At 45.2% G+C, this 142,939-nt stretch overlaps 3 protein-coding genes and 1 long non-coding RNA gene across 7 annotated transcripts; 1 reads left to right on the top strand and 3 right to left on the bottom strand.

The window, feature by feature from the left end:
- Nucleotides 1-25,548: 25,548 nt before the first annotated feature.
- On the bottom strand, nucleotides 25,549-46,460 carry TMEM39B (transmembrane protein 39B). The gene is made up of 9 exons (XM_060257488.1): nucleotides 46,209-46,460; nucleotides 44,141-44,341; nucleotides 41,896-42,115; nucleotides 40,130-40,213; nucleotides 38,978-39,132; nucleotides 31,613-31,949; nucleotides 29,779-29,966; nucleotides 27,517-27,637; nucleotides 25,549-26,080 (listed from the first exon to the last, which is right to left on the bottom strand). Exons 2-9 carry the CDS (start codon nucleotides 44,266-44,268, stop codon nucleotides 25,844-25,846), a joined length of 1,470 nt encoding a protein of 489 aa, XP_060113471.1. The 5' UTR covers nucleotides 44,269-44,341; nucleotides 46,209-46,460; the 3' UTR covers nucleotides 25,549-25,843.
- A 1,513-nt stretch (nucleotides 46,461-47,973) lies between these two features.
- On the bottom strand, nucleotides 47,974-51,223 carry LOC132585998 (uncharacterized). The gene is made up of 2 exons (XR_009556340.1): nucleotides 50,039-51,223; nucleotides 47,974-48,379 (listed from the first exon to the last, which is right to left on the bottom strand). It is a non-coding gene; the product is annotated as an uncharacterized LOC132585998 (long non-coding RNA).
- An 818-nt stretch (nucleotides 51,224-52,041) lies between these two features.
- On the bottom strand, nucleotides 52,042-85,550 carry KHDRBS1 (KH RNA binding domain containing, signal transduction associated 1). Of its 2 annotated transcripts, none has more exons than XM_060257909.1 (9): nucleotides 85,019-85,550; nucleotides 65,033-65,157; nucleotides 64,241-64,357; nucleotides 62,028-62,174; nucleotides 58,368-58,501; nucleotides 56,887-57,007; nucleotides 55,542-55,609; nucleotides 54,750-54,808; nucleotides 52,042-53,177 (listed from the first exon to the last, which is right to left on the bottom strand). In XM_060257909.1, the coding sequence occupies exons 1-9, from the start codon at nucleotides 85,344-85,346 to the stop codon at nucleotides 53,080-53,082; spliced, it is 1,197 nt and encodes a 398-aa protein (XP_060113892.1). In that variant the 5' UTR covers nucleotides 85,347-85,550; the 3' UTR covers nucleotides 52,042-53,079. The 2 variants fall into 2 exon arrangements, with proteins under 2 accessions (XP_060113892.1, XP_060113891.1); XM_060257908.1 differs by having other exon boundaries at nucleotides 56,794-57,007; nucleotides 85,019-85,549.
- On the top strand, nucleotides 84,988-142,626 carry PTP4A2 (protein tyrosine phosphatase 4A2). Of its 3 annotated transcripts, none has more exons than XM_060257910.1 (6): nucleotides 84,988-85,091; nucleotides 117,959-118,645; nucleotides 122,334-122,426; nucleotides 128,660-128,790; nucleotides 132,635-132,709; nucleotides 142,209-142,626. In XM_060257910.1, the coding sequence occupies exons 2-6, from the start codon at nucleotides 118,550-118,552 to the stop codon at nucleotides 142,315-142,317; spliced, it is 504 nt and encodes a 167-aa protein (XP_060113893.1). In that variant the 5' UTR covers nucleotides 84,988-85,091; nucleotides 117,959-118,549; the 3' UTR covers nucleotides 142,318-142,626. The 3 variants fall into 3 exon arrangements, with proteins under 3 accessions (XP_060113893.1, XP_060113895.1, XP_060113894.1); XM_060257912.1 differs by lacking the exon at nucleotides 84,988-85,091 and adding an exon at nucleotides 85,766-85,838; XM_060257911.1 differs by lacking the exon at nucleotides 84,988-85,091 and adding an exon at nucleotides 97,587-97,875.
- Nucleotides 142,627-142,939: the final 313 nt, after the last annotated feature.

Here is a 142,939-nt window from a genome sequence, read left to right as displayed (position 1 = left end):
AGCCGTTTTGCCAAGATTCTTGTAAATATTTTATAGTCATTATTTAATATTGAAATTGGTCTATAATTTTTTCCGTTTGTGACATCTCTATCTTCCTTAGGTATCAATGAAATAACAGCTTTCTTCCATGTGTTTGGTATTTTCCCTTTTATTCTTATCGTATTCATCAACTTCTGCAATTTTGGTATTAATTTGTCTTTAGAAGAAGATATTGGATTTATATCCCGCCCTCCACTCTGAAGAGTCTCAGAGCGGCTCACAATCTCCTTTACCTTCCTCCCCCACAACAGACACCCTGTGAGGTGGGTGGGGCTAAGAGAGCTCTTACAGCAGCTGCCCTTTCAAGGATAACCTCTGCCAGGGCTATGGCTAACCCAAGGCCATTCCAGCAGGTGCAAGTGGAAGAGTGGGGAATCAAACCCGGTTCTCCCAGATAAGAGTCCACACACTTAACCACTACACCAAACTGGCTCTTTAAAGGTTTTAAAATATTTAGCTGTATATTCATCTGGCCCAGGTGCTTTTCCATTTTTCATTGCATTAATTTCTGCTTCAATTTCTATTTTTTTCAATTGAATCATTCAAAACTTTTCGCATATTTTCAGTTAAGGGCTCTATTTTTATCTTTTGTAAATACTCATCCATCTTCTCTTTCTTTATTTTAACACCTTTAAACAATTTGGCATAGTACTTAAAAAATTCTCTTTTTATTCCCTCTTGGGTAACCACTTCTCTTCCATCTACCACAATTTTGTTAATAATTTTATTTTCTCTCTTTTTCTTCAATTGCCAAGCCAAATACTTTCCTGGTTTATTTGCTCTCTCAAAAGATTTCTGCTGAAGTCTTTTCAAACTCCATTCCACTTCTTTATTTAACAAATGTCTCATTTGAATTTGTAATATTGTAATTTCCCTTAAAATTTTCTTTTTCCCTGGCCTTTTTCTCAACTCCCCTTCCTTTTCTTTATTTCATTTTGACTATCCAACAACTGTTTTTCTTTTACTCTCTTATCCTTATTATTCAAAGTAATCAATATTCCTCTCATTACTGCTTTATAAGCATCCCAGACTATCTGAAAAGTTTATATCCTCTTTGTCATTCATTTGGAAAAAAGCTTTAGTTTCATTTTCTAGGTATGTCACTGTTTCTTTATTCTGTAGCAAATCTTCATTCAATCTCCATCTTCTCAACTTCTTGAACAATTTTGTAATCCACATTATTGGGTTGTGATCAGCACAAATTTTAGGTAAAATCTCTATTTTCCTTGTTATAAGACCTAAATCTTTAGTCCCCCACAACATGTCAATTCTAGAAAAAGTTTTGTGTCTTGCTGAAAAAAAGGTATAGTCCCGAACCTCAGGGTTAAATTTCCTCCATATATCTTCCAAATTTTCTTGTTTAACCAATTCAAAAAAAGACTTTGGCAATTTTCCTTCTTTGCTATTATTTTTTTCCCTCCAGACCTGTCCAATAAGTTCTTAACTGTTCCATTAAAATCACCCATTATCAAAACTTGGTCATAGGTCAGTTCATCAAGCTGTTGTATAATGTCTTTAATAAAAGCATCTTTTGCGCCATTAGGCGCATACAATCCCAATAACAATGTTTTCTTTCCATTTAATATTGTTTCTACTACTACAAATCTTCCATCTTTATCTTTAAACACTAATTTTGGCTCCAATTCTTGTTTAATATAAAAAAACACTCCCCTTTTCTTCTGTTCAGCCAATGAAAAAACTTCTACTCCCAATTGTTTGTTCCATAAAAATTTGTAATCCTTTTGTTTGATGTGCATTTCTTGCAGACAAATTATATTACAATTTTGTTTCTTAATCCAATGAAATGTTGCCCTTTTTTGTGGTGAATTTAGTCCATTAACATCCCAAGACAATAATTTGTAATCCATCATGGTGCAAATTCTTTATTTTCTTCAAAAAATCTACGCATTTCCTGCGCATTTGTAATTGTGATTCTTTCCCCTTGAAGTTCAAAACTCAAACCTTCAGGCATTATCCATCTAAACCTCATTCCATTGTTTCTCAATTTTTCTGTCAATTTTTTATATGTTCTTCTGTCATTTATCACTTGCCTTGGCAACTCCTTCATGATTTTCACTCTACTGCCTCCCACTATCAATGTCTTTTCAAAGTTTTTGTTCATGATCCTTCCCACCATTTCCTTTGTCATATATCTTATGACAACATCCCTGGGTAAATTATTTTTCTTGGCATAAAATGAGTTCACTCTGTACATATAGACATACATATTTTTAGACTCTTCAGGATCTTCCTCTAAAAATTCTGCAATTATTTTTATTATATATTCTTTTGAATCCTCATCCTCCTTTTCAGGTATCCTCTCAGACGTATCTGAGTTTCCATCAATTTGCAGTCATGGATTGTCACTTTTTCTTGCACTTTCAACAAGGTGGAATCATATGCTTTCATTCTCCCTTCTACCTCCTGCACTTTCTTAGATGTTTCCTCTGTTTCCTTTCTGAGATCTTCCATGTCTTTTTTAATCTCTGCAATAATTTCTTTTTTCGATTCATTTATCATCTCTCTCACACCTTTCATCATTCTGGCCTCCATTGCCTCTAATTGGTCCTGCATTTTTTCCAATGAAGTAGCCCTTGTACGGGGCTGCTTGGGTTCAGACATTTAAAAAACAGCGAAAATTTGGACCTCACCAATTTCAAATTCGACTATCAGATTCAAAAGAATAGGACTTGCCTTTTATAACAAGCCAATTTCGCCATCCTCGGAGCTCCCAAAGTCAAGATATTTATTTTTAAAGTTTTTAAATCTTTCAAAATGGCGGTTGCGACTTTTTACTGCTCCTTACAATTTTTCCCCCTTTTAAAAACATCTGAGGTCCACACAAATAATAAGTCCAATAGTATTTATCTTTTTACCCTCTTCTCAGTTAAGTCCAACAATTTTTAATGTCCTGAATTCTTTAAAAGCATTATTTTAATTTTGACCTCCCAGCAACGGCCGCCAATGTTTCTCAATGGTAGTATATTCCTAGAGTAGGTTTTCCTTTCATTACTTCCTGCTTTAGTCGCCACGAAGTCTCATTCACACTGGCAAGGAGATCTCACGATAGTTGACGTACTTCCTGTATTGCTTGAATGTGCTGCAGGTCTGTGACGATGGTGCTCTTTTTTCCAAAACCTCAAGTAGACTAAACAATAAATTCCTTTGCGCTTTTTAGCACTGTTCTTTATATTTATAAAGTCCAAATTTCACCTCTTCCTCCCCTCTTCTTCCAGACTTTCTAGATTTTCCTTTCCCACCTTTTAAATTTATTCCATTAAGCTGTAAATTGTCCCGGAATGAAAGATAGTAATCTGTACCTTCTCTTCCAATTATCCAATATCTCACCTGTCTTGTGTAGCTTGAGATGTTTAGCAATGTCCAAGAAGGTTAGGATCTGTCGAGCTTATGTCAAATAAATGACTGAAAACTTCTGCAGATGATGAATATGCAACTCTTCCCGGAGACCCTTCAAAGGAGCCCGCCACCCCCCGGGACTCCCTTTTAGCCAAGGTAAATCTCCTCAAAGTTTCCTGTGCATATCTTGGACTAAACTCTGACTGAGAAAAGTAGGCAGTAGGTATTAATTTGCCTTCCACTACCCCGAACAGAAGTTCCAGCCTGCTCCCGTTATGAGAAGCAGCTCAGCTCGACATTTTCCTCCCCCGGAATTCCTAGACTTTGGGGATGGATCTGGGAGAGGGTGGAGTTTGAGAAAGGGAGGGCCCTCAGCATGGTACAATGTCATACAGTCCACCCTTCAAAGCACCCTTCAAAGCAGCTGGAGGTTGTAAAAGCGGGTGCGGAGAAACGCCATCTTAGTTGGGAGGGAACATGAAACTGCTAAGCAGGCTTTGGCCTAGCCTCCCTCCAACCCCCCCTCTTTTCCAGAGCCAAACCAGCAACTCTAGGGGGAAAGCCTCCTAGAGCGGAAGGAAGTTCTTTTGTCCTTTGCATTTGAGTTAACCAGGAAGAAAGGCAGTCCTCAACTGGCGCTCAAAGGAGGAGGTTGTGAGCATGGGGGCTCCTGACTGTGGGATAGGCCTACTCAGGAAAAGGAGGCCCCCAGGCAGTCAGACCAAGTAAGTCATCCTCAAGGCAGGGCAAGTTTAGACCAGGGACAGTAGGATGCGTTTATAACCACCTTTTTTTTGTCGTGCTATTTGCTGTGCGGGTGCTGTGCTGTGCTAACCTTTTACATGCAACTGTTTTCATTGTGCATTTCTTTTCTTTTCTTTTTCTCTTTTAAATAAATATTTTTGCTGTTTTGAATGCTGGCAGTCAAACTCTGTACCACATAGATCCCCAACCGCCTTAGACCATGCTGCTTTAAGAAGGGGGCCCCGGGGAAGGGGGAAGGCATGCAGTTGGATAAGGTGCCAATCCTCCAGGGGTTCCCTGAAGAAGTGCTGTGGTCTCTGTGATACCCAAGTACTGGGTGGCAGAGGGCCTTGAGGCCTGGCCTCGTAGCTGGAGAGGGGGATTGGGAGTCCTGTTCCTCTCAATCTGAACCCCTAGACTGAGCAGGTGGTGGCAGCGAGCCCAAGTGGCAGGAGGAGAAATAGCTCCCTCCAGGAGTTGGCGACTCAATAGGGAGTTGACGGGACCGGGTCTGAAGGCAGAATTGGGCCGGTTCCGCCACAGTGGGAGATCTCCAAGTCCCACCTGGCGGCTGGCAACCCTATTGGGTGGGGGATGAGGGGTAGGGTTCCCAGATCCAGGTTGGGAAACTCCTGGAGACTTGGAGATGGAGCCTCAGCCTCCTGAAGAAATAACATTTTCTCAGGCTATGTATCTGAGCAGCTGCCTGTGCCTCACACAGCTAATCCCCTTCTCCCTGTGCCGCATGTCCCCACATCCCTTGTTTGTTTTCTCCAGGGAGACTGATCTCTGTAGTCTGGAAATGGACTGTAATTCTGGGGTTCTCAGGTCCCACTGGGAGGCTGGCCTCCCTATCCCCATAGAGATCAGTTTCTCTGAAAGAAATGACTCCTTCAGAGGCTGGACTTTAAGGCATTATATCCCACTGAGGTCCCTCTCCTCCTCAAATGCCACCCTCCCAAGATTCCATTCTGAAATCTCCAGGGTTTTCCTTACCTGGAGTTCACAACCCTAGTTGGCCCTCCAAAGCAAGCATTTTCTCCAGGAGAACTGATCTCTGCAGTCATTTGTGATTCTGGGAGGCCTCTAGCCCTCACTGGGAGGTTGACAACCTGAAGGTGAAGTAAGGTGGTTGACACTGGACCAATGCAGGGCCAATTCTGCCCCTCCCAGGCCTCTTCAAAGCACTTGCAACCAAAATACTAAATATTATAACCAAAATAACTAAGACCATCCAATACATGCAAATATGCCAAAGGTGTACTTCATATAAAGAATGAATTCATACAAAATTTCACAAATACAAGTTCAATAAAAAATCCTCCATGAGCTTCTCCATGAGTTAGCTCCATGGTGAGATTCTCCATGAGTTAGTGAGGGCTGCTGGGGGTGTGGCAAAGCTCCTGGTGGCTGGCTGGCTACTTGCTCTCCAAATCCAGTGATTGTTATATAGCTGCACCTACTATTCAATGGACAAGGTAGGTGGGGAGGAAGAGGGGGAACCCTCAGAGAGGTTCAGGAGCTGTGCTCCTGTAAGCTCCTGCTGAATCTGAGGTCTGGTTGAGAGAAAGAGATTGAGTTTCTAGATGCTCTCAATGACTGTGCTATGGAGCAGATGGTCACAGAACCTACCAGGGGTGAGGCGATCCTGAATTTGGTCCTAAGTAATGCCCACGACTTGGTGAGAGATGTAAAAGTGATTGCACTGCTTGGGAGCGGTGACCATAACTTTATTGATTTCACCATTTGTATAAATAGGGAGTTGCCCCAAAAGACCAGCACAACCACGTTTAACTTTAAAAAGGGTAAATTCTCTGAGATGAGAAGGCATGTGAAGAGGAAACTGAAGAGAAAGGTAAATACAGTCAAAACCCTTGGGGAAGCTTGGAGGCTATTTAAAACTACAATCCTAGAAACTCAGATAAAATATATACCACAAGTTAGGAAAGGCACAAACAGGTATAAGAAAAGGCCTGCATGGTTAACAAACAAAGTAATGGAAGCTGTAAAAGGTAAGAAGGACTCCTTTAAGCGGTGGAAAGCTAGTCCAAGTGAGATTAATAAAAGGGAACACAGGCTGCAGCAAATCAAATGCAAGACTGTGATCAGGCAGGCAAAAAGGGACTATGAGGAGCATATTGCAAAAAACATAAAGACCAACAATAAAAATTTCTTCAAGTATATTAGAAGCAGGAAACTAGCCAGGGAGGCAGTGGGGCCCTTGGATGACCAAGGGGTAAAAGGATTACTGAAGGAGGATAGGGAAATGACTGAGAAGCTGAATGCATTTTTTGCCTCAGTCTTCACTGTGGAAGATGAGAAGTGCTTGCCTGCTCCAGAACCACTAATTTTGTAAGGGGTGTTGAAGGACCTGAGTCAAATTGAGGTGACAAGAGAGGAGGTCCTACAACTGATTGACGAATTAAAATCTAATAAGTCACCAGGTCCGGATGGCATACATCCAAGAGTTCTGAAAGAACTCAAAGTTGAACTTGTGGATCTCCTGACAAAAATATGTAATCTTTAATTGAAATCTGCCTCCATTGCTAAGGACTGGAAGGTAGTAAATGTCACCCCCATCTTTAAAAAGGCTTCCAGAGGAGATCCGGGAAATTACAGGTCAGTCAGTCTGACTTCAATACCGAGAAAATTGGTAGAAACCATTATCAGAGACAGAATGAGTAGGCACATTGATGAACCCGAGTTATTGAGGAATACTCAGCATGGGTTCTGTAAGGGAAGATCTTGCCTCACTAACCTGCTACAGTTATTTGAGGGGGGTGAACAAACATGTGGACAAAGGAGACCCAATAGATGTTAACATAAGAACATAAGAGAAGCCATGTTAGATCAGGCCAATGGCCCATCCAGTCCAACATTCTGTGTCACACAGCGGCCAAATATATATATATATATATACACACACACACACACACACACTGTGGCTAATAGCCGCTGATGGACCTCTGCTCCATATTTTTATCTAACCTCCTCTTGAATGTGGCTATGCTTGTGGCCGCTACCACCTCCTGTGGCAGTGAATTCCACATGTTAATTCCCCTTTGGGTGAAGAAGTACTTCCTTTTATCCGTTTTAACCTTTCTGCTCAGCAATTTCATGGAATGCCCACGAGTTCTTGTATTGTGAGAAAGGGAGAAAAGTATTTCTTTCTCTACTTTCTCCATCCCATGCATTATCTTGTAAACCTCTATCATGTCACCCCGCAGTCGACGTTTCTCCAAGCTAAAGAGCCATAAGCGTTTCAACCTTTCTTCATAGGGAAAGTGTTCCAGCCCTTTAATCATTCTAGTTGCCCTTTTCTGGACTTTCTCCAATGCTATAATATCATTTTTGAGGTGCGGCAACCAGAACTGCACACAGTACTCCAAATGAGACCGCACCATCGATTTATACACGGGCATTATGATACTGGCTGATTTGTTTTCAATTCCCTTCCTAATAATTCCCAGCATGGTGTTGGCCTTTTTTATTGCAAACGCACACTGTCTTGACATTTTCAGTGAATTATCTACCATGACCCTAAGATCTTTCTCATGGTCAGCCTCTGCCAGTTCACACCCCATCAACTTGTATTTGTAGCTGGGATTCTTGGCCCCAATGTGCATTACTTTGCACTTGGCCACATTGAACTGCATCTGCCACGTTGACGCCCACTCACCCAGCCTCAACAGATCCCTTTGGAGTTCCTCACAATCCTCTCTGGTTCTCACCACCCTGAACAATTTAGTGTCATCCGCAAACTTGGCCACTTCACTGCTCACTCTCAACTCTAAATCATTTATGAACAAGTTAAAGAGCATGGGACCCAGTTCCGAGCCCTGTGGCACCCCACTGCTTACCGTCCTCCACTGTGAAGATGCCCATTTATACTCACTCTCTGCTTCCTATTACTCAGCCAGTTTTTGATCCACAAGAGGACCTGTCCTTTTACTCCATGACTCTCAAGCTTTGTAAGGAGCCTTTGATGAGGAACTTTATCAAAAGCTTTCTGGAAGTCAAGGTTAACAACATCTATCGGGTCTCCTTTGTCCACATGTTTGTTCACCCCCTCAAAGAAATGTAGCTGGTTAGTGAGGCATGATCTTCCCCTACAGAACCCATGCTGAGTTTTCCTCAATAACTCGTGTTCATCAATGTGCCTGCGCATTCTGTCCTTGATAATGGTTTCTACCAACTTCCCCGGTATTGAAGTCAGACTGACTGGCCTGTAATTTCCTGGATCGCCTCTGGAACCCTTTTTAAAGATGGGGGTGACATTTGCTACCTTCCAGTCCTCAGGAACGGAGGCAGATTTCAATGAAAGATTACAGATTTTTGTTAGAAGATCCAGAAGTTCAACTTTGAGTTCTTTCAGAACTCTCGGATGAATGCCATCCGGACCCGGTGACTTATTAGTTTTTAATATGTCTATTAGTTGTAGGACCTCCTCTTTTGTCACCTCAATCTGACTCAGGTCTTTCAACACCCCTTCCAACATTAGTGGTTCAGGGGTGGGCAAAGAGTTCTCATCTTCCACAGTGAAGGCGGAGGCAAAAAATGCATTCAGCTTCTCAGCCATTTCTCTATCCTCCTTCAGTAATCCTTTTACCCCATGGTCATCCAAGGGCCCCACTGCCTCCCTGGCTGGTTTCCTACTTCTAATATATTTGAAGAAATTTTTATTGTTGGTCTTTATGTTTTTTGCAATATGCTCCTCATAGTCCCTCTTTGCCTGCCTGATCACAGTCTTGCATTTGGTTTGCCACAGCCTGTGTTCCCTTTCATTAATCTCACTTGGACTGGTTTTCCACCGTTTAAATGTTGTTTACCTTGACTTCCAGAAAGTTTTTGATAAAGTTCCTCATCAAAGGCTCCTTAGTAAGCTCGAGAGTCATGGAGTAAAAGGACAGGTCCTCTTGTGAATCAAAAACTGGCTAATTAATAGGAAGCAGAGAGTGAGTATAAATGGGCAGTCTTCACAGTGGAGGACAGTAAGCAGTGGGGTGCCGCAGGGCTCTGTACTGAGTCCCATGCTCTTTAACTTGTTCATTAATTATCTGGAGTTGGGAGTAAGCAGTGAAATGGCCAAGTTTGCAGATGACACTAAATTGTTCAGAGTGGTGAGAACCACCAGAGAGGATTGTGAGGCATTCCGAAGGGATCTGTTGAGGCTGGGTGAGTGGGTATCAATGTGGCAGATGAGGTTTAATGTGGCCGAGTACAAAGTAATGCACATTGGGGCCAAGAATCCCAGCTACAAATACAAGTTGATGAGTTGTGAGCTGGCAGAGACTGACCAAAAGAGAGACCAAAAGAGAGATCTTGGGGTCATAGTAGATAACTCACTGAAAATGTCAAGGCAGTGTGCGGTTGCAATACTGTCTTGACATTTTCAGTGAGTTATCTACCACGACCCCAAGATCTCTCTCTTGGTCAGTCTCTGCCAGTTCACACCCCATAAACTTGTATTTGCAGCTGGGATTCTTGGCCCCAATGTGCATTACTTTGCACTTGGCCACATTGAACCTCATCTGCCCCGTTGACGCCCACTCACCCAGCCTCAACAGATCCTTTTGGAATTCCTCACAATCCTCTCTGGTTCTTACCACCCTGAACAATTTAGTGTCATCTGCAAACTTGGCCACTTCACTGCTTACTCTCAACTCCAAATCATTTATGAACAAGTTAAAGAGCATGGGACCCAGTACTGAACCCTGCGGCACCCCTCTGCTTACCGTCCTCCACTGCGAAGACTGCCCATTTATACTCACTCTCTGCTTCCTATTAATTAGCCAGTTTTTGATCCACAAGAGGACCTGTCCTTTTACTCCATGACTTGAGCTTACTAAGGAGCCTTTGATGAGGAACTTTATCAAAAGCTTTCTGGAAGTCAAGGTAAACAACATCTATCGGGTCTCCTTTGTCCACATGTTTGTTCACCCCTCAAAGAAATGTAACAGGTTAGTGAGGCAAGATCTTCCCTTACAGAACCCATGCTGAGTATTCCTCAGTAACTCGGGTTCATTAATGTGCCTACTCATCCTGTCTCTGATAATGGTTTCTACCAACTTTCCCGGTATTGAAGTCAGACTTACTGGCCTGTAGTTACCCGGATCTCCTCTGGAACCCTTTTTAAAGATGGGGGTGACATTTGCTACCTTCCAGTCCTCAGGAATGAAGGCAGATTTCAATGAAAGATTACATATTTTTGTCAGGAGATCCACAAGTTCAACTTTGAGTTCTTTGAGAACTCTTGGATGTATGCCATCCAGACCTGGTGACTTATTAGTTTTTAAATTGTCCATCCATTGTACGACCTCCTCTCTTGTCACCTCAACCTGGCTCAGGTCTTTCAACACCCCTTCCAATAGAAGTAGTTCCGGAGCAGGCAAACACTTCTCATCTTCCACAGTGAAGATGGAGGCAAAAAATTCATTTAGCTTCTCAGCCATTTCCCTATCCTCCTTCAGTAATCCTTCAGTAATCATGCAGCTGGAAATGATAGTGTGGTGTCGTGAGACACCATTTTCCCCTTCCCATCCCCCCTTCTCTATAGAGCAGTGGTAGAGGATAAAGATCAATGGTAGAAGCCGGCAGCCTGTCTAGTCTGCTGCTGAGTGACAAGCCAAAGTCACTCTGTACATACATAGAAGCATTATTTTGTAGTCATTCTGTCTGCATTGAGTTTGAGCTCTGACACAGAGAGGATTTGTTTGCTCAAGCTGCAGACCTGGCCTTTGAACTAACTCACTCATGCACACACTGTGGCCAGTTCCACACAGGTTATCTGCCCCAGGTTCAATGCCGATGGCAAGCAGGTTTTTTTCTGGCTTTACCACAGCGTTCTGGTGCATTCCTGAACCTCCTAGGGTTTTCCCAGCTTTTCCTGGACCTTTCTCAAGCTTTCTTTGCGCTGAAGTTTGGGGAAAGATCAAAGTGATGCCTGAATGGCTGGGGTGTGTATGTGAAAATTCAGATTTTCCTGCCTGAATAGTAAGTATTTTCCCTGACACAATCCTGGGGCAGCTATGTCCTTCACCACTGGAGGATTTTCTTCTTGTTATTATTATTATTAAGTCAGAACTAGATTTTCATTATATTGCTATGCCCTTGTAACAAAATATTTTTTTAAAAAGTCTTTCGCTCTTCCCATTACAGAGATATAAGGGGAAAGGCATATCTCTGCAGTAGAAGGAGCTACAGGCTTACTTTTTAAAAAAATGAAAACTGGGAATTTGGGGAGCCTGTTACAGTCAGATATTGTTATAACATTATATCCATATAGCTATATTGTAGAACTGATTAAAAAAGAAAAGAAATTGCAAATGCCTTGGCGGCAAGGGGCAGAACAAGCCAACCCAATTGAACCCCTATAGTTCAATTTAAGTGGGACATGTGAATTTCAGATTTGCACACCAGAATTTCAGGAAGTAAACTGTTTCTCACTTGCTGCTCTGGTGGCCTCCCAGCTATCTATGCCTCACACTGTGCTGCATGGAGCCTCCTCAGGGCAAGTGGAAGGCACTCAGTGCAGGCTCAGAGGCACCTTGCTTGTGATTCCACCTGAGCCAGAGTCATGCATTGTGAAACTGTGGGATGAGAAAGGATGCCCCTCGGCTGCTACATGAGGCATCTCTGCGCCAGCCCTCAGAGCTCAAGTGTTCTGATGCCCCTTTCTTCGCCTCAAGAGGGATTCTCTTTCTCTCTCTAGTTGTCAACTCCCCCCTCCCTTTTGAGCAATGTAGGAAGAGGGGTGGGAGGTGGTGGCCATGGTAGGGGGTGTCTGACGACAGTCGTTCCCATGACAACTGTGGTAACCTTTTCCTTGGGTTTCCACGGCAACCATTCAGGGCTTAGAAAGCTTCCTTGTCCCAATTCCCCCTCCCCTTCTCACCAAGCAGCATCAATCCATTGACGCAGAAATGGCGGCTGCCTTTGGGAGGAGGTGAACTCCAGGGGAGGGGGCATTGTCTAGGCCCTGAAGGAGAAATTATGAAGGAGGGTGGTAGCTGGTTAGTGGCGGGGGAAGGCTGAGCCCTCCTTGGCCTACACTGAGACATTGGCAGTGCAGTTCAGAAAAAATGGCCTCATCATGTCATTGCTGCCTTCACAGAAATGGGAAATGTTCAAATGCCACTACTCTGCCATTTGATTTTTACAGTGTTGTGCCATAATAACATGCAGTATATTTGAATATGCTAAACAGTGTAATTAATATTCTATATTGCTAGTATTAAAATTGGTCATGATCTGGCCAAAGCTTTGGGGTGTAATTGGTATCAGTGATGGAGACTGAGGGGTTCTATTTAAAACTCTCCTTGATGCTTTAATTATTTGTAGGGTGGGGAAATTCTTGGAGATTTGGGCTTAGTAGGTGGGGAGGGTGCAGTTTGGGGGAGGGAGGGAGCTCAGTGAAGATGGGTGTTACTCTAGGACTTCTGTTTCTTCTAGTCTCAATGATAGTCCACCCTCCAAAGCTGCCATTTCCTCCAAGGAGATCTTGGTAGACTGGAGATTAGCTGCAAATCTAGGACAACTCCAGGATCTACCTGGAGGGTGGCAACCCTTTTCTCGTCAGCTGAAACAGCTGTAAGAAGAGAGGTGGTGTTGGGAGGGGTGTATGCAAAGGGAGCTGAAGCTAAAAAATGAGGGGGAAATGGGTGCAAAGAGGGAGAGGGGACTAAGGAGAAAAGGAAAGGAAGAGCACAGAGACTTTACTGCCACCACCCTGTCTATGAATTTTCATAGGTTTTTCATAATAAATAGCATCTGTCCCCCTCTTCTGCTGGGTATGAATACAAGTGTCCTCATGGAACATGTCCGGCATCTGACGAAGTGAGTTTCACTCACAGCAACTTCTGCCTTGATAAATTTGTTCATCTTAAAAATGCTGCAAAAGTCTTCCATTATTTTGGCTGCAGCAAATGAACACAGCTACCTCCTCTGGAATTTGTCATCATAATTTAGATAGCCATGGCAGCCCTGTGCTTACCACTCCCGGCAGCTCTCCACCGCCGAACGCAACTATACTATATGGGAAAGAGAACTCTTGGCCATCAAGGTGGCTTTCAAGGTTTGGCGTCACCACCTTGAAGGGGCAAGACACCCGGTCCAAGTATTCACGGACCACCGGAACCTAGAACACCTGCAGACCACCCGCCGACTGAACCAGCGACAGATTCGGTGGTCCCTGTTCTTCTCCCGGTTCAACTTCACCATCTCATACATCCCGCACACCCAAAACCAGAAGCAGACGCTCTGTCCCGCCGACCAGATTATGGCACCCCAAGCGCTACAGAAGCCCCCAAGGCTAGCATCCTGCCACCCACGGTCTTTGCCGCCACCCTGACTGTACCAGCCTTAGTGGCAGAGATACAGGCCAGTCAGGCTACAGACCCCTGGGCCCAAAAGCACCTGCAGGAACCACAGCAAGATACTGCAGGAAAACTGACCACCCGGGATGGGCTGCTCTACCATCGGGAGCAGTTGTACGTCCCTCCAGGGCCTCTTCGATCCCGCATCCTCCGCCTCACCCACGATGCACCCCCGGCCGGCCACTTCGGGCAACACAAAACAGCCCATCTACTGACCAGAGACTTTTGGTGGCCTCGTGTTCGAGCGGACATCAATCGGTACGTGACTTCATGTGAGGTCTGCCGCCGAGCTAAAAACATACCTGCCAAGCCCTCTGGTCTCCTGCAGCCCCTTCCTACTCCCTCCGGTCCCTGGGACATTGTGTCCATGGACTTCATCGTGGATCTGCCCCGATCCCAGGGACACTCGTGCATCTTCGTCGTGGTGGATCTATTCACCAAGATGGCCCATTTTGTCCCCTGCACCAAAGTGCCATCGGGACCGGAAACCGCTCAGCTATATCTGACCCACATTTTTCGCCTGCACGGGTTACCCAAACAGATTGTTTCGGATCGGGGCCCGCAATTTACCTCCCGCTTTTGGCAAGCTTTCCAGCAAGGTCTAGGGACGGAGCTCCATTTATCTTCCGCCTACCATCCCCAGACCGACGGCCAGACTGAATGCACCAACGCAACCCTGGAACAGTACCTACGCTGTTACACCAGTTACCAGCAAGATAACTGGGCCTCACTGCTACCACTGGCGGAGTTCGCCTATAACAATGCCGTACATAACTCCACACAGACCACACCGTTTGCGGCCAACTACAGACAGCACCCCCGATTTTTCCCTCCGCTCGGCCCCTCCTCCGGTGTCCCCGCAGCAGACAACCGGATGGATGAACTTCATGCGCTCCATGACCTCCTGCGCGTCCAGCTTCAGCACGCCAAAGACGCGTATAAACTGGCCGCAGATCGGCACCGCCAGGAAGGACCATCCCTCAAGGTCGGGGACTCAGTCTGGCTCTCTACCCGGTATCTCCGGACCCCTGGCCGGTCCTCCAAATTAACTGCTCGCTTCATCGGCCCATTCCCAATCGAGGCTCAAATCAACCCGGTGGCGTTCCACCTACGCCTTCCAGTCCACCTCCGGGTTCACCCGGTTTTTCATCGCTCCCTCCTCCAACCAGCAGCTGCGCCGGACCCTAACTGAGATCTTCCACCACCACCTCCACCACCAGTTTTGGTGGATAACAAGGAGGAATACGAGGTCCATCAGATCCTGGACTCCCGGCTGCACCAAGGTCGTCTCCAGTATCTAGTGGACTGGGAGGGCTACTCCCCCGAAGATCGTTCCTGGGAACCGGCTACCCACCTGCATGCCCCTGACCTACTCCGGCAATTCCACGAGGCCTACCCTGATAAGCCAGGCGGTTTAGATGAGGGGGGGCCTGAGGGGGGGATAGTGTCATGCCCGCTCCTGACCCAGCCCCTCCTAGTTCAGAGCAGGCGCCTTTAACAGCTCTGGATGTAAGTCCTGAGGAGGCAAGTCGGCAGCAGGAGCCACCTGGAATTGATCAGGCCGCGCCGGGCCCCAGCTCATCCCCTCCTGAATCTCCACCACCTGTGAGCCGGCTCCGTGAAAGAAGATGGCAGGAGATAACAGGAGAAGCGAAGCACGCATGAGGGGGAGGAGAGATCTAAGCCCGGCATACTAATGGGTTAACAAGCCAGCACAGTATATCTGCAACCCTGGCCTTTTGGCAAATTGTGCTGGCAACGAACGATCCTCCTGGAACGTGACCGCGCTCTGCACCCTCATGACTTCTGTGAGAACCCGCGTATTTCTGACCCGGCTTGGACCTTGGACTTCGGAACTCTGGACTGTGACTCTGCTCTGTGGACTTGTTTTGGTATTTCGGCTTCGTTCATATCTATCCTCTCCGGTTACCAGACCCTCAGCATTCCTGTGTCTACGCTTCCTGCTTTATCCCTCAGCTCGGACTGATTTATGGTTTTGACTAATTGGACTATTTGAGATAACTTCTGTGCTGCTACTAGAAAACCTCAGCCGGCTGCAAAAGTTCTGGCTGACTGCCGGGACGCCAGCAGCCGCCGTTTCCTACCCCAGGCTCGAGTCCCGACACCTGCTTAGTTTCTGAGATCTGATGAGTTTAAGGTAGCCTGGGCCAGCCAGTTCAGGACTGTGCTACTCTAAGCAAACTGAAATTCCGCCTTCCTTTTTAAAAAGCATGCTAAACTGACCATAATACTATTTCCATTTTCCCAGGAATGGTTGGAAGGCATGTGATGCTGTGACTTTGCAGACTGTTGGCTGCACAGGAGACTACCCGAGAACCTTATGCATGCTGCCTGGAGTTTCTTGAGAGACAGAAAGGTAGAAAATATACATGGACTAAACACATTTGCAGTAACTGTTCTTTCTAGGCTTGCCATCCTTCAGTTTGGGTCTGGAGTCTTCCCAGACTTACAACTGATCTCCAGACTACAGAGATCAGTTCTCTTGGAGGAAAGGGCAGCTTCAAAGGGTAGACAGTAGGGAACCACACCCTTGGCAAGCTCCCTCTCTCCCCAAACTCCACCCTCCCAAGAATGCATCCCTAAACCTCTGGAAATGTCCTGCACCGGAGTTGGTAATCCTGGTTCCTTCCCTTCCTTCCCTTTATTGCTGAGTTTATGTCCTCAATATCAGAAGATTCTCCAAATCTTGTTCCCAATAACACATCATCCAGTCCAGGGTTGTTACACAGAGACAGGCAATGATGAACCACCTCTGTCTCTTGCCTGGAAAAACCATATGGGGATGCTATAAATCACTTTGATGGTACTTTCCACCACTAGAAAGGTGATCTGATCCTGGAGATTTGCAGGTGGAGGAGTGAGAAGTGCAGGATTTTGAGGAGGGACTTCCATAGGGTATAATACTATGTAGCCCTCCAAAAGAGCTGTTTTCTTCAGGGAAACTGATCTTTACAGTCCAGAGACCAATTGCAATTCAGGGAGATCTCCAGGCTCGACCTGGAAGTTGGCAGCCCTAATGGGTAGCATAAAACCCTGTTCTTCTGACTTTCATTGAAGTGTTCTCTAAGGCTGTATGTTCCAGGATTGCACATCTTAAACAGCAAGTGCCGTGTGGTCTGAACATTCAAATGCAGCAAACCCACAAGTCTGCAAGTGTCTCCAGATATGATCCCATTGCCTGCTCTGTGTCTGCCACGCTGGGCCAGTCCTGATCTTTCCTGTTGGCTCTATGGGTTGGGGCTTGGTCTTATCCCTTTGTAGGTGGGGGAGAGAAATTCACTGTGCCTGAACCCCCCTGTTAATTATTCTGGCAGGCTATATTTAGCTCTCTGGCTGGGTGGAGGTCGAGGCCAGACGGGGATGGGAGGAGAGAAAGCACCCACACTGTGAAGCTTGAAACAAAGCCCTGTGTACACTTTAATTAATTTAAGGCACTTAACCAGCCTTTCTCTTGAAAAAGCCTAGGGAAGGGGAAGGGTCCCCCTTGCTTCCCTTGTCCCTCATGCTTTCCTCTCATTTCTTGCTCTCCAAGAGAAGGTGATCCAGTCTGCAATGCTGTCCAGTAAGGAGAACAAGAACGACGGCAGAAATGGTTTGCCAATACTGTGGCTGTGCCCTTCGAGCACATCGATCTGCAAACATTAGCGAGCCACAAAGCCAGCCTTCGTGCTGCTGAACACAGCTTCGCCTGCCAGTTCTGCCCATCACGCTGTTGCTAGAGGCTGAGATGCAGGCTAGGCTGGGCCAGACTGGTGCTGTCTGCTTGGTGACAACTTTGATGATTAAGGCTTTGGACTTTGCTGGTAGGGAATATGTTTCACATGGCAAAACATGAATTGTGCCATGCAGAACTGGGTGCAACCTAGAGACATGCAAATCAGGACTCTTGCCTAGGGCCCTCTTCTCCAAGGACACAGCACAACATGTCCCTTGCCAGACAGAATATTGACACATTTGCTTATAAAAAGAGGCTGGAAACTGCTTGCCACCTGTTCCCTGTGAGTCCAGTCTCAGACATTGGTTGATCTTGCAGTGATGTCATGGAATGCTCACAAATACACTTATCAGCTGGCAGGAAATGGGCAACAGTAGTATGTTGACAAAGAGTGCAGCTTGTGTAAGATCTGTGGGGAGGGGGCAGAGTCACAGGGGTGTAAAGAGGAAGAGAATAAAGTCAGAAGACAAACTGGGAACCAGGAAGTGGAGGCAAAAAAATCCCAATGTGGCACCTTTTAAATTGAAATGTCCTTTGCAGTGTGGGGGCCAGTTGGAATGGTCCTGTGCATGAGCAGAAAGCTCTTCCCTCACCACACCTTGTTTTTGCCAACCTCCAGGTGGCAGCTGGAGATCTCCTGCTATTATGCTTGATCTCCAAGTGACAGAGATCAGTTTACTTGGGAGAAAAATTAAGGAAAGGTGGTATAAATATATAGGATGGGTAAAAACAGGGGGGGCCAATAATGAAATAAGGCTCAGGCTTCAAAGGGTGTGCATGGGGCTGAAAATATAAATGAGTTCTATAACGGTCAATTTGGGAGGGGTGGGAGGAAGGAGGGGGGAGGGAGGGAGGTAATTGATGGATCTGTAATATGAATGTAAGATATTGTAGGAATGTAAGATGGAGAAATAACATGAGTTATATTACAAAATAAAAAAAATATTTAAAAAAAGTTTACTTGGAGAAAATGGCCATTTTGGAAGGTGGACTCTATGGCATCATGCCCCATTGCAGTCCCTCCCTTTGCCAAGCTCTGCTCTCCTCAGGCTCTTCCCCCACAATCTCCAGGTATCTCTGAACCAGGAGCTGGCAACCCTACCACAGCCCAGGTGTTTTGGTTTATAAAGGAGGACTTCTCAAAAAAGCAAACAAAGATTCCAAATTAAGCCTCCAATATCTTTCTCCATGAAACAGAGAGCTAGTGGAGTCCAGAGTAGCACAGAAATGAACTCTGCATTGGGAAAATTGCTTTCTCCTGTTCCCTGCAGCCTCTTCAGGCGAGGTTTTAAAAACTGTGTTGCTGCACCTAGCAGTGTTGATTCTACAAGAATGAATGAACGAATCATTCCCTGCTAGTTCCAAGGGAGAATCATTGTAGGCCTGTGACAACATAGGAATACAGAATGCATCAAAATCAGTTACCCACAGACTTTTCTTTGCAACATCTAATACCATGAGTTCAAAAACTGACTTCTTCCCTGTAGAAATTGAGACTAGTGTTCCAGCTTATTTAAACCATCATTGCACTGGCTCCAGCACCTGGGCCTTGTCTATTCAAAACGCTCTTGGATGAAGGATCACCCCATAAGGACCCCGTAAAGAGTGAGATAGCCCAGGTTAGTCCAGTCACATAAGATCTTGGAATCTAAGCAGGGTCAACCCTGGCTAGTATCTGGATGGGAGACCACCAAGGAATACCAGGGTCAGTATGCAGAGGTAGGCAATGGCAAACCACCTCTGAATGCCTCTACTAGCCTTGAAAACCCAGATCAGGTCACCATAAGTCAACTGTGACTTGGCGGCACTTTTCACCACCAAAGAGTGAGATAGTTGAAGGCCATTAGACAGAGGTGCTCTGAAGTTCTTAGGCAATTTCAAGAAGGTTGGAATCACATTCCCGCTCCTCCAAATACATTCAAACCTTTCTCCCCAGTGGAGTTTCACAGTTTGGCTACAAATCCAAGCATGAGGACCCAGTGTCAGAGAAAAGATTCCAGATGTGACAAAGAGTTGAAGAACAAGTCTGCTCACTTGTGTTAAGAGGAGATGAGTTGCCTTCTTCCCCCCTCCCCTGCTTTCTACAATAGCTTGGGGACTCCAATGAAAACTTGGGGACTCCAATGAAAACTTTAATTACAAATTCAGGAGCTCTCGTCTGGGAAGAAGAGCCAGGGGCAAGAGGGGAAGTCCTTTAGAGAACCTGGCAGCACGGCAAAGCACCTGTGGGTTTTGCAGCCACCACTGCCTTGGGTAGACTGACATGCTGATTCAAGTGTAGGAGGCTGGATGGCTCAGCCTGAAACAGAAAGCAACCCTCCACGAGGACCAAGGGGCAACTGTGTCTACCAGTGGATGCAGGTGACACATACAGTAAAGGCAGGCCTGTGTGTCTTCTGTGCTGGGACACTGAAGCCAGCCTGCTGTGGGTGGGTGGGTGGTGAGTGGAAAAGGGGGCAGGTGCTTCCTGGCTGGTTCCTCAAAAGAGAAGCTATTGGACCTCAGAGCCTGGCCCCCTGAAGCTGACACATGGGCTCTAAGGGCTCTGCATTTGTTGAGGACAGGGTGGAAGTTTTTTGGATTGCATTGGATGCCCCCCCCCCCGTTTTTTTTCAAAGCCACACAAACACACCTTTTCTAAGCCAGAATGATGCTTTCTTCCTGGCTATGATTTGGAGACTGGTGATGCTCTGGTGCCCACTAGTGCCAGTGCTGGAGAGCAGCTTCTCTCTGGCAGGAATCTCTACCAGCTGTGAGCCAAATCTATCCTTTGAACTTTTGCTCTGTCACACCTGTGCAAAGATTCAAAAGAATGACTTCATAGAGGACAGAGCCTGCTAGCTTTGGGATTTGGGGCAAATGCCCCAATAGACAGGAGTTCACATCTTCTTGCTGTAGCAAAAACCGTTTGGAAGCCACATGTGCTTTCAACTAGACTGAACATTTTTGTGGGGGGGAGAAACTAGGTCATGCACTTGTAGGCTGGTGCTGCTTCAATTTACCTGCGGCATTTGCTGGCTTTCTAATCTCTAACATCTCTCCTCCCACCCCCCACCTTGGCTACGTAAGTGTGTGAAGGTTTCATTCCTTCAGATTAGTAAGCATTTATTTACAGAAGTAAGTGATTCTCACTTCTACAAGTCAGTTTGGTGTAGTGGTTAAGAGTGCAGACTCTAATCTGGGAGAACCGGGTTGATTCCCTACTCTTCCACATTCAGCTGCTGGTGTGACCTTGGGTTGGTCACAAGTTCTCTCAGAGCTGTTCTCTCAAGACCAGTCCTCTCAGAACTCTATCAGCCCCAACTAACCTCACAGGGCGTCTGTTGTGAGGGGAGGAAGGAAAGTAGATTATAAACAACTCAGACTCTGAGTGAAGGGCGGGGTATAAATTCAATCTTCCTTTTTCTTCCTCTTGGTTTAAGGCAGCTTGCTCAAAAGTGAACACATAGGGCGTTTTCGCACTGACCTTAATCGGCAGCGACGCCCCTCTTCACCGCGCAGGATCTGCGCGGATTTCGCACCAATTGTCGCGGAGCACCCGGAAGAGCCGCAAAGTCCCGCGGCTTTTGCGGCGCAAATGGAAACTGCCCCAAACCAGTTTCCTTTTGCGCCGCAAAAGCCGCGGGACTTTGCAGCTCTTCCGGGTGCTTCGCGGCAATTGGTGCGAAATCTGCGCAGATCGTGCGCGGTGAAGAGGGGCGTCGCTGCCGATTAAGGTCAGTGCGAAAACGCCCATACAGAACTCCCTCTGGAGGGATGCAACAGACATGATCCCTTTCAAAGCACTGCAGGCTATGGAGATGACCCCTTCTAGAGCTTTAAGAGCAGACATGTCCCTGGGAAGAAGACGACCAGCCACAAGGATGGCAAACTGGAACCTCCATGGTCAGAAGCAGTATGCCTCCGAGTATCACACACAGCAGAGAAATACCAGGGATGGCTGCTGCCTTTGTGCTGATTATAGGCTTCCAAACAGGCATCTGCGAGATCCTTGCCAGAAACAGGGTGCTGGAATGGATGGACATAGCAGCAGGGCTCTGATGTGCTCAGTGAGTGTTGGGCATGATCAAGGCAATGAGAATGCTGTGCAGTGGTTAGTGCCGGGCTGTATGTGTGGAGACGAAGTTTCCAATTGCCACTTGACCCAGTCATTCCCCTCATCACATTCCCTCAACTTGGCCTACCTCACAGGGTTGTTTCTGAGAAAAAACTGGAAGAGGGGAGAGCAATACAAGTTGATGGGGTGTGAACTGGCAGAGGCTGACCAAGAAAGATCTTGGGGTCGTGATAGATAACTCACTGAAAATGTCAAGACAGTGTGCGTTTGCAATAAAAAAGGCCAACGCCATGCTTGGAATTATTAGGAAGGGAATTGAAAACAAGTAAGCCAGTATCATAATGCCCCTGTATAAATCGATGGTGCAGTCTCATTTGGAATACTGTGTGCAATTCTGGTCACCACACCTCAAAAAGGATATTATAGCATTGAAAAAAGTCCAGAAAAGGGCAACTAGAATGATTAAAGGTTTGGAACACTTTCCCTATGAAGAAAGGTTAAAACGCTTGGGGCTCTTTAGTTTGGAGAAACGTCGACTGCGGGGTTTACAAGATAATGCATGGGATGGAGAAAGTAGAGAAAGAAGTGCTTTTCTCCCTTTCTCACAATACAAGAACTCGTGGGCATTCGATGAAATTGCCGAGCAGTCGGGTTAAAACAGATAAAAGGAAGTACTTCTTCACCCAAAGGGTGATTAATATGTGGAATTCACTGCCACAGGAGGTGGTGGTGGAATGAGGTACAAATGCGCCCCTGGTCCTTTGCTATACTTGTAAGCCGCTTTCACTTTTGGTAGCTGAAGGCCTCGTCTTACCTAGAAAACCATTAGATGGTTGCACGATTTAGGCATGACTCTAAAGCCCCAAGGGACAGTCTCAGTCAGCCAGGGTCACTTTTACTATCCTGGAAATAGACACTCCGCAATTGCTGTGGAAGCAGTTAACCCTTGGGCTCTGTCATCCGAGAACATGGAAAATAGCAGTGCTTCCTGAGCACTGAATCCCATCCTCTTCCTGGTGGGACTGACCCATACCTCACATCTGGGATTAAGGGGACAGGCAGGCTAATACCTAGACATCCTTCACCTTCAAAGGGAACCTTGGAAGAGACCAGAGCCAGGAACGTGGGTGCTAGCAGCACAGAGAAGTGTCCCTGGGAGGGCCCTTGAGCTACCAGGCATGCCAGCCCACTGTTCTTCAGGCTCCAGTCTTCCAAATTGCCTGAACAAGCTGGTTCACCCCAGGCTGCGGGGGCAAAGGAATGTCAGCCTCAGGACCAGCAGGAACCACACAAAGAAGCCAGTGGGCTCCCTTCTTCAGGGAAGAGCATTCTTCCCTGTGGAAGAAACATGTCTACTAAATATTTAATCCCTGGGTAAGACTTTTCTTCTTTCATTTGCAATAATCTTGCTGGAGACAGATGGTGCCCTGGTGGCCTAGATAGCTAGTGGGAGGCCCCTGTGCTATGTGGACAGCACAGCGCCAGGAACAGAAGCCTGGGAAAGGGCTTTGCAAATCTAGGATGATGCAACATTTCCTCCTCACCCACCCCCAATCTGACAAGGTGAGGATTTGGCCAAGGCTGAGATGTGACCAAAACAAAGAGGGGGAGTGTTCTTTCCTCATCAGATGTCCAACAAGGCAAGTGCAGGCAAGGTAGAAAGGTCAGTAGCAAAGAGGGATACAGCTACGCAAAGGGTCCTCTCTATTCCCTCTGGTCTGGCAATCAACAAGGGCCATCAGCTCCATTTTTGGGAAAGAAACATGAAGGTGAGGACTGAGACAAGATTCAAGTCCAGTAGCACTTGAAAGACCAACAGGAATTCTGAGGTATACATTTTTGAGTCAAAGCTCCATTTGTCAGTTACCACGACTGGGATAAAAAGAGAGTGGAGGGAATCAGATGAAGAATATGAATGGCCCAAAAGCAGCAGAAAAAGAGAGTAATGAAAAACCCATCATCATCCATAGAACTCTACTGCCTGCTTGGTCAAGCCCTTCTCTGCTTGCACTGGGTCCTGGTGGAAGAAGAGGGACAAACATTTAATTTGAACAGGAGCTCCCTAAAGCTCAACCCCAGAAACTTTCAGTGACCAGAAAGGTCCCCTTAAGCCACTATGAAGCAAATCTGTTCCTCCAAGCATGTGCAGAGTCACTGAACTGTTTCTGTGTCATCTCTTGACTGTCCCCATCTGGTATTTCCATTTCAGGGGTGAGAGGTGTGGATGCCAGCCCTGTCCAAAAATGCTAGGCAACAACCAGCTGACCCAAAAGTGCTGATTAAAGTAGGACTCATTGGCCTCTTTCACATTCCACAGCAAATGCCGAGGAAAAACACAACCTGATCCTTAGATAATGGGTGAGACACAATTGCTGCCAACCAATTAAATGGCAAGGCATGCCAGCCTGCCAGGCCTTGATGTGTCCCATGAACCTGATTGTTGCTACCATCGTGGTTGCTCCAGTCCTGGCTACATCTCATGAAGCTGCCTTATACTTTATATAGATCACTGGTCTATCAGCATCAGGACTGTCTACTCCGACTGGCAGCATATCCAGGGTCTCGGTCTGAGGTCTTTCACATCACCTATTGGCTGGCCTGGTCCTTTTAACTGGAGACACCAGGGATGACCCAGGACCAAGCAGAGGCTCTTCTGAGCCACAGCCCTTCTCCTTCAACTGTAAGGAAACAGTGGCTGAGTTGGTGGGGCTGTGGGGGCAGCAAGAACACAGAAAGGTCTGGCCGCATTAGAGGCTGAAGCTCAGAACATGTGTTCTGTGGGGGGTGGGGGGGAGGTAAAAGGCAGTGTAGCTTTTGAAGATCAGCATTCTCATTCAAAACAAATAGCCAATGAGAAATCTCTCCTCCAAGAATTCCTCTCATCCTTCTAAGTCCTACTCCTGCCAGTGGCCACCATGTTGCAGTGATATCCCCCAATTTATGAGGGGGCTCTGGCTACCCTCTATTCACTGCCAATCAATTGCACTATGACCTGATCCATATACGCTCCCTATCATGTAGGTGGCTGCTTACAACAGGACAATGTGGGCCATCTCAAGTTCTGCAGCTGCAGCCTCCCCAGGCACCTGCTTTTTAAAGTGTTCCTCCTCCTGCCTGACCTGGTGCTTCCAATCATAACTGTGGTAAGGGCCACGCATGATGTGATTTGGCATACGAAGCTGTGCATCAGTTTGCTCTTGTCTCACTCTGTACCCATCTTTATTTTACAACTCTATGTTAGGTGTCCTCATCTAGGAATTTTTTTCTAAGTTACAAAGCCATTTCTTCCTAAAAAGATCTCCTGCACCCGCAACCAAACCTCAGTCCTGTTCAGTTGCTCTTTTCCCGACCTTCTAAAGCCCTGTGAAGCCTGGCTGGATGAAGACGTGACTACATTTGCTGCATATATTACTCTACAGTGCACTGTGGCCTCCTGGAGTAAGAATACTTCTCAAATATTCACACTGCCGCTCCTAGAATTGATCCATCTGACAGCCAGTTCTATCCCCTGGCTGCAGAACCAGGGGAGGAAGGAACTGAATGCAGAAAAGGTCAGCAGAGCTAAGATCACTGTGAATGTCCTTGGTCATGCTCTTCAGATACTTGCACATGGAGGTTTTGGTCCATGTTCCCCACCAAATTGCACTGGTGCTTGGGGGAGGGGGACTTCCACACAATATTACTGTGCAATCATTCACTTCCTGGGTGTTCCCTGGCTCTGCTGTGCAGTTTCTCAATCCAAGTTTTGTACACTCTCCCCTGGAAAACTATACTACAGTTGGCTTGGCTACAGTGTGAAAGGTGCAGATTTCCATGCCTCGTGATATCTGGTACCATTCCTTCTTTCCGCTATTGATTCACTTGCCATTTTTTTTAAATGCCAGTTGATATATTGCTATAGCATCATAACACTATAGCAATATCCCTAGCGCTGAATTTTTATAATAAAAAACCTGACAATAAGCCTGCCGCTGACAACAGGGCTGAATGGCAGGTGCCAGGGGAGAGCACAAATACCTTCACTTGGAGGCACAATGGCAGATCACTCCCATGAGAAAGCAGCCTTAATGATGCTAGGTCTGTTATCCCCTTTACGATCAGGCGCGACTAGAAATTAAACCCAAACCAAGGACCACCCCCACCTCCCTACAACAACCAGCAGCTAGTCACATCAGCAGACGTGATAAAAAAGCCACAGATCTCTCTACTTGCTTTTGTCAAAAAGCCAGACGAACAGCAGCTGGGAGTACAAAAATAAGGTATTTTGATAATTGTATCAGTTATCAAACCAACAAAAAAACAAAAGCAGTGGTAAAAAAAGTTACAAAGCTCAGGACCGGCCTGACCGCACGCCATTTGAGAATGCGCCCCAGCATCCCCCACAGGGTAGCAAGGCTTTCTGGGGCAGGTTTCTCAGGCTGAGTGGAACAGACCCTGGCACAACAGGTGGCACAAATGTCACTGGCTGCCCCCGATACAGCTTTGGGGCCATCTTCTCTCTTGTTTTGTGTTTATACCCCAGCAAGTGTGCTGGATTCAGTTTAGCTTCTGATCACTCTCTCTGCTGGCAGAATAGGAGTAAGCTTTCCCCAGCACCAGCCGGTCCCGCAGGAGCTTGAAGAAGGCATAGTAGTTGCTGAAGAGGATCAAGGCCAGGGAGATGGTCTGGTGCCACTTCTCGGACGCAATCAGGGAGTAGAGCTGGTAGAAGATGACTGCCCCTTCCAGGAGAATCAGGATGTTCAAGATCCTCAGGGGTTTGCTGAAAAAGAACTGGAAAGGCCAAGGCATGGCTTTCAGTAGACTGCAGCATCTAAGGAATTGTTTAAACTTGCAAGACAATTACAAACCTGAGCTTCTTACCCAGCAAATAAATAAAATGGGTTCTATGAAATGCACAGAGCTCTGCATATTGATAGCTAAGCCCCTAGAATATCTTCCAACCTTCAGGCCATTGTTCTTAGCATCTAGAGAATACCCTGGAGTTGCTCAGATGAATCTCAGGTGGTCTTTAATGAAAAGATCTATAATGGGGGTCAAACTTCCCTGAAGAGTAACTTACTCTCCACTACCCATCTTCCCTTGCAATGTGCAGCTCCAGAAGAGCACTGGGCATCTTCTAGGATTGTTCCTTGTTCACACAAGGCAATGGTGAGGCCCCAGAGGACTGGCCAAGATACAGCCAGGACAGGACAGAGTGTGCAGAGATGACCCTTCCCTCTCTCCACAATCCTCTACTATGAAAGGGGGGGGGTTCTATGCCAGACACTGGCAGTTTCTTTATGTAGGTTTAGCTCTGCCTTAGTTCCCAAACTGCAGTGTTTCCCAACATCTGTGAATTACCACTATGCACTCATCCACCTTCTGGATATTTTGTCCAAAAAAACACCTCTGCTTTGGTGCATGAAGGTTTGGCCAGTGTGTGGATGGGAAGGTGAAGATTTTTAGATCTCTATATCTGTTGCCATTTCCCCTGAATATCCCCTTATATCTACCATTGTGACTCCACCAGCCCTACCATGGGAGGCAGGGCTTCTTGGCTATATATATAGATATAAAAGGCTAGATAGTGATATTGATACTACTGATTAAAAGAAAACTGGCAAAAGCCCTTTGAGAGCATGGGGTGGGAGGACAGGCTGGTGTGAATGAAGGGATATGAAAGGAAACAGAGAATCTGTGTGGGAACACTCCACTGCTGCTGCAAATGCAGTAGCGATGGGGAAGTGTCCCTCTGCTGGTGCAGCCATTTAGGGACTTCTTAGCAGTGTCTCAATGGGAAGAAGGTTCTGTGAAGGCAAGGCATTAGGGAGACACAGTTTTGTGTATCTACCCTAAGAAACTCACCCAGCTAAGTCGCTATGGCTGGAGAGCAAAGGAACAGAAGCAAAGAGATCAACAGTGGTGGTGGAAAGTTCTGTTAAATCACAGCTGACTTATTGCAACCCCAAAGGGTTTTCAAGGCAAGACTTGAAGGGGGGTCTCCTACATCTCAGTCCTGCTCCTGAATGGCTAAGCCTTCACTGGCTCTGGTCTGGCAAAACTTCTGCCAAGCTGGCAACATATCAAATGCACAACAGGAGCCAGAGACACACCTTACAGCAAGGACATCCTGCATTGGTGCTCAGGAAGCGACACAATGCACTTCTAAACGAGGGTCCCTGTACCATGCCTGCAACATCGATACAAGAGGAACTGCAAAAACTTACGTGAAACCGGAAGTGGGAGACGTCAGAAGGTACCGCCACATTGTAGTGGCCCATTGCTTTGTACACGTTTTTGCTGTGTTTCACCAGCACCCCCTGTGGCCACATGCACTCCTCTGTCCATCTGCAAAAGAAGTCAGTTGCCAGCTAAGATGGAGCTCTGCCCCAAATATGGGTACAGAGGAATAGAAGACTAATTCATTGAAACTGTTTTGGCTCATGCAAGGGTTAACCATCTTTAAAAGGGGATTGTTTTCCAAATATTTGCTCAAATACATGTGTGCACAGACAGGTTTAAAAAAAACCCCACAGAGCCTTGAGCCTGTCTCCATATGAGGCTGTTCTAAATGAGACAAGCTTTGCCAAAGCAGACAAGGAACAGCAGGAAATCAGCTACAATTAACAAAATGCTGTCTCAAGGGCATCTAGAGAGGAACTGCATCCAGGACTGCCAACTCTTCTTTACTGCTACTCCTGGGCCTGTAGCACCAAACATGGTGATGGACAGATCCAGATGGGCAGCTGTGTTGGACTGATGCAAGAGAACAAAGTTGGAGTCCAGTAGCACCTTTAAGCCAACAAAGTTTTATTCAGGATGGAAGCTTTTGTGTGCTAAAAGCACACTTCATCAGACAATAATATGGGATGGAATTAGCAGTCCTACATATACAGAGAGTGGGCAGTGAATAATAGTATGCAAAATAGTGAAAATATATACATAGGACTGCTAATTCCATCCCATACTATTGTCTGATGAAGTGTGCTTTTAGCACACGAAAGCTTACATTCTCAATAAAATCACTGGTCTTAGAGGTGCTGCTGAACTCCAACTTTGTTCTCATAGTAGATGCCATGCCCTGGGGCTCAAGCGGTTTTTTAAAAGGACTAGAAAAATCCATGGAGGACAGCGCTGCCCACAAACATTAGCAACGATCACTCAGCACACCCTTGGGTTTGGAGGCATTGTGCCTCTTTAAGCCAGCTTGATGGGAATGAGCAATGCCTCTGTACTCTGATTTCCTAGAAGCACTTGGTTAACCAAAGTTATTCACAAAAATCTGAAATGTCTAGAAATGTTATACCTACAGGAAAAAAAGGGGGGAGGTTAATTATGTGCTATACATATTTATCATTGCTAAACATATTTTACCTCTTTAGGAACATAAACCGCATCACTTAGAACTTAGTGTATGAAACTGCACTATTTGGTGAGTTTCAGAAATGTAAAGGCATGAAAAAGCCCTAGTTTTCCAAAAGCAAAATTGTGATTTTACACTCCTCAGCAGAGAGAGCAGAGAGACTGTGAAGTACGGTGGGCAAAATTAGCCACATTTAAACAACTTATCTTAGAAAGTATACTGTTATTGTTGTTACTATTTTCCATAACTATTGCTAACAAATATATAGTGTTAAAAGTCTGCTTTAAGTGTCCACAGTATGCACCAAGAATAATTCTCTAATACTGCAGACTGTCTTACATAAACACCTGCATATTACACATTTCAAGTAAACCCTTCCCTTAAAAAAAAAAAGCATTTCACTCATTCCAAAAGTGAAAACAATGCATACGATTTTTAAAATGCTTCCCAAAGATAGGGAGAAAAAATTCTTCTCTGAATTTTTTTGGGTCCCCCCACCCTTGGTTCACAACCCCTCTATTCGTTTAACATGTGTCAGACTGCATTTAAACAGGCAATACAAAGTGGAGCCAATGCAAAGGCTGGCAAAGTGTACCACTCTATTCTCCATCAGCTCTGATTTAACATTACCAGTAATGTCAGGATGAAAGACAGAGTGACAGCTCTGTACTGCCACCCACCCACAAGTGAATTCAGTTTTCACTTCACACCTTAAAAGTGTACCCAAGTTTTAGAGTGAAAGGAACAAAGGAATTGCTATTCTAAGATCTATACAGATGGCACAGACCAGGGAGTTTCAATTGGTATGTTCTTTGGAGGCTTCTCAAGGGTTGCCACCATGAGGACACCAGCAACACTAAACAGATGTTCCTGCGTGCTCTCCATCCCCTGTGCAGTTGCTGGGGAGGACTGGCTGTATTTTGAGGCCATGTCTTGGGATACAGGACTCAATGAGTCCAGCCAGAATCCCAAATGAACAGAGGGAGCAACGCAGAATGAGAAATGCATGGGGGTTCTGAGGCAGACAAGCTGATGCACAAAGTCCCATATAAGAACAACCTTTGAAAAATTACAAACCCCAACAACATGGGGGGCAGGATGTGTGTGTAACCAGCAGGTGGCTTACTGGTGCTGCAGCACATTGGAGCAAAGTGCCGGATCGACCTTCTGCCAACAGCCAAGATGTGCTGCAGCCTTGTGGAGAAGGTCGCAGTAGCGGGCTGGCAGTAGATGCTGCATGAGGATGACGGAAGTGCTGATGGACACCAAGAGGAACAGCTCACAGGACCACCGCTTGTCGTAATACTGAGTACTCTGCAAACAGAAGAAGAGGGTGTGGGAAGTCAGCTGTAACTGCAGAGCTGAAATCCAAAGGACTGCTGTGCTTACTGGGCGGGCAAGACACTCTAGAAGAGGCTTCTGTAATCTCAAGAGCCATGGGTGAAGATCTAGGGGCAAAGAGTGTACCCAAATCCAACAGAATTTAATTTCAAAGCCCAATACTGAAGGAAAGCTACACAACAGCCTGGCAAAAAAATCTGTACGATTTACTATCCCACAGAAATGTTTACCAGTCTGTTGGACCAAATATATATTAGTCTTAGCCCAGGGCATAGCATCTCCCAAATGCCAGATCACTGTGTCACCTAGAAATTTCACTGAAGTGCTTGGTATTTTCAGCCATGAATTTTATTGTTGTGGATTGGCAATCCTCTGTAGAAGCACAAAGCTTAGTTATCATTTCACATCACAGAATGCTTTGTTGTATGGCATACAAATGCATATGCATGAAGTTCTTCTCAAAACCTGTCTATATGTTAGCATTACACCATTTGGTGATGAGATGAAATCATTTATTAAGTACTTTCTATACGGGCTCCAATATTCAATTAAATGGATCTTTGAAAAGCAATAATGAAACTATGAGAAACTAGGGAGAAGTCAGGATTAGAGGTAAACTTTGTTGTGTCCATGGCAACTAGGGCTGCTGCATATTTACTTATATACTGCAACACTGTTAACATCCCTATAATAAAATTACGAGAAACTGTGAAGAGTTTCGATTAGATTTTCAGGTAGCAATAAGTGGAAAGTGTTGTAATTTAAAATACAAAACCCAGAGGCTGAAAAAAAGAGTCTGGCTCCTAAATTTTGGGGTTGGCTCACAGAGCCAAAGAAAATGTCAAGCCCCACCTTAGCCATTCATGGTGTAAAAGATAAAAAGAAAAACTTCCATAAAGCCTGCTAGTCTGGTCACCTGGATAACATTCTGATGCACCACAAATAAAAAGGAGACAAGGTCTCTTTAAAGAACAATGGCAATTCAATCTAAAGCCTTCGATAGAAAGGTAGAAGCAATTATGTTAACATGTCAAATCCAAGTATTTTCTCATATTGGTACAAAATCGAGGAAACAGGATGCAAAATTTGAGCCTTGACAGGCCTGTTCCTGTTAGGAAGTTCCCATCTCCAAATGTGCTTTAGCTTAAGTTTCAAACTTATAACCTTTGTCAGTCAGTCACAACCTCACATGCAAGAACCACAAGACTTTCTTTGCTGGATCGCACCATCTTCTCTAGTGTTCTGCTTCCATCAACAACTAGCCAGTCCCCACTGGAAGTTCAGAAGCAATGGAGTGGCAGGCTGCATTCTAGAACACACATTGGAAAATATGAGACTTAACTATGCTGGCGGCCAGCATCCCATATTAACTGATTCCTTTGCTGGCTATTGGCTACCTGCTGAGATTCAAAGGGAGACAGGTTCTGAACATGGAGCTCCATTTAGCTATCATGGCTAATGTTCACTGATCAAGCTACCTGATATGAATCTGTTTACTTTCCACAGTGCAATCTTCATTGAGAAGCCCGTTACTCAACAGGCCTTTACACAAATGGGGCTCAGAGCAGGTCAAGAGCACAGGTCGCTCTGTCCCATAGACTCATCCTTCATTTACGTACCTTCACAAACCAAACAGGAATGAATGCCACATAGTAGGCGCTGAGCATGGAGCTCACCAGCACCTCCTTCATGCGCCAGTTGAAATCCATCTTCAGATACTCCACCTCGTTGCGGATCAAGTCTGGTGAGAGGCAGCAAGCATGGGTGGGCATAGCCTCTGTGCTGTACATCTGCCGGGTGTGGTGCTTCAAGGTCTCCTTGAGGACAGACAGGTAGTCCTTGCCCTTTGAGTTGGCATCCCCCGTGTCACGAGGGCCAATGTTGGCAACGTGGGAGAAGAGACCAGTTTTGCGGAAGTCACAGTTCAGCTGCAGGAAGGGGACGTACATGCCAAACCTGGGAGAGGAAGAAGTGATAGCTGAAATTATTTCTTATATAGCAACATCAGAGTCTGTGGCAGTATAAGGCATACTAAGCAGAAGTGATACCCCCATCCCATAGAACTGAATGTTGACAGCAGCGGAAGGGGGGAGGAAAGACAGGAAGGGCTACTGGGGAAGAATGTGCACAAAACACCTGCTGGGGTTTATTTCAGTTGAGGGCCAGAGCCCAGGGCTCCAAGGAAGGGCACGTCCTGCAACTCAGGCAGCCCATCCCGACTCTGCTGCTTATAGCAGAAGCTCATCATTCACTCTTTGCAAGGCTTTCTGTTTAAGCCGCTGAGCTTAGTTTGGCTACAAGAGCATGCAGCTCCATGGCAGACCAATGCTCCACATGCCTGATGTCTTGTTTTCCATGCTCGGCACCTCCAATGTAAAACCAGTAAAGTGGGAAGGACACTTGGAAAGATGGAGACTTTGGACAGCTGCCGCTGATTCGATCAGACAGTAATCAGTTATACAGATTCTAAGTCAGAAAACAGCTTCCTGTTTTCCAGTATGCCACTGTTTCCCCTTTGAAGCTGCCTGTATCTGAGGAAGTGAGCTTTGACTCATGAAAGCTCATGCTGGAATAAAAACTGTTAGTCTTTAGGGTGCCAATGGACTTCTGTTTTGTTTTGCTCAAAAGTAAAGCAACTTAAGGATGTTGCACACATGCTGCAATTTGGAAGTCCAAAATGTGGTGCTGGATACAAATATCCAGAAAGATTTGGTCTTAAACAGTAAACTTCTCTCTCTTACGGCTGTGAAGATATGCCCTTTATAATGGCTGTTTTTATGGAGAAATGGGACACGTAGCTGCTAAAATTCCATTTTACTGAATTCAGTTTTTCTGGGAACAGAATTTAGATTGATACGGAAGAGAATTTTGGCTTTTATAATAGAGTAGACACAGTCTTAATTTTTTTTCTCTCGGCAACTTCACAGAAAAACTGTCATGCCTTTGGAAAGGACAGGTTTCTTACCTGTAACTGGTGATCTTCGAGTGGTCATCTGTGCAATCACACATATGGGTAATCCGCAGGATCGGCCCTGACCTCGGAGAATTAAAAGCAATCTTGAGCGTTAGGTCTGGTGCTCCTCCCACTCGTCCTGGGGAGGAGGCATCGTCTGCGCATGCCTGGGCGAGGGGGAGGAGCTAGCCGCTCAGTTTCTTCCCGCCGCCGAGAAGGTGGAAATTTAAGGATGAGTATCCAGCAGCGGGGAAGGCTGGGTGGGTTTGTGTGATTGCACAGATGACCACTCGAAGATCACCAGTTACAGGTAAGAAACCTGTCCATCTTCTTCGTGGTCTCTGTGCATTCACACATATGGGTGATTGGCGAGCTATTCCCTCAGGAGGAGGGGGCTGGATCTGCCAACATATTAGTACTAAGAAAGGAAAATAAGAGAGTGGTACTCACGATCAGTCAGTCGAAGATGGAGCGGAGCACAGGTTGTCCGAAGGACGAGTCACGCCGTGCACGAACGTCAAGGGCATAGTGCGAGGCGAATGTAGACGAGGAGGACCACACCGCAGCGGCGCAGATGTCCTCCAGTGGAATGCCTTTCAGGAAGGCTGATGAGGTAGCAACGGCTCTGGTAGAGTGAGCTCGTATGTGCTCTGGGATAGGCTGTTTTGCTAGTTGGTAACACAACTCAATGGCGGCGACAAGCCATTTTGAGAGTCTTTGGGTCGATATTTTATTGCCCATATTATGAGTTGCGTACGTGACAAAGAGTCTGGAGTCCTTACGGAATGGTCGCGTTCTGTCTATGTAGAAAGCAAGGGCTCTACGGGCATCTAAGTTGTGTAGAGCCCGTTGCCCTGCGTCCGCAGGGTGCTGGAAAAAGGCCGGTATAGTTGAAGGTTTTCCTAAGTGGAATGGTGAAACAACTTTCGGTAGAAAGGCGGGGTCGGGGCGGAGAACCACTCTGTCGCTATGAAAGATAGTGTACGGTGGGTCTGCCCTGAATGCACAGATATCACTGGCCCTTTTGCCTGTGGTGAGTGCTGTGAGTAGTGCCGTCTTCCAGGATAGAAGCTGGAGGGGAATGGAGGCCATAGGTTCAAAGGGTGGCTTCATGAGTTGACTTAGGACGAGAGAGAGGCTCCAAGTCGGCAACAGTTGTCGGACTGGGGGGTGTAGGCGGATGAAACCCTTGAGGAAGGCCTTGGTGGCATGGTGAGAGAAAACCGTCGTTCCATCCAAGCGAGGGTGGAAGGCGGAGATGGCTGCCAGATGGACCTTCAGGGATGAGTAGGATAGTCCGGTCTTGGAGAGTTCCAGTGTGTAGGACAAGATTTGGGAGATGGTAGCTTGATTAGGATCAAAGTTTTGTTGTGAGGCGTAGTGGGAGAAGCGCTTCCACTTAAGTGAGTAGGATTTTCTGGTGGAGGGCTTCCTGGAGTTCACTAGGACCTGGCGGACTTCGGGAGGGAAATCTAGAAACTGATTTTCCAGGCCGTCAGTTTGAGTGACGCTGGGTTGTGATGTAGGACCCTGCCCTGTTGTTGGGACAGGAGATCCTGCACCTGCGGGAGTTGAATGAATGTGTTGTCGGATAGCAGCAGGAGGGTGGTGAACCAGGGTTGATGTGGCCACCATGGAGTTATTAGGATGCAACTGGTGCGGTCTGCTTGTATTTTCTGCAGGACTCTGGTGATGAGCGGAATTGGAGGGAAGAGATAGTGGAGGGGTCCCCTCCAGGACTGTAGGAAGGCATCTCCCCGGGAGAGTTGAGACGGGGGTCCTCTCATGTAGAAGTGGGTGCATTGGGCATTCGATGGGGATGCAAACACATCTATTTTCGGGGTACCGAAGACCTTGAAAACTTGTCGTATGTATTGTCTGTTGATGGTCCACTCGTGATCGTTGGTAGAGTGGCGGCTTAGGGCACCTGCCTGGACATTCTCGCTTCCTGGTAGGTGGACAGCAGTGAGAAAGATGCCCTGGCTGATGCTCCAGTGCCAGAGTGCTAGGGCTCTTTTGCAGAGTCTGGTGCCCCCTTGCCTGTTGATATAAAAGACCGTGGCGATGTTGTCTGAGGTGACCTGGACATGGTGGTTTTGCAGGGATGGTAGGAAGGATCTTAGAGCCTTGTGGACTGCAAGAAGTTCCAGGCAGTTGATGTGGAGGGAGCTTTCGTAGTCCGACCATTGTCCCTGAACTGTGAGGGTCCCCAAGTGGGCTCCCCATCCCCACTTGGAGGCGTCTGTGGTGACGATCATGGAGGGAGGTGTCTGTTTGAACGGCATTCCCATGCGGAGGTGGCGCTCTATCGTCCACCATCTCAGGGATGGAATGATGTGCAACGGGAGGTTCAGCATTGTGGACTGGTGCTGCCTGTGAGGGCGAAAAATCCTGGTGAACCACAGTTGAAGGGGTCGCATGTGGAGCTTTGCGAAGCATAGGACTGCAGTAGTAGCTGCCATCAGACCTAGCATTCTTTGGTAAATGAGTGCTGGTTGGGAGCGGTGAGCGATGATGGTGTTTGCTAGAGACTGGATGCCCAGAACTCTGTCCTGTGGTAGGGAAGCTGTTTGAGAGGTCGTGGAGATGTTTGCTCCTATGAACTGGATTGTTTGCGTAGGAGTTAGTTTGGACTTTGACATGTTGACTTGAAGGCCGAGTGTGGCCAAGAGGGAAAGGGTAGCGGAGACGTCCAGTTGGAGTTGTTCTTTTGAGTGAGCGACGATCAGCCAGTCGTCTATGTACGGGTAGATAGATATCTTTTGTTGGCGCAGTGTTGCTGCCACCACTGCCATACATTTGGTGAAGACTCTTGGTGCTGTTGAGAGACCGAATGGGAGGGAACGGAATTGGAAGTGTTGATCCCCGATGGCGAATCTGAGGAATCTTCTGTGATGTTGGTTGATGGTAATGTGGAAGTAGGCATCCTGTAGATCTATGGATGCCATCCAGGCTTGTTCTGGAATGAGTGGCAGGATTGACTGAAGGGTAATCATGCGGAATTTCTTGTAGGTGATATGGAGATTGAGCTTGCGGAGATCGAGGATAGGGCGGAGTCCTCCATCTCTTTTTGGCACCAGAAAGTAGCGGGAGTAGAACCCGGTACGGTGGTACTGTGGTGGTACCGGTTCTATCGCACCCTTGTCCAGTAAAGTTGTGATTTCTGATTGGAGAGGTGTGGACGGTGGTGTGGTGAGGAATCTGTGACGTTTTGGGGTGGACTTGAATTCTATCATGTAACCCCTTTGTATAATGGCCAGGACCCATGAGTCCGATGTTATGGCCTCCGAGGTGGGGTAGAACGGCTGTAGTCGGGTTAGTGATTGGAGGTTTGGCTGATGGTAAGTATCTGGACGTCCGGGGGCAGGGTGGTCAAAGGGAGGGTTTGGTAGTAGGGTTAGTTTTCTTGGATGTTTGAGGGCATGCCCTCTGCTGAAAGGGCTGTTTAGCATGGGGCGGTTTGCGTCTCCATGCGTCTTGTAGTCTTGGGGATCTGGAGGTCTTGTAATAGCTAGGTCTCCAGCTCCTTTGCTTGTTGAGCTGGGATTGATGTTGAGTGACCCCTAATCTCTTTGCTCTCTTCCTGCTGTCGTCTACAGATGTAAGGATGTCGTCCGTGGTAGCGTTGAAGAGGCCTAGACCATCGAAAGGTAGGTCCTCAATTTTGTATTTAATGTCTGGCTGGAGAGACGAGGATCTGAGCCATGCGTGTGTGCGTAGGGCGATGGCCGAGGCGAGGGTCCTGGAAGAGCACTGAGCAGCGTGACGTGCGGTGTTGATCTGTTGCTTGCTGACTCTAGCCAGTTCTTGTAGGGCATTAGCAGCTGATTTCTGTGTCGACTCCGGTAGGGAAGGAACCAGTGAGTTGACGTAGTTCGTTAGGTTGTATGCATAGGCCGAGAAGTAAGCCATATAATTGTGTATTTTGGTCGTTGCCGTGGTGAGGGAGTAAATCTTCCTGCCGATGGTGTCAAGTTTCTTGCCTTCCCTCTCCGGGGGCACTGGGTGTCTGGTCTGCTTTGACTTCGAGGAAGAATGCACAATCATCGAGTTCGGCGCTGGGTGGCTGAACAGGAACTTCGAATCGGGTGCATGGATCTTGTAGAGGGCTTTGACCCTCTTGGATGTTGGGGGTACCGAGGCCGGTTTATCCCATGCTTCCTTGAGGGTTTCGAGGTGAACGGGAAGCATGGGGAAAGACGAGCTTGAGGGGAGGTCCGCGTTCACTAAATCGTAGACCACGTCGGAGACTCTGGGGGCGTCGGTATTTAGCTTGATGTTCAGGGAGTTCGCCATATTCGCAAGGAGGTCGAGATAAGATTTAGGACCTTCTGAGGGTGATAACTCGGCAGGTTTAGCTATATCAGAGGCCGGAGAGTGTAAGCCCGATGCAGAGGATTGTGCGGAGTCGGAGTGTTCCGCCTCGGAGTCGTCGTCGGTTTCTAGAGAGAGTTCAGCCGGTTCTATAGGCTGCGGTTGTTTGGTGGCAGGTGTAGACTTGGCCGGTGAGGTTGGTTTCGGTTCGAGCCCATGCCGGGCAGGCTCTTCGCGGTACCGAGCCGGCTCTTCACAGTACCGATGGTCTTCATAGTTGGAATGCCGTCTGTGTGGAGACGGATCACGGTATCGAGTCCGATCGGTTTTGTAGCTGCGGTCCCTATAGTAGGGGGACTCGTGGTGGCTGTGGTAGGAGCGATTCCTAGGGTCCGAATGTCGGTAGTTGTCGAAGGAGGGAGATCTCTGGCGTCTCCGTCGGTCCCGCGGGGATGGTGATCTGGACCTCGAGGGGGAGTAGTATTGGTATCTCTCTCTGCGATAGCTATGGGATCGTTGTCGACTGCGAGATCTAGGCGTACGTGGGCGCGGTAGTATGTCCCTCGGGGTGAGGGTTCTCTGATTAGAGACTGAGCTGCCAGTGGTTCAAGGGGACTTTTCGGAAGGCACGAGCGTCCAGAGTCTTGGAGTGTTGGCTTCTGATGGATACGGGTGAGTCCGCCTCGAGTATTTGTTCGGGTGGAGAGTTGGGTACCGAGGGGGACCTGGAGGAGATACGCACTATCTCTAGTGGTGTGATGGCTGGCATCGACGTCGACTTCGAAGCTGGCGTCCTCGGGATCGTGGAATCCGTGGTCGGGTTCGAAGCCGCAAGATTTGTTGTCGGGTCCGACGACTTATGTCCGGTTTTGGCCTTTTTCGGGGTCTTGGCGCTGGTGGGCTCCGCGTGGGTGGAGTCGGATCGGCGGCGCTTTTTGGGATCTTCGGGCTTCTTGGTGTGCTTGCCGGGCTTAGGCTTGCCGGGAATCTGAGCCACCGAAGCTGCCGGCTGCGCCACTCCCACAAAAGATGGGGAAGATGGCGGAGGTTGTTGTGCCGCGTGGGGCATTGGTCGAAGGGAAGACTCCATAAGATGGCTCCTGAGCCTCGCGGCACGGTTTTTGCGAGCTTGTTTGCCAAATTGGCTGCAATGCACGCAGGTATCTGTGCGATGTGCCTCTCCTAGGCAGAAAAGGCACAGGGAATGCCCGTCCGACGAAGGGATTTTTGCGGAGCAGCGAGTGCAACGTTTGAAAGTTACTTTGTCTCTTCCTTCCATCCGCCCGGGGGGGGGGGGGAGCTCGAAAAATAGTAAGAAAGTCTCTCTTTTTTTTTTTTTATACGATACCAGAAGACGTAGGAGAAGGTGTGAGGTGAAGAAGAAGAACGCTGGAGATAGATTGCAGTTGAAGAAAATCGGGAGACTCAGCGAGGTAGGTATGATCCGGTCGGCGGTAAAGAAGAAACTGAGTGGCTAGCTCCTCCCCCTCGCCCAGGCATGCGCAGACGATGCCTCCTCCCCAGGACGAGTGGGAGGAGCACCAGACCTACGCTCAAGATTGCTTTTAATTCTCCGAGGTCAGGGCCGATCCTGCGGATTACCATATGTGTGAATACACAGAGACCACGAAGAAGATCTTGTTTGTCTCTACCCACCCTGCTCCCTACCCCAAAACCATAAAGGAACAGAAATAGGAGAAGAATAGCCCAAACTTACGGGTAACACAAGAACAACAGGTTGAGCAGCGAATGTGTCCGGAAGAGATGGATTATGGATCGGCACAAACTCCAGCCCGTGCCGGTAAGGACAGCAAAGCGAGTGACCACAAGGAAAATGGAGCGTGGTAGAGAGACTTTGCCAGTATGAGAAGCCTGGAGAAGAAAGAGCAAGAGTGAGATGCAAATGAGACTTTCCTTCCCCTTTGCAAAAAGATCAGACACTCTTCCGAGTCCCACATGCTGGTTCTGGCCTTCAAAGGTCTTTCCCTAGATATGCCTTTCTCCATTTCCATTAAGAGCAGTGAGGGAGACTCTACTGAGAGTGCCAGTTCCTCCTGACTCCAACTGATGAAAGCAGTGTGGTTTAGTGGTTAGAGTGGTGAACAGGGATCTGGCAGAATCCTACTTCGAATCCCCACTATGCCATGGAAGCTGGCTGGGTAACCTTGGACTAGTCGCACACACTCGGCCTAACCTACTTCTTGCAGTTATTCTGAGGATAAAATGGAGGAATGATGTAAGCTGCTTTGGGGAGAAAGGCAGAATATAAAAGAAGAGATTAAGCAAGCAAGCAAACAAACTCTACATATGGGGAAAGGCTTCTATTCAAGCAGCTCTGCTCTTCAGAGCTTCTACCCAAGAGAAACTCAGTGGGACTTATTTATTTATATTGAAAAACTTTGTACACTGTCTCTTCAGGGACCCACTTAAAGGTGGTTCCAAGTACAACACAGTTGTAAAACTAATGGCTAAATACAAGCCAGGGGCATAGAAACAGCATGAAACAAACTTTGAGCAGCTTCAAATGATAACCCTAAAACAGTCCTCAGGCTAGAAGCAGACCATAAAACACATTTTTTAAAAATGGAATCCCTCAGTCAAAAGTCTGGGTAAAGAAAAGTGTTTTGGCTTGGAGCTTAAAAGGAAAGTTAGGTAAATGCCTAGTCAGCCTCAAGGAAAAGGAGTATGGAAGAGATGGTGGGATGGACAGTGGCTACCCCCCCCCCACATACGGGAAGCGGAATACGACCATAGTCTTCCATCAGGAATTTCTCTTGCACATTCCCTTTTTTTTGGGGGGGGGGGGAATTGAAGGGCTGAACAAGGACAGAACTGTTATGCATTAAGCACAAAGGCTTCAGGCCTCTACCTCCTTCACAATAGCGCTGATCAACCTTCGGGCCAGAATGATAGTAGTCACTGCCAGGACATTGAAGTCAATGAGATGAAAATTCTGCAGAGGGGGAAAAAAAAGAATCTAATTGGCCTGTGCATAGCCATCCTGCAAGAATAAAGAAAACCTTGCTAGCAAAGAAGCTGGTAAGCGTATTTTAAAGTGCCAAACTACAGCTACTGAGACATGGTTTCAAATTCTCACTCAACCAAGGTATCGTCTGGGTGATCACAGGCTATTTTTTAAACTTCATTTGTAAGACAGCGATGGTCACCCTCACAGATGATCTTCGACAGCATTTGGATCAAGGCACATCAACACTGCTGTTACTCTTAGCTCTGACAGCAGCATTCAACACCGTCAATTACGATCTTATGACCAACCGCCTCACCACCATAGGGGTTCAGGGGATTGCCTGTGCAGAGGAGAGAAGGAAAGACTTCCCTCGATTGGCTGAGGGAGGGAGGAGGGAAAGAGCCAGAGAAAGAAAGAGAAAAAAATGGCTTCCATGGTTGCAGACCAGCAATGTTTTATTCCAGGTATAAGTTTTTGTGTGCAAACATGCTTCGTCTTAAGACAGAGAGAGAGAGCAAGAGCACCCTTTCTATTTCTTACAGATGGCGGGGGTGGAGGGGGGAGAACCTAACAGCACAACTGGCATTCTTTATTAGTGGAAGGGAACAAGAGAGCTAGATTATAATGTGAGTCCATATGTCATTATATCTTGAAGAGTGATTTCAGATGCCAAATGACAATAGCAGGTACTGGTAATGAGAGAAGAAACCTAAGTTTCCGTTCAGTCCAGGAGGATGCATTGCCTTGAGCTTCATTATCAGTTGCAATTCAGCAGTCTCTTTCTAAGCTCCTTTTGAAATTCCTTTGTAAGAGAATTGCTACTCTTAGGTCAGCAACTAAATGTCCTGGAAGGTTTAAAATATTCCCTCACTGGTTTTTGAATGTTGTGGTTTCTAGCAGCAGTAGAAAAGAGCAAGAATCTAGTATAAAGACTAACAAAATTTGTGGTAGAGTATGTTCTTTTCTGAGTTACTCCTTACTTCTTCAGACTTATTTCTATTTATTCTTTGCACCCTCCTGGACTGAATCCTCCTGTTCCAAACTGAAACCCAGGTTTCCTGTCTCATTACCAATACTGGTATCCCCATTCCTACTACCCCTCTGCATTATCACACCTAATCCAATCAAGCCTGCTATTGCCATTTGGCATATGAAATCATCTTTATAAAGTTTATATTTCTGGTATTTTGTGTTACACTTTATGGCACTCACGGCTTGGCCCAACAAAGTGACATTTATGTCAGATCTGGCCTTTGTAACAAATGAGGTTGACACCCCTAACTTATGGGGTGGAGGCTCAAATTTTCCAATGTGCCTGAATTTGGGCATTATAAGAAAAATGGAGCTTAATCAAACCAGTGAGGGACATGGGACAACAGAGATCAATGCATGAACGGCACGCATTCATGATCTTCCAATTACAAACCTCTCTTAAGATCTTTAATTACAAACCTCTCTTAAGAGTTTATTGTGAGGTCTGAATGCAGCCTTTGGTAACATGTCTCTTAAATGTAATGCTGTGTTCTGTTGACAGGTGCTAAAATGCAGTCATTGTATACTGTACATCCAGTAAACTGCAGAAGGTCATGGATTTTTATAACATTCAAATGTTGTTTTGTGTAGCTCTTAATATTTTACTTTGTAATTGTAGGCCAGGAGATACTCACCAATGAGGTATGGGATGGAGGGTGAGATGGTGGGTACCACCACACTGTTTTGTAGATGTTGATGTAATGGACAAAGAGAGCAATTAGGTGGCAGAAAAAGAGCTGGAGTTCAAACAAGATGCTCCTCTCCACAGGCAGCTCAGGGATCTTGCAGTGCCGGAGGGGAATCACGGTTTGAGTTGCCAATGGAGGACTAGAAAGGCCTGTCCCTGAACCACTCCTAGTGGGGGAGAAAAGTCATCTGAGAACAACTAAAAAGGAGGAAGAATCAAAACATTTGAACGTTATTAGCCCCAGAACATGATCTGGAGTTACCAAGCAAGACATGCCACCCACCCACCCAGCTTCCAACGGTAACATTCAATCTCCCTTGCCTCTTGCTCCACCCATCCTAATCTACCCTCCCCACACTGCGGCAATCTTTTTTCTGAAGACAAGAAAGAGAACTCAGAATCTAACCCCTTGCCTGGATTGCTCAGGGTTGATTGCTCCTAAGTTCATTAAAAAGATTAATATATTGCCTTTTCAAAGATCTAACACATTCAAATAAAACCAGCACAAACCTCCTTAGATCAGCCATAGCAGGCATAGCCACATTTCAGCCAAACACTCTCTGAAACAGGAGGGCTTTACAACCTTTATGAAATATAGTGAGGGAACCAGTCTCAGGGCAGGTTCTGAAAACCACAGGTCAGGCTAGGACACAAATCTTTTATTTATTTATTTTTTAAAAAGCAGGGCTAGGTGTCCTAGGTCTTGCTTTAGGGCAATCATCACAAAAGCCCAACTCCTTACTGCCAATATTCTACTCCTATACAAAGAATGGATGATTTCTTCTACATCCCGTCATGACCTAGGACCCTCCTATCTGACTGGTCACCTCTCCCTATGTGAAACCATGTGCAAGGCACACTTTCTGTAGCAGTCTCTGCTCACTCTTTCTTACCAAGTAGTGCATGCCTCTGCAGCTCATTCCTGAGCACTCTCTACTGTTGCCCCACCCCTGAAGCAGTACACAGATCTCTTCCCTACTTTCTCAGGAAAGCCTGGAAGAGAGTGCTCCTCCACAGGGCTTTTTGCTGCTTTGGGAGCACACTGCCATGTTTGTATCTGGTTCTGTTACCTATCTGGCTCTGATTTTGGTTTGCGGGAAAATTTTACGGTGCCTTCTTCCTGATATAACACTGACTTCCTTATTAACATTAGAACTATTTTACTGAGTTTTAACTACCTTGTTTAAAGTTGTTAGTTGTCTTCAGCTTCATGGGAAGGAAGGATACCAATATTTTAAGCTTCATGGAAAGGCAGGATATAAATATTTTACACATTATGTAAATTAAAAGGAATCAGTGAAGGGCTCAACCTGTAGAATGCAGGGATCAATATGAGAAAGGCCATCCCGGACAAAGGAATTTTAGAGCTTTTCTGAGTGTCCAAACCACATGGCAAAGACTGCCTTTATACCTAAATAACAATTTGTAGATCCAGAATTTATTTATTATTTATTTGATTTGATTTGTATCCTGCCTCCCCCCCATCCCTCGAAGCAAGCTCAGGGAGGCTCACAGTAAACCACAACAAACCACACAGTAAAACCACAACAAACAATTTAAAATCGATACATATTATAAAAATTACACATTCAATAGTTAAAACAATCAGAAATAATTTGCTGCTAAGTATTATGAGAGCCAGTTTGGTATAGTGGTTAAGTGTGTGGTCTCTTATATGGGAGAACTGGGTTTGATTCCCCACTTCTCCACTTGCAGCTGCTGGAATGGCCTTGGGTCAGCCATAGCTCTCCCAGAGATTGTCCTGGAAAGGGCAGCTTCTGTGAGAGCCCTCTCAGCTTCACCTCACAGGGTGTCTGTTGTGGGGGAGGAAGATAAAGGAGATTGTGAACTACTCTGAGACTGAGATTTGGAGTGGAGGGTGGGATATAAATCTAATATATTTTTCTTATCCTCCCCATATTGAAAATATCAGCTGAAGGATTAACCATGTTCCTTGAAGCTGATATTGTAGTGGGGCAAACCATGAACTGGAAACCTCAGCTCATACCTGCAGCCACTGCACTACAAGGGTCAAATGACAGAACTGACATTTGGTAACAAAGCAGGCAAGCTGGTAAATTTTACTGAACTAATTCAGACAAGTCTCAGAGTGGGGGGAGGGGGGACTTTCACAGTGGGCAGAATCCTTCCTGAAGCAGGATCACCCAATAGGCTCTGATGCATACACCCACCTGGTACGGGAACGCACACTGGTGACTGAGGAGCTGGTGGAATGGCCAGTACTCCCTGCAGCTCCAGTTTCACAGAGAGGATTGCGGCAGTAGGATGTCCGGTTAGGCCCCCTCCTTCCCCCGGCCATAACCCCCAATGATCCAGAAGCTGGGCAAAGAAGGACAATGTCTCTCCAAATATGATCCCTGTGGCTCTTCAGACTGCAAAGGGAAGCTTGGTTAGGCATTGAGGGACTGAAAGCCCTACAAAATAGAATCATCCATTCTCACTGCTTTCCATTCTCTGTCATCCATTCTCTGTCATCGCGATCACAGTAATGCAAGAGATTATACAGAACTTCATCATGTTCCAAGGGCTTCAAGATGCAACATTGGAGGCAGTGGTGTCCCAATGCCCCTACTGCAGACTGGAAGGGGAGAGCTGAGAAGCAGTAACTCACCCAGCAGTACTTACAGGCCAATCCTATGCCGCATTTCCCAAGTCTAAACCCACTGATTTCAAGTCTGCATAGGCCTGCACCATTACTGAGCTTGAAAGGCAAGTTCTGAACTGGAATCTTTCCAATTCAAAGTTTCCTCTCTTAACTACAGACCGTATTAAACTAAGATCTGGGAGATCAACGTTTGGATCCCCCTTTGTCATGGAAGCTTATGGGTGACTGTGGGCCAGTCACACATGCTCAAGCATAACCCTCCCTCGCAAGGTTGATGTGAAGATAAAATGGAGAACAGGAGAACAATGGAAACCACTGTGGGTCCCCACCAGGAAGAAGGGTAGAGTAGAAATGAAGTAAAATAAATAAAATTAAAGCCCAGTAGCACTTCAGAAACAGAAGAGTTTTCAGGATACAACTTTTGGTGAATTAAAGCTAATTCTATCAGATACAAGAAAAAAAGAGCAGCCATCACATCTTTCATCCACATTGGGGGGGGGGGGGGTACTAAGAAGGGCCAGGTGGAGTCAGGATGGGTAGAGTTGTGAATTGCAGAAAACTAGCATCTGTAAATTTTGTTAGTCTCTCAGATGTTACTGGACTGAAATTTTGTTCTGCTACTGTGGACCAATATGACTATCCACCTGAAACTAAAATCACATAAATATTAGTTTCAAAGGTAAGTTTTGGCATAAACAAATCCTTCATTATTCTTTATCTATGACATATATGAATGTTTTTCCACAGGCATATGAAAACCACAGGAAGCCACAACTGGCCAAGTAGGAACTGTCCACTGGTGTACTAGTCTCACAAATCTGCCCATGCCACATTTTTAGAGTCCACCACACCAAGTGGCTAGAAATGCCACACCCGTAAACACCTGCTGCTGGAACAAGTTTTGTCTTGAAAAATTAAATTTGGGTGCCTAGAGATCTAATTCCAGCTAGCTTGGGTACATGACGCCTGGAAAGGTAAAGTGATGTGTGAGTAAGGTCACCAACTGGCGGGGAGGTGCAAACCACTGTCACTTTAATACAAACTGAATGTATGGAAATAGGCAGCTGAAGCTTTTCGGAAAAGGGTGGTAAATAATATCACTTGGGAAATAACATCCCATTCAGGTTCTGTTAAAGGGACAGGGCCTTTCCCCCTCCAGGCAAGTGGCAGCCCCAAGGGTCGAGTTAAACAAAAAGGTGCAGCGCAACAGATAGGACACCGTTCAAAGCTAGAGCTTCGGGTCAAACTCCATACTCAGTGGCTCTGGAGACCAAGTCTACCTAACAGGGTTGCTGTAAGGCTGAAGTCGAGGGGAAAAGCAGCTCTCCTTAGAAAGTCAGCGGAGCATAAACGTGACCCTGAGTAACCAACCCGAGCACCTATCAGAATGTCCCCAAGGCCCTCCTCTCGTCTCCCTACTACTACCGCAGAGAAGTCGAGTGGTGCCCTACCCGGATTCACCCCCGCGGCTGGCTTCTCTTTCCCACTCGGGGGCGGGGAACCCAAGGGTCCCAAGGAGGCTCAGCGCCTGGCACCCCCCCCCCCCCCGCCGCAGCGGCACCGACTAGCAGGAGCGCGGAAAACCGACGGGGGCGGGAGGGGCCGCGCCCGTTGCCGCTACCGCCCCCCCTCACCCATCTCCGGCGGGCTAAAGCTCCGGCTCCGGCGACAGCTCCAGGAGCCACGGGGGGCAAGATGGCGGGCGTGGCCAGACTTCTTGCTTTCAGCACCGAGCGGCTTCTGAGGACGGCGGCCGGCAGAGGACAAAGCAAAGCCGAACGCGCTCGCGGGAAGGCAGCGAGGCCAGGCAACAAAGAAGCGGCTGCGGAGGGGAGGAGCTTCGACTCTTGGAAGAACACGTGCTCCGCTTTCCTCAGGCGGAAGGGGCGAAGATGCGGGCAGCGGAAGGGATTTCTTCGATCAGTGCAGGTGATGAGGCAGCCGTGGCCGAATCGATATCACGGCTGTGACTGGCTAGGAATCGCGCTTGCCCCCATTATCCGTTCCCAAAGGTATACTGACTAGGGTAGTTTCATCGAATGAGCATGAGCACTAGAGTTGCGCCGTCAAACAGTGCTTTGTACTTTCTACCCGCCTCGACTGTTATGGCTTCAGTTGACAGCCCCTTTAAAACTTCTGTACCGTTTTAACCACATCATCCCGTGCCCTTCCGTAAAAGACTTGCTGGCCAACCACGTCTACCAATAGCTGACCAGCTTATTATGCCATTAAAGATTTTGAATATGAGGTGACCGGCTAACTAGCATGTAACTCTAGCTATAAGGCACTTCAGGTAGTAGTAGGTCCAGCAAACCTGGCTAAAGATATGTTGCAATAGCACTTAATGATAAATGGTATGTACACATTTGCTTAAACAGGGGAGCTAGATTCAGAGACCCAGAAACCAAACCATTTGCAGAGCACAATCTGTTTTGTCTCCAAGCACAGTGTACATAACCAATCCCACCAAGCTTTTATTTATCAGTCTGCCGTCTTACTGCACAACTGGTATGTACTATAGATTCAAGTGGGCATATGTACTGTTTTGTCAGTCAGCTTCAAAATAGGTTGGTTCAGCAGCATGTTCACTCTTAGATGCTTACTGCCAGCTTCCTGAGATGTTGAGCAGCAAGCCGGATTGGAAATCTTCATAACCTTTAGGGAGAAATAAAAGCACTCCCCATTGGTCCACAGCTGATCACTGCTGATAAATAAGGACATGGATAATAAACAGGTAAACACAGCTTGTTTTTTTCACACAGACAATGGTTCCCTTTCCAGTATTCCACAACTTGTGAATAGCCTTGAAGGCTTGCACTGCCAAAAAGTATACATGGAAGGGTTTTTTCAGTCACAACATACAGTATGTTTAAAGTCAACCTACTATTTATTGTAACTTAACCTCTGCTCTATATGTTGAGTTTGTGTTGAGAAGTGACATATGCAAAACAAAGGGACAGTGCTCAATTTTTGTGCTTCATGTGGAATCTGTGACCCTAAAATTTCAGTTTCCTCTTGCTTTATATCATCGTTCTAGCCATTAAGACTAGGAAGCAAATCAAAGCACATTTCCTTTTGTTCTTAGTTTAATGGCTAACATGCTGAGCAACCAAGTCTTTAGCTGAGGATTCTGGCCTAGTTCTCTTTCAGAATTACTTGAATATTTAAAAAAAACATGTAGACAATATGCAGCTAATCCTAATTAAGCCCCAGATATATTCTCTAACACGTTATTCAGCAGTCATTGCAAACTTAGGCTTTGGTGTAAAAATTTTAAGAACCTTATTTCAACTTGATTTTTAAATTATAAATTCCATCCAGAGCCAACCCAGCAGTTGAAAGTCTGAGCATGCCAGTTATAAAAAGTGATGCAGCCTTATCAAGTGATTAACATACAGATTTTTTTTAAGAAAAGGAATATCTTTATTAAAATACTCAACAGCAGTCTAGTACAAAGAACTTCTAGAAAGTCCAATTATGTTACTCCATAAGAAAAGCACATAGTGAATGAATTATTCAGGAAACATCTCAATCACTTGCAATGCACTGCACTGCGTTAAATTATGCCAGCAGAAAAGTACACTGAATTCCAGACAGTTAACTGCTGGCATATCCATCTTGAGGAGACTGAACTGAGTATGGAAATGACATCAGACCCAAAATACAGATCTGGTGAAAATCTTCAAAGCCTCTGTTCAGCTGTGATTTACATAAACTTGTAAGACTCCAAAAGATCACCTCTTGGTAAGAATATGCCCTGTAGCAGGCAGTTTCCAAATAATTTTTCTGGGAACTGAAGATTCACCTAGTGGGGGAAAGGAAGAAAATTACTGCAACAGAGCAGGCAGCCATCTATTACACCGCAAAAATTGTGCCATTGTTTCTTAAAAGATAGAACATGCAACCATAATGAAATTAAGAGGGCAAAGCCAGGGAGTTCTTCAGAGTTTCCACCACATGCCAAAGAAGTAACCTCTTTTACACTTAAGTTTGTAAAAATGGACGGCAGGTTGCTTCTGCAGGTGTGAAAAGATCCTCCTGGCTGGCTGTGCACTGCCCCATACATGCCATATGAGGACACATACCAAACTAAGCTGGTTTGGAAAGCCTTTTGAGAGGAGAAAACATACTGAAAGACTAAATGCAATGGATCCTTCCAAATCACGAAGTCTAAGAACCACTGATGACATATTAAGGGACAACCAACTCACTAAGCCCTTGCCTTACTTAGTCCCCCTCATTCGTTGTCACAAAATTTAAAAAATCACATTAGTTACTGAAAGCAGAACAAAGTAAACAATACAAAGTATTGGGATACCTTAAAAACAGGTTTAAAATATACAAACATTCTTCACGCAACCCATGAAATGTATTTGAATTTTAAAAGACTTCAGTTTTCTTGGCACAGAACTGGATTTTTCTTCCTGTGATGCAGGCCTGGGTCTATCTAATCAAATTGGGTCTAGCATTTCATATGTTAGAACTGGAATGTTTTTCTATGCTTGCTGTATGAGATTGGTCAGAAGAGCTCAAGGCAGGCCCATTATACTCCTGCTTAATTAACCTAGTCTACAACTAGTTACTGGCAAACTTGTCCACCTTAACTTACTTGGGGCCTGAAGAATGCAAAGTCCTAAAAACAAGAGAAAAACCATCATTCTGGTAACCAGCAGAGGGAGGGCTTCCATTATTCAATGGCTAAATGCTAACAAAGGCACCATGTGTACCCAAGCCTCTTTTCCAACAAATCGACAATAAGCATTTGTGGTTTACTGAAGTGGCTTACTATCTTCAGCTTTCAGGTCATTACTGGTTTCATTTCACAGAGGGAACATTAACAACTGAAACTGGCACGTACAAACAATTAATCCTTATTAATTTTCCCAAAACCTTTAAGGCAACCAACCAGTTGGATTGAGGCAGAATGGCCAGGGTGGACTGTACTGTACATGCCTGTAATAGTCAAACAAGCAATTCTGGAGGAGAGATGCAAACTTCCCTCTGAAGGAGTCTATAGTCATCAAAGGTGTCTCTTGGCCAGAAAACAAGTTGAATGCAGTATGGAAAATAGAATTCATTCTGACAATGTTTCGCTTTTTTCTTGTCTAAAAAAAGAAATTCTAGTCCCTGTGACTGCAAAAATGCTTGAAAAGTACGTGAAGAAGCTTGTCTGTTATGATTTCCAATTGGCTAGGCTTTAGTGTTGCTCACAGTTCTAACTCCCAACCCTGAGCCTAGCAAAACCATAATCATGTAAATGTCCCAGTATTTATATAGAAGTTATGGAAAAATTTTCCTTGGCACAAAAACGCAGTGAACAGAATTTACGGTTCAGTCAAATTTCTTGATTCTTAATAATAATACTGAAATTATGCACCATGGTTTGTGGGCTAGCCATGCCAATTTAGCTCAAGAGAATTACAGGAATCTGGTTCTGTAAACCAGAAACTGTTGAACTGCATACCCAACTTGTCCTCAGCAAAAGCCGCTTTCATCCCAACCAATGGCAGACCACCTCCTGCAAATAGGAGAAGGAAAGTGTAAGCCTCCTCAGAATGACACACAGGTTGAAACAACATTTATAGTGTTCTTGCATGCAATTTACACACCCCAGGAAAGAAAACATGCAACTTAAAAATCTAAGTACTGAATGCTTTAATATAGTGAACAGCAATATTGGGTAAATTAGGGCCAGTGTTTTACTTTTTACAGATGTATAGATTTGGTGGGCAAAAACAAAGGACTCGCTACATCCAGTTTTGATATTTAAGGCTTGATTCTTTTTGACTTTGTTGCCCACGGTTACGGTCCATTGCATTGATAAAGGGCACAATTATTAAACATTATAGCTAATTTATGCAGAAGCAAGTGGATGTATTTTAAGTATCTATTTTTAAGCCATCTTTTTGTTGCAAAATTTTACATTAAAATTAACATGTGAAGAATTTCTTCAGCAATAATAAAGTTTATGCAAGTTGCCGTCACAGTTTATGTAAAAGAAATGCGCTATTAAAATCAGACATTTAGGTTACCTTTTGAGTTTTTCGGTGCATGTTAGCTTTAAGACATCCTGAATTCTCCTGCGATAATTTTCCTTTAAAAGGGGGGTTTTGGGCGATCTTTTCATCAAGCAAGACATTAAGCCCTGAAAGCTGACTCCAAACCGTTGCGGAAAATTCAGTTATTTACATTTTTTAAAATAACAATCTACAAATACAACTTTTTTTGGCTTTTAAAAGTAGTTTCCCTCAATCATGCACTGCTATGAGCAGCTTGACAATAACAGAGGATTCTTTTTCACCCCCAAGCAATTCTTTCCCAGTGAATATCTGATTTTAAATTTTGCCAAGAAAGGAAAACTACAAAGCTGTTTTTCCTACGCAGCAGTTAATTCGGCCATTGTGTCATGTTTGCAACTTAATATTCTTGCCTGGTCACCCGTGGTGAATAAGAATTTCCTCCAGACAAACAGGCAGAGAAGTTTTAGAAAGGCTGTTTTATATTTCCCCTTTTTGAGCAACAATCACTAGCATAGATAAAATGTGTATGTGGGCAGGTGGGCTACTGGTAAAATGGGATTATGCACCTTTCTCTACAGGCTACTGTCAACAACATGCCTGCAGGACCACCATGTATGTTTTGTAATTAATTTCCATAAAAATAAAACAAAAACCCAATTGAAAGCCACCCTGAGAACAGGCAGCCATCTGAGAAGAGGGAAATGGGGCACAAGGAAAAACTGCTTTTTCTCCCAACATTAAAGGCTTTGTGGGTTTTCCCAAATATCACACTACCTGCTGCATGTCTGGCTGTGGTCTTTTGGTCTCTGTATAGAAAGCAGTCTGCTGGGAATGGGGGCAAAAACATTGTCATCTCTTTGTTAATTCCTATTCATTGGGAAGGGGCTGGAGCAGAAACAGCTTCCCACAGGCTCTGTGTGTAAGCCCCAGCAAGTGGAAGAACAGGTGCCAGCACAATGCCAGTGTTCAGATCAAGAAAACAGGGACACATCTCCTTGAAGCTGTTTCAGGGGCAACAGCTCAACTTCCAGGGGGTGAAAAGCAAATTTTTTTTGAAAAAAAAAATAAAACTTACTCAATTTTGGCAAAGTTTTTAAAAGTTTCGGAACACATTCTAAAAACTCTGGATTTTAAATATTTGTTTTAAAACAGACCATGAAATTTAGCATTAATTTAAATTTATTGAAAAGAAGAAAAATTTTTACTGCTTGACCATACTTAAAAGAAAATGACAATTCATCACATTTACTTTGATTAAAAAAAGGACTAAACTTTATTGACAAACTGCTGCAGACATCTCAACAAGTTTTAGCTACCTATTTAGGCAGGCTTACACATGTAGTAGTAGGCATTTAATCTTCCAAGAACAAAATGGGAGGACAGTGTACAAATCCAGGTAGGACTTAGATCTATGTACAAAATGAAACTCGCTCTCTCCATGGTGGCATTTTTCAACTGCAGTGTCCCTTTTTAAACATAATGCTCGTGCTGAGGTACACTTGAACATACCACTGGAATGGTTACGTTGACAGTTTTGCCAATTTTAAGCATGAGCTCTATTATAGACTACAAACATGGTCAAGTGTTTAGCTCTTCATTTAAAAAGAAAAGAAAAGAAAAAAGACACAATGCACAGCTACAGTTCATTTAATACTTCCTAATATCAAAACACTGGGCAGTTATAGAGCAATATAAAATTACAGAGCAGCTTGATGTCCACTTCTCATAAAAGTTCCTCACACAGAATTAATCTACGAACCAAAATTTTTTTGTGTGGAAACCTTCTTCCACTACCATCTCAGCTAGATTTCAAAACCCACAGGGGAAATGTCACCATTACAAACCTAATTTTTAAAGTTATATTGAAAGCAACAACAAAAATTACTGTTAATTTGTTAAGAAGGATTTTCTCTATTAACATTTAAACTTAAGATTAATCAAGCAATCTGCATTTAAGGGCAAAGTTTTGATGTGAGGTTGCTTTTAAACTGCGGCAGTCATTACTATTACATTATGTTTTTAATTCATAAAAAAAACCCTGAATTTTGAAATGTAGCCTACTTTGGGGATTCTGTAACTATAGCTTTCATGGGTTGCCTAAAAACCCAACAAAATACTTAAAGATTAACAGACTTTAGTTTCATAACTGTTAAGCAAGCATGTCACTTTGGAAACTAACATTTTAACTCAACTTTTTAAAAAGGTACAGTTGTGTTTATATATCTAAACAGAGAAAGAAAAGCAATCTACACACTTAAAAATTGAATTCGGTCTTCTATATCTAACTCATTTTAAAATACTACGTACAGAAGCTAGAATGCAGGGTCGGTGGTGGCGGGGATGGAGGTGGGAGAAAAAGGGAGTCAGAGAAAAATCAGGGAGACAATTACTTGTCTGTTGTGGGTAAAGCAACAGGAATCCTGGGAGATACAAGAATCAGAAACAACTGTTTGCTCATATGTGATATTTTCTCCTCATGAATGCTTTAATAGCGGCCATATGGGTGCTCTCTGTACGCTCCCTTCACTGCCCTAGCTGGGGGGGCCTTGAGTGAAGGCCTGGTTCCATTCCAATCATCTTGACCTGCAGAAAGGAAAACAATAGCTTAATATGCTGGGTGGAGACAAGGCTGCCATCATGGAACCCCAGTGTTAGTTGATCTCCCCAAAAAGCCTTGAGGTAGGAATTTCAGAATACTGCCAAACTGTATATTTGGGGTGTCAGATGCACCCTGACCTGGACAGACCAGGCTAGCTTTGATACTGTTACATGCACATTCATGGTTCTCAATGCTGTTTCCTTTTAAAGTGCTGCCATTTCCTGTGAAAAGCCAGAAGTTTCAACAGCAGGATTTTGCTGCCTCTTTTCATCCTCCATTGCCCTAACCTTTTGTTGCTCTGAGAAACTGCAAGTGTTCAAGAAAAGATGACACAATCCTTGGAGGGGGAAGCAACTGTTTCTCCCCAAACATAACACTTGACACAAACAGATTTGGAGTAACAGTTTGGGGGAAAACTGAGCATACATGAAGCTCCTTTCAAGACAAAAGAAAATTGGTTCTGTTGATTTCCATCCTCTTTTGACTAGATAAAGCCTCAAAGAAACAGGCTTTCAATTCAGCCTGGCTGGTTCCCGATAGGTAACCAATTCCAGCAAAATAAATGTGCCAATTCCCCACAGGCACACTAGTTGTGCTGTGAACCATACAATACTGTTCCCTGCAGCGGTCCATACAATTTATTTTTCTCATTTCATCTGCAGGAAAGCAGACACCAAAGAAAATTGCTGTGACTGAACTAATTAACAGCGGCAATGTCATGCCTAGCGTACCATGGCTTTTGTTTTGTGCAACACAGTCAGACCAGAGAAGTCATAGTAATTTTGAAGAGGCAAAAAACCTTCACCCATTACTGCCCAAATGGCGGGGAGGCAAGGGGTACTGTGATGAATGAGCAAGATGTGCAGAACAGCCTGCCATTTCTACACCCTTCTGAGATGAATTGGGGCCTCTGGGTGTACAACTCCATCTATTCACATTTAGCAGAGAATCCTCATTCTATTCAGTATTCAGAATTCCATAACTGCTCTGTACTTATGTAGAATTCAGCACCCTGAGGAACAGCTTTCAAATGCAAATACAAAAGTTTCTATCCCTTTAGATTTGGGGATGGGCTGCAAACTTCCTCAGAAGAGAAGGGCCTCCCTGAGCTTTAGTTCCTTGTAATAGCCGTTTCCCCTCCCCACAACTACTAGAATTATGAAAATCTACATAAATTATATGGCTATAAGAAGCTGCTTTTCTCTTCAGCCTAATGACAATTTAGGACAAATGCCACTGGAACTTGGGATTTCCAGGGCAGAATCTTAAAGCCTTTATCAATGGCACTCTTCCACAATCAGAATATTCCTAATATCACCCCTGAAAGCATTTGGTGAGAACAAAAGGAAGTGAGATGCCATCTGAGCAGGTTGATTCTCAGTTGGAGAAATAGGTCATGCCCCACACCCGTCATTCTAAAAAATCAGGGCATGCTGTCTTTTGTACTTGTGTTAAATGCAGAAAACAACCAGAAGCCATTACAGACATGGAGCTAAATGGTTTCCAAGTGAACTGTTGCCTGCTTTTGCCAGAGCCATAAAAATATGAGGACATACCATAAGCTTCATAGGACTCTTGTGCCTCACCATGCCCATAGTCATAATATTCAGTTTCCCTGGGAAAAAAAAAACCAGAATGAAAGAGGAGAGGAGATGAGGGGGGAAGGGGGGGGAGAGAGAGAACCATTATGGCTTGAGGTTTCTTTTCCAAACATCTCTATCATTGCTATTCAGTGTGCCCCACAACATGAGGGGTCATCATATGCCCCAATTGCCCCAGCTAGTGATTCCCTAGTCATGGGAAACATGCTTTCTTGTGATGCTGTGTATGTACTAGGTATGTTGTATATGTACTAAGTATGTATCAGTGTAACTCAGGGCTAGCTTCCAGTGTCCACAATTGGACAAAGAAGAGGCTGGTGACAATGATACTGGGAAGAAGATAAAACCAAAGTCCAGCAGCACCTTAGAGACAAACAACATTCATTTGAGCTTTTGTGAGTCACAGCCCACTTTCTTAGACAGGTACATATGGGAAAGGTTGTGGCTGGTTTGGGGAGGCTTTGGATGGATATACACTATGAGTCTTTCAAGTATAAATGTCAAAGCAATGGGAAAAAGGGACACAAAGGCTCAGTGGAGCAGATGGAGCCCAATGACAGTGAGAAGTCCCTCTGCTGAGGCTTTAAAGTAGCTCTCCCAGCATCATTTGATGTTGCTTTCCCTGATTCAGGGAAAACTGGTCATTCCATCATCGCACACACAACTCTGTAGCAGAGACCAAAATGTTCTGCGCATCTTAAATATTTGTCAGTGTGAAGACATCAGGCCCTCCACCAGATCACTTACTGTTGACCCTGGCTGTAGTAGCCTTCATACCCTTCGTAGCTTTGCTCTGCATAAGCATCGTCATAGCCCTGAAATAGAGAAAGAGGTAAGGAGAAAGCCACTACCCCTAAAGGCAAAAATAAAATCTAGAAGAACAGGGTTCCTTTTCTACATAGTTTAAGCCAAGAGATTTGGGGAAGGAGGCAGGCACCCCCCACCCCATTCTATCTTTGTATATGGATGTCCAAGCAACAACTTTAAGAATGCTTTACATTAAATAAATGTAAAGTGTACATCCTAAAAAACCCATGTGTGAATGCAATGAATGACTATGGTATGCATACACGTCTCAGAAGCACAAAGGGGAGTGTGTGGAAATGACTGCATTGTTACCAGAAAATGTAAGATTTTCCTGCACCCATCCCATCTTTCTCCTTTTTTTGTGGTTTACCTCAGGGTGTACGCCTTTACAACTGTTACCCCATTTCAACTGGTGGCAGGTTTGCTGTCACTCAATATGTGAAATGGCTCTTAGATGTTTACAAGTTGTGGACCCATGACAGCTGGCGAGTTGGTCAGCATGAGACAGAACTTAGAAACTCTCTCCAATCCTCTTAAATCTTCCCCTCCAGTATTCTTCTAAATTTTCAAGGGCTTGAGCAGACTGGACCACACATCCCTTCCCAGCGATGTTCTGAACATTTTATCATGGCTGGAACATAGTCATCATTCTGGTTCTGAGTATTTTTTTCTTAATTTACAAACCTATTTTGCTGCAAACCTGGGGAGTCCTTGGAGTCTGCTGACACCCCTAGTTTTTTGGATGGCCCCACTGTGCTGTTTTTGTCATCTGCAAAAGGGCTAGCCACCTTAATATCACACAGTGGAGGACCTGCTCTGCACCCAACTTCTGTCAATTCTTCTGCTGGATCCAACCCAGTGATTCTTGTGCTGCATCCTTTTCTTGCTTTTGTTAAGCAGTCTCTTTCCCTAGGGCTCTCACCTAATCTTACTGCAGCATTTTTTTAAGAAGTTTAGATGGCAGGAAAATGTCAAAGTCTGCTCTTCTCTCCCAAATGTATCAATTAGAAGAACTAGTTGTAGGTTATCAAGGGTAAATATAACCATACAGGGTTTTAATCGATTTTTTTCAATCAAATGCAGTCCTTCTGATTTGTCTGATGTTTTTTGTGTTACTCAGACTGGTCAAGTGAACTTTTCATGCACTCCGGGTCCTGCTGTGTTCTGAAACATGCATTATGTAATTGCTTACATAATCTTCGTAAGCCTCTGGTGCAGGAGGGGGAGGAAGAGGTATTCTTTGAATGCCTGCTGCACGAGCTCTTGGGGCAGGGGCGCCTCTCACCGCTGGAAGAGGAGGAACACCACGGGCAACAGCTGCTCCTCTCGCAATGGCACCCCTCACTGGGGCCCCTCGTACCAAGGCTCCACGTGGAGGTGGTGGCGGAGGTCCCACGCCACGTCCCCTACAAATTTGGGGCAGGGGGAAAGAGTCACCAGGCATACAAGTCTGCCCACATTAATGCTATGATGCTGGCTAAGTCTGTTCAAAAGGGTGGTACCTAAAAGAAAAGTTTAACCAGCAGAGATCCCTGGCAAAATTCACTCTGAGCAACCCTGCTCTCTGTGGGACTAAAGCAGAGTCAGAAATCGCCAAACATGAAACTCAGAATAAGCAGCAAAGATAATGTACCCACTAGGGTCACTCTATACAGAAATTAGACAGACCAAAATACCAGCTAACAGATTCCCCAGAACAGATATGGATAAAATAATGTACTTCAATGCTTTTGAATTTATCCCAAGTATTTATGGAAGTGACAGAGACCATTTCTGCCGAAGCAGCATAAGCTCGGGGCCTAACACAAGGCCCAAATTCCATAGTCAGAGCAATTAATTGCTACCTAATGGAATTTGCTTTCAAGGCTGAAACTATTTTTTTAAGTTAAGTACTAAAAGAAGTAGAACAAGGGAAAACGATAAACACAGTGCCTAGACAGTAGAGGAGATATTTTATGGCCCCAGTAGTGACTAGCGCAGAGCACTTAATACCCCATTCTTCTGGTCACTGGAAACCACAGGTTGGATCCAGAATAATTTTCCAATGGCAGAATGGAAGTTTCCTGCCCCTCTGCTACCAAATGCTGTTCCTTTGGGATAGGGGACCCAGAAGAACTGCATGCGAAAGGAGAATTGTTGCAAACTGCCCACTTGAATCCACCCCCATGCCTGACATCCTCTGGTTTCTGGGAAGCTTGAAAACATGAGGCTGATATTCAAGTCCCTCCTTGAGACACTGAGAACAATTTTCTTAAACAAAAGGCAAAATTCTGAAGGTCAGAATATGCACTTTCATGGCGCAGAATACCCAGACCATATGATTATAGGGCAAGAATAACTGAAGCTGGCCTGAAATTAATGAGAAGCCAGAATGGGTAGCAGCACGTTGAAGCCCTTCCCCCACCATTAGATATCAGTTGCACGACAAGGAAAATGTGGCCTTCCAGTGAAAAAAGGTGTCAAGACTAAAGGCAGATTACATATACAAAATGTGACATTCTAGACAATTCATTAAGGCTTTTCTATTACCTCATCATTTCAGAAAGGCTTCCCTACTCTACATGCTAATTTAAATTTATTATTTATATTTATTACTTTGCATTTATATCCCGCCCTCTCCGCAAGCGGACTCAGGGCGGACTCAGGTTAAAAAAACCTTTTAAGTCTGTACTGCCATCCCATCTCTTTGAACTGTCACTGGCATACAAGTAATGTTTCAAAACTGACTGCCCACACTTATCTCCAACAAAACTTGTACTTGTTTACCTTGGAACAGGGGGAGGGGGAGGCACAGCCCCTCTTCCTCGCACAGGAAGCCCCCGGCCACGTGTTGGTTCTGGCACTCCATTAAGATAGGACAGCTCCAAAAACTGTTCTTGGCAGATGTCATCCATCATATCCTAAGGATTAAAGAAGGAATTCATTTCCAGGCAATGGAAACCTCTCTCTCATTTGAAGCAGTGTTTTGTTCTGATAGTTACAGGTGGTGAATTCTATGTACAGGAGCTGCCTGACACAATAGCCACCACAAAACACTTTTGTAGTCTTCCAGAGCAAGCAAACTCTCTGCTTATCAAGAACTTGGGCTCCCTTGAGAGCACAAACTTATTCTTCCTACTCACTGGAGACAGGAACTGGCTGCAGGACAAAGACAAAGACCACCAGTCAACACAAGTTGCCTCTTTCTATCTCTGCTCCATGCATTTTGCTCTCCCAGAGGCATGCTACTTCAGGCAGTAAGCACAATGTTCCAACAACTGAGAAGTAAGCATTCACTCCTGCCCCACACTCTCTATGAGATAACACAGCTAGCAGCGCCAACTGATCCAAGGGGATTCTTCAAGACTGCCGAAGTAGGAAACCTGCTGAAGGGGCTTTAGCTGATCAAAAAGCACAGGTGGCTTTGCAAGGAAGGGCCTCAAGAGAAGTGACTGCTTTTGCAAGCATTGCTACACAGCAATATAATTAAAACATGTACCTTTTAAAATACACAAAGTCCAGCAAGGTTTATAAGCTTTATAAAGCCAGCACAAGCCCCTTCTTCAGAGAGCCTCTCTGTGCCAGACATCAGGCTGGAAGAGACAATGACCTCCCACTCTTCCTGTTAAGTAGCACTGGGTACACCTTGAGGACAATCACAGTTCCCCATATGCAAGCTCAGCGGGACAAGCAGTACTTAAGATAACTTTCCTGCCAATACAGATTTCACACATATGCGTACTAATGTGTGTTGGAAAATTTATTGACAGAATGGAACTCCCCCCCCCCCCCAACAATCTCCACAAATTGCTCCTGCAGAGGATAGGGAACCCTGTGGGATGACTGGGGGACAGGGCACTTGCAGTGGGCAGGGGTAATTGGAAACTGCCAATTCTGTCTGATACAATCTGTTATTTGTATCATCAGAGCCCTTCTCAACCCGTCAGACCGTGGACCTAACAGCTCTCATCTCTCAAGACAGTGTAAAGCTTGGTTGCTCCCTAAAGCCTCTTTTCCAAAGGAAAAATCAACTGTCTAGCTCTCATTCAGCACATTCAACAAACACAGAGATCTGCAGTCAAGAGTAGATATTCTGATCCAGTAAGGAGGGGAGGCCTGGCACTGAAACTGATTTAGGAGACCACTGTCAGGTAACTCTTAAAAGCAAGGGTGTCAGACTCATTTGTTATGAGGGCTGGATCTGACATAAATGAGACTTTGCTGCGCCAGGCCATTTCAGGTCAGGCCATGTACATATCTATTTAAGATTAGGCAGCAGAGATATAAACTTTATAAAGGACAGAGCCAAACACAATTAAAGATTTTTTTTAAAAAACCCTTTAAAACATGATTAAAATATTAGCATTCATTGGTCTTAAAAATGCTTTATTTATATTTCTCTCAAGGGATCCAGAGAACTGGGCAAAGGAAGCTCTGGCTCTTTCCTTCCTTCCCCTTTAAAGGGACTGAGGGGAGGGGAGGAGCCTCAGCCAACAGAAGGAAGAGAGGCTTGGCTTAGTAGCTCTGCTGTGCAATTGGACCAAGTCTTGCAAAGCAAGCTGTTATGTAGAAGGAAGCAAGATATTGGGAGAAGGAAGCAGATGACACCCAGTTGCTTGGGGGCCTCTTAGGAGCCCTCTGGGGGCCTGATTCAGCCCCTGAGCCACATGTTTGACACCCCTGCTTTAAAGCATGTGAACTTGCACCAACCAACTCTAGGTCTGAAGGCTTCTTCCCAATTCTGGTGTATGATCAATGGTAAGTTTATTTAATATTTAGTTAAAATACTTAACAGCTACTATTCTATTAAAAGTATCCAAGACAGCTAGTATGAATTTAAAATAATCAAACACCATAACTGAAATCTAAAAATATTCAAGCTGAAGGTGTCCTCTGATATGACAATAAAATAATGAATTAAGCAGTTGCATAAGCTCTGGTTAGTCTACTATTAGTTCAGTTTGCAGTATAACTCCTTTTTCAACTATCAAAAATCCAAAATGCTGTTTGGAGCATTCTCATAATGACCGACTACCAGCAACATGCTACTATATCTGCATGCAACTCACTATTGGCTGGAGATTGTGGGGGGCCCTTTTGGCAAAGCTACCTGCCAGCCATATTCCAACTTTGCCTGCTTTCATCATTCCCCCTACCTGTCTATCTCACAGCATTCACTAAATATATTCCTTCTCTGAAAAATAAAAATTTGGGAAGAAACACATGATGACAGCTAGTTCAGTCACTCAATGGGAAAGATGTGAAATGTTTTTGGAAACAAGCCACAGATTTTATGATGGCAAACTTGGCAAAAGCACAGAAACGACTTCTTTTGTCCCACTGACTTTAAAAACTGTCCCACAGGAAAGGGCTTTAGCCACACAGTAATGTCAGTGCTAGCAGGGAAGTAGCCACAGTGATAAGGCTTGGAGGCAGGCTAGGGAAGTGTGTGGACTGAGACAGCAGCAGCAATAGCCAATGCTTCAGAAGAGGCCATGGGTTTTGACCACTCTAAGCCACCAACTTGGTTTCTGGCTCCACAAAAATCTGTTTGTTTCAAATTTAGATAAAACAATGTCCCAGTTAGTATAAGATACAGTTAAATCAATTAAGAATTCCAGTTTAGCACTCCAGAGCAAAAAGCTTGGACATTTGAACATCCCAACTAACTGCAGTTTAATCAAACCATAGTTTGCAAGATCTAAATGCAGCCTAAACAGGAACTAAAATCAAACCCACATCCTTCCCCATTCCTGCTTATGTAAATAAAACAGGCTGAACCAGATGTTAGGAGAAGCTAGTACTTCACATGTTAGGAGCCCAGACCATTTATTGTCTGTGTGGGGTTTATAGCAGCACAGACTGGAAGCCACTGCAGAGCTGTAAAAACTGGGGCAATGTGTTCAGAGCAACAAGCTCTGGTTAGCAGCTTGGCTGCTTCTGCAATGTCTTAGTGCTTTTCAGAGGCAGACTCATATAGAGTGCACTATGGTAATCTATCCTAGATGTTTCTAGAGAATGGATTATAATTGAGATTTTTCTTTTTCAGAATGGGATACAGGTGGCATGCCAAATAAAAAGCAACAATTTCTATTACCTGGTCATCAAAGTGTGAATCACATCTGGTTGGGGGGGGTGTTGGTGGTGATGCAAAGCTATTAAGGACAGACTCTCTGTGGTAACACCAAGCCACCATTTATATCTCCATATTTTTTGGATTACACCCAAGTTTATTAGCCCTCACCCAGACACTTCTTCAGAACTTCCACTGCCACACTTGAGAGTAGGGGGAGAAATTGGATGCTATCAGTATATGGTTTCATGTAGAAAACTCCCACTGAAAATATGCCACAGTCTCCTTTACTTTACCATCACTTTGCATGCATGTGACAGAACTTGTCTGGACTATACCTATTTTTTTTTCAGATTAGAAAGAGGGTTACATACTGGAACAAGAAACTTCTTGACCTCTTCCATAGCATGGGCCATTAGAGCATAGGCCTCGCAAGGTGGTCCAAAGACTTCAATGAAGACATGCAGGTCCATATTTAAGTGAGCATACTTTGGATCACCTCCTTTGCGCAGTTCCTCTTCCTGAAACACACATTATTGTATAACAGCAAGAGCTTTTTAAAAGACGACTTCATCTTGATACACATACGATTCTTAGAGATGGCCAAATTTATGTTTCACGTTTAAAGCTACAATTATCAGCCTTTCAGAATGTCTGTCAAGCAGATGCAAAAATTTAAAACTTTGTACTAGTTGAAAGAATTAAACTTAAAACAAACAAACAAAAAGACCTGGATTATGTTTCACAAATGTTGAACCTATTTTTATTTAGCTTCACTTCCTTATGCCTTGATCAAGGGAAATTTTGTTTTTATTGTCATTCCATAAAACGATTCTAATTTTTAGATCAACAAAAAGACTTATCCATGGCCATAGCTGTCCTAGGATGTGAAGCTGCTGCCCTGATACGAGAGGTAAAACTTCCAGAAATTTTGAAGCCATGGGAAAAAGGAGGGGTTTCCCCTCAGAAAACAGTGGAAGCTTTTGGAAAAGCATAACTATAGTTTATTTTTCAACCAAGCCTATTATTTTATTAATTTACCAACATAAAATGCTTAGCAATTATTAAGTTATAAATCAAGATGCACTGTTTGGCATAGTTATGGAATTTAAAAGTATAAACGTCTTAAGTTTCTATAATAAAAATTCCAATTTTTTTTTTACTTTTTACCATCTGAGAAATGAAAAAGATGAAAACTGAAAGCAGACACAAATTCTACAGTAAACAAAATACAAGTATATCATTTGGACAGAAACAATCCTATACAATCACAATATCTAAGGCTCCCAGCATATTTGGATATCAAGTTTATATAGTGTTTATAGTGTTAAAATGGTAACCTCTTTAATAATGTATTATCATTGAACACATTATAGCATACAAAAATCCACGTTAAAACAATAAACATATTCTTAATGATGTTACATCAAAGTACTACAGGAATTTCCACTATATAAAGCTGTAGTATGTCCCTCAGAAAATATTTCACTCATTCCAAAAGGAGAGAAAAAAATCATCACCCTGTTAAGTCTTGCTATGCACCTCTGCAGAAGAAGCATCAGTTCAGAGCTTCCCAGTAAGAACAGCCATATGCCAAGTCTACACATAAGGGAAACTCCCTAAACAAAAGATTAATTTAGAACTAGGACAGGATCCCTCAACTGAAAATTAACTTAGAGCTAGATATTCTGGGGAGGGAGTTATATAAATTCAAATAATAATTAAATAAATGCTCCAAAGCAAGCAGCTAAAAGCACAGCTCTCACCCCTAAAGCAGATTTCAGGGGCAGCTGGGGCAGCCCTGTGCCCTTCACATCAAAACAGCTTTTACAATTGTTTGGCCAAGGTAAGCTTTACTGCTGTTTGTGGCACAACATGAAGTTGTGGCAGAACCTTCTCTACAAGTCCCTTTGGGGTTGGCTATTCAATGAGTTCCCAATGGTGGAAAGACAGGCTAAAAATGACTTAGAAGAACGCACTCCCAGACACCATAACTTGTGTGAACATGCACTGCTGGATTCTTCACGTCCAGCTGGATTCTTCAGCTGTTCATGCATTTGCGGTTAAGGACTGCAGTTATTTGCTATACTGAAACATACTAAACCAGATAGCTTAGCAGAAACTTCTGAACTCCAAACACATTTTATGTTATCACTCCACTATGTAATTTGAAAAACAGAAAAATCTATAATTAGGCATTAATTTGATTAAAATGGGTTATTAGCCTGTTCTTGGCAATTGATAGGACAAAGCTATCTGAAAAAATGAAGTCAGACCACCACCTTCTTAAGCACTGGATGGGCAAACAAAAGAAGATAATCCAGACTCCAGCATGAAGCTAGACTTGCTTTCATAAATACTAAAATAAACCTCTGTACGTGTCGGTGCATACATTTACTATGTTGTAAGCTGCTGTACTGGTGTTATACCAAAGGAGAGATATAAATAAACAATTCTCCTTAAAAAAAGGATGGAGGTGAAGCAGCAAGAACACAACAGAGAGAAGTTTTCACTGAAGTCTTCAGTTAAAGATGTCTGAACACAAAAATACACAAGGAGAGTTAGCATGCATCCTGAGCTGCCTTACCTTTGCCTTGTCTCTCATTGACCCCTTCCCAAGAACAGAGATCTTTGCTCCAGTTTCTTCCTGCAGCCGCTTGATGGTATTACCCTGGGGTCCCAGTATCTTCCCAACAAAGTTAAACTAAAGCAGAATATACACAAAAGTTTATTTTTTTTACTTTTGAGACCTGTGAACAAAGTCAACTTAATAACTACCAAGCAATGACAAGTGACAGCAATTTTATAACCTTAAACCAAGCTCACTTGAGCCTCCTGAAAATGGCTGACTGTTTAAGATTTGGGTATAAACATGTCAGTAGCTTGGGGGGTAAAGTCTGTGAACACTATGTCTTTGCTCCATTATTATACTACAGGAAAATCTTGTCTCAGTCCTGACAAAGAACTAAAGAATGAAGCCTTTGCCAGAAATGGAAGTTCTCAAGAATTAAGCGTGTAGTATGTAGCGATGATGAATAATGTAGCTACAAACCAGACTAGTTATGAAGTTTGAAATGTAAAATGAATTATAAATGTATCCCATCAGAATACCATTGTACATTATAGACAAAGTCCCAAAAATTTTTCGGTGTAACCGGGAGGGGGGGCATTAGGGAGAAATACTTTGTCTTTTATAATAATCTTTAATATATATAATTATGTATGGTAGCTCTTTCCCCCCTCCTGTATTTTCTCTATATTATCTATTTCCTCAATATTAAACATTTTACAACAGCAATGAAGGGATTAGATGAAGATGAAAGCAGACACTTATAGAATGGATATAAACATCAATTTTAGAATCTCTTGCAGGCGTCACCTTTGGATATTGCTTGACTGGTATCAGAACTCGTTCCTTCAGCTTCATGTTCTTGTGGGAAAACAAGTCCAAATAGGTTTCTTCTTCATCCTTCTTTGGATCATCTTTCTGAATTTTGTCGATCTCTAAACCAAACAAATCATACATTTGTTGACACACCACTCTTAACCAGGGCTGGTTCACCCACTAGGCATTTGCCTAGGATGCTGGCAGGGTGGAGTGGGGGGCACCAAACTGGCCCTCCCCTCATGCCCTAGACAAATCCCTACTTTGCCTCTTCTTCCACCAGCCATCCCCTTCCCCCCCTCAGTAGTGCGCCTGCCTCCCTTCCCCTCCTCAGTAGCCCGCCCCTTCCCCCCTCTCCCACCGTCTTCTTCCTCCACCCGGTCCTTCCCCTCCTCCTTAGCTCACCCACCCCACCTCCTCCCTGTGAGCTTCCCAGAGGCCACCCCACCGGCGCGCTCAAAGGAGCGACACCAGCCACCTGCTTACCCGCTTCGACGGGCATCTTAGTACAGTGTTGTCTTAATAGCAAGCAAGAAGCTTCCTGCTTGCTACTAAGAGAACACTATGATGCCCACTGAAGGCTGGTGTCACTCCTGTGAGTGTGGGGGAGGGGGGGACAGAGAAGAGGGAAGGGGGGCAGCCTCGGGGTGCCCATGTGGAGGGGGAGACGGTGGGCAGTCAGTCCACCTGGGGCACGATGCGCCCTAGGGCCAGGTCTGTGGGCAACTATTTTGCCTTGGCTCAAGGTCCAATGCCGCCCCCCCCCCGCAAAAAATGCATTAGCTTTTACAGCAATCATACAAAATGGGTCCACAGAAGTTAACAGTAAAACAAACAAACAAACAAAAAAACTTCCACTAGCTCATTGTCAGACATTGTGGCTTAAAAGGAAAAAGAAGCAACCGTTTGTAAAAATTTCCTACCTTGTGGCAATTCTTATTCACCAGACAAACACATCATGCCCAATAAACTTAGTTTCTAAGCAGATTTGTAATGCCTTTACAACACTCCATTTAAGAAAGGTGGCAGCCATTTTGGAATCAGTCAAATTTTTAGGACAATTCTAAACTACATAAGAATTATTTTGATTTCCAGAAACACCTATTGCACTATAGCTTGCAAGTTTATATAACTGATATTATGACAAGAATACCAAGCTTCTCTGAGGAAGTCCAGGCTACCAGGGTCTCCATCTCCGCACACCCGTCTTGTGCTAATAAATATTTGAAAAGGAGATTTCTAGTAGAACTCAAACATTCTAATCTGTCTTGCTTGACTTTTTTTTTTTAAGCATGGCAATTTTGTTACAGGATGATCCCCTCTACCTCTGCCATCAAACAATTAAAATTATCTGTCTGTATTAAAAACAAACCTATGGAAGTAACTGGCCAAGCACATAGTTTGTAAATTCTTTCTGATTCTCTCATCCACTGGAGAATGAAATAAATAAGAGCTGGAAGAAGTTCTTACAAAAAAGTAAACAGACAAAAATCATCCCTGATAATATAAATATTTAGTGCTTTTATGCCTTTATTTCATAAATGAATGCATATTACATCATTTATATTACTATGAGAAAGCCCATCACCAAATCTATACCTGAAACTCTCACTGACATAACTGACAATAGCTCTGCTCACAAGTTACTGTGAACACACATAAAAACCCTTCAGCCACTCCGCCATTACTGGGGGTGGTGGTGGTGGAAAGCAGCTTGGAGTAGCCCATGTAAATCCCACATTTATCAAGATACAAGTTTCACTTATGAAGTGAACATGCAGCTCTTCCTTACGAAGAGATGTATGCACTTACATGGATGTATTTGCATTCATTGTAATGGGCCAACTGGGCTATTATCATTATGGTTTTACACTTCTGGCCATGAAACTGATACAGATTTGCTAAGTGGGTTCAGCTGCTCAGGGATTGAAGCATTCTGCAATCTCTACTTTAAAGATGGTAGGGGAAGTCAGTTGAATGGTAAGAAAACATCACACTGAAGAAGACGCAAGAGGCAGGGAGTCAAAGCAAGAAGGCACTAACTGGGTGAATGTATAGCTCTGAAGAAGCTTCACATAGGATGCCATTTAGCACTCTTGTAGGTTATGGAGAAAGGAATCCTGGGAAGGCCGTTAAGGGCAAGGCTGGCAAAAGGTGTGGCTAGGATAGTGGCTGTAAAATAGGAACCAGAGGAAATAATGATTGATGAGAAAAAAGAACAAGGAGACTGCTATAACAAAGCAGGCCTGAGTCAGAACACCTGGAAATAAGGGTGGTGCACTACTGGCAGGAAGGAAGTAGCCCAGAGTACTTTAATCTAGAGCAGGGGTGGCCAAACTTGCTTAATGTAAGAGCCACATAGAATAAACATCAGATGTTTGAGGAGCTCCAAGTCATGATCATCATATGTCTGAGAGCAGGCAGGCTGGCAGGCAGGCAAATAGATGGGAGAGGTAGAAAGAAAGCAACTTGGCAAAGTGATTTAAAGAGAGAAATGGCTTCTCCAAGACAGCTGAAGGGTGGTGGGGGGTTTGAGATCCACACAATAGGTGTTAAAGAGCCACATATGGCTCCAGAGCCACAGTTTGGCTATTCCTGATCTAGAGTGAGACTTTCACAGGGGTGTTGTCAACTGTAGCATTACAATGTTGTGCATGGTAACCCTAAGGGCCGCAAAGCAGCAGGTACCATTGATACAACTCAATGACACATGGGTGACTGCAGAATGCGTGTAATACATATGCACCACCTAGCTTCCAATAATAACTGAGCTGCTACATTTGTGTTGGGGAATTTAGGGGTACCATGAGTACCTAGGTCTCCCACTCCCACCAGGTTCGGAAAAGGAAGGGATGACTGGCAGGGATCCTATCAATCCGGGAGACCACTGTTCCAGAGTTAAACCATTTATTAAACATTTCAAACCATAAAGCAAAAACTTTCCAAACATATAAGAATTTAGTACGCAGATTCAATACTTAAACATTAGTACTTAAATTCAAAATACTTAAACACTGTGCAAAATTCAACAATTAAACATTGTGCACAGTAATTCTACAAAGGAGAGGTGTCAAACTCATTTGTTACAAGGGCTAGATCTGACATAAATATCACTTTGTCAGGCCAGGCCATGCGCCATACAATGTAATATGAGGTACTGGAGATATAAACTTTACAAGGATGATTTCAGATGTTGAGTGGCGATAGCAAGTGTGATTGGATTAGATGTGATATGCAGAGGGGGTAGCAGGCATGGAGATATCAGCACTAATAATGAGACAGGAAACCCAGGTCTCAATTTGACACATATGGATTCAGTCCAGGTGGATGCAAAGAATAAATGGAAATAAGACTGGACAAATGAGCAGTGACTCATGAAAGCACGTGCTCTGCCACAAATTTTGTAAGGTGCTACTGGACTCTTGCTCCTTTCCACTAATAAAGATTGCAAGCTGTGCTGTTAAGTTTCTTCCCCACCCCCCACGATGGGCAAAATCAGTGCTAGTGCATCACTGCTAGAAAGGCAGCCAGGGAGAGAGACATGTTGAGCTGGAACATATGGAACCATGAGTATATTTTTAAATACTTTGCCATCTACTTCCAGTCATTTCCAGATTAGAGAGTCTGCTGAAATGAAGCCCAATGCACACTCCAGAACTAAATTGAGACCAAGGTTTCCTGACTCATTACCAATGCCTGTTATTGTCATTTGGCATCTGAAAACTTCATTCTCCAGGATATAAGGACAGATAGACTCACATTCCTGTTTTATCTGAAAAAGTGAGCAGTGACAGATAAAAGCTCCTGCTTTGACACAAATGCTATTATTTGTTAAGGGGCTACTGGCTCCTGTTCACTTCCACCAATGAATGCAAGCTCTTAGGTTTCTCCCCCCCATATGTTAGAACTATAAAGGGGGATCTCTCCAAGTACCATGGGACTTGTCTTTCTCTCTCTCTGGCTCTTTCTTTCCCTCTCTCCCCTCCCTCTCTCTCTGAAGAAGTGTGCAGGCACACAAAAGCATAAACCTGGAATAAGATGTTGTTGGTCTTAAATGTGCTATGGGCCTCTTTCTGTCTGACTCTCTCCTTTCCCCTCCCTCCCCAGAGGAAGAGGGGGAGGAGCCCTCAGCCAATCGAGGGAACAGCCCATTGGACTTACCGTGAGGGGTCCTTCTCCTCAGAGATTTGGAGGACATCTCCGTGGGTTATTCCTACTGTTCCTTCAGGGAGGCAGGAAACACTTTTTTCACCTTCCTGTTGGTGCCTTCAGAATAACCCCGCCCTCAGTTGTGGGACTCCAAAAGCAGTATTGTCTTCCCTCTAACTAGAAGGACTATAAACACAAACTAACAACTTATACTACAATATAAACTGTAACATTGAACTCCGATAGTACTGAAAGTAGCACAGTACAAGGGAGAAAAGCTGTAGTAAGTAGAACCTAATAAGATATAAGTGATGAAGATAAATCTGGGAGTGGCAAGATGTCCTCCGAACCTCTGAGGAGAAGGACCCCTCACGGTAAGTCCAATGGGCCGTTCTCCCTCAGAGGTTGTCGGACATCTCTGTGGGACCTACCAGAGCAGTCCCCCCTTAGTTGGGTGGGTCTTTATCGCTGGCCTCCCCCAGAACATGCTGTAATACCTTTCTCCCAAATGCTGCATCTGCTGATGCCATGGAATGAATCTTATAGTGTCTTATGAATGTAGATGGAGAGGACCAAGTAGCAGCTCTACACACCTCTTCGAATGAAGCACGATTCAGCAGTGCCGCATTTGTGGAGGCACTCCTAAGGGAATGGGCTGTAATTCCTCTAGGAATCTGCAACCCTGATGCCCTATATGCTTCACTGATACAGGCCTTTAGAACTGCACTAATTGACGAAGTGGACATCTTATCTCCAGCTCTGGGAGGAAAGATGTTGATGAACATATAGTCAGTTTTCCTAATCGACTCAGATCTTAGGACAAAAATTTTTAAGGCTCTGCGCACATCTAAGGTATGCCAAACGACTTCTTTTGGGTGTTTGGGTTGTGGACAAAATGTGGGTAGGTAGATTTCTTGTGTGCGATGGAACTTAGAAACAGCCTTAGGCAGGAAGGAAGGATCTGTGCGCAGAACCACCTTTTCTTTATGGAACACGCAAAGACCAGCCTTCACTGATAAAGCCCCCAGTTCTGAAACTCGACATGCAGACGTTATGGCTACCAAGAAGAGAGTTTTCATTCGAACCCATTTTAAGTCTACCTCTCGAAGAGGTTCAAATGGCTTCTTTGTAAGAGCTGATAAAATTGCATGGAGCCGCCAAGATGGAAAACGATGGACTGTTGGAGGTGACTTCAAATTCGCCCCCTGCAAAAATAACTGGATGTGTGGATGTTGAGATAGCCTGTACCCTCCAATGACCGGTAAGACGGTGGAAAGGGCAGCTATCTGCCTTTGTAATGTAGCTGGTTTTAACCTGGACTCTAGGCCCTCCTGTAAAAACGCTAGTATCTCCACAATGGAAGGAGCAAGTGAAGAGACCTTTTTTCTACAACACCAGCGGACAAAGGCCTTCCAAGTTTTATTTATTTATTTATTTATTTTTATAATTTCTATCCCGCCCTTCCCAACAAGTGGCTCAGGGCGGCTCACAGCACGAAGTTCCACATAAATACAGTTTAAGCATAAAACAGTTAAAAATAATTAATACAGTTTAAGCATAAATCAGTTAAAATAATTAATACATTTAAAATTTTAAAACATTTAAATATTTAAGACATTAGGGACAGCAACCTCTATTATAACTACACCTGATTTCTTGTTGCTTGTACCAGCTAGTCATAGGCCAGCCGGAAGAGGGTTGTCTTACAGGCCCTGCGGAACTGGGTAAGGTCCCGCAGGGCCCTCACCTCCTCCGGCAGCTGGTTCCACCAGGAGGGGCCCATGACAGAGAAGGCCCGGTCCCTGGTGGATTTTAAGCGGGCTTCTTTTGGCCCGGGGATAACTAGGAGATTTTGAGTTCCCGATCTCAGTACTCTCTGGGGAACGTGTGGGGAGAGACGGTCCTTCAGGTAGGCAGGTCCTAGGCCATATAGGACTTTAAAGGTAATAACCAGCACCTTGTACCGGACTCGGTAAGCTATTGGCAGCCAGTGCAGATCCCGGAGCCCTGGCCGGATATGCTCCCATCTCGGGAGTCCTAACAGCAGCTGGGCCGCAGCATTCTGCACTAGCTGTAGCTTTCGGGTTCGGCACAAAGGCAGCCCCATGTAGAGAGCATTGCAGTAGTCCAACCTCAAGGTGACCGTAGCATGGATCACTGTTGCTAAATCGTCGCGCTCCAGAAAGGGGGCCAACTGCCTTGCCCGCCTAAGATGAAAAAAGGCGGACTTGGCGGTGGCTGCTATCTGAGCCTCCATCGTTGTGTTGCATATACGAACGGTGGAAGGTCTTCTTAACGCTAGCATAGTGTCCGTCACCTCAGGTGAGTAGCCTAGACTTCTGAAGGTTTCCCGCTCAATCTCCACACGGTCAAGTGAAACCACTCCGGGTCGGGGTGCCACACCGGACCCTGATGGAGCATGTCGGGAGACACTGGTAGCAACAGCGGAAGGTCTATTGATAACTCTGTCAACATTGAGAACCACGGTCGCCATGGCCAATAGGGAGCTACCATGATGATTTCCGCCTGTAGAACTCTCACTCTCCGCAGAACTCCAGAAACCAGAGGGACTGGAGGAAACGCATACAGGAGACCTGGAGGCCATAGAGCTGTCAATGCGTCTGTCTGTTCGGCTTCCGGATGGAAGAACCTCGTGAAATACCTTGGTAGCTTTGTGTTTGTGTCGGAAGCAAAAAGATCCACTTTTGGTTGACCCCAACGTTGACATATGAGATCCAATATACTTGTGCTGAGGGCCCACTCGCCTTCGCAAATTGCCTGTCTGCTTAACCAGTCTGCCTGTATGTTGTCCTGGCCTTTGATGTGTTCCACCCTTAGAGAGGCCAGATTCTTTTCTGCCCATGTTAGAATCTTTGATGCTTCCCTGTGTAACTGTGAGGATCTGGAACCCCCTTGGTTGTTCAGGTATGCCTTGGCTGTTATGTTGTCCGTTCTGACAAGAACGTGTTTCTGATACAATTGTGCCTTGAAGGCAACCAGAGCCAGACGTATGGCTCTGACTTCCAGGAGATTGATGGGAAGCAGATCCTCGGGTTGTGACCACCTGCCTTGGACTGGTTTGTCCTGAAGAGTGGCCCCCCACCCCCCCCCAGGCTGGCATCTGTGAACAGCTCTAGGGATGAGGGAGGATGGAACAATTTGCCCTGGCAAAGATGAGTCAAGTCTGTCCACCATTGTAAGCTCCTCTTGACTGTTAACGGAATTATCAGATTTATGTCCTTTCTCTCCATGATCTGAAGCTGAAATGGCTGTAGGAACATTTGAAGAGGTCTGGAATGGAATCCGGCCCATTGGATCATGTCTATGGTCGAAATCAATAGTCCCATTAGTTTGGCAAGCAACATTAGTCTTGATGATTGGCTCTGGATGACCCTGATAGCCAAGTCCCTGATGGTCTTGGCCTTGGACAGAGGCAGAAATAGCGAGTTGCACGTGGAGTCGATCATTGCTCCTAGATGTTCCAACCTCTGGCTCGGCTGAAGCGAACTCTTTGCTATGTTCACCATGAACCCGTGCGACTGAAGACACTGAATGGCCAGAGCTGTGTCCTGAAGAGATTTCTCTTTGCTGTTGGATCTGACTAAGAGGTCATCCAGGTAGGGGTGAATGTGGACCCCCTGCTTTCTCAGCTGTACTATTGGATTTATTAAGATCTGGGAGAAAACTCTGGGCGCTGTTGACAGGCCAAAGGGTAAGGCCCTGTACTGGTAATGTTGATTCAGTACCACAAACCTTAGAAAACGACGATGAGAAGAATGGATAGGTATGTGAAGATAAGCTTCGGTCAGGTCTATGGAGGTGAGGTACTCCCCTGTCAAAAGTGAGCCCATAATGAATCTCAAGGTTTCCATTCTGAAATGACGTACACCTTGACGTAGCGGTTCAGAAACTTGAGATCCAAGATGGCCCTCCAGTCGCCATTCTTCTTGGGTATGGTGAAAAGAATGGAGTACACACTTTTCCCCCTCTCCGACCCCGGGACCAGTTCGACTGCTCGAATGTCGAGAAGGTGCTGGATTGCTTTTGTAGTAGTGAGACGTTTGTGACCCTGCTTGGGGGTAGGTGATCTGACAAATCTCTCTGGTGGAATGCGGCGGAACTCTATTGAATACCCCTCTTGTACAATTTTTAAAGACCATTGGTCTGCCTGAGAGGCTTCCCAGGTTGCTGCAAAATGGAGTAGTCGAGCTCCCACCGGTATGTGGTTGTAGTCATGCCTGCTTGGACTTGGCCTCTCGGTCGGGCTTGTCTATTTTGGAGAAGTTGTTCCGAATGAACCTCTCTTAAAGGAGCTCTTTGGCGTTTCCCAATTGAACTTTTTTGAATCGGTGCAATATCTGGCCAAGGAATGCTGAGTCCGAAAGGACTGAGGGCCCCTTTTTCATTTCTCCGAATGGATTTGGGCATGGCCTTCTTTTTATCCCTAGTCTCTACTAGGATCTTATCCAAAGCGTCCCCGAAGAGACGATCCCCCTGAAAAGGGTATGCTGCCACTGTAGACTTAGAGAGAAAGTCAGCTTGCCAAGCCCGAAGCCAAAGAAGGCGTCTAGCCACCGTAGTGGACGCCACTGCCTTGGAGGCAAATGTCAGGATATCTAAGGTCACATCAGCCGTAAATGACGCTGCCTTAAGAATGCGTGAGGCGCCCTCTAACATACGTCTGTTGTCCTCTGGTAACATCTGGAGTAACTTACGTACCCAAACAATGGACGCCCTGGAGACCAGGGAGGCCGCAGAGGATGCCTTCACAATCATGGCCACAGATTCGTATAGTCTTTTCAAGGTCGTCTCAGCTTTTTTGTCCAGAGGATCTCTAAGAGAACCCTGGCCATCCTCCGATACCAGGCCCGAGGATTGTAGAGCTGCTACTGGACCGTCCACAGTTGGAGCCTGTAATTGTTGGAGCAAGAATCTACATAAACCCAGTCTGACAGCCACAGTATGACAGCTGGTGATCTAGCTGCCAGGCTAGGTCACAGTGACCTGATCAGCAGACCGGCTTGAGCCGGCAGAAGCCAAGTGATGCAATCTGCTGAGTCAGCATGGCCAGGATTGGCTGCTTGGACTATATATGATCTGTGTGTGCATCACACAGGTCTCTCCCTGTGAGATGGTGGTTAGGCGAAGCACTTTGTCCGTGGAGGTGATATTGTATAGACTGCACAAGAGAGCACTTGTCGTGTATATATGTTAATACACCTTTTGGCACTAGTTGCACGTGTCGGCCTGATTTTCTTTCCTGAAGCCCTGTGTCGGGCAAGTCATCTCCCTCACTCTGCTACTCCCGCTCCGACAGGGTTATGGGCCCAGGGCGGTTCCGCTGCGCGGAGGAGAGAGTTGAGAGTTGAGCTGACTGTGAGTTTGGAAAGAGCCGGAGGCGAGGAACGCCGGTGAAGGACACAGAAGCACCACCGTTCTCTGTTTGAGAGCCAGAGGGACGTCGGCAGCCAGCTGTGAGGAGGAGTCGGCACGATGGCTCAGCAACAGCTTGGAGTAGCCGTTGAGAAGCTCACCCCAGCCAACTACGCGGTGTGGAGCCTGAGAATGCAACACTACCTCAAGCGTGAAGGGCAATGGCTGTTCGTGAGTAACCCCCCTGCTGACTTATCTCCTGCCGAGACTGTGTTATCGGATAAGGCACTGGCCAACATAGTGCTGTCTATAGGAGATGACCAGCTGGTTTATGTGCGAGGGAAGGACACTCCCAAGGCTGCCTGGGACGCGTTGAGTGCGGTGCATGTTAGCACCACTGCTGGTTCCCTCATGGCCTTGACAAGGAGGATGTTCCGCACCGTTATGCCGGCTGGAGGGTGTGTGAAAGATCACATCAAACGGCTAACGGACTGTTTCGTTGAGCTGGAGGCAAGAGGCAAGACTGTAGCTCCAGACGACAGAGTGTACATTTTGCTGTCGTCGTTGCCACCTGAGTACACTCCCCTGATAACTTCTCTGGAGACGGTGGACGTAGCGACCCTGACCATGGAATACGTCTGTGCCCACCTGCTTGACTTCCAAGAGAGAATTGCGGCCGTGAGCTGTCCGGGGGTGTCGGCCGGGCAGCGTGCTGTTATCGGTGTGCCCGGGAAGACAGCCAAGAATGAGCCAGCTTTTGCTGCTGGCAGGCGTCCGAAGGTGGAGGAAGTGGAGCCGACTGCGTTTGCAGTCCGTCGCTGCTATGGATGCGGGTCGTCGCAGCACCTGCTCCGAGCTTGCCCTGAGAGGGAGAAGAGGCGGGGGCGTGTGCGGCGAGAGCGGAGGACCGCCAGCCCGTGTGAGGAAGCAACCCGGCTGGTCACGTCTGCAGTAGAGAGCACAGGGTCTGCTTGGATTTTAGACTCCGGGGCAACGAGCCATCTCTGCTGCGAGAAGGAGTTGTTGAAAAACATTGACAGTCCTGAGCATAAGTATGTGAGATTGGCTGATGGGACCACTGCCAATTCTGTTTGCTCAGGCAATGTGGGATTTCCTGCACTGAAATGTATGTTGCAAAATGTGTTGTATGTACCCTCACTGCAGTCTAACCTGTTGAGTGTTAGCACACTGTTTGACCAGGGATACCAGGTGAGATTTGAGAAAACCTGCTGCAAAATCCTGGGAGGTGGGGGAAAGTTGCTTGTGACAGGAAAGAGGGAAGGTAAACTGTATGTGGTCCAGAGTGATTGTGCCCAGGTGGCTCAGGTGTCGAATGAGCCTGTGCACAATAATTGTATACATTTGCTCCATAGGAGACTTGGGCACTGCGGATTTAGGGCGTTAAAGAAAACCCTGGAGCTTGTGCCTAGTTTGAAAGTAAATCCTTGCAAATGTTACTTGGATTGCCAGGTCTGCAAGAAGACCAAAAGCAAGGCGTGTGCTGTTGCTAAAGAAAGCTCAAGGGAAAGCACACGAGCCCTGGAACTAGTCCATTTAGACGTTATTGGCCCATTGCCAAAGAGTCTGTCGGGGAGGAGATACTGCTTGGTGGCCACCGACGACCACACGAGGTACGCGTGGGTTTTCACCATGGTGCATAAGTCTGAGGTGTATAAGACATTCACCAAGTGGGTCAAAACAGTGGAGAGACAATTAGGGGTTAATCTCCTAGCTGTACAAACCGACAGAGGGGGGGAATTCTTATCTAACCAGATGAAACGTTGGCTGGAGAACAAGGGCATTGCCCACCGTCTGACGAACCCGGCAACGCCCCGAGAAAATGGGCATGGGGCTGTATTGCAGAATGTGATGTATTGCATGTTAGAGGATGCACAACTGCCAATGACCTATTGGGCAGAAACCATACATGCAGCTGTTTTTTTGCAAAATAGGGTTTGGTGTAATACTGTGAAAAATGTGCCTTACAGGTTACTGTTGAACAAGACCCCAGATTTGAGTTCTTTAAAAGTCTTTGGGTCACGGGCTCGGGTTGGCATCCACTCCACGAGTAGCGGGGAGGGGGATGTCCGGGCAGAGAGCCTAATTTTTCTGGGCTACAAGCCAAGGGCCAGGTGTTATCGTTTCTGCAATAGCAAAAGCAAGATAACACTTAGTAAGAGTGCCCAGTTCAATGAAGAAAGCAGCTGGCCAAGGTTGCACTCCTTGCAGAAACAATTTGTCCTGCTGCCAAGTAGCGATAACGATGTTGGAGCGCAGCCCAGAACTCCAGCCCAGGAGGTGGCACCCAGTGGGGCTGGAGAAGGTGAGCCGAATGCTGGCACAGAGCCCGACGAGCAGAGTCAGGAGGCAGAGCCTCAAATGCAGGAACTGGAGGTAAAGTGTGAGAGTCAGGAGGTTCAACACCCAATTACAGGGGCAGAGCAACCAGCCCAGGAGGTGGGAACAGAGCAACCCGAAGAAGACAAAGCTGGTCCAAGCACAGGGCCACGGGTGTCTGCCAGGTCCACCAAAGGCCAACGTCCCGCTAGGTACAAGTGTCCCTATGTCACTCTGACTGTCAATCCAGACCCACCCGGATTTGAGGAAATGTTAAAAGAAAAGGCTAAGAAATGGAAAGCCTGGGTGGCAGAGTGCGAGGCAAGGGAGAAGGAGGCTGAAGCCAAGCGTCTGAAAGAGCTGGCTGAACAGGAACACGATGATGTGTTTTACAATCATGATGAGTTCCTGAACGAATTCCGGAAAGGGTTCCGAGCTACGTAAATATGAACTGTAATGTTGCTGGTGGACATGTATGTAAACTGTGTAAAGTGTTTTGGTGCACTGGGTTTAAATAGATTAGGAGGTGTGTTGGAGCAAGAATCTACATAAACCCAGTCTGACAGCCACAGTATGACAGCTGGTGATCTAGCTGCCAGGCTAGGTCACAGTGACCTGATCAGCAGACCGGCTTGAGCCGGCAGAAGCCAAGTGATGCAATCTGCTGAGTCAGCATGGCCAGGATTGGCTGCTTGGACTATATATGATCTGTGTGTGCATCACACAGGTCTCTCCCTGTGAGATGGTGGTTAGGCGAAGCACTTTGTCCGTGGAGGTGATATTGTATAGACTGCACAAGAGAGCACTTGTCGTGTATATATGTTAATACACCTTTTGGCACTAGTTGCACGTGTCGGCCTGATTTTCTTTCCTGAAGCCCTGTGTCGGGCAAGTCATCTCCCTCACTCTGCTACTCCCGCTCCGACAGTAATAACTCATTAGTGTAAGCAGGAAGTGCGTACAACTTTTTTACTAAGCGAGGGAACTGCTTAAGGGAAGCTGGCTTTTCCCATTCCACTCTAACCTGCTTTTCAAAGTATTCTGGAAATGTGAAGACTTGTTCAGAAGTTTCCCCCCGGGGCAAGAAAGTATTTCCGCTGGTTCTGGACTTAAACTTCTTTGATTTAGCTACCTTGGCTTCCTCATCAATGGGCCCCTCCTCAATTTCTAATGCTGAAAGTTTTGGCTAGCAGAAACTGGTAATCATCCTGACGGAAGAAACGACTAGGCTGCTCAGGTATTTTAACCTCCTCCTGTTCCTCCTCTGAGAAACATTCCCCCTCTTCCCTATCCTCCTGATCAGAGCCAGACGCTATAGATTCAGGCTCAACAGGTAGGGATTGGGAAGACTGTAATGGGGCCTTTCGAGCTGCCTTGGTGGGCCAGGAGGAGCGGGGAGGATCTAAGGGAAAGGTTGGTCCCTGAGGGAGAAGCCCCATTCGGGCGCAAAAGGATCCCATTTCCTCCTGCATTGCTCACCTGATAAAGAGCATAGCCTCTGGGTCCAGAGGGTTGCTCATTAGTACATTACCCCCGTCCTGAAAGCCTTCCATTTGCAGCTGCAGGTAGTTCCGAGCCTCCGGAGTGCCTGCTCTTGGGGGTTGGAAGGTCTGAGAGCTACGCCCTGCACTTCCAAGATGGCTGCTGCTGTTTGCTGCCGCCCCGAGGCATGTAGCCGGTGCTTCCATTACGCGCCGTTTCTTGGCGCTGGCAGCCGAATAATCTGCGGCCGCATTGGAAAGGGTGCGAGCAAGCCACGAAGGCAGGTCGGCACCTTCAACGCAATTTGCCGCTGCGAGAGGCACGGCGTGCAACTCTCCCTCCTCATCCGAAAGGAAACAGTCTTTGCTGCAGGCCATTCTAAAACGGCCCAATCTGATCCCCTCTGCTGCCTTTGCCCAGCGAAGGGAAAGAGAAAGGGGAGGAAGAGAAATAGCTATGGAAGGGAAAGAAATAAGAGAAAAAGAGAAAAAAGGCTTAGCCTAGCCTTGTGCTGCTGCTCCCTGTAGAGGCAGGAACAAAACTGAGGGCGGGGTTATTCCGAAGGCGCCAACAGGAAGGTGAAAAAAGTGTTTCCTGCCTCCCTGAAGGAACAGTAGGAATAACCCACAGAGATGTCCGACAACCTCTGAGGGAGAAGGGAAGCTTGACTCTCTGTCCTATGTGAAGCAGAAAATAGGAGAGACTGGGCAAAAGCCAGCTCTAATTCTGGAAATGGGAAGGAGGAACAGGAAGCAGAAAGCAGCAGACAGCCAGTTGCATGTGGGCCTGACTGGAGCCCTGCAGGGGCCAGATCCAGGCCACAGGCTGTATGTTTGACACCCCTCCAAAGAATTTCCTTGGATGCTCTCGTCAAGACCCAGAAAAGATGGTGGTTGACCAGAACAAGGAACAAGAATAAACCCAGATATTATGTATCTTTCCCCATCCATAGGATGTAACTGTCAGTCAGGTCTGTTATGAGCATCTGATGTATGATAAAACTCAACCCCCTCCATACAGACAGATCCAGGTGGGAACATCTCAGGCTCATTCACTGGCTCATCTTCCAACACCATGTATGCCTTTAAGTGTGCCAAAGGATAAAGGACACAAATCTGACATCAAGAATCACAAAACTGAGAAAGTTGTAGGAGAGCACTTCAACCTTCCAGGACATTCAATGGGTGACCTCAAAGTAGCTGTTTTATTACAAAGGAATTTCAAGAATAGAATGGAAAGAGAAACTGCTGCATTACAAATTATTACAACACTTGGAACAAACTCCTCTCCAGGACTCAATAGGGATATTGTTTTTTATCTCATTAAATATGTTAAACCCATCTTCACCAGATAGAGTTATACATCCACTGTATTCTAATGTATGCTTTTTGTATTGGCAAACTGGAAAAAATGTTTATAACGCTATGCTACATGTTAAACTTTGTACTATTTTGCATGTTTATTCACTGCCCACTGTCTATATGTAGCACTGCTCACTGTATCCCATTTCATAGTCTGATTAAGTGTGCATGCACATGAAAACTTACACCCTGAATAAAAAAAGATTGTTGGTCTTTAAGTTGCCATTGGATTCCCCCTTCATTAACTTTGCCTGTAGTTAAAAAAATTTCAGTGAAGGCAAGAAGCCCTGATTATCCTGGCATCTCTTCAAATGACAATCTGTATATTATCTGTGGTCCAGAATTACTCTGGGTAACCCCTCTGTGTATCAAGGAGGAATCATGGAGACACATATCTCCATATCTTAGATGTTTAGACTGTTACCCTGGACTCTGGAAATGTAAACCATTCTTTTTAGGACAGAATGCACTCTTACTTGGAAAAACACAGCACTTAGCCAGATTACAGATGCTAAGCCAAAGACCTGACAGAATAGAGGCCGGGCTAATTCAAGCTACCATACAGAAATGCCCCAGGCTCACTTATATTTCTGCCACAATTTGACACCAACTGGAATCTCCAAAGTTGATTTCAAAGAGAGACCTATGCAGAGTGCATTACAGTAGTCTGAGCCTTGGATGTCACTGTGGCATGGATCCAGTCAGCCAGATCAGCCAAGTTAAAATAAGGGTCTAGCTTCTGGGCTGTAAGTTGGGAAAAAAGCATTTTTGTGGCTATATTAGCTTGCTTCTCCAGTAGTAATGCTGGATCCAGTATAACCCCATGGCTCTGAGCCTACTCAGCAAGGGTCAGCTGAACCCCACCAAAGTGAGAAGCACAATACAGTTTAAGACTTCAGGCTCTCCACCAGTGTCATTTCCATCTTATCTGGGTTCAGTTTCAAAATGTTCACTTTTAGCCGTTTCACCACAGCAAGTATACTGATAAATTAACAGTGTATCTTCAGGGCTCTGGGTGAATTGCTGTAGAACCTGCAACTCTTCTCTAGAAGTTTTTGATTAAAGCAAGAACATCTCTGGTGATAAAACAAAACAGAGGTTCAGTGGCACCTTAAAGGTCAACATTTATTCCTGCACTTCTTGAGATATAATAGTTTCTGTAAAACTGAGGTTTCTCCTATTGTATCCAAAGAAGAGAAACTGTTTCACAAAAGCTCATCCTCAAGGGTTGTTAATCTTTAAAGGGCGACTACACTTTTGTTTTGCTACAAGCTATGCCACTGTAATTATCTCTGGTGATAAGATTTCATTGTTGGACTTTTGAGGAACACATTAAAATTTCTGCATAATTTGTAAATTACAAAGTTTCTCAGTTATAAAAAAACAACAGAATCTGTACTTCTGCAGGACTGATTAGTTCATAGACCACAACCCCACACCACCCTTAATAACCACCCCCTCTTCCCCTTTGTTCTAAATTCTAGTTATTGCCAGGCAGTTGGGATCAGTTGATATAGCAAGAGCTTGAAAACACAGCAGCTGCACTGTGGTAATACAGCTAGGAGGCCGTTAGGCGCTGTCAAGATGAGGAAGGAGGCTGCTAGAGAAGACAAAGGCTGCCATTTGCTCCCCGTTTTGTTCCAGTGGAAAAAGGACTACTGCAGATATCCAGAGACATGAACGGAAGGTTGAGGACAAAGCCCTTCTCTGTCTTTGCAAAAGAAAACGAGGGTAGATATGCAGAAAGCTGTGGTTTGAAAATCAACCCTAGTCTTAGAATTAAATCAACCAACCAGGAATTACCTTTTGAATAAATCCCTGTGCACAGTTCTTTAAATCCTTCTCTGACCGTGGGAAAAGATGAGCATTTTTGTAAACCACTAACAAGTCAGAAAAGCATGGCCCAGACACAGTAATACAACTCTTGTTACAGGGTTGGCTGGGCTTAAGAGATGTGACAACCTGGATGCCTAAGCCCAACAACAACAAAAAAAAAATTGAAAAGAAAATCCCAACATTTTTCCAATAGAAAAATAGTACATTTGGGGGGAAGCTAAAACAACTCTAAATAAGTATTTTGTTGGGTGAGTGAAATGCTTTTAGGATAAAATTTTGGTCAAAATGTGTAATATGATGTGTATTATCATGCATCTGTAGCATTAGTGATATGTATACAGCAGACACATACCGTAATACATTTTTAAAAATTTCAATGTGACTGAGCTTACCCACAATTAACATGGTATGTGCATAATTATACTACTAGACAATAATTCTTTCAATGCTAGCTAGCCAAGCATGCTGCTAGTCCTATTGTAATTGTATGAGACAAGTAACATTTTCCCTTTTGTTTCCTATTTTCAACTTTCGTTCCCCCCCCCCACTACTACTTAGATGACATAAACTGTATCAGTGCAATCCTAAAGAGTTACATCAGTCTAAGCCTATTCATTTTTATGGGCTTATACTGGAGTAAGTCTCTTTAGGATTGTGCTGTAAGGCAGATGGGCATAGAGTTTCTGTCTAGTATTGCTTTATTGGCTTTTCTTATAGAAAACTCCAGCATTTAGACTATCAAATTTTGTAAATATGTCAAATATTATTAATGCTGGAGTTTGGGATTAATAAATATTACTCAGACAAACTGACATTTGTTTTCCCAAACAAAACTATTTTTATGGCTTCAAAATTTTCAGAAAGCAACTACAAATACTTCAGCTTGCCCAGTTAATCTCACAAAGGAAAATATACTGCTTAGAAGCCACAGGGAAAAAAATCAGTGAAAACCCCCATAGTCTTGTTATGTCTGAACATAACTAAATGAATCAATTAAGATAGTAACTCCATGAGAGCAGCCTAACACCAAACTACTCAGAATCGACCAGTCTCTCTCTCTCACACACTTCTTGCCCTAACACTTCCAGGTTCAAAGGAAGATTCAGGAGAATACTGTTCCCACTACCTAATCTACACTATTAAAGAAAACAAAAAGAATTGAAATATATGCAGTCCTTTATCAAACCTCAATTTATTTTACTGCTTTAACAGTATACATTACTACACTGAACTCCTCAGCAGTGTATTGTCATAATTAACATTACAGCAGAAATCAGAAAGTTTAAATAAATGCCTTCAGGGGGATTTTTTCCCTCCAGTGCTTTCTATTTTTCCCCAGACTTTTACATGCCTAATCTAGGTAAATTTTGTATTTTAAAATACTGCTGCAAATTCACAGTCTTTACCCAGTTGCCAAATTACCTTGGATCTTAGGAACAGTTGAAAAATCTAATTTAAGATTAATTCAGATTCAGGGAGGAGTCTCCCTACCTTCTGTTTGTGTCCTAGTAAGGGAGGCTTTTATGTGAGTGCAAACAGAACACCATTCTTAGACAAAGAAAAATTAATTTTCTCAATATTGCAGCTACTGATTACAAAACAGAAAACCATAGTTAAGCAAAAGCTACATAAGTACTGAGAAAAATAAAAATAAAACCTTTGAGAAATGCAATCCTCTCTTCCTTAGTCTAAAACTTAGTTCTCCTACCCATAATACATATGATCAAGGACTATGCAGAAAACGCTGAAAATTCTAAGCCCCTCTTTCCCAATAATTTCTGTTTCTCTTTCATTGAATTCTCTTAAAGTGTTCCCAGGGCAATGTCAAATCTTATCTCCAGTTCTCTATCATTTGTTTTCTCAGCTACTCCACATCAGCATATAAACTGGCATCTCACTAGCCTTGGTAGACTGAGGGCTACAGAAAAGAACTTGACCTGTAACCTTGGTTACCTGTAAAGCTAATTTACCTTAACTTCTGAATATTAACAAAGTACAATTTAAATATTTATACTCAGGGCTTTTTTTGTAGCAGGAACTCCTTTGCATGTTAGGCCACCCACCCTCATGTAGCCAGTCCTCCAAGAGCTTACAGTAGGCCTTGTCAAAAGAGTCCTGTAAGTTATTGGAGGATTGACTACATGAGGGGTGGGGGGAGTGTAGCCTAATTTGCAAAGGAGTTGCTGCTACAAAAAAGCCCCGTTTATACTGAAAAGGTCAATTTTTCACACAGGTATATGTGGATGAAATCCTATCATTTTGAAGATAAACATTTTCAACAATAATGGCATTGTGTGACTAAATTCACAACCATGTGCAGACAAAAGCATAACTGTACCCAGAAATATGTTCTTACAGGTGCAAAACTCCAAGCTTGCAAACAGCTATTAGTCTGGCTGTGAGTGACATCCTTGGTTTTAGAGAGCAACAACTGCCTCTGGTGGCCATGCAATACAGAATTTAAAAACTGCAATACAATTTCTTTCACTCCTCAGAAATTCTGTCAAAACAGGTTGATTAGTTGTATTTGTGATTTTATCTCAAATACTAGACCTGGCCAGTGTTTTATTACCATGTATATGAGGCCTAACGTCTATTAATGTTAAGTTCCGTCAAAACTGGCTCATCACTGGCTCACAAGGGGGGGGGGGAGCCATTAAACTTCAGTGCAAACATTTATCAAGAAGTCTGGCTGCTTTCTACCCTCCCTCAAGTAAACACAGAAAAGGGCAGTGGAAATAAATCGGTCTTGCTTGTCTGGTAAGCCTTGCTTTTATAAATGGGGTCTATTCATTACGGGGACCCTGCCTAACCATACGGGGGGGGGGCGAGAAGGGAGATAAGATCCATACTGGGTTCTGTTCCTACTTTCAAAATATATACCAATTCAGTTGTTTAAAACTGTGTGCAAAGTAAGGACGAAACAAGCTGGCATGGCCTAGAGTTCAGCACAACACCCGCAATGCCCACGTGTAAGCAAGATCCGAAGGGCCGAAAAATAATCCCCCCAGCCTCCTCAGACACGCAACACGGTTGCGAACATTCCCGAACAGCTACCACTGAAATTGGAGGTGTGCGCGTGTAAGAGAAAAGGTCCATCAGACGATACAGCTACCTGTACCCGCAAAGCCACCAACGGAAGTTAGCGCTGGGCCCCGTTTCCATTTTGTACAAAATCAGCGTAACTTTTCTTAACATGCGTACGCTACAGGCACGCAATCTGGTGCTGAATCATGTACGCGCCCATGGAAAACCCGCGCGTTGCGTCCCTCCCACGAAATGGCGACCTAACCTATGGGGAGCTTGGAAAAGAGCCACGGGTAAGGGCGGGCGAGTCAAGCCGTCTACTAAGGCCATCTCAGCAGCAACATGGGGGAAAGGCCTTGCCCAGGCCTGCTCCCTCCCTCCCTCCCCACTGTGGGCCCGGCGGCGGCGCAATTACCGGCTTGCAGGAGCTGCATGGCATGCGTGAAGGAGGGATCCAGGCTGTCCTTCTCGGCCATGAGCTCGGGAAGGTACTTGTTCTCGGGCTCGGTCTTGACGGTGGCGCCTGGCATCAGCGGGGTGGGCGCGCTGCTGGGGGCCGGCGGGGCCGAGCTGGTGGCGCTGGGCGGCAGGAGGGGCGGCGGTTGAGCCCCCCGCGCCCCTCCGCCCCGGCCCGGCCTACGCGACGTGCCAGCAGCCTGGGCCGACTGGAGTCGGGCCGAGGCCGCGGCACCGCCCGGGGCCCTGCCCAGGCGGGCGGTGGTGAGGTCCTCGCGGCGCTGCATCCGCGGCCGAAGGAGCGGCAAAGGCGCGCGAGGGAACAGGGTTGCCACGCCGACCGAGCGCCGGGGCCGCTAAGAGAGGAAGTGATAGGAGAGGGAAGGCCCGGAGTGGAACGCCTCGCGCTTCTCCGACTGCTTTTCTCTCAGGCGCGAACCCCGCGGCCGCCACCAACTGTCACTCAGCCTAGCTCTCCACTACGCTTGCGTGAGCACTAGGAAACCGCGGACTGCGCACGCGCAAGGCCCACCTCACGCCGAACGACCAAAAAAAGCACCGACGCACTGGATCCACTGCGCAGGCGCACCATCGCCTGACTGCGGGCACCGCCTTCCTTTCTCCTCCGCTCGCCGCGCGCACCCTTCGCGCACGCGTAATGTGAAAGCGTTTTCAAAACACGCATGCGCTGTCAAACAATCAGGTCTCCGGGTGGGGGGTGGGAAACAAAGCTTGCCTGGCGAAGTTTATTGCTGCGCATGCGGAAGGCTGCCTGCGAGGTAAGAACAAAGCGAAGCCATGGGCGCGTGCTCGCTAGAAGAATTGCGCATGCTTACCAGAGGCGACTTTTTGGCTGGGCGGGGTGTCCGTATAGTTAGCTGCCGCAGTACGCATGCGCCTTGTTGCGCAGTTTTAGTCCATGGTGCAGCGCCTTAGTTCAGCTTCATAGGCCTAGGGGTGGCCAAATTTGGTCACCGCGAGAGCCACATAGACTAAACATCAGTGTTTGAGAGCTACAAGACATGAACGTCAGCTGTTTGAGAGTTTCAAGACGGGAAGGAATGAAAATAGATGGGGAAGGTGGAAAAAAAGCAGCTTTAACTAAATGCATTCTCCAAGCTGCCGGCTGGCTTGGCGAAGTGACTTAAAGAGAGAAAGGCCTTCTCCAAGCTGGCTGGCGTGGTGGTGGGGGCTTCGAGAGTCTCCCAGTATGTTTGAAAGAGCCACATGTGGCTCCTGAGCCATAGTTTGGCCACCCCTGATGTAACTCTATAGTAACTCGCAGACGTGGTATTCAAAATGTAATAGGACTTAGAACTGCACAGAATTACAGCTTGTAACTGTAGTATTACAGCACAGTCCTATGCATGTTTACTCAGAAGATGCTTCATACACTTTGTTTAAAGGGATTTATTTCCAGGTAGCAATTATAGTGCTTGGCCCCAAGCCAGCTGTATAGGGTGGTTTAGTCTACTTTCTGGAGCTACGAGAAGTTCCTGTGTTAGCACTGCCTGGACTGATGCCCTTTGGAAGGCATGAGATAGAAACTTAGGACTTTGTAATGTATTTGTTTTATTTACAAATGTACAGGTGAGGGCAGAGATGCTACTGTTCATCAGATCCACACAAAGAGAGATTTTGTAGCATACTTCATTACTCATTTAACTCCTAGCAGCATGCTCAGGTTTTCTGCTCCCTACTCAAAACTGCTGTTTCATCACAGGCAACCCACAAGAAGGAGATACCATGTTTTTATCATCTATTCCAGGTGAAACAGTCAGTTCAGTTTCTGCCCCCCCCCCCCATGATGAATGCAATGATCACCTCCAGGCTAGACTACTGTAGCTCACTCTTACGAAGGGCTATCCTTGAGACTGACCTGGAAATTGCAACTCGTCCAGAATGCAGCTGAATGCATTCTTACAGGAACATCCGTCAGAGCATATATTCAACCAGTGTTCCGCCAGCTGCATTGGCTCCAGATTGACCACCAAATCATGTTAAAGTTTTGGTGGTAACCTTTAAATCCTAAATCAGTGGTCCCCAACTACCAGGCCTGCGGATCGGTACCGGTCCGTGGCCTGCTACCAACTGGGCCGCAAAGCAAGGCAGAGCCCCCCCCCCCCCCCCGACTACCTAGGATCCAAGTGGATAAAAGAGGCAGTGTGGCCTCACTCCGAAGCTGCATCCTCTTGTAGGGGAAGCAGCCTTGGATCAAGGCTTTGTAATGTATTTGCTTTATTTACAAATGTACAGGTGAGGGCAGAGATGCTACTGTTCATCAGATCCACACAGAGAGATTTTGCAGCATACTTCATTACTCATTTAACTCCTAGCAGCATGCTCAGGTTTTCTGCTCCCTACTCAAAACTGCTGTTTCTTCACAGGCAGCCCACAAGAAGGAAATACCATGTTTTTATAATCTATTCCAGGTGAAACAGTCAGTTCAGTTTCTGCCCCCCCCCCCCGATGAATGCAATGATCACCTCCAGGCTAGACTACTGTAGCTCACTCTTATGAAGGGCTATCCTTGAGACTGACCTGGAAATTGCAACTCGTCCAGAATGCAGCTGAATGCATTCTTACAGGAACATCCGTCAGAGCATATATTCAACCAGTGTTCCGCCAGCTGCATTGGCTCCAGATTGACCACCAAATCATGTTAAAGTTTTGGTGGTAACCTTTAAATCCTAAATCAGTGGTCCCCAACTACCAGGCCTGTGGATCGGTACCGGTCCGTGGCCTGCTACCAACTGGGCCGCAAAGCAAGGCAGAGCCCCCCCCCCCCCCGACTACCTAGGATCCAAGTGGATAAAAGAGGCAGTGTGGCCTCGCTCCGAAGCTGCATCCTATTGTAGGGGAAGCAGCCTTGGATCAAGGCCACACGGCCTCTTTAGTCCACCTCAATTCTGAGCCAGTGGAAGGGGCAGTGCTGCTGCAACCTTAGCCTACTCATTTATAGAACCCCGCCGATCAACTGGTTGGGTGGGATCTTTAAATGGGAGGGTGCGGCAGATTGGCCTGCCACCTGGCCACCTAGTGGGGAGATGGCAGAAACAGCCGCAGTCTCCTCCCCACTTTTAAAGACCCCCATGGGGGGCAGGGGCATGGGCTGGGGAGCAGCCTAGGGCAGCAAAACCCCCAGTTTGGTGTAGTGGTTAAGTGTGCGGACTCTTATCTGGGAGAACCCGGTTTGATTCCCCACTCCTCCACTTGCACCTGCTGAGATGGCCTTGGGTCAGCCATAGCTTTCATAGAAGCTGTCCTTGAAAGGGCAGCTGCTGTAAAAGCACTCTCAGCCCCACCTACCTCACAGGGTGTTTGTTGTGGGGGGGTGGGGAAGGTAGAGGAGATTGTGACCGCTCTGAGATTCAGAGTATAGGGCGGGATATAAATCCAACCCCCCACAGTGCCTCCCACATCAGTTCACGGAAAAATTGTCTTTCATGAAAGTGGTCTCTGGTGCCAAAAAGGTTGGGAACCACTGCCCTAAATGGTCTGAGACCTGGCATACACCCAAAGAGCATTGCACTCAAGCAATAAAAACCTGCTGGTGATCCATGGCCCCAAGAGCATCCAGCTGTCCTCAACTCGAGCCAGGGCTTTTTTGGCCCTGGTTCCAACCTGATGGAACAGTCTTCCAGATGCGATCTGGGCCCTGTGGGATTTGATACAATTCCGCAGAGCCTGTAAAATGGAGCTATGCTGCCAAGTGTATGGTTGAGGAAGACAACAGGCTTTTCATTAGCACTGGCCTCCTTTTCTCCTGTTCCTCCTCCTCCTGCCTATCAGGCAGTTTAGGTTTTAAACATTCACCCCCTGAGAATTTATGCCATTGGTTGTGTAATATATCTGATTGTTTTTACTGTATTTTATATTTATGGTATTTAAATTATTAATATTTCAAACAGTATGTCTATATCAGGGTGGCCAAACTGTAGCTTGGGAGCCACATGTGGCTCTTTCACACATTGTGTTGCTCTTGAAGCCCCCACCATCCTGTTGACTGGCTTGGAGAAGGCATTTCTCTCTTTAAATCATTTCTCCAAGCCAATCCAGCCAGTGGCTTGGAGACTGGTTAAAGTTGCTTTCTTTCCACCTCCCTCTTCCCCCATCTATTTCCCTCCCTCCCTCCCTCCAACATCTGAATTTCATATCTTGTGGCTCTCAAGCATCTGACATTTATTCTGTGTGGGTCTCCAGGATTTTAATATATATATAGTGGCAAATTGTGGGCAGGAGATATGGAAGGTCTCACATTCAGGCCATTTAAAAGGATCAGGAGGTAGCCAACGTGAAAGCCCTCGGTCAGACTGCAGAGCTGCTGCCATTTTGAGTAGAAAACACTGATGTTGAGTCAGTAGAAGGCAGCTTCAGGAGTTCATGTGACTCCATTAAAAAAGCGATTTTGTCCTCATGGCAGTTGTTGTTGTTTAGTCGCACAGTTAAGTCCCACTCTTTGCGACCCCATGGACAAAGTCACGCCAGGCCCTACTCTCTTCTACCATCCTCTGAAGTCTGCACAAATTCGTGTTATTTACATCAGGAACGCTGTCCAGCCATCTCATCTTTTCCTGTCCCCTTCTTCTTTTGCCTTCTGTCTTTCCTAGCATCAGGATCTTCTCCAGTGAGTGCTCCCTTCTCATTTGATGGCCAAAGTATTTCAGCTTCAGCATCTGACCTTCCAGGGAACAGTCTGGGTTGATTTCTCTTAGGACTGACTGATTTGATCTTCTTGCAGCCAAGGGACTCTCAAGAGTTTTCTCCAGCACCACAGCTCGAAAGCATCTATTCTTCTGCTCTTGGCCTTCCTTATGGTCCAACTCTCACAGCCATACGTTACTACTGGGAATACCATAACTTTAACTATACGGACTTTTGTTGGCAGGATGATGTCTCTACTTTTTATTATACTGCCTAGCATAGCTGTCCTCCCAAGGAGCAAACGTCTTTTAATTTCATGGCTACAGTCACCATCTGAAGTGATCTTGGATCCCAGAAATGTGAAGTCTGTCACTGCTTCCATGTCTTCCCCTTCTATTTGCCAAGGAGTGATGGGGCTGGATGCCATGATCTTAGTTTTTTTGATGTTGAGTTTCAAGCCTACTTTTGTGCTCTCCTTTCACCCTCAACAAGAGGATCTTTAGGTCCTCTTCACTTTCTGCCATTAGAGTGGTATCTCACATGGCAGTAGATCCTTTCACACCGTGCTGAGGAGAATTAGCATTAAGGAGAATATAGAGCCCAGGGAGAATATAGTGTGCCTCACTTGTATATTTCTTCCTTCAGTCCCTGAGTTGTCTTTTCCTTCAGAGCCAAATGCTGTTTCTTTGCTGCTCTCTAGTGGTGAAACAGAAACATAGTGCAGGTGAAACGGAATAGTGAGGATTTAACTTTTCTTCAGTCAGGTCTGAAAATGAAATGCAAGCAGTCCTCATGAGATTGTTGTGAAAATGGCTACATCATGTATGCAGGAAGGCTGGGAATACAGATATGATCAATATTTCCTCCTGCTTCCACACCAAAGTCTCAGCCATTAGAGCCTCACACTGGTTTCTTGTTCTCCCCTCCACAGCCTTCTGGTCAAATCTGGTTCTCTCCTTCCAGCACATACTCTAAAGAGTTCCGCTTGGCGCTAAAGCGTTCTATATAAATCTGCATATCCCCGCAGGAGTAAATAAATGTTCAATAATACTGGTAGCAGCAGTGGGAAGAAAGTGCAATTCCGCTCACCTATCATTCCTGTAATGTTCAATTATTCTATTTAATTGGAAGATTTGTATCCTGCCTCTCCAGAAACTTGCTGAAAGGTTAAAAAAAGAAAGGATAAAGTCATAATGCAACAGCAGAAGGATTACCAGTATTAAAACACACCATAAAAATAAGCCAGGGGCAGAAAAATGACATTCTGCACTCTACAATGGTATCAAAAAATGGTCCTCTGGTTAGAACAGGACCTTTACACATGGGTTGGAAGCTGCAGGAGGAGTTATCCTATAAGTATCTCAGCAAAAGCCTTTAGGACCTTAATGGTAAGATACAATCTCTGTATCCAGCCCATGATGGTATTGTGGTTGCTGCTTCTTGGACCAATTGAAGTTTCTGGGCCGTTTTCAAAGTCAGCCCTATATACTGCAGGCTACAGTGATCTAATCTGGACATTATCAGAACATGGATCACCATGGCCAGATCATGCTTTTTAAGGAATGGCTGAATTAACATATCACCCCACGCTGATAAGTGGTGCTATGTGCCCTTGGCCTACAACTGTAACATCGGTTTTTCAGATATAATGTAATATTTTCCATGTACTAATTTCAGCGGAACATAAATCAGCTGTAAAGCCCAGTGATAAATGCACTGGGAAAGTGCTCATGAAAACTGGCAATATGTTTAGTTTCCCCATCCTATGCACTTTCTTCCCTGCCAATTGTGTCCTGGGGTGTGTGTGTGTTCTCTTTTTGTAACTGGGAAACCCCTCCTGCATTCTTATTCACACAGGCAGGCTGCCAGTAATTTTCTACTGGCATCAGCCTTGAAGTTATCTGTCTCCAGATTATGAAGTCAAAATTTGTGACTGTAGGAAAGGAAGGAAAATAGGAGTACCATGTTAGCAATCTGTGTCTTAGGGTGATCTGGGAACTATTCACTTATGTTATATGGACAAGCAAATATATTGGCTCATGGTGGCTTTCTGCCCATAATTGTCCAGTTTCCTTGGCACTGCCATCATCGGTGAGCCAGCTTTTGGTATGCGGTTGAGACCAATGGTGAGGCTGTTTCCATACAAAGGCATCCTAGAGCTAGCTTTGAAAGCAAAAGTTTGAAAACCACAGTGGGTCAAAGTTCTTAAACACAAATGTGTTAGGGACCAGTGTTCTGGTTTTCTTCTTCTTTGTGGCAAACCACATTTTCTTTCTCCCCTTGAAAGGCTTTCAAGTTAAAACTCAGCAAGTGAATTTCTCATTTGTGGTTGCAATATGTCAGAACTATGCACACCATATGTGTGTAGGGAGGACAACTGTGTGACCATCTGAGGATTTCTTTTCAACTTTTCCTGCAGCTGCTTGCACTGTTAAAGTGGTTAAGTTGCCTTTCTTAAAATTTGCTTTGGCATGTGGTAGAAACTTCAAAGAAACATGGCTGCTCAGTATATTCCTCTGGTTTCTGAGTGCACCAAGGACCATTGACAGCCATCACTGAAAAATCACCTCACTCAATCTCAGGAAATGCTTCATTTGTGAAACTGAAAACCAGATGCTAGTGGAGAAAAAGAGGAGAGGGGTGCTGCTATAATGCAGCAGCAGTGTTGGAAACAAGCTGTTGGCTTGGATGGGTCCTTGGTTTGATCTAGGATGGCAATTTAAAAAAAAACATGTAAGGTAGGAAATGCAAAATGAAGCTAGGAAAAGTTGAAGGCAGCAGGAAAAGAGGAAGATCCAACATCAGATGGATTGACTGGGTAACGGAAACCTTGGCCTTCAGTTTGCAAGAACCAACTGAGCAATGCTGTTAATGATAGAAAGTTCTGGAGGACGTTAATTCATAGGGTTGCAATAAGTTGGAAACAACTTGATAGCACTTAGCACACACCCACTCCATGCGAAGAATGTTAAAACATACTAAATAAACCAGGAATACAATTCATAGTGATATTGACTGATAACGGTAGCCCTCCTCCCTTGTGATATATGCCTATTTATGCAGAAGTAAGCCCCTTTGGGGAGGGAAGGTGACATGATATAGCCTGATCTGACTGAGAGAGGCCATGGTTTAGTGACATAGCATCTGCTTTGCACACAGAAGGTCTCAGGTTCAGTCGCTGGCATCTCCATTTGAAAGGCTCAAGTGAAAGACCTTTGCCTGGAGATCTGCTGCCACTCTGAGTAGACAATACTGACTTTGATAGCCCAAGAGTCTGATTCAGTAGAAGGCAGCTTCATGTGTCCCATATGATCTTGTCAGATCTTGGAAGCTAAGCGGGGTCATTACTTGGAAAAGATATCCACCAAGGAAGGCTCTGCAGAGGAAGGCAGTGGCAACCTCTGCTTCTGACTTGCCTTGGAAGTCCCTCGCTGGGGTTGCTATAAGTCAGTTGTGACTTGATGACATGTAGGCAATCCCCATCATTATTTAGGATACTCCCCAGTATGTGTGTGGCTTCACTCCCCCACCTTCTTTCTCACACCCAGTTTAACAATAAATAGCCCATGTATCTATAAAACATACCAACTGGCTGTCATCGGTAAAATCATTACTCATGTTAATTTTAAGTCAATCAATTTGCCAAGTTAGTACTTGTGGAGCATGTATGTCTGCCTAAGGCACATGCCTGTGGCAGCAAGCACCATCTTAGAGACTGTTCCAGAAGGAATTGTATTGGTCTGCAGCAGAACAGTTAGAATTGAGTCCAGGAGCATCGTAAAGACCCACAAGAGTTCCAAGGTATATGCTGTCCTGAGTCAAAGCTCCCTTTGTAGGATGCAACAGAGCAGAAATGGAGATGGAAGGACTCAGATCTCCATTTCTGCTGTCTGACGAAGGGAGCTTTGACTCTCAAAAGTGTACCCTGAAACCCTTCTTGGTCTCTAAGGTGCTACTGGATTCTAACCATTTTAGAGATTGCATTCCTTCCAGTATATGTGTGAGAGAGAGAGAGAGAGAAAGAGAAGGAGACAGACAGAAGAGGACCATGGGGATCCCAAGTATTGTACAAATAATGCAGAACAAAAATAAATGCAAGAGAAACACAAGAAGAAGCTGGGAAAAGTACAGAAGAAGGCTACTAAGATGATCAAGAGGCTGAAGCAATTTTCCTATGAGGAAAAGCTGGAGAGTTTGGGGCATTTTAGTTTAGAAAAGAGAAGCATTGCATTCAACAAGCAGAAAGATTTCAGTCCAGATGTTACATTGCAAAGCGTGGATAGAAACAAGATCCAGGCCAGGATGAATATAAACAAATAACCAGTGCTTGTAGAGAGAAAGTTAGGAAAGCCAAAGCTCAGTATGAGCTTAGGCTAGTGAGAGATGCTAAAAACAACAAAAAAGGGTTATTTTCTTATGTTCAGGGTAAGAAAAAAAACAAGGCCACCGTGCATGGTAGGCCCCTTTTAGGGACAGAAAAGTGAAATTGTAACGTGATAAAGAGAGAGCAGGACTGCTCAGTTCCTACTTTTCCTTTGTCTTCTCTTGGGATGGAAAAGGTGCTCAACATGGCAAAAACAGAACACGTGATGAGAGACAGGAATTGCAGCCTAGGTCCAACATGGTAGTACATAAACACGTGGGGGGGACTTTACTTCTACTCCTTCCCAGGGATCAGTAGGTTCTTTGCTATCCAGAGCCTTTTCAGCCATCCGGCTTGCAAGTTGCCAGTGCAGATAAACCCTATTGGTTCAGTTCCAAAGTGTCAAGCGAGCGGATTTCAAAGTAACTAGTCCTTGCTTTGAAACAAAGTATAGCTTTATTGTTAATCCATATGCTTCTATTGAGCTGAGTGTTGGAACTGATACAGTGTAGCAGCAGAATGCATATTTTAAAGATGGCACATCAAAGGTTCTATAAACAAAGTTACAATTGCTAAACATTCTAGTATTCACGTGTGAAAAGTTACACGGTGCTCTCTCTTATCTCCCTGCGGTTGTTCTTCCTGGGTCCAAGCTAGGCCTCGGAAAATGTCCCTGGAGGCTTTTATCTTCAAAGAGCAAATTCTTGCATTTGTTAGTAAAGGCGAGAGAGGCGCAGGGAGGGGTGCCAGCTAACTCTATTGCTTTGATGTGCCTCAGCTTGAATTCAGGGTTAGTAACAGGTACAGTATAACAGTTATAATAAGCATAGACAGTTATAATCGCATGAAACATCGCTTGACAGGTATGACCAGTGGAGTGCCTCAAGGATCTGTCCTGGGACCTGTTTTGTTCAACATCTTTATGAATGATTTGGAAGAAGGAATAGAGGGGATGCTTATTAAATTTGCAGATGATACGAAATTGGGAGGGTTAGTAGAATTGAAGATATTGGATTTATATCCCGCCCTCCACTCCAAAGAGTCTCAGAGTGGCTCACAATCTCCTTTACCTTCCTCCCCCACAACAGACACCCTGTGAGGTGGGTGGGGCTAAGAGAGCTCTTACAGCAGCTGCCCTTTCAAGGACAACCTCTGCCAGGGCTATGGCTGACCCAAGGCCATTCCAGCAGGTGCAAGTGGAGGAGTGGGGAATCAAACCCGGTTCTCCCAGATAAGAGTCCACACACTTAACCACTACACCAAACTGCAGTATAAGGCAGAGTCAGGATTCAGGATGATCTTGAAAGGCTGGAAAATTGGGCTAAAAAAACAAAATGAATTTTAACAGGGATAAATATAAAGTTCTGCACTTAGGTAGGAAAAATCCAATGCATAATTATAGGATGCAGGAGACTTGTCTTGGCAGTAGTATGTGCGAAAAGGGACCATACACTGAATATGAGCCAGCGGTGTGATGCAGTAGCTAAAAGGCAAATGTGATTTTGGGCTGTGTCAAGAGAAGTATAGTGTCCACATCATACAAAGTGATGGCATTACTTTACTCTGCTCTGGTGTTTAGTTTAGGGCACCACAATTTAAGAAGGATATAGACAAGCTGGAATGTGTCCAGGGGAGGGCAACAAAGATGGTGAGGAGTCTGGAGACAAAGTCCTTTGAGGAAAAGATGAAGGGGCTGAATATATTTAGCCTGGGGAGGAGACAACTGAAAGGTGATATGATCACCATCTTCAAGTACTTGAAGAGTTGTCATATAGAGGATGGTGCGGAGTTGTTTTCTGTTACCTCAGAAGGTCGGATCATGACCAGTGGGTTGAAATTATGAGTTTTCAACTAAATATTAGGAAGAACTTGCTGACAGTTAGTGGTTGCTTAGTGAAACGGGCTTCCTTGGGAGATGGTGGGCTCTCCTTCTTTTGAGGTTTTTAGAGGCTAGAATGCTGATTCTGTGAATTTAGGCAGATCATGAGGGCAGGAAGGGTTGCATCAGTGCTTAGTTCTTGTGGCCCTTTCTTACATGCCCAGGGAGATGTTCGCCACTTTGGTGTCAGGCAGCAATTTTTCTTCAGGCCAGTTTGGCAGGGATCCTGGAGGGTATTTTTGCTATCTTCTGGGCGTGGAGGAGGTGTCACTGGGTGTGCCTGTGTGGAGGTATTTCTGAAATTCCTGCATTGTGCAGGGGGTTGGACTATATGACCTTGGAGGTTCCTTGCAACCCCATGATTCTATAAAATGAATCAACAATCTGCCTAGAATGGGTGTGGACCACACCCAACTGCTGATAAACTAGAAAAATAGTTTGAATCTGAATAGCATAAAGCCATAGAGAGGAACAATTTTAAAATGAACCAATCATCCTAAACTCCCATTTAATTATTTTTAAATTTATTTTGCTTAGGGAGTTTTTTTGTAAACATTTGAGTGACTCAAGTGGAGTTCACACTGTGGGAACTGTACTTATAGTTAAATTATAACAGAGGAATCCAGCAACATCAGAAAGACAAAATGTATTCCAGGATAAGCTTCTAGGAGTCTGAGTTCTCCAGTACATCTGATGAAACCCATGAAAGCTGTGAGGCCAGCCTCAATTTTGATAACCTTTAAGATGCCACTGGATTTGTTTTGCTGCTACAGACTGACAACCACCTGGAATTATTTAAATTATGCTAATTATGGGGGAACGTGTATCTATAAAAGTAAAATAGCATATGCAATTTTGGAGGTGTGTCAATAGTGTGTGTGTGGGGGCTCATACTATCTACATCCTCCTTAGATTACCACTGCCGTCTTGACGATTAAAGTAACATTTCCTGCATGCTGGAGAGTGGACTCTACCCCCCCCTCCAGTTTATGACACTCCTTGAAGAAATCCCTTAGCACCTGTCACATCAACCATCACCAGTGGTCTGACCTAGCCTCAGATCGCAAAGCATGGAGGCACACCATCCACCAGGCTGTCTCTTCCTTTGAGAACGCACGCATAGCTGGTCTTGAGGACAAAAGGAGATTGAGGAAGAATCGCACTGCTACAGGACCAACCCTAAATCAGACTTTTCCCTGCAGCCGCTGTGGCCGGATTTGCCTGTCCCACATTGGTCTTGTCAGCCACCAGCGAGCCTGCAGCAAACGTGGACTATTGCACCCTTCTTAAATCTTCGTTCGCGAAGCCAAGCCGAGAGATTATATATTATATATATATTAAATATACATTGTTTTCAGAGTTCAATCCAATTTTCAGAGTTGGTTCCACTTCCAGAATAACCGGGCCGTACTACTGTTCCACCAAAGAGTGTGCACCCGTCCACACCACGGGGCGGAAAGCACCATCGCGTTCCCTCTGACTCCTTGCCCGTAGCGTTCTAGGGGGTGGGCGGGGGCAAAGCTGTCAGTGGCTGGCGCCGGCGAGGGTGCGGGGGAGAGGAGGGCAGGCCGGACCATTGGGCGACGCGCGGAGGGTGGGGTGGGTCGCGTGCGCCTGCGCGAGGGAGGGCGCGGGCGGGGCCGTTTCCCAGCGGGCCTTGTGGTTGGTGGGTGGCGGCCTGTCTGTCTTTTTCACCCTTTCGCGCGTGCGTCGCGTCGTCGGCCGGTCAGGTCCGGTTTGGGGGCTGCTACGCGACGTTGTCCTGTTGGGCAGTGCGCGTTCAGGTTCTTCCTCTTGCTCCTTCTCCCCCTTCTCTTCTTCCGCGGCTCTGGCCCACTTCCGCGCCTTGAAGCAGGCAGAGGGGTCCTCCCCGCCTTGGCCGTGTGGGAGGCGCCCGGCCCGCTCCGCGCCTGAACATTCAATGCTCTCGGTGGGTGAGAGGCCGGCTGAGCCATGTTCGGGGGTGGGGGTGACGGAGGGATGCCACTTGTGGGGCCTTCAAATGCTGCTTTCTTAAAAAGGGGGGGCTAAAACTGTTATTTGAAGGGAGAGCTATTAACAGGGAGGGGAGGGTTTATACTGTAACATTTGGGGACAAGAGAGGCTGAGCTGAATAAATTTAATAAAAAAAAAAACCGGGGGGGGGCGGGTAGGAAGCCTAGCTTCCGCTATTGCTTTCCCGAGCGGGAAGGGGGGGGGGGGGTAACTGGGATTTCTATGGGGAAGTTGCTAGGGAGAAAGCTTGGGCGTGCGGTGGTCTGGGGCCAGAATAGGAATATATCTGGGGGAAGCTATGCCTGGCTTTTGGGAATGTGGGGGCCAGTACTGTTCTCCCCTACCCCCCCCATGTGCGTAACATAGAGCAGGAGCACCGTAGAGATTGACTCTACTGAGTCACAGCATCAGAGATAGCATGTGGGCTCTGACTCATGAAAAGTTATGCAGGAATGCATTTTGTTAGTCTTTAAGGTACTTCTGGATCTTCGTTTGGCTGCTACAGAAGAATATGACTTCCCATCTAGATTTATTTCTGTGCTCATAGTGGATTGGGGTGCTCTTGAGACTGGAATCAGTGGTTAAGGGTTATACTGTGAAGGATTCTGTTTGGGCTGATAATTCTTTCCGGATAGGGGTTAGAAGTGAGAAGGAGAGTATCTTCTGTTGCTTTTCTGTAGTCTATCATTAGCAGTCTCCTCAGTTTTCTTTTAGAACATTTCTGAGGGGGTGAGAGCTTCTAAAACTTGAGTTGGATGTTTAGAGGGCATCTTGAGGGCAACATATCTTGTGATGGAGAGTGGGGTGGTAGAGGAAGAGGTTAAACAAGTGTGTGTGTATGCTTTGATTGTGGTTGGGAGAGCTGGATAAAGGCCCATTTGATAAGCCTTGGATGGAAAGGCTCTGGTGGTGGGAAAGTTGTGAGGGGGGGGGGGGCGGAATGCCAGATCCCAGGAGCCGCGTTGTGGAGTGGGAGGTGGTATAAGTGGTTCTGGGAATGTACAAAGCAAAAAGCAAAGTGCTCTAAAAATAAGGTATAAATAATGGAAATACTGTAGTGAATAGATTTGTGCTATTGATCGGTTATTCTTAGAAAAGTTCACCTATTTTTATGGAGTGAGCTTTTTTAGTTTTGGATCGTCCAGCAAAAATCACAGGCTTGGTAAGGAAGGCTGGTGTTGCATTTGAAGGATGGATGAAAGATTGAGGTAGAAAGTATAATAAGGATTTTAAGAAGATTTGATGGGCTTCAGGGGTGTGCTACAAGGAAGTGAGATGATGAAAGATGCAATTGAAGAAACACAGAGTACAGGCAGAGAGTACAGTTCTAAGAGAGTATGGAGATGAGAAGTGGTCACTCCTGGGAAAACAAGTAGTACTTTTCCTCTCAGATGTATGGTCCAAAGAAACTTACAGGCTACTACAAAGGAGTTGGGGTGATACAAATGAGAATCTAGAGCAAGTGTTGCATAGTGATTAGAGTGTTGGGGTATCATCTGAAAGAACCAGGTTCAGTTCTCCACTCTACAGTGGCAGCTTGCTGGGTGATCTTGGGCCAGTCACACACCATCAGCCTAATCTACATCACAACATTGTTGTCTTGGAACCAAAACATTGTGGGTAGAGATATCTACAGCTTTGGAGAGTAGTTTGGTGGTGGAAAGTGAAGTGAGACTTTGACCAGGATTGTAATTGTGTATGGACTTTAATGTCAGAGTATGAAGAATGAGGAGTGTATATAACAAGACGTGATGATGTAAGGCAGGGTCACTCAGTCTGTGAGTATAAGAGGTTAGAGGTGCATGGTGCACATCAGAGTAGGTCGTTAAGAAGCTTAGGAAGTGAGGATCAGGCAGGTAAGGTGGGGCAGTGTTTGGAAAGAAATAGAGACAGAGGTTGCTAGGGAAATAGATTTTAGAGGTGAAGTTACATTGAAGACTCAAGCCGAGGAATGGATACAGTAGGATCAGCCTATAAGGAGGCATATATGTGGTTCTGGGTAAGGATGTATGCATGTTCTGTGCCAGTTTTATTGCAGGAGATTACAAGGCAGCATGGTTCAGTCGTTGGAACCCTGCCAGCTGCCCCCCAAGTTTTCTTTACTTGTTAGTCTCAGATTGCTTCTTCCCACCACACCCATGTGGGGCAGTTATCACTTTCAGGAGTTCTTGTGTGAACTGAAAAGGAGGAGCACGCCCACTCTTGTTGAATGAGCTGGGCAGGTTGTGACTCAGAACTGCAGTAGTAAAGAAAAAGTCTCCTCCCTATCTGACTCAAAGAAAATGTTTGGTTAGCCCTTGATGGGAAAAGCTGGGTATGGGGAGCTGGAAGACCCTGGAGTAAGATGCTCATGAATGGTTTTCATTGTGGTGAAAAGAAGCGGGAGACTGGCCCTTTTCAAAACTAATAACATTCATGACTGGCCCTGCCACTAGGGAAACTAGATGTTTAAGAGATGTCAGACATTTAAGAGCCTCAAGAGCTGAATGTCAGATGTTTGAGGGCAGCATGAAGGGGCAAATAGATAGGAGAGCTAGAAAGAGAGGCAGAAAGCAACTTTAACCTTAAATGCATTCTCCAAACTGCTAACTTGCTTGGCTTATAGAAGTGATTTAAAGAGACAAATGCCTTCTTCAAGCTGGCTGACTGGGCTTCAAGAGCCACACAGTATGTGTGAAAGAGCCACATGTGGCTCTCAAGCCACAGTTTGGCAACCCCTGGTCTATGGCCAGCCCTGTTAACATTTTATGTCATCATAATATTTTGTGGGTTAGAGCCTGCTTCTTCAGATGCATTTTTTAAAAATTACGCTGGGGTTTAGGGAGCAGTGCCTCTAGATATGGCTAAGTAGGCTTATTACATTTTGTAAGAGATATTAATTTAGTGTCTCAATTCTGATCCAAAACTTCATTCTTGTTTAGCTGGATTCTTAATATTATCTGCTGTCCCTGCTTTTTGTACTTTGCCCTGCTATGGAATGTTGCACTGGTTAACTCTTGAGGCCTTAGAGAGAAAGAGAAAAGGCAGGGTCATATTGCTGCTGCTGATACAGAAAAATTGTAGGCTTTTAAGAAAATGCAGGCAAGTTTTCCTTTTTGCAGCTCAGTACTATATGAGCAAGGTCTGGATTTATTTTATTTTTTATTTATTTATTTTTATTTTTTGATGTTATGGTTTTTCTGAAGTGGTTTCTTCATCCTGCAAATAGCCTCTCTTGTAAAATAAATAAATTTAAAAACATCATGTCACTGTGAACTAGCAGGGTAATTGTATTTGGACTAGGCTCATAGTATATCTCTGTATAGTATTGAACAATAATATGTCTGTTTTGAGAACTAAAATGTCGTCTTCAGCCTATAGTTGAAGGGGAGGGACGGTGGCTCAGTGGTAAAGCATCTCCTTGGAAAGCAGAAGGTCCCAGGTTCAATCCCCGGCATCTCCAACTAAAAAGGGTCCAGGCAAATAGGTGTGAAAAACCTCAGCTTGAGACCCTGGAGAGCCGCTGCCAGTCTGAGTAGACAATACTGACTTTGATGGACCGACGGTCTGATTCAGTATAAGGCAGCTTCATATGTTCATAGTTTATGCATGCTTTAGTGGGAGCATGCCCTACTGATCTATATGAGATGTAATGTTCAGGTCAACATAAAATAAGATCAAGTTGTACAAATCCTGGCAGGAAGATCATTCATACAGGTCCCTATACTTTTTTCATAGGCAAGCTGTTGGGCTGAAGACATTGGTTTCTAAATGCTGTTGGTAATGCTGGCATTAAGATGGTGGTCTGCTTGGAATATTATATGCAGTTCTTGTTATCATTATTGACAAAGAAGGTTAGGATGACTGCTAGAAAAAATGCTTTTAAAACAGCTGATACTCTGGTCATAGACAGTTATGCCGAAGAGAAGGAATCTCTTAGAGACAGATGCCCTAATAGAGATGGTATTTGTGCTGTAATACCTGGTTTGCCAGTTTTGATCAGCATGCTGTGCTAAATGAACCATAGTCTGGTCCAGTATGGAAATATAATAAATGCTTCAAATCTATTAAAATAATTCTACTATAATTATGTAGTGGGTCTGATGCTGCTAGAATTCCTTGTAGTAAACTAACTGTCTGAAAAGATTGTACTAGCTTAATTGTCTGTATAATGTGGAGGGACATCAAATAATTAGTCATTGGGTAAACAGAATGGTTGTTGACATAGGTCATAGAAGCTTGTGGGTGGGTTGTTAGGGTTGGTAGATGCTGACATCTGGCTCAGGGTGGTGAACAGAGGTGATATTTAGAAAAAACAGTTCTGCATTCTCTCTGTCCCGGCTGGTAACGGTGATTATGAATAGGAATACAAGATCAAATAACTGTTAAATGGTATTGGTTTAAACTTATTTGCTTTTGAGAGTTCATTGCCTGTTGTTTGAGTGCTGCAGGATATAATCACATAGTTGACTTACTTTCTCTCTGCTACTTGCCTTGTTCCTCATTCACATTGTTCAGAAGGTTTCTGCTTAGAACTTTCTATTGCTTCCTATTAGTAAGTGCCTCTTTTGAAAAGGAAAATTCCAGTTCTCAGTAAAAATACTGGACTGTAGCTTTCGTAACAGGTAGTTCCCCTAAAGGGACAGTACTGTAGTTTTGCTCTGAGTCCCATTTCTCTACCCTTATCTCTAAGAATTCCTTGTTAACGTGCCTAGATAAAAATATAATTCTTCTCTTGTATCTGAAACTGCTCCCAAAGAGTTTGAGAGCATGCTTATCTGTACCCTGTGCATGAGTGAATTCGGAGATAGTGAATTCTAAGAAACTCCAGACTGCTTGCAAAGTTTTATTCAAAGTTGGTCAGACTATATTAAACCCTTGAATCCTTGAAGCTTTTCTTCTCCTGAATTGACCTGTTAGTCCATCAAGGTCAATATTGTCTGCTCAGGCCAGTTATGGCTCTCCAATATATTCTTAAACAGAGGTCTTTCCAGTCGCTTACTGACTGATCTTTGCAACTGGGGATGCTGAGGAATAAACCTAGTACTTTCTGCATACAAAGCAGATACTGTACCACAGAACCATAGCTGCTCCCCTTCGCATGCCTATCCATTCAAACAGGATCATGTCTGCCTTGTTCTTCATTGTATTGTTTCCACTGTGGAGGCTGAAAGTGATCTGGTTAGTGAATCTTGAACAATAAAGTATGTGGAATGTGCACAGTATAGGATGAAAAACTGAAGGTGAATATCTAGCTGTTGATAACCATGGAGAGGAGTCACAGCTGGGTAGGATTGCAGCAAGAATGCAAAGTGGAAAAGGCGGAGAGAAGAAGGTGCAGTGGCTGGCCAGATCAGAGATCCAATGTGACTCTGTAGGAGAGATTACTTGATCACATTTTCCTCCTAGGATGGCAGGGCAGTATGCATTCTGCCTTCCTACCCACTTTATTTCCACAATATACCCATGTGGCAAGTTAGACTGAAAGAGTGTGACTTCTCCCTAAGTTGCTGGATGGCAGGGTTTAGACTTGGATCCAGGTCTTGATTATCCAAGCCCAGAACTCTAGCCATTACTGCACACTGGCTTTCTTAAATAGCGCACACCCTTCTTTCCATCTTGTAAAGTTGGCAGCTGCTTTGTTGGTGAAAATGGTACCAATGGAGAGTTAGCAGCTTGTCCTAAGTAGCTGGCAGTTGGGTTTATATATACAGGAGCATCACTCTTCCACAGTTTCTTATATGCAGTGTGACCACTTTGCCCAGGTCAGTCTCTGGTGCCTGCTTTCCCCGACTCCTAGAAACTTGATATTGGTGCCTAGTGATTTCTAATAGATGTGAATCTGGAGAATGAACGGGATCATTGAAGAGTCCTCATGCTTTTGCTAAATTGCACCGAATTGCAAAAAGGATAATATGTTAAATAACACATAGAAATATACAATTAAAAGGGAAGAAGATGATAATCAATCTTACCAAGACCCAAAATTCAGAAATGAGGAGGGGAAAATGGGCAACTCTGAGTGTTTTGCTAGGACAACTGCTTGTTAACTCTGTATCTTTGTGTATGCATGAAGAGTAGGTTCCTTTATTCATGTCGGCTGGTAACATGAAACTGATGAGAAGCTGGTGGCTGTTCAAAATCATGGCCAATGTTGAAGCAAATATTCTTGTCTTGCTGAGAAGATAGTATTTGATCATGGTTAGGGGCTATCTCATCATGGGTTTGAAGAACCCTAGTTGCACCTTTCAAAATTAGTTATGCAGGTTTTGCTTTTCTGAATTAAAAATTAGCTTTTGGAAGTCTTCTGAGAAAATTAGAAATTTTTCTCCCTGAGCTTGATAAAAAATTCATAACTTTTCAAAGAGATTCATTCTAACCCTGGGAAAAATCTATGTGTATTGAATTCAGCAAGGAGTAAAATGAGTTCAGATAAACTAAACTGCAAGGTGTTGGTCACACACACAGAGGTGTGATCTTCTCTGACTAGCTGACAAATTAACAACTCTTGCTTTGTGCCGTGCCACTTGGCTGCCTTATGTGGGAAGGTGATCCTGATAACCTTTTCCAAACTATGCATGTCTTGCAATCTCGGGAAGCCACAGCTGCTGCAGTCTTTCTTACTGCCTTGGAGCAGCTACAGCAACATTCTTAAATTCAAGTTCCTCAGGGGAGCGGGGCTTTTAAAGGCAAAGGAATATCTTTCACTCTGTTTCTTGGTAAGCGATCAAATAGAAAATTGGGATGAAGTTTTCCACCATTGCTGAACTAGCTGTTCCTTCAGCAACAGCAAAAATATATATGCTAGGCTGCCACCATGATGATCCAAGTCAGCTCTCTTGCTCAGCCTTTCAGCCTACAGAGAATGAAAGACTTCTGGCCCAGGCAGCCAGTGTTTTGACTGATAAACCTGCAGTCAGTAAACTCTCCATGTGTGTTCCTGTGCCCACCTTTCTCATCAATGTCTGTGCTGCAGACTGTCATGAGCCCTGACAAGGAGGAGCTGGAAGGGTTAACAGACCTGGAAGAGTTGCCAGCCAGTTCCTCAGGTGAACAAACAGCAGCTGGCTCATCAATCACTCTCCAGTCACCAGTGTCAGCTGTTGACGATCAATCTCCTCCTCCCATCTCAAGAGATTGAAGCAGGCTCTGGAAAGAACTTTCAGAGCGAAGGCGTGCGCACGCCGATGCTTCAGATCTCTCAGCCCTGAGTTCTAGTAAAGTCACTGCCACCCAGGGAGCAGGCTGATTGAGACTCCCATATAACTCCCACCCAGGACTTGGTAACCTTGTGGAAGCAACAAGTCTATTCTTTGGCTTGCATCCATGCTCCTTCCTGATCCTGACCTGCTTGATTTCCTTCGCACCCTGACCGTTTGGCTTTTGGACATTGACTTCTGATTCCGGTTTGTGATTCTGCATTGGTGACTTGGCTTCTTCTTGACTTCCTGGACTTTGACCTTGGACTGGCTTTGGACTCCTTCCTGCATGCACCCTGAGAACGTGACACAGACCTGAAATATATTTCTTTAGTTCCATTTTCTCACTGGGCACCAGCTTATTGAATCCATACTTTTGCCTTAACAGAAGTGAAGAGAGGCTTACCTGCACACACTTGCTTTGTGTCACTGCTACATAGAAAATGAGGCACTGCCTAGGGTCTCACTTTGTTTGAGCTCCACAGGGTAAGCCCTGATGTCTGTTTTCAGGGCGGGCCAAATATTGAAATAAGTGTGGAGATGCACATGGAAAGTCCATTGTCCTGATTGCTGAAGTACACCTCAGCTACAAAGTCCTCACACATATGTTGGGAGTGTATGTGGCATGACTGTCATCCATGTGTTTACACCACAATACCACTCTGTACAAATCAAGAACTGTCTACCCTCTTTTGTCAGCATAAGGCTGAAGGGAAATGATTGCAACTTCTGCAAAGTCTAACACAACTGGAAGCATACAAGGCAAAGCCAGAGAGGGAGAACATCTGAGAACCCAGCCAGCCCAGCTTTGATTGCTTTCAAAACAGACTAGTTTGGTGTAGCGCTTATATGGACTCTAATCTGGGAGGACTGGGTTTGAATCCCCACTCCTCCAAATGCGCATGGTGGTGTAACCTTGGGTCACCCACAAGTTCTCTCAAAGTTGTTCTCTCAAGAGCAGTTCTCTCTGCACCTACCTCACAGGGTGTCTTTTGTGGAAACAGGAAAAGGAGATTATAAGCTGCTCTGAGACTCCAAGTGAAAGGCAGGGTTTAAATTCAGTCTCCTCTTTTTCATTAATTCTTGTTCAGTAGCACAGTTGAGTCCGACTCTTTGCAACCCCATGGACAAAGTCACACCAGGCCCTCCTGTCTTCCACCATCCTCCGAAGTCTGCTCAAATTCGTGTTTGTTACATCAGTAACACTGTCCATCTCATCTTTTGCCGTCCCCTTCTTTTGCCTTCTGTAGAAGTTGCACCTTATGCCACAAACATGATCTCTTTATCTATTCATTTGTCTTCTAGTAATTTTTCATAAGAGTTTTATAATAGTAATAATAATAATAATAATAATACTTTTTATTTGTATCCCGCCCTCCCCGCCAGGGCAGGCTCAGGGCGGCTCACAGCATAAAATATAATATACATCAACAATTAATTTTCTGCTCTACCTCTGGGACAACCTGTCATTTCTTTGTCTGTCCCCCTCAGGCCAGTCTATACTGTGCAAGGGTTCAGTCCAATATTCAGTGGAGAAATCCCAACATAAAAAACGATCCACTTTAAATGTTCATCCCACTTCTCTCCAGCTGCCTTGGAGGAGTTTCCCCCCAAAACAAACAATTAGACTAACAAAGGAAAGACAGAAGCTCCTTGATAGTGAGAGAGTGAGGCCAGCAGGAAGGGCACTTTATCTGTGCACCAGGAAGGGAAATGGCTCAGCTTAGATGGAGACATTTTTAAAAATGGTTTCACACATGCCCTGTTCTGTCTCCCTGGTAGCTGCCAAGGTAGAGGGCTGTATATCTTCTTCCCTGTTGCATTATGTTCATGGCATGATGTTACCGTTGCAAGCAAAATATTTGATTTATGTTGCTCAGCGTGTATGCAAAGTGGCTGCTCAAGAATTTTATTCATGCTGTGGGTTGCATATCTTCCATTCTGCTGGTACCTGTGTGCCTGGTGGGTTTCACTGAAACAAGGGGTATTTTTCATTTTCATTTTATTTAGTTTATATCCCACCCTTCCCACCAAAGCAGCTCAGGGCGGCTCACAACACAGAAGTTCTAACATAGGATTAAGTTTTAAAATACATCAATTTACAACATTTAAACAATAAACCAGTAAAAACAGTAAAACAAAGCCATTTATCAAAGTACCATACGACAGCCTTCTATTCAAAATTTTCAAGTACGGATCAGTTGTATGCCAACCGGAAGAGGACTGTCTTACGGGCCCTGCGGAACTGCCCAAGGTCCCGCAGGGCCCTCACCTCTTCTGGTAGCTGGTTCCACCAGCAAGGGACTGTGATTGAAAAGGCCCTGTCTCTGGTCGACTTAAGTCGGGCCTCCTTTGGCCCGGGGATTGCAAGCAGGTTTTGAGAACTCGATCTCAGCACTCTCTGGGGAACATGTGGGGTCTGACTACCTGGGGTCAGCTGGCGCTCAAAGGAAGAGGTTGCCAGTGTGTGGGCTCCTGACTGTGGGAGAGGCCTACTCAAGAGGAGGAGGACCCCAGGCAGTCAGACCGAGTAAGTCATCCACAAGGCAGGGCAAGTTTAGATCAGGGACAGTAGGATGCGTTTAAAACCACCTTTTATTTGTCATGCTGGTTGCTCTGCGGGTGCTGTGCTGTGCTAAACTTTTACATGCAACTGTTTTTTTTTGTTTTTCTTTTCTTTTCTTTTTCTCTTTTAATTAAATATTTTTACTGTTTTGAATGCTGGCAGTCAAACTCTGTACCACATAGATCCCCAACCGCTTTAGACCACGCTTCATGAAGGGGGCCCTGGGGAAAGGGGGAAGGCCTGTGGTTGGATAAGGTGCTAATCCTCCAGGAGTTCCCCGAAGAAGTGCTGTGGTCTCTGTGAATCCCAAGTACAGGGTGGCAGAGGACCTTGTGGCCTGGCTTCAGAGCTGGAGAGGGGGATTGGGAGTCCTGTTCCTCTCAATCCGAACCCCTAGACTGAGCAGGTGGTGGCAGCGAGCCCAAGTGGCCGAAGAAGAAATAGTTCCCTCCAGGAGTTGGCAACTCAATAGGGAGTTGACGGGACCGGGTCTGAAGGCAGAATCGGGCCGGTTCCGTCACAGGCTGGTAAGGGGATTTCCCTTCCCGGGCCACAACGACCCAGGCATAGGACCTCGTGTCTTGGCTGGGTTTAGCTTCAATCCACTCAGTCTGAGCCATTTAGCCAGGTCCAAGTTTTCTGGGACACAGGCAGGCTGGCCATCCATAAGTAGATAGAGCTGGGTGTCATCAGCATACTGATGGCAACCCAACCCATACCTTCGGGCAGTCTGGGCAAGGGGGCACATATAGATGTTGAACATCGGGGAGAGCACCGCCCCCTGAGGCACCCCGCAATCAAGTGTGTGTCTCTGGGACAGTTCACCCCCAATCACCACCCTTTTTCCCCCGAAGGAAAGAGGAAAGCCATTGTAAGGCCAGCCCCTGAATCCCCGCGTCAGCGAGACGGCAGGTCAGCAACCAATGGTCGACCATATCGAACGCTGCCAGTAGGTCTAACAACATCAATACTGCCGAGCCGCCTCGATCCAGATGCCGCTGAAGATCATCCACCAGGGCAACCAGCACTGTCTCCGTCCCATGACCCGGGCGAAAGCTGGACTGATGGGGGTCAAGAACGGAAGCATCCTCCAGGAAACTCTGTAGCTGCAACGCCACTGCCCTCTCAATGAGTTTACCCAAAAAGGGCAAATTCGAGACCGGCTGGTAGTGTGCCAATTCGGCCGGATCTCATGTTGATTTTTTTCAAGAGAGGGCGGACCACCGCCTCTTTGAGGGGCGCTGGAAAATGCCCTTCCATCAGGGATCTATTTGTTATCCCGTACAGGATATCTAAGCTCCCTCTGGCAGGTTTTAATAAGCCAGGAAGGGCACGGGTCCAGATTACAAGTTGTAGGGCGTGCAGATAGGAAGATCCTGTCAACTTCCTCCAAGCTGAGAGCACCGAAACCATCTAGAATATGATCCAAAGACAGGCACGAGGCCTGGGGTTCACATACTGTCTCCATTATGGCAGGGAAGTCGCGGCGGAGCAACGCGATCTTATCTGCAAAAAAATTCGCAAAAGCCTCACAGCCAATCTCCAATTCCTTAGAATTTGGTCTGCCTTGTGGCAGCGTTGTAAGAGTCCGAATTGTATTGAACAATTGTGCCGGGCGTGAAATTGCAGATGCAATCTTAGCCGCAAAGTATGTCTTCTTTGCGGCTTTGACTGCCATCTCATAGGACCTCATAAACTCTCTATGTTCTAGTTGCTTTGTCTCGAGTACGCCGCCATTGCCTCTCTAGTCGTCTGAGCCCTTGCTTTAATTGCCGCAACTCCTGGTTATACCAAGGTGTTGGCTTTGGATGAGGGTGCAGAGGACGCCTAGGTGCGATCTCATCGATGGCTCTGGAGAGTCTATCATTCCAAGACTCTGCCAGATCATCTAAAGAGTCACCAGGAGGCCAGGGGTGCCGTCAAGCCGTCAGGAACCATTCTGGATCCATCAGGCTCCGCGGGCGAGCTAAAATACGCTCACTGCCTAAACAGGCTTGGGGTGGGACATCCACATGAGTCTTGAGGGCATAGTGGTCCGACCATGGCACTGCTTCAGAGTAATATTGTCCACTGAAACTCCCGCCGCGAAGACCAAGTCCAACATGTGCCCCGCCTGGTGAGTGGGCGTTGTAACCATTTGGGAGAGTCCTAGTGTCACCATGGATGACACTAGGTCCATTGCCTGATTGGAGGCCGCGTTGTCGGCATGGACATTGAAGTCACCCAGGATCAGAAGCCTTGGGTACTGCAATGCCCAGCCTGTTGCGGCCTCCATCAGAGATGGTAAGGCACCGGCCGGTGCGTTAGGTGGTCGGTACACCAGCCAGATCGCCAACCCCTCCCCAGTGTCCCATGCCAGACCGGCACATTCAATGCCCTTGATCTTTCTTAGTGGGGAGTGGGTACTTTCTTAGTGGGGAGAGTTTTTATAAGTTAGAACATGTGTTGTCAGAATGCAATACATTTGTGAGTGTTAGTGAAGCACAGTGTGTAGGAACCCAACTGTAGGAGCTGGTGTATCCTTCTCCAAATCCCTGTGATAATGGGACAAATCACAAATGTCTCTATGAAGCATCATTTTTGTCAGTGGACTATTCAGGAGGGCCAGTTTCAGTCAGCACTGCCTTTTAAAGGCTTACCTTAATGTTAAAACGGATAAAACGAAGTACTTCTTCACCCAAAGGGTGATTAACATGTGGAATTCACTGCCACAGGAGGTGGTGGCGGCCACAAGTATAGCCACCTTCAAGAGGGGTTTAGATAAAAATATGGAGCACAGGTCCATTAGTGGCTATTAGCCACAGTGTATGTGTGTATATAAAATTTTTTGCCACTGTGTGACACAGAGTGTTGGACTTGATGGGCCGTTGGCCTGATCCAACATGGCTTCTCTTATGTTCTTTTCAAGCTTCTTTGGTGCCTTATAATATTAAGGATGGTTCTGATCTCCATCAATAGGTTTATCCATGTTATTAAACTGTAAATTACATTACATATCAACAGAAAATATGCATATTGATGCTTTTGTCATAAGCAAAGCCTCCTGGCTTAATAGGCAGAATTAGTATGTAACAATTATTTTAGTGGTTGAATCCTAAAACATGATGAAATGCTTTCCTCCTCTAAGCTTTCAAGTTCTTCTATATGTCAGGCTCTGTAATGCTTATAAGTAATAAATGTAACATACTAACCATATGGACTTTTGATACTAACCTAAACATCTTTCCTGTCAGATAGTTACTGTGCATATCAAAAGAGGCAGCAATTGATGTGTAAACATTGTTGATGTTCCCAGGAAACAAAAGAATGCAGCCGTTAAAAGATAGCTTGGCCGCAAGGCAACTTCTCAGGGAAAGGAGATAAGCTGAAGCCCTTGTGAAAGTTTGCACCTCCAACCCCTTGATGTTATGGGAAAAGGAGCTTTGTTTAGAAAGGCTTTGATGTAGAATCTTTAAGAATAGTTACCGCCTAGTTCCAGGCATCAGTCTCAATCTTTATATCCAGCTATGAGTTTCCAATAAAGTATCATTTTTGTTTCAAATGAATACTGCCTTGAGATTCCATCGCCTGACATTTTGAAACTGATCCTGAAAGACGGGGTTTATCTGAACCGGCCACTTTGAAGTCGAATGGCTGAAAAAGTTCCGAGGAACGGAGAACCTCCAGGGGAACCGAAAACTCCCCCATGGCACGTCCTTGGACCGAGACGAGCTACGGGACTCGAGTCCCCCTCCTACATCAAGACGCTATTCATCAGCCCTAATCAGTGGAAGCCGAGAACCTCCACAGCCCTGATGGATGCTGCCCCGGCCCGCCACGAGAACCTTCTCACCCGATCGACGACGGGAGCTACCAGGGAAGACGTCGACGCTTCCCAAGTAAGCCTGCCCGACTCAGAGGAGGAAGAGGTCGAAGAAGGCCCCGGGGAAGAGGGTGAGAATGCCTGACTGGAAGAATGAATCCTGGGAAAGGTGAAAACCCAGATGAAGGGGTTGGCTAGAGATCTCCGCGGGGAGATCAAAAGCAACACCGACGCGATAGCCAGGGAGGTGGGATGACAGATCGACCGTCTGCAGGCCCTGTGGGAGCTAGAGTGATGGCAACCCCGAGGACCGGATCCGCCTGGTTGCCAACCTCAAGCAGGTCCGGCGCTGCCAGTGCCTGCGCCGCCGGCACCTCCTCCTTCCTAGGGGGGCCCGGCACCCCGGGAACCAGGGAAAACCAGAGAACTAGATCTCAAGTATGACGGGGATCCCGAAGAAGTGGAGTACTTCACCATCCAAGCCACCAGCTACATGCACTACTGGGGGAACACGTTCCCCAACGAGGCGAGCAGGGTGGACTACCTGGGGTCGAAGCTGACGGGAGCGGCCAGGAGATGGTATGTTAGCCTGTATGAGACCCGGGGTCCTGAGTTGGGAAGTGTACATGGGTTCCTGCAAGCAATGCTACGCAAATACAAGGACCCCCTCCAAGAGACTCGGGCCCTCACGGCGTTTAAAGAATTGAAACAAGGGAATAAATCCTTGAGAGAGTACACTGCCGAGTTCCGGACCCACAGCGCGAGAGTGAGGGGTTGGAACGAAGCAATGAAGATCAAAGCCTACCAGGGCGGCCTCCGGTCTAATCTGCTTGACCGGGCGCTCCACCAGGCCCGCCCGACCACCTTAGTAGGATGGATGCAGCTTGCGGGAGAGGTCGAGACCAACCTAGAGCGAGTGGCCCTACAACAGCAGCAGGAGGGAGGAAAAGGGGGGCGTGAGGCTCGATCGGGGGCAAAGACTGAGACCAAGAAAACTACACCGCCCAGCAGTGCCACCAAGGGGCCCTCACCCCGCAAGTGCTACCGATGTGGAGACCCCGGGCACTTGGTAGGAGATTGCCCCGAGAAACCTAGCACCCCCCCCCTTAACCCCGAAGACGGCGGCACCCAAGCCAAAGAAAACATCGGAAAAATTGAGGGAGCCCAGTCGGGGCAACACCGCACTATTGACAGTGCTTGACGAGGATTTTACCAGGGAGAACGAGTTGGAGGAAGAGGTGGAGCCGGCGGGAAATGGAAACGACCTGCCCTGAGTGGTGCCGGAAGGCAGGTCGAAGCCGCACTGGCACCACTGCGGGTGAGAATATCCGGAGAACTGTTTCTGGTCCCTTTGACTTTGTTGAACCCCAATTCCAAGAGGTTTATGCACACCTGTGCCCTAATTGACTCAGGGTGCACCCAGGAAATTATCACCCCGAGATTAGTTGAAGCATTAGGATTAGCACGAACCCCCCTGCCCCACCCACTCCAATTTGAGCAAATGGACGGGACAGTAATGAAAGGGGAGCCCTGCGTGGAAGAAACACAATTTTTTCCGGTGGGGATTAAAGAACACTGGGATATGGAAGTGTTCGTAATCGCCCCCTCCTCTTCGTTCGACGTGGGGGTGGGGGTGGGTTGGCTAGCAAAACACCAACCGAACATTCAGTGGGCAGAGCAAACCATAGACTTTGATAGCAAAAAGTGCACCCACCACTACTGGTCACTAGAATGGGGGCCCTCACCTCTGCCTAAGAACGAGAGACTGTGTTTAACGATAGAAGAAGTGAGGTCCATCCTCAAAGAATACCGAGACTTACGTAGAGCATTTTGTGAGGAAGAGGCAAATGACCTTCCACCCCATAGAAGCACAGACTGTGCCATAGAACTCATACCGGGCCAGGAGTTGCCCAAAGCAAAACTCTACTCAATGAGATGGGCGGAGAAGGAGGAACTGAGGAAGTTCCTGGATAAAAACTTAAAGCGGGGATTTATTAGACCAGCAGCCGCACCCCATGCGGCCCCGGTACCATTCAGAAAAAATGACGGGGGCTTAGACTTTGTACGGATTTTCGTTGGATAAACGCCATTTCCATGTCAAACGCATATCCAATCCCCCTGATCAAAGACTTATTAAGCACGATGTCAGAGGGGTCCATCTTTACCAAACTATATTTGAGAGATGCATACTTCCGAGTCAGAATTAAGGAGGGGGATGAATGGAAAACGGCATTCAATACACCCATGGGACAATTCGAGTATTTAGTGATGCCGTTTGGGCTGCAAGGCGCACCAGGGGTATTTATGAACTCCATCAATGAAGTACTGAGGGAATACCTGTACAAAGGGGTGTTGGTATACCTGGATGGCATCATTATCTATTCGAAAGATCTACCCTGCCACATAAAGTTGGTGAGGAAAGTACTCAACACGTTGCTAGAGCACAAACTGTATGCCAAACTGTCGAAGTGCGAATTTCACCAAGAGGAACTCGATTACTTGGGATTTGGAGTCTTGGGGAAGGGACTAGCCATGGACCCAGTTAAAATACAAGCCGTACTAGATTGGGAACCCACAAGAACACATAAACAACTCCAATCATTTCTCGGCTTTGCAAATTTCTACAGGGGGTTTATAGAAGGCTTTGCTAAAGTCATGCTGCCCTTGACCGACCTATTGAAAACCAAGGGGAAGGGTCCGGAGGCGAGTAAACCAGAGATCAGACTGGCATGGTCCCCCAAATGTCAACAAGCGTTCGACAAGCTAAAGCAACTGTTCACGAGCGAGCCTATCTTGGCGCACCCAAACGAGCTCAAACCCTTCGTGGTGCAATGTGATGCTTCCCATGTAGCCGTCGGAGCAATATTGATGCAGAAAGATAATGAAGGTAGAGTAAGACCATGCGCGTACATTTCCAAAAAGTTCTCTAACGAACAGCGCAATTGGTCAGTCTGGGACAAGGAAGCGTTTGCTGTAACGTTCGCATTGAAAACCTGGCGCTCGTGGCTAGAGGGGGCACGAGTGCCATTTGAAATTTGGACGGATCACAAAAACGTAGAGGCACTAACTGGGTGCCGAAAATTAACTGCCAAGCAGATCTGGTGGGCAGTTTTTTTTGCCAAGTTTGATTTCACACTGAAACACATACCGGGTTCCAAGAACTTTCTAGCAGACACCCTCTCCCAGCTACCGCAGCATGAAAGTCAGAAAGACGAAACTATAGACTCCCTCATTCCCCCCTCGGCAATAGCAGGGGGAGTAACCACACGATCAGGAAAAAAAACAGGTCCCCAGAGCCATGGGGGCGGGTAGTAAACTGATCACTGAAACAGAACAAGAGGGAGAGGACCGCCCTGAAGGACTCTCCAAAGGGGGGTTTTGGTATCATGAGGGGAAACTACGTCCCAAAGACCCTCTGTCAAGAAGTACTGCAGCACTGCCACAACAGTAAACTAGCCGGGCATTTCGGCTACGTAAAGACGCTGCACTTAGTAAATAGACAATTCTGGTGGCCCCAAATGAAAAAGGATGTTTCTGAATTTGTAGTTTCATGCCCCGTGTGCATTATGGCCAAAAAGAGCAGAGGGAAAACTCCAGGTCTACTTCGCCCCACGCTTACTGCTGAGAGACCATGGTCAGTGGTATCGATGGACTTTATAGTTGAGTTACCGGTCTCTTGGGGACGCACCGTAATTCTGGTGGTGGTGGACACTTTCTCCAAACAGGCGCACTTTATTCCGTGCAAACAAATACCCACAGCCAAGAAACTGGCCCGCTATGAGTTTCCAATAAAGTATCATTTTTGTTTCAAATGAATACTGCCTTGAGATTCCATCGCCTGACACTATGGGAGAAATGTGTCAGCATCCTGTTTTCAGATGGTGAATTTAAACTGATCATAGAGTTGAAAGGAATGAGGTACTCTTGGTTCTGTCTCCCTGTAAAAGCTCTTCTGGGCTTTTCTGAAAGTCTTTAGAGGGAGTCTACTTATGTGGGAAAACTTTTTAAAAATATTGCTATCCAGGGTTCTGCATTCCTGTAAGTAATTTGAGAAATTCTAGGCTGGGAAGTTTCCTTTTTGTGACTTAACAGCTTTGTGAGTCTGCTTATTTTTGGAACTTTAGCCTGATAAGCTGAGAATGTGAGTAGCACTTAAGAACAAGAGGAACCTTCACTAGATGGTGGGTTTTTTGTAAAACTTTTGTTGTGGAGTATTGGGGTTTCACTTGCTGATCTTTCCTCTTGGATAGCTTCCTTAACCACTTTGCCTTGTAGTTGAATCCCATTTATTCCCAAGAACTTTGTTTGAGCTGCTAGGTTGAGGAGGCAGGCCAAATAGCTTTCCTTTTCATGCTGCTTTTAGGCTTTTCTTCAGTATCTAGTTTTTTACTCTAAATATTCCACAGATTGTGCACTGCTGTCCTGGTACAGTCTCCCTGCAAATAGTGGACACAGGGTATGGCGGTGTTTACCTTGGTACTTTGCAGCCTACTGGGCAAGTGATTTTTGTATGTGGGTGTAAAGTTCTCTCATCATCACTACTAAAAGTTTCTGACATAGAACACACTTCTGATCATAGGCTATAGGTATGTGTCAGGCTGAACCCAGTGTTAACAGGAGCATATGCATTACTTCTTGTGAAACAACTGCCATGAAGGTGTTCTGCAAGTGCTTATGCTTACTAAGGAGTCAGACTAGAGGATGTTTCGTTCGCATTCTGTGGTGAAATATTCAGAATTGAATATGGTTAATTTCCCCCAGTTTACTTGTACATCAAGACTAGGAGCTATGCTGTTGTTATGTTAAGTGACTGAATGTATCCTAATCTCTCTCCCCGTCCCCCTGCCTCCCAGTAGCAAAATTAAAATGTTGACTTGCCCTGGGGAACCAGTATCGTAGAAGCAAGAGTTGCAGGTGGTTCGACTTGGTGTTGAACAAATAAAATGGCCACTGTTTATGTTTTAAAGATATGATATATTACAAGCTTTGACAAATGTTCTTAGGCAGTAGAAACCAGCTTTAAAAATTTAAACACCAGACTCAGGGCTATTTTTAAATTTTTGCTACCAGAAAACTACTAATCGCTTCAATTTCTCATGATTTTATTCAAGATTTATAATACAAGAAAAGTGCTTAGTAAATTTGGGGTTATTATAAAAACCTCATAATAAAATCACTGCTGAAAATACTGGCGCTGCAATGAAGTTTCTAGGCAACCTGATGCCTGGGATTTGTTGAGGCCTGCATTGTTTAAACTCAGGTTAGTGGGCAAAGGCTCATATTGATGCTCAAGAGATTCTTGCATGTGGTTTATGTTGTGAAATGCAGATTCCATAAGGGTGAGTTCTGTTGTGCCATATAGGTGAGGCGCAGCGAGGGGATCTGACTACTTGTACTGTGCGTCCCCCACCCTGTGCATTTCCCCCATTGGACTACAGAAAAGAACCCCAGCAGAGATGTCTGTAGTCTTTTTTTTTTTTTGCAGGCAGCTGTAAAGAGCCTCATTAGGGTTGGTGGGGAGGATGAGTGACAGCTGACTGTTTGCCTGCAATGGGAGCATGGTGTTAGACTCCTTTGAGATCACTGCAGGTATTTCTTTCTTCCCATTGAATTTTGTGGCTCAAAGCATTTCCATGTGCCATCTTGTAAATCACAAAATCCATAACGGAGGCTGGGATGCCCTTTCCGGGTTACTGTTCAGTCTTTTGCCTGTGGGCAATGCATCTACATAAACAATTCAAAAATGACGTGTAGCAGGATTCTGTTTGAAATGCTTAACTTGTACATGTCGCTAGGCTACCAAAGTGCAGTCCCTTTCTTCGTGCATTGTCTTGGCAAATGTACGTCATAACCTTGGTAAAGATCAACACTGAAGTGAAGCAGGTTAGAATTTCCTGGTATTTGTTTAATGCTGTGCGTCATGGAACACTTTACCTTATGAAAATATGAGTTGGGCTGCTCTGCTTCTGGCTTCATTCTGGCAAGATTAGGGTCTGTGTGGTCAAGGCAAATTTAGCACTGAATGAAATCCAACTCACTGAACTTTCCCCAAGAATCTTGTGAAAGGTAACCAATTTCAATAGGGGTGACATTTGCTATTGTAGTCAGTGGAAAGCTAGCAAAGCCTAAACAAAGCATAAACTATTCCTGAATCTGCATTCTGGGGGGTGGGAATGCAGTGTATGAACTAGAAACTTGAAGATCTCGACCACCAAAAAAAATCCACAATAAAACAGATGGTAATATGAGAACCAGCCTTGATGAGTCATAATGAGAGTTTTTATCACAGGAATGGTGTCCTACTGCATTAGCAGATGCAATTACGGTAACTATATCTAAAAACAGTTTCAGAAGCAAGTTTGTTCTTTGAAACTGTAATGCTGTGTAGGTAATCTGATGCTCCTCTGCATGTATTCTTTCTCAGTCTTTGCATATGTCCCCTCTAAAATATGGATTATTTTTCCTCCCTTAGGTTTTCCTTTGGAATCCACGCCACACATTTATGGCGATTCTGAGCATCAGGGCAGATTTCTGCCGGGCCCAGCACAGCACCCTGGCTGACAAGTGAACTGGGGGCCGGGTCCTACGTGCCACAATTCAACTTTGCCTTGAAGACTCCAGACACTGAGACACATAAACCTCAAATATATGGGGATATCTTCTGCACATTGGAAACCTCTTCCTGTTAGTGTCTCTAGAGAAGTGAAATCTGGCCGAGCCCAAGTGGAAAAAAGACCTGCCCAAACATTTTCTTTGTGCCTCACCAGTGCCTAAATGTAGTAAAGGCTGCCTGTTTTTTGGGGGGTTTTTTGCATGTAGTAAGAGACTGTAGAGTCTGAAGGAACACCACTTGTGGTGTTTGAGGGTGAAGTTGTGAGTTCCAGCTGATGCTTAAGCAAACCTGCTTTTCTTGAAGTGAAGAATTTTCTTGAAGAACAAAGTAAACAAGGAAAGCTCTGATCAATTCTGGACACTTTAGTGATTTTTTTTAATGTTTTCTTCTGTGAAACGTTGCAAGGTTTGATTTTTTTTTTTGCCCCAACACACTTTCTATCTTGCCACTATGAACCGTCCCGCTCCAGTGGAGATTACTTATGAGAGTATGCGCTTCCTGATTACCCACAACCCAACCAACGCAACGCTCAACAAATTCACAGAGGTAAAATCTCTATAAGTATCGTGTTCTTTGGGCCTTGGAGAGTAGTGTCAGGAACACCCTAAAGCTTTAATTTTCCCTAGTTCAATTATTATCAGAGATAGTGTTGTTGGGAGCCCTGGAGATTGCTTGAGGGCAAAGAAAAGATAAAGCAGAGTGAATGGCAGTTTGGCAGTGCTGTTCAGTCTTTCCCGTGCTCTAGTGCACATTGTCATTTCATGCTGTGCAGGACCAGCAGACCTGGCTGGTGAACTGAGGTTGTCCTGGAACATGCCTGAAGAACCTGATTTAAATCTTGCACTTTAAAATACAATCTCCATGCATTTTCTAGGCCTACCTAATATTATTTTTCTCCACCTCCAGCTCTTCAACCTCTTGGGGCTTTGCCTACAGCAAAAGCACTTTTGAGAATTGTCTGTATTGCTTGAGGTGGTGGTGGGCTTTCTAACAAACTAAAGACTTCTGAAAATGTTTTACAGTATGGGTGCCTTAGGGCAGTGGTGCACTACTGCTCAAGGAGAATCATATTCACAATTGCCATCAACCAAGAGGGTCATGTGACTTCTGTATACCCTGTGTGTCACTCCACCAAACACATGCATACAGCAATAATAAGATAGAGCTGTTATATAATTGTAACTTCTTAAATAACCATAGTAGTTCTGAGAATGGGCCTCCATCCTTGGAACAAGGCCCACACTTCAGGGAGGCTTACAACTTTCCCATCTTCTGATCATTCCAGCATTTCCAAGTGGGAACCACTTACCAGCCACAAGCTCTATGGGGCAGTGGTGTTGCCCACTTTCTTGGAATATAGGGCAGGTGCCACATTTGAGAACAATTGTCAAAAGAGCTACAAGTGACATGTCAAAGAGCCATGTGTGGCTCTTTTCTTGAGAGGATGGCTGGCCACATATTCCGCCTCTTCCAGCTTCAAGGACAAGCATATTGGAATGCTGCTCTAAAGAACAGTAACTCTTGGGGTTGGACTAGATGACTCTGGAGGTCCCTTCCAACTCTATGATTCTGGAATCATATACCTTTCAGACCTTTAAAATGTGTTTGTGGATCAAGTATCATTCCGGGCAAGAATTTTAATTTCTCTGACACTGCCAGTATTTAGAAAAACTAGGTTAGTTACTTAACTGTTCCATGATAAAACAACTCATTACTTTTCAACACTGAAATTAATAGAGCTAGATGTTCAGTTTCTCTGTGAGTTCACTGCCAAAAGCCTGTTGTGGAACCAAAAGCCCTGCTTATGTTTCCCCCACTCCTTTCATAGATCTTATGACTTGTCCTCTGCTCCAGATAGTGCTGCTGTTTATCAGTGAAACTTCTGGTCGTTGAGGGATTGTCTGTCTGGCTGCCAGTTCCAGAAATGAATAATTAATTTGGACTGGATTGGACAGTCCTAAATGTGTGGAACAGCCTTGGGTGGGCAGACTGTATCTTTAAAGTAAATCAAGAGATCTTGAAAGTAAGCTTATAATCCTACTGGAGGAGGAAAATACAGAAAACTTTCCAAGTTCTGCAACCAATCTGGGAATAATGTTTGCTTACTTCAGTAGTAAACTACTTATAGTACATTACCAGGAAGCTAGAGAACAAGGCTGTCCTTTAGATCAGAAATGTCTCAGGGCTGTTTCTGCCAGGCAATCATGTGCTTCCTTTTTTAAAGGAGGCCCCAGGGGGAGGAGGTGCCAACTCTGCTGTTCTGCATTGCCTGTCTGAACCTTGTTCCATCTTTGGGATACTCAGTATTTGTTCTTAACGGGGGGTGGTGGTGGTGGTGTATATAAATAAATCCTTAATGTGATTTCCTTTACTGAAGGATCTCAGTAGTCCATTTCATTTCCCAGGAACATAGCTTTGTAAACAATATTGAGAAACAAAACTAATACACTAGTAAAATCAGTGTAATTTTGAGATCTTAAAACTAAATTGGTGCCACAAAGGTGACTTTCTTTCCTTCTTTTTCTGTTGGTATTTATTGAGTTAAGTTTTCTCAGGCCTTTGCAGCAGGCATACCCAGGAGGAGAGATTATGCTGACATACTTTGTCCTTGTCCTAGAGTATGTGTTTACTGCGCTGGTAAACCTATTAAACAAGGTTTCTGCTGTGTACTCGCAGATACAATGGAGATACCTTAAACAGGGCAGCCATGCTGCTCTGGAATAGAAGAGCAAGATTTGAGTCCAGTAGCACCTTAAAGACCAACTAGATTTCTAGGGTATAAACTTTTGAGAGTTAGAGCTCCCTTTGTCACTGATGACAACATAAGCCCTTCAGTGGGCCTTAAAATAGTTCGAACATTGCCTTTTCTTTGAGGACCTGTGTGAGGATTCTGACACATAGATGAAACCCAAACTTGTGATTGTTTGGGTTGACCTGTTCCTAGTCAGTCAATACTTATTCCCTGCCTTTCTGTGTGCGATACAGGCCTTAGCCTGCAGGTGCTTGGAACACATGTTAAAAATGGCCCATGAGGTAAAGGAGGGGATTTCTACAGTTCCCAAGGCACACAGAATCCCATCTTCAGTCTTGTTAAAGAGAAGGTTCAGATCCTCATGGCTAGAGAGGTTTGAAAATATAACTGCAAATGTGTTAACAGATCAGAAGCAGATCAAAAGTTCCGCTTTGATTTGACTCAGATATGCTCAAGAGTAGTAGCAGTTTCAGAGTAAGAATGTTTTTAGCGTAAGGTCAACACATGGCATCAGTGGTGGTAGCAGAGCTAATTAAAATGAAATAGTGATTACTATCTGCCTTGTGATTCTCTTTTCTGATGTGACTTGTGCACCATTCATACTATTTTCAGTGTTGCCTTGCACAGAAACAGTTCTGGTAGTTTTGCCCTAAAGTCTGAATTCTGTGCGCAAGCTAGGGGTAGAGGATGACTGAATTGATCCATGTCTTGCTGTTCTGTTTTGCTCTCATCTCCCCCCCCCCCCCAAAAAAAATAATAGAGTGACATTCTACCCTAGTATATTGCTTTTTCAAGAGCAGCCTGGGGTTTTGAGATACCCTAGGCAAAATGTGAAGGTTTTCTTTCCATAGAGAATAGAGCCCATCTGATGTGTATAGCCAAACCGTTCTGTGCCTGTCATTCATCTTTTTGGCAGTTACCTCTTTTACTATCAAGCCCTTCGGCATTCTTTACTCATGGCTGTTCCTGGACAGCAGAAACATATGCACTAGTGTGATTTTTAGAAAAGGGCAGTTCCTTAAGTTGCTGCTATAGCAAAAGTACTATTATTTAGGCTGTCCAGGAGGCTGCTGACAGTCAGTTATGGGTAAATCCAAATCTGAGTTCTTGCCTGCTCCCATAAGCAAAACTGCTAGTTCTCTGCCATTATATTTCTGAGACCCTTCATGGAATGCCCCTGTCTTCCTAGGGTTTGAGAACAGAACCCTAGTAGCATTCTCACTTGTGTAATAACCTCCCAAAGGGCATGTGCATGGCACATTCTCCTAGTTGTGTTATTCTCTTAGGAAGTTGGTTGGCATGTTTTTAGTTCTCATTGCTGGTTTAATCAGTACTCTTGTCCATATTTTATTATGGGTATACTCTTCTTCTGTCTAATGCTATGCTTCCTTTATCTTGTGAGTTGTGCTCTGGGAACCCTTTCTGAGTAGGAAGGTGGAATATATATATAACTTTAATTTTTTGTTTTGTTCGTTCTCAAAGGAATTGAAAAAGTATGGAGTGACAACCTTGGTGCGGGTCTGTGATGCTACCTATGATAAAGCACCTGTTGAAAAAGAAGGAATCCAAGTTCTAGTAAGTACCTTTTCATGCTCTGTGTGGAAAATAATCCCATGAAGGACAGAATGTGTTTGTGTTCTGCTCTGATTGGTGTTCTTGCTTCATGATGACATAGCGCTTCAGGGGTTGATCTGAAGCTCAGGACAATGAAGTACCTGTGTGATTACTGAAGAGCTTGTAGCCAGCATAATTTTGAAGCTAAAAGAGTGTGGAATGCAAGTTGTAGGTGAACTCCAGGAGAGGCTTGAGGCACCAAAGATGATGTATTTTTTAATATAGGATTTTCCATCTGTTGAGATAATTAGATGAGTCTTACCCAGCCACCATTCCCTCTGCTCACCCTGGCAAGTAGCTCTTTAAAGCTAGGTAAGGTAGTATATCCTCATGAAAGTGTGTGTGCATACACAGCTGATGGAGAATACCAGCTGCTTTTCCTGGCTGGAAAGAAGAGGCCACCTCAGATGCTATTACAGAGTGCTATTACAGAGTGATGAGAGGGAGGCGTTTTTGCTGGGAGGCAGGTCAGTGGTAGCAGGAAGTATGCAGGTTTGCCACTAGGATGATTTCCCAAGGTCATCTGCTGTTCAGACAGGTGAGTGCAGCTTAACAGAGCTGTGTAAAGGCTAGAACAGAAACTAAGATCCAGAGCTTGAGCAGGGATGCTCCTTTGCATATTTGCTGCAGTAACAGTTGGCTTTTCTGCCTCAGGCACCAAAATGGCTTGCATTAGTCCAGATGTTCAGTGATGTGTGGTGGTGTCCCCAATTTGATCTCTAGAGGAAGAAGTTCTTTGAATAGTGCTGGAACAGGCTTCTTGGTGATGTTCACAACCACTTAATGCTCTCATTTTGAAGGATGGAGTTGATACTTCTCACTGTCTCTTCTCTCAGTGGAACCAATTACTGGAATTAAAATACATTATGTTTTTCAAGCAGTTTTTCATGTGAACATATCCTTTGACAGTCATTGTTCCAGAATTACTTTGTCTATAATTAGTAGAGAGAGTGATGGCTGAGTTTAAGCTTTCTGAGATATGGTCACTATGGGCCTCTCATCCATGGGTTTTCCTTTCCTACCCAACTTAATACTTGGATGACTGGGAGGCCAGTTAACCAGTGAATTGGACATATGACTGGTTCATAGGAAGGAATGTATGCTTCCTGGAAACTGATCACTTGTAGCAGCGCAATGGGCTGAATCTCCCCCCCCCCCTTCTGTGAAAAAGACTCCCTGTTTTGTTTTTCAGAATTTAGATTTAAGCTAACCACTTATTTAGTCCTGAAAAGAAGAGCAGGACAGTGGGGCACTCACCAAACCTTAGTTTTGAGGAAAACCCTGTGAGCTTTGGAAAACAAAATATATTATAGCTTTTTAAAACCTTTTTATACACACACATTTACTTTACTGGTAGATGGGTGTGAGTGGGTGGGTAGGGGGAAATGGCTGTCTTTCTCCTTCTGCCCTGATAGATGGTGAAACAGGTTAGCAAAATTGGATACAGCTTGTTTAAACTGGTAGTGTTGGTAATCAAGCATATGCAATAAAGAGATTAAAAGGCAGGAGAAAGCAAGGGGTGGGACTGGATAATACAGGCATCAGAATTCATACCAGCTGTTGCATCTTTGCAGGTTCATGTCGCTGCTCTTAAAAATAGCTCTTCCTGAATAGCCTACATTGCTTGAGATAATATGCAGGAAAGACAAGACTGAATTCTCTTCTTATGCCAGCAACATCAACAGGAATTTTGTGTGTTGACTGCTTCAGGAACCAGGGTTTGTCCAGACAGTGAGCTGGCGGGTGCTGAGCCACAAGAAGCTCACAGGCACAGTTGCAGCTGCAATAGCAGCTTCTCGCTTTCCAGGCTGCTGTCAGGGTGGTTCATCTGCAGAGATAGCCTTACAGGCAGCAGTATTTTCTTAGCCCCAGATGGCCTGTGAAAAGGAGCAGAGAGCATTCATTGCTTTCCTGGATGGCCAGACATGATCAGACTGCACTTAATTTATGCCAGTGGTAATGTTTTAAACAGCAGTTGCTGAAAGTGGTATTTTTTGTACTTCACTTCATCTGAGGTTTGGAGGTCCACAGGGTACTGGCATTTATTCTGGCAAGCTGTAGCAGCAAACCTGCGTGTAGCTATCAGCCTGTGAAAAAACACACAGCTTTGCAGTGTGAGTGCCGGTAGTCTTATTGGTCCTCAAGGTCTATTCTGGGAACTGTGATCAACGGATGACAGCCTCATCCTGGTGACGTGGCATGTGCAAGAGCTGTCTTGCTGCTGCTCAGACCATGATGGCTTGTGCTGGGTGTCCCAATGGAAGATCCATGCAACTTTCCCGCTGTTTCCTGTCATGCCTTTTTCTGTGACCTTGGCTCTTCTGATTCTTTTACCTTCTATCATCCTAGAGTGCCCTCTTTGAAATAACTCAGTTTTCAAGGTCCTTGTCTTCAACCTGAAATGTCTGCTCAAAGTTCTTATGCTGTGCTACTTTGGCTTTCTCTCTTCAGATCCTTCCTCTTCACGCTTTCTTTGTCTGAACCTGTCTGCCAAAAAGCATCTTAAGCCCACAATGTTTATTTGTCCCCTGTTACACTCTCCCTTTCCCTTTTTCATTTGTGTAATACTGAACATTCAGGCAGCAAGTTCCTTGAGGGCAAGGTCTTGCTTATTTCCTCTTTGGTTAGCTATCTGGTACATTGTTATCCCACCTTTCCTGAGAGACACTAAGGACAGCATACATGGCTCTCCATTCTATCTTCCCAGCAGGGCTGGGACGTCCATTAGGTGACCTTAGGACATCGTTTACAGATGCAGCCCTGTGAGGCACCCCCCCAGGCAGTGGTGGTGAAGTGAGCGAGGAAGGGAGAGCTGCTGACCTTCCTGCTCACTGATAAAGGACCCACTGATCAGCTGATTGACAGGCCCTTTCACTGGAGCCCTCCTGCGCCTTTTAAATCATGCAGGAGGGAGGGAGGCTGTGGCTGCAGAGGCAAAGGTGGTGGGCGAGGCTGTGATTCAGACATGCGTCTGGATTGCAGCCCTGGCAGCCAAGTCATACCACACCGCCGTGCTGGGGCACTCGGCATGGCCTCTGGTGTTGGCACAGAAGGGACCTCCACCCTGCCTCCCAGGTAAGGTGGTGAGGCTAGCACCTGTGTGGAGGGGGAGTCAGGGGCTTTGCCCATTGTTGGGGGGCTAGGAAGTCGGGCTAAGGAGGCACCCAAGCAACAGCGCTGTTTCCAGCAACCTTGTGGCATAGTTTCAGAAGGTACCTGTGTTGGTCTGCAGTAGAATAGTTAGATTTGAGTCCAGGAGCACCTTAGAGACCAACAAGAGTTTCAGAGTAAGCTTTTGAAAGTAGAGGCTCTCCTCGTCAGAGGTAAGTTAGGCTGAAAGGGATTGACTGTCCCAAGTCAACTAGTACATTTCATGGCAGAGTGGGGATTTGACCCTGGGTTTCCCAGATCCTAACCCACCACTGTAACCACTTTACCACTGTGGCGCCTTGATGTTCATTGACATTGCAAAGGGGGGAAATGCTTATATCTAAAGTTTGAGAGGGATGGTTGACTTGGATAGTACAATATAGTTAACCTTCATTATCCAGATCAACAAATGGAATACCAGATCAGCAATAGCCGTTGTATCCAGTCTAATCACAGATCTCTTGACCCCAACCACCTTAGAGGCAGTGCATTTGAATTTTATTTACTTCACTCATACCGTACTTTCCTCCCCAGAGAGGATCCAAAATGGCTCACATCATTCTCCTGTCATCCATTTAATCCTCACAACAACCCTGTGAGGTAGGTTACACTGAGAACATGTGACTGGCTGAGGTCACCCAGCAAGCTTCTGTGACAGAATGGGGATTCAAACCTGGGTCTCCCAGATCTCAGAATGCTGTGTAACCACCATCACACTGAATTTCCAGGTTCTGTCACTTCCATAATTACCCTGTTCTTGCAAAGAGTCAGGCCGTGCCCAGGTCAGAACAGCAAGAATGCAGATAACTTAATTTTATGTCTGATGATGCAGGTCATGTTTGCAAAGTGACCTCCAGCTACAGTCATATTAAGAACAGTTGGATTTATATGCTGCCCTTCACTCAGAGTTTCAGAGCAGTTTACAATCGCCTTCCCTTCCTCTCCTCACAACAGACACCCTGTGAGATACGTGGGGCTGAGACAGTTGTGAGAGAACTGCTCTTGAGAGAACAGCTCTGAGAGAACTGATTGACCCAAGGTCAACTAGCTGGCTGCCTGTGGAAGAGTGGGAAATCAAACCCCGGTTCTCCAGATTAGAGTCCACTGCTCTTAAACACTACACCAAACTGATTCTCTTAGGAATTAAAACTGGCAACAGCTTCTGTGCTTTCAAAGGAAGGATTCACTGGGTCTCAGAATAACTTTTTCGGTTTCCATGTTTTTGCTTAAAGCATATTCCACTGACTTAACATACTCTCACACATCAAAGTACAGTGGTTATGTTAGTAGCAACAGCAAAACATAAGTATACCTCTGTGAGAGAATCATCCAGTAAAAAACTAAACCATCACCTATCCTGTCTGCCTTGCCTTGGAAGTTATACATAGAGACCTTGCAGTGCAAAATTAGTGAAGCCAATCATTATTGGTTGTTCCTGATCACAGTGGAGTTCTAAGGTGCGATCAGGAAGATGGGGTGCAATTAATTCTAGACACACACAATCATGCATTGCTCACATTTACAGCGATTGTTACTGACAACCATGAAACTAGGGTTTGGAAAATGATGTGTTTCTTGGAGGAATCTGCCATTATCACACTTTCTCATGAGGCTTTGGTAGCTGCTGCATTGATGTAATTGGATTACTAATCTGGCTAATTAAGGAGAGCTCTAAATGGATTAAAAGGATAAAAATAAAACACATTGATGTTGTCAGAGATGACAGTTCCTGTAAACATTAAAACATTACTTTTTGGATTAAAAATAGCCGTTCTCTTTTGAAAATAACATGAGAATTAGCCGGCCATGCTGAAATCACTAGATGCTGGTCTGAATAGCGGTGCTTTATATTGCTTTCTAAAACTGTAAACTTAATGTTGATCTTTATAAGGAGAGCAGTGTTGTTCATTTGACAAAGCATGCAGGGTTCCTTTCACATGCTCAGCCCAATTTTAAACATTGTTGGTGTTTTAAATGCCAAGCATAGCTTTTTCCCCCTGAACTGATACAATGAGTTGTGTCCTGCGTTACAATCCAGTGAGTTACCCCAATGAGTTTCAGAATAAGGAAGTAAACCAGCCTCCTGGAACTTCAAGGGATGCAAGTAGCAGTGTTTTGGTTCAGGATGTGAAAGACCCAGGACTAAATCCCATCTTTGTCTTGAAGCTGTCAGGCAAACTAGACAAGTCGTTCTCTCCCAGCCAGGAGGTCATTGGCAAGACAATGAGTTTAAAAATTGGAGTTTTCCAATTTCTAAGGAATGCATTGGATTTTGCTGCTGCCTGAAACATCTTACAGATAATTACATTTATAGTCTACCTTGAGATGAGTTTTTGATTCTCCGTTATGCTTCATGAAGAGTTTTGTATAGTTCAGATATAGGCAGGGCTTTTTTTGTATCAGGAACTCCTTTGCATATTAGGCCACACTCCCCTGATGTAGCAATCCTCCAAGAGCTTACAGTAGACCCTGTAAGAACAGCCCTGTAAGATCTTGGAGGATTGGGGGGGGGGGGGGAGATGTAGCCTAATATGCAAAGGAGTTTCTGCTGCAAAAAAAGCCCTGGATATAGGTACCCTACCAGACATTGCATCAACAAGGTATGAGCTAAATATTTAAAAATAGGTATTTTAAAAGTATGTTCAGTTTGTCTCCCAGGTCTGTGTGTTTGTAAATGGCTTCTGCTAAATCAGAACAGCAATTTCACAATTCCATCCAATTAGTGTAATTCAACTGCTCACATTCCATGGAGTTCATTTGAAAATTTAGCAGCCAATTGAGTGATAAATATAAATATCACTTAAGGCAGTTTAAAATAAAATATAAATCAGCATTAAAGCAGTGTACCACAGGTACACCATTAAATGCAGGCTGCAAAATTCATATATATCAAAGAGTCAGGCATTTCAGAGTTTCTGAAACTGAAGACCTATTTCCCCTATTTTTGTGAGCCCTTCAAGGATGGGGGTATATGTGGTAATGCTATAAACTGATTTGCAGATAGAATTAATTTGTGGAAATAATACTTTCCCTGCCCTCAATAGGACTGGCCATTTGATGATGGAGCACCACCCCCAAGCGAGATTGTGGAGGACTGGCTCAACTTGTTGAAAACCAAATTTCGTGAGGAACCTGGCTGCTGTGTTGCTGTACACTGTGTCGCAGGGCTGGGAAGGTAAGCTTCTTGGTTTAGCAGAGAATCTCAGGTTTCTGTCCTGGTTTGTTTCTGTTGGATCTACCATTTCGGCAGTGTAAGTATAGCTGTGTAGTGACACTTGTTTGCCTGTCTGCCAGAAAGCTGATTGTCAGCTATGTATATTGGTCTCAGCGTTACAAGGCTGAAATCACTTCTAGAACTGAAAACCAATCGTGAAAAACCTTGTGACTTCAGTTCATTCATACTGGATTAGATATCGGTCCCTTGCTATATCAGCAAGCTTTGCAAGAAAACTGTGATCAAGAGGGTTCAACATGTTGATTATAAACCTTGGATTAATGTTTTACATGGTACAGTATCCCTTTAAAGCAGGGGTCCCTACCCTTTTTGAGCTTGCAGGGAATCTTTAGATTTCTGACATGCAGTGGAGGGTGCAACTTCAAAATGACTGCCTTGTGAGGTGGAACCAAATACAGAATGTCAGGAAGTGAGGTTATGCATAACTAATAGTAATTCAACATTTCAGGCAGAAGCTTTTAACAGGATGCATGTAAATTGAACATACATATTAAAAAATACTACATTTTGCACACACAGCCTTACCTTCAGTCCTACAGTGAAGATCCTTGTACTGTGGTGGCAACTGCAGCCAAAACTTTTTTAAAAATCTGCATAGCCATTCAGAAGCCCTGCTGGGAGGGAAAAACCCTCATCTGGCCCCACTCATGTGATGGGTGCTACTTTAAGTGTAACCTCTTTCAATGTGGGTAGTTACAAATTGGTAAAAAGGGTAGACTCTAATCCACAGTAGTGCTGTGACTGTGGAGCAGGGGTCCCCAACATGGTGCTTGTGGGCACCATAGTGCCCTCTCACACCTTTCCTGGTGCCTGCCAAGTGGTTTTAAGAAAATAAATGGGGCTTTTCCCAGCCAGGTTTCTGATTGGCCATTTGAGATTTGAATGGCCTTGTTTTGGCAGTACATGACCTTCACAGCACAAGGATCTTCATTGTGTGACTGAAAGTAAGCTGTGGCAGCCATTTGGGGTGGCTCTGCCTCCTGTGGCATCCATTTTGTGACTCTGCTGACCACACTGTATCACAATTCCAGCAGAGCTTGTAAGCGCAAAATTGAAAATGTGTCTAATGCTATTAGAGTTGCAGAGGTCACTCAGAGCAAAGCATAATCTTGGGGCCTTCCTCCTGTACCCCCTGTGCTGTTGATAGATGACATAGTGTATTTAAGTATATGGAATATTGACATGCATTATGCAGTTTAGTATGTTGCATCTAACAATGATAATCTCATGAATAATGAATATCGATTTACTCTAGATAAATAAAGTCTTCCTATTTGACTGCCTAAGCAGCTGCCCTGAAAGTCAGAATTCAGACAGGCACAGCCTTGTTTGTCCACTAATTTCAGGCAATATGAACCAAATCCATTGGGACCTTGGGGCAGTTCGTAGCCCTGCACCCTGGGATGGCATTCAGACTGTTGAGAGCTGAGAAAAAAGATGTGACTTTCACTATTCAGATTTTCACCCAAAGATTGATTTAATGGCTCCTCTGTGAGATGGTGTGTCTGGCATTAATCTTGCTTGTGGCCTTTCTTCAGACTAAAGTAGCCAAACTAATATGGGTAAAAACCTCAGAGGATAGTGGAGTAGTAGTGTTCTCAACAGGGAGGCAGGGTTTTAAAATAGACTGTGGCATTGTTGTGCTCCTTCCCTGACTTGCTAGTTCAATTACTGTTACCTCTCAAGAACCCTTTTTCATGCTCTGTATAATAGCTGCTGGCACTCCAGTCCCATTTGTCATTTTCCCTTTCAGTCCTGAGTTTTTGTGTATTATATATCATGGCCAAAAACACTAGAATTTGAGGTTGATCAATAGTAGACTCAAGGTAGATGAAAAAAGTGCTTAGAATGTCATCTTGTATAAGCTTAACTGAAAGTCGCTTTTTTGCCTGTTGACACCACATCATGGAGATTAAACAGCAGATGATATGGATACCAAAGGCATTGTTATCTTGGAGGCAATTATTTATATTACTGAAACATTTTAATGCCACCTTTCTGCCAATTTTAGGGTCCCCAAGGCAGTGAACTATTAAATATTAGAACAAGCTGTTACAATAAATAATGTTAAAAGCAATTAAAACATATGCATGGGAAGAAGGTTAGTGAATGAAGCCAGATGAAGCAGGTAAGTCATTGGCCTGCTGGCAGAAAACAATGAAAGCGGGCAGACAGATCTTCTTGAGGAAGGAATTTCATAATTTGGTGCCACGACTGAGAAGACCCTTTCTCAGCATGTACCTACCTAGTCCCTGAAGAACTGTGATCAGGTACTCATATGAGAGTTGGTGGTTTTTAAGATACGTTGGTCCCAAGCTATATAAGGCTTTGAAGGTCAGTACCAGTGCCTTGAAATGTGTCCAGAAGCTAATTGAGAGCCAGTGTAAATGGAATAAAGTGGAAGTGATGTGGTCCATATGACCCACTTCAGTCATAATTTTGGTTGCAGGATTCTGTACTAGTTATAGGTTCCAAGCACTCCTTAGAGCCAACTCCATGTATAATGAATATCAGGGCTTTTTTTGAGCAGGAAAGCAGTTCCGGTTGGCTTGGTGTCAGGGGGTGTGGCCTAATATGCAATATTAGGCCAAAACTGGTCCACCAGCCCAAACTGAAAGGTTGAAAGGGACTCTGGCCGCTGCTGCCACCTGGTTAACCAGCAGGGAACCTGGAGAAGTAATAGAAATAACTGGAATTATAATTGCTTTGATGAAGGATGTGTTTTGTTGTCTTCAGATCTAAGAGAGCTATTTCTTTTTAACTGAGGCTTCAGGAACCACCAGTTGCAAAGTAAGGCATCTCCCAGGGCAGAGCCTGCTATAGCTACCTGATGCAGCTTTTATGCCATACATGGGATACTAACCTATAGAAGTACATAATATATTTGAGTTGCTGCAACCCAGGGATTCCAGCATCAGCTCCTAAGTGAGCTTAAAGACTTGGTCAATTAATGCAGTCATTTTACAGGTGATGAATACTACCAAGAGTGAGAGAAGTGATGAGCCCTCCGTTGGCATTTTTAAACAGGACTTAGTGTCAGCCTTCTTACTTGCCAGCAAGGGGTGGCTGCACTGCCGCTAACAAGATGGGTTACCATAGCAATGGGGGCAGTGCTCATTGGGTCAGATCCTTCTGGAAATCAGGATGGGTGGTGGTCTGCAGACTTGAGGCCTCTGTTTAAGCTAGCGGATAGAGGGCAAATTTAAAACAATTACTCAACAAAAAATCATGATCAAAGAGAAAATTAATTGGGTGATGGCCCCATTTGCAATAGATGCACACGGAAGAAGAGCCCAGAGGCCTGACAAGCTGGTTGGAGAGGTGGAGTAGGCCACATGTGGCTGGTTGTTGAGAGGAGCAGGAGCATGAGTCTCTGCAGTGGTACAAAGCCCCAAGGGCTAAGGTATGCAACTTCCTCTATTGCACCGACATGGGAAAGTGAAACCTGGTTCTGGCTCCTTGTCCAGGCATGCTTCCAGGTGGAGCTCTTGGAAGAGCTGGTATCTCACTTAAATGGCTGACACGGCCATTGGCTGCCAGCGGACTCTCTTTTGCTATACTTCTTAGTGAGACATCCCATGTGCAAGGCATAGTACTGATGCTCTATACTGAAAGGCATATTGATTTGGCACTACACCCAGGGCTAGTAGTGTTACATGAAGCAAGCGGATGTTGCTCTGTAGGTGAAAAAACCCAGAGTCTTGGGGCTGACATTTGCAATGGTTGGAACTGTATGCTTGAAGGTTCACTGGGCTCAATTTAAATCATTTTCCTTTCCTTCCAGAGCCCCAGTTCTGGTTGCCCTCGCTCTCATTGAATGTGGAATGAAGTACGAGGATGCTGTGCAGTTTATAAGGCAGTAAGTCAAGGAGACTGGTTTCTCTCCACCCAGTATGCTGAGCTACCCCTTCCTGATAGGCCCAAATTGTCCTGCTTTTTAACAGGAAAGAAAAGGTAAAGGTGTGCAAGCACCCTGTGCAAGCACCAGTCGTTTCCGACTCTGGGGTGACGTCGCTTTCACAACATTTTCATGGCAGACTTTTTACGGAGTGGTTTGCCATTGCCTTCCGCAGTCATCCTCACTTTCCTTCCAGCAAGCTGGGTACTCATTTTACCAACCTCAGAAGGATGGAAGGCTGAGTCAACCTGAACCAGTTTCCGCTGGGATCGAGCAGGTCGTGAGCAGAGAGTTCAGACTGCAGTTACCACTCTGCGCCACGGGGCTCTTCCTTTTTAACAGAAGAGGCAGGCTATTCTTTTTATTTTAATTTTGCTAGATATTTTACTCCACATCCTTCAGCCTCCATAACATTATTTACTATTACACTTTTAAAATCCTGCCTTACCTCAAAGGAGCACAGGTTGACACATCTGGTCTCTGGAGGTAGGCTAAACTGGGAGTGTAACTGTTCTCCCAGGTTACTCAGTGAGCCTTATTGTTAAGCAGAGATTTGAACTTTGGATCTCCCAACTTTGGACTCTGTCTCCTCTAGGCTGATAGATTAGCTATAAACATTTTATTTATTTCATTATACGCTACCTGTTGGAATCTGAAGCAGCTTACATAATTCTCTTTTCCTTTATTTCATCCTTACAACAACCCTATAGGGTAGATAAGGCTGAATATGTGTGACTGAACCAATGCCACCCAGAAAGTTTACATAGCAGAGCATGGATTTATACCTGGGTCTTTCAGATCCTAGTTGGGTGTTCCAACCAGTATAGCTTTGCTGGCCCTTATCTGCTTCTCTGCCTTGGGTGATTAGCAGGTAAGAGTAAGGATGTAAAATTTTCAGAAATTTTGACGCCACAGGGAAACTTTGCTCAGTTGTTTGGGCAAATACTTGTAGAGGGGAACCTGAGCTGGGTCTGAAGCAAATCAACTCCTCTCCTTACACGGTATTGCCCAGACTTTCAAAGCATTCTTTTCAACAAGAAAGGAACCAGTTATTAATGGAAGATTTGGTGCAGTCTGTTAACTGATGAATTCTCCCTCTGAGTCGGAGGCCAACTTGGGTACTTTCCACCATCTTGTCAGGGAGGCAGGAAATAGAATAAATCTTATTCCTCTTCCTTGACCCTGGAGCACCCAGATCTCCTCAGTTTCTTTCCTGCCTTTAGAGGGAGAGCAACTAGCTAGCTTAGCTCCTAGAAGATAGGAAGCAATTTTAATCCTATTCTTTATTCCTAATCTAATTCTTCCTTTTTTCCCAACCTTACTCCTCTGTCTAACAATCTTCTTAAGTTCCAGTCTGTTACACTGAGCTACTTTCACTTTCCATCTGCCTTTACACCTTCACAGTAGTTGGGAGAGCGGTGCGGCAGCGGCTGCTTTTAAAGCGGCTGATTTTTTTCCCCCTTGCCTTCACTTGCGGAGCGCAGCAGAGCGGCAGATGGAAAATTTCAGGGATGAGTTTCTAGAAGATGCGTCCTCTGTAAGTCCTCGCACTGAGGCTGTGGGAGTGGACCCCGGGACCGGCATGTCTTCCCAGAGTGCTGCGGTTCCCGGCAACGTTGCCCGTTTTAGTGACTTTAGTGATTTTAGTCACCGCAGGCTGAAACGTCCAGGGGCTTCAATGGAAAGGCTTGAAGTTCCTCCCCACCAGAGGCTCGCATCTGATGGCAGCCATTTTGAAGGAGGATTTTTGGTGCGCCAGACAGGCGCCAGGAGCCTTATGCTTTGCCCCTTGGGACGGTTACCAGTCTTCCGGTGGGAGACAATACAGGAGGCCAACCCCTATCGGATCACGCCTCCACGGTCGACTCAGCCCTAATACAAGTGGCAATGTACTGTACCCTAAAGGGCCATTTTCTATTGAATTTATGACTATGTTCCAGCAAACAATTAGAGCAGAAATGTTTAATGCCTGTCAATTAGGGGCTATGGGCATGGGGTCAGTGGGATCCAGATCTCCTTCCTCCTCAAGGCGCCCAGAGAAAAATCTTTCCAGAGAGCACAACTGGCCAGCTAAGGCAGCCAGAAAAGAGATCTCAAACTTTAGATTGTTAGAGGAAGATTCAGAGGAGAATCAGTCGGATGTGGAGTCACAATCCAAAGATCAAGAGAATTTTATTTCAGATGAGGAGGTAGAGGATGTCTGTGTCCCAGAGCAGTCAGTTCGCTGTTTTAAAGCTGATGGCTATCAGTATTTGTTAACCAGGGTCATGGCAGCACTGGCGCTCCAAGATTCTACCTCCGGGGAGGAGAATCCCAGTACCAATACCAATCCCAGGAATAAAACTACTGGGGATAGGGAGTTTTTCCCAGGCTCACACACCACTACAAAGGTTTTCTCTTTTCCCAATTCTTTGAGAGACAATTAAAAGCTGAATGGGGAAAACCTAACTCTAATTGGCAGTTGCCTGCCTTTATAAAAAAGTTATATGATTTGCCTGTTTTTGCAAACGAAATGTTGCAGGTTCCAGTAGTGGCTCTTCAAAATCCGGGTTTGATGTCAGAAGACGGGCACGGTTCCATTAGAGACAATTGGGACAAGAAAATTGACCTAGCCCTAAAAAGATCACACGAGGCAATTAAGGCATGTACTGCATCGTCTATTGTATTTAGAGCAGCCATAGTCTGGGCTAGGAGACTCTCTCAATTGCTACCAGAAAATAATAAGAAATTGATGGAGGGAACCACCAGACTACTTAAAGCAGCAGAGTTCACGGCCGACGCTTCTCTAGATGCCCTCACCTTCCGTTCCAGAGGTCTGGCATCAGGGGCAGTAGCCAGAAGAGGCATCTGGCTTAGAGCATGGCCTGCAGACAACCATTCCAAACAAATCGTGATATCGTATCCATTTCAAGGAGAAAAGCTCTTTGGTAGTGCCTTAGATAAGATCTTAGTGGAAACCAAAGACAAAAAGAAAGCCATGCCAAGGAACATTCGCAGAACTGACAGAAGAAGCTTCTATTCTCAGTCCTTTCGTTCCTCACACACATTGGCCAGATCAAGATCCTATGCAGATAACAAGAGATCATCCTGGAACCAACCAAGACAACCCTTCAGAAAAGGATTCAATAATCCTAGATTCAACAAGCAGAATTCAGAGCGTAGAGACAAGCAGGACTGGGAGCCAAAATTCAACAAGGCGTGAGTGGACTTCAACTCCTGTAGGGGGAAGACTTCAATATTTTCAAGACGCTTGGGAGGCTTCCCAAACAGATTGCTGGACATTAGAAATCGTGTCATGCGGGTATGCAATAGAATTCAAAAGCATTCCACCAGAACATTTTCTGGTGTCCCCGATCTGGAAGAACTCTACAAAAAGATCTATAATGAACAAGGCCATCACACATCTCTTAGAGATCAATGCCGTAGAACACGTTCCAACAGATCAGAGGGGTTGAGGTGTTTATTCAATATTCTTCACGGTTCCCAAGAAAAACGGGGACTGGAGAGCAATACTCGATCTAAAGTTTCTCAACAGGTTCATTCATCTACGACACTTTCGTATGGAGACCCTGAAGTCAATCACAGAGGTCTTACAACCAGGAGAGTTCCTCACCTCACTGGATCTCACAGAAGCTTATTTGCACATTCCGATCCAGCTATCTCATTGCCGGTTCCTTCAGTTCTGTGTGGGGAACAGACACTTTCAATTCAGAGTGCTTCCCTTTGGTCTAGCCACGGCCCCCAAGGTATTCACAAAGGTGATGGTAAATGTTGTGGCACATCTCAGACTACAGGGGATACACGTTCATCCATACCTAGACAACCTTCTGATCAGATCAGCGTCCAACCGGAAAGCTCTGTCGGATGTCCAAGCAACTATGCAGTGTCTACAGGAACACGGCTTTCTTATAAATATAGCCAAGAGCTCTCTAGAACCAACACAAAGGTTGGAACACTTGGGGATGATTATAGATACACAAAAGAACTCTTTCTTCCGAACGACAAGATACAGAAAACCAAGCAACTCGTGAATTTAGTCATTCGGAACACTCACACTCCATTATTGACTTTAGCCAACTTGATGGGCTTGCTCATCTCAAACATAGATGCAGTTCAGTGGGGCAGATTACATACGAGACTGTTACAAAGGTTAATCCGCCCTCACCAGTACCAGATCATGACAAAACAGAATCCACAGATCAAGGTCACATTAGAGGTCAAGAAATCTCTGATGTGGTGGTCCAGGGATTTCAATCTGTGACAAGGGAGAGTTTACTATCTTCCCAGAGAGATGCAGCTGTTCACAGATGCCAGTCTGTCAGGTTGGGGAGCAACGCTCGACAACATACCAACGCAGGGTCGATGGTTACTCTCAGAAACCCAACTTCAGATCAATGTATTGGAACTACGAGCAATACGCCTAGCCCTATTATTCTTCACCGATCAGGTACAGAAACAGCATGTACTAGTAAGAACAGACAATGTGGCTGCAAAGTCCTACCTGAACCATCAGGGGGGCTCGAGGTCGTCACCTCTGTCCAGGGAAGCAAAGACATTATTCAATTGGGCAGAACACATCAAGGGCATTGCCAGTGTTCAAGCAGATTGGCTCAGCCAAACGACTATACAACCAGGAGAATGGAGATTAAAGACGTCAATATTCCAGCAGATAGTCGAACAGTTTGGTCAACCTATAATGGACCTGTTTGCTTCTCACGACAACTACCAGGTAACAACCTTTTGCACCAGATTTTTTTACCCGGCTGCAGCAGCGGTGGACGCACTGACAGTGAGTTGGCCTCAGGGCCTACTGTATGCCTTCCCCCCGATTCTGGTGTTGTCAAGGTTTCTTCGACAGGTACAACATCAGAAAGCACGGGTCATATTAGTAGCCCCGTGGTGGCCACGATGCCCATGGTTCTCATCTATCCAAAGGCTATCAACCACTCAACCTCTCCGGCTAGAAATCGTTCCAGACATGTTGATGCAGCATCCAATTTGGCATCCACATCCAGATTGGCTGCAATTGACCGTGTGGAAATTGAACATTCTACATTCCTGAAGTTAGGTTATTCTTCAGAGATCACTGACACATTATTGGCCTCCAGAAAGAAGTCCACCATTAGAATTTACAATACCACTTGGAAAGCTTTTCATAGCTGGTGTTGCAGAAAAGCAAAAGATCCACTAAATCCATCAATTCAAGACGTATTGGAATTTCTACAAGATGGATTATAATCTGGACTGAAACCAGCCACTTTACGGAGACAGAGAGCAGCACTATCTTCCGTATTGGGACTGATACAAGGTAAAGATCCCTCCAAGCATGCACATGTACAGAGGTTCTTAAGGGGAGCCACCCTCAAGTGCCCTGCACAGACTCATAGGTTTCTGACGTGGCATCTACACACTGTCTTGTCCGCACTCACTAAAACACCTTTGAGCCTATTCAAGGCATTTCTCTAAGATGGTTACACTTAAAGATAATCTTAATAGCGATCACTTCAGCAAGAAGCATGTTGGAGATCAATGCACTGTCTGTAAAGAAAGAACTTTGTATTTTTCACAAAGACAAAGTAGTTCTTCGTACAGATCCTACTTTTCAACCCAAGGTTGTGTCAAAATTTCACAAGTCTCAAGAACTTCACTTGCCATCATTTTGTCCAGACCCTAAACATCCTAGGGAGCGAATGTGGCGTAACTTAGATGTCAGATGCTGTCTAAAAGCATATTTAATCAGGACTGAACCAATCTGGAAAACGGATGCCATGTTAATTAATATTGCACAATCAAGATTGGGCCAAAAGATGTCAACTTCAGCCATCAGCTATGCTATTAAACAATGTATTGCGGAAGCCTATAGAGCAATGAAATTAGAAGTACCCAGAGGTATTACAGCACATTCAGCTAGAAGTGCTGCAGCTAACGCAGCCTTTAACAATTATGCCTCTGTAGATGAGGTGTGCAGGGCCGCAACATGGTCCTCTATCTCAACATTTGTCAGACACTACAAATTAAACTCCTACAGTTCAGCAGAAGCAGCATTTGGCAGAAAGGTTTTACAACATGTGGTCCTAGAAGAGAGCAATGCCTCACCCAGTCATTAATTTACTGCTATAGGAGATCCCAAGATGGCCTTCGACTCAGAGGGAGAATGGCCATTGGTACTTACCGTGAGGGGTCATTCTCCTCTGAGTACAGGAGGACATCTTGCCCACCACGTTGCATCGCTTATACTAGGGTCTATTCTGCTATATCTATTCCATTTTCTTCTGCTGCTCTACAGTTCTTTACAGTTCTTTATGTTATGCTTTTTACATATTAACTGACTTATTACTGTTTCCTTATTGTGAGTAAGGGTGATAGTTTAGAGACTGCTTATCGGAGTATCTCAACTGAGGAGATCTGGGTGCTCCAGGGTCAAGGAAGAGGAAGAAGAATTATTCTATTTCCTGCCTCCCTGACAAGATGGTGGAAAGCACCCAAGATGTCCTCTTGTACTCAGAGGAGAATGACCCCTCACGGTAAGTACCAATGGTTGCTCTTACACTTAATTAGGGCTGTCAGCTGATCAAAGATATTTGTTTATTCATATATCCTTTAATTAACTACTTGGTCAATGGATCTCACAGACTGCCAGTTTGACATTTGTAGAATGAGAGTGCTTTCCTTTTAACAATCAAGTTCCAGGATAAAGTGTGTTTTTATTTTTACTACAGTGATACAGAACAAGAAAGGCCTTCGCAGATGTGCTTTTAGTAGGCTTCTGATTTATCTTTTTCTGCAGTGCAGGACCTGCTGCAGAGTTCCTTCTTCCTACACTGCCATGGTGCCATGAACACTGTGGGAGGAGCCAGTGCTGCAGTTCCTCCCACATTAGTGTGAGCCTAGTTTTTCCGCGGTGGATCTTAGCTGGGAAGGATCCTGCAGTGTGGGCTCCTCTTGTGTGGTCTGGGCCATCTCCTCTTACCCCAATAGCACAGGAAAGATCAGGGATGCTGTATCTGCCATACTGCCATCACAGCTTGCAAGCCTAACACGTAGATCCCTTTGAGTGCCTTAATCTTTCCCAGTTTGAAGTCTGCCTTCCCTGGCATACAGAGGCGTGGGCAGAGGACAAAATAGGAAGCCTATTGTTAGCTATACAATCCTGGAACAACCAGTTTATTTTTAGAATGTATTTAGTTATTTACTTTACTTTTCTGTCCGGTGAAGGATGCAAAGTGGCTAATGTTATTTGCTTTATCCTTGTAGCCATCCTGGGAGTTAGGGTAGGCTGATAGTGTATGATTGGCCCAAGGTCACCAAGCGAGCTTCCATGGCAGAACAGGAATTCGAATCTGGATCTCCCGGCTTTTTGTCAGACACTTTAACCACTAGACAGAAGTGTTGAATTAATTTGTTATAAGGGTCAAATCTGACATAAATATCACTTGGGCTGGACCACGCGTCATAAAATGTACTGCTGGGTACCAGAAATATAAACATTATAAATGACACAGGCAAACTCAATTTATGATATTATTTTTTACTCAGAATACAAACAAAATCAGTTGATTCCTTGGAATGAAAGCAATTGATTTCCTGGGGAATTTCAAAAGCACCAATGTAATCACATGCAAAACTAGGTTTTTTCCAAGGGATGCCATAAAAGGAGGGAAGGGTACCTTATATTTCCATAAAAAGTAGTTATTTTTTGTATATATATGTAACACTTTTAGGCAGGGGGTTGTTTTGGTAGAAAGAGCACAGCAGGAATTTATTTGCATATTAGGCCACACCTCCTGACGCCAAGCCAGCTGGAACTGCATTCCTGCTTTTTAAAAAAGCCCTGCTTTTAGGAGACGAGTAACCTTCCTTGCAAGTAAATAAGGTAGTTTTTAGCATTCCCCTCCACCAGTATGCCCAGCCTCAGTAGCTGAGCATGGCTACAATCGGTCTCTTACTCTTTTTCTCCTCTCTTCCCCGTCCTATCTCTGAGGATCTTGAGGAGGCATATTGGATTTCCCCTGTGCTGCTCCAACCCCACCACCACCAACTACCCTATGAGGTGGTTCAGGCGGAGCAACCAGCCCTGGCTGACCCAGACAACAGGGCTCTGGCTCAGGCGGAGGGGAAGCAGAACCTGGCTCTCCCAGATTCCTGCCCCCCCCCCACCATTGGTTCTCATCCCTCCTGCATTTCGCACAGAAGTAGTGGAGCTGAGGGGGAGACCTGCTGGAGAGGCTGTTTCCAGAACCTCCAAGGGATGCTTTTTGTCCTCTGACCCCTTTTCCTTTATGGGCTGAGAACAGGTGTGGGGGAGAATGGAGGTTGCCATTCCCCCAACTGCCACAACACTCACTGCCTCCTGGCTCTGTGGCTGTTCAGATTAGCAACGGGGAAAATGCCACCTATTTTTCCCTTTGCTTGTCCAGTTCCTTCTGAGGCCAGGACATCTTTCCCCTCAGAGCAGCAAACAAGAGATGCCAGACTCCAGGTGGGACCTGGGGATCCCCTTGAATTACAGGCCATTTCCAGATCAGTCCCCCTGGAGAAAATGAATGCTTCAGAGGGTGAACTCTATGGCATCATATCCCACTGAGGTCCCTGTTGACCTGGAAACTCTATGGTATGCACAAGACAGCCCAGTTGCCTCCCAACTCATGCACTGACCCTCCTCTTACCTGCCAGCCTTGTCCCTTCACTAGCAAACTGCTACCCTGTGAGTCTGCTTTTGCCACCCCCTTCATGGTTGCCATTTGTTGTGGCAGTGCTGGCTGCTTCATCTCAGCCCCCCATATAGAGGTTTCACCAATCCTTGCTGAGGCGTGGTTGGAGGAAGCAGAAGGGACAAAAAATCCAACACCATCTTTCTCCACCTTTGTTCCCATTCCCTGTCTCGGTTCGGCTCTAGATTGCCTGGCACCCTAGGCAAAGCTAACCCCCCCCCCCACATTGATAACGTCATTGAATTGCATAGGGCCCCCAATTCACTGGCACTGTAGGTAATAATCTAATTTGCCTAGTGGCAGGGCCAGCCCTGTTCCCTCCTCACTATTTCACCTCAGTTTCTTAGCCCTTCTACCTCACACCTCACCGCATGTAGCTGCTTGCCCCCTCCCAAGCAGCCCCCACCTTCTCTTTTTTGCACCAGTTACAGGCCGGATAAGAGCCCAGGATGGGCTAGCTTTAGCCCCCTGGGCCACATGTTTGACACCCCTGCACTAGAACATGCTAACTCAAAGGAGTTTGCTCAATATTTGCCTAGCTGTCTTGTCTTAGCAGAGAAGCCCCAAAATGCAGATAAACAAGCTCTACCCAGCTTACTTTCATCTTCATTCCCACACTACTGTCCCTGCTGCTTTCCGAGAACGGAAGTTTCCAAAGTATTGCCATGAGTGATGGAGGGTAGGGGTCAAAACCATGAAGTCCTAACTGTGCCACTAGATCTAAACTATTGGCTGCGCTTCTGTTGCAGGAAGAGGAGGGGAGCTTTCAATTCCAAACAGCTGCTTTACCTTGAGAAATACCGACCGAAGATGCGATTACGCTTCAGAGATGCCAACGGCCACTGCATCGTGCAGTAAGGGGGAGGCCCTCCGTGAAGTCGTCTTGATGCTATCATGGCTGTCTTTCTGGACTCGTGGAACCTGAAAATGTAATTCTGGAATTGAATGACATCCTCGTCATGGCAGTGGAGTTGGTGCTCCTCAGCTGTTGTCCTAATGATGATGATTGTGATAAAAAAATAAAATTAAAACAAAACATTTCAGTGAAGGATTGTCTTCTCATGTTGCAGTCTGATCATCTGCCAAGAAAGTTCCTTGAACCTTCTGTATTTTTAACTTTTTTGGAGAAAAAAACCTAATAAAATCAATTTTATGTCTCAAGAAAAACAAGAGTATCAAGGTTGTGCATATATCATAATCTTGGAGTGAAACAGCCTCCCTCAGCTAGGTCCTGGTATGGGGATTAGTTTTGGTATTTTAATGGTCATTTTCTTTCCTTGTGCTGGCAGGCAGAATTTGAAGTGATGTCTTTGTAGCTGTATGTGAGCAGTCAGCAGCCTTAAGCTCAATTGAATGACTTTAGTGGAGTTTTTATGTCCAATTTGCATCTGATGGGATGTTTGTGGTAGTTAGGCTTATTAATGTGCTGGGTGAATGTCCTTTATCTTACCTGGATGATACTTTTAAGTATTGTTCAGCT

The sequence above is a fragment of the Heteronotia binoei genome, chromosome 17, assembly GCF_032191835.1.
Source record: "Heteronotia binoei isolate CCM8104 ecotype False Entrance Well chromosome 17, APGP_CSIRO_Hbin_v1, whole genome shotgun sequence".
NCBI lineage: Eukaryota > Metazoa > Chordata > Lepidosauria > Squamata > Gekkonidae > Heteronotia > Heteronotia binoei.
The sequence above is the reverse complement of the archived record's forward strand: the minus strand, read 5'-3'. Positions and strand labels throughout refer to the sequence as shown.

What these genes read in the sequence shown, in the direction of transcription:
- TMEM39B (XM_060257488.1), bottom strand. Translation starts at nt 44,268, where the DNA reads ATGGCCGGGGGAAGGAGGGGGCCTAACCGGACATCCTACTGCCGCAAT. An exon ending in AGTGTGCGTTCCCGTACCAG is followed by an intron (nt 42,116 to 44,140) that starts GTGGGTGTATGC and finishes CTCCCCCACTAG; the next exon opens with GAGTGGTTCAGGGACAGGCC. An exon ending in TCTCCCACTTCCGGTTTCAC is followed by an intron (nt 26,081 to 27,516) that starts GTAAGTTTTTGC and finishes TGGCCTTTCCAG; the next exon opens with TTCTTTTTCAGCAAACCCCT.
- KHDRBS1 (XM_060257908.1), bottom strand. Translation starts at nt 85,346, where the DNA reads ATGCAGCGCCGCGAGGACCTCACCACCGCCCGCCTGGGCAGGGCCCCG. An exon ending in TACTACAGCCAGGGTCAACA is followed by an intron (nt 54,809 to 55,541) that starts GTAAGTGATCTG and finishes TTTTTTTCCCAG; the next exon opens with GGAAACTGAATATTATGACT. An exon ending in AGAGTCCTATGAAGCTTATG is followed by an intron (nt 53,178 to 54,749) that starts GTATGTCCTCAT and finishes TCCTTTCTGCAG; the next exon opens with GTCAAGATGATTGGAATGGA.
- PTP4A2 (XM_060257910.1), top strand. Translation starts at nt 118,550, where the DNA reads ATGAACCGTCCCGCTCCAGTGGAGATTACTTATGAGAGTATGCGCTTC. An exon ending in CGCTCAACAAATTCACAGAG is followed by an intron (nt 118,646 to 122,333) that starts GTAAAATCTCTA and finishes TCGTTCTCAAAG; the next exon opens with GAATTGAAAAAGTATGGAGT. An exon ending in AAGAAGGAATCCAAGTTCTA is followed by an intron (nt 122,427 to 128,659) that starts GTAAGTACCTTT and finishes TGCCCTCAATAG; the next exon opens with GACTGGCCATTTGATGATGG.